Source organism: Vicugna pacos, chromosome 6 (genome assembly GCF_048564905.1).
Source record: "Vicugna pacos chromosome 6, VicPac4, whole genome shotgun sequence".
Classification (NCBI taxonomy): domain Eukaryota; kingdom Metazoa; phylum Chordata; class Mammalia; order Artiodactyla; family Camelidae; genus Vicugna; species Vicugna pacos.
Genome location: NC_132992.1, coordinates 71,105,008 through 71,245,846, shown reverse-complemented (window position 1 = coordinate 71,245,846; position 140,839 = coordinate 71,105,008). Strand labels below are relative to the sequence as shown.

General features: G+C 49.9%; 3 protein-coding genes across 9 annotated transcripts; 2 read left to right on the top strand and 1 right to left on the bottom strand.

Annotated features, from left to right (window-relative positions):
- Positions 1 to 22,344: 22,344 nt before the first annotated feature.
- LTBP2 (latent transforming growth factor beta binding protein 2) lies at positions 22,345 to 121,943 on the top strand. 4 transcript variants are annotated; one of them, XM_072963421.1, is made up of 36 exons: positions 22,504 to 23,231; positions 29,931 to 30,001; positions 43,169 to 43,415; positions 68,543 to 68,733; positions 70,884 to 71,054; positions 71,549 to 71,755; positions 72,555 to 72,841; positions 73,891 to 73,993; positions 86,994 to 87,068; positions 90,167 to 90,289; positions 93,158 to 93,322; positions 93,577 to 93,807; positions 94,832 to 94,851; positions 96,070 to 96,109; positions 97,009 to 97,122; positions 99,284 to 99,412; positions 100,153 to 100,281; positions 104,267 to 104,386; positions 109,889 to 110,008; positions 111,092 to 111,214; positions 111,419 to 111,544; positions 111,981 to 112,106; positions 112,874 to 112,996; positions 113,102 to 113,227; positions 113,626 to 113,748; positions 114,421 to 114,552; positions 114,820 to 114,945; positions 115,511 to 115,654; positions 116,553 to 116,744; positions 116,862 to 116,945; positions 117,605 to 117,733; positions 118,070 to 118,207; positions 118,304 to 118,471; positions 118,766 to 119,047; positions 120,034 to 120,183; positions 120,634 to 121,943. In XM_072963421.1, exons 1-36 carry the CDS (start codon positions 22,753 to 22,755, stop codon positions 120,777 to 120,779), a joined length of 5,460 nt encoding a protein of 1,819 aa, XP_072819522.1. In that variant the 5' UTR covers positions 22,504 to 22,752; the 3' UTR covers positions 120,780 to 121,943. The 4 variants fall into 4 exon arrangements, with proteins under 4 accessions (XP_072819520.1, XP_072819521.1, XP_072819522.1 ...); XM_072963419.1 differs by lacking the exon at positions 114,421 to 114,552 and having other exon boundaries at positions 22,345 to 23,231; positions 118,766 to 119,134; XM_031678803.2 differs by lacking the exon at positions 114,421 to 114,552 and having other exon boundaries at positions 22,505 to 23,231.
- A 4,364-nt stretch (positions 121,944 to 126,307) lies between these two features.
- Positions 126,308 to 127,924, bottom strand: ISCA2 (iron-sulfur cluster assembly 2). Of its 4 annotated transcripts, none has more exons than XM_015240754.3 (4): positions 127,834 to 127,924; positions 127,532 to 127,631; positions 127,264 to 127,394; positions 126,308 to 126,852 (listed from the first exon to the last, which is right to left on the bottom strand). In XM_015240754.3, exons 1-4 carry the CDS (start codon positions 127,902 to 127,904, stop codon positions 126,678 to 126,680), a joined length of 477 nt encoding a protein of 158 aa, XP_015096240.1. In that variant the 5' UTR covers positions 127,905 to 127,924; the 3' UTR covers positions 126,308 to 126,677. The 4 variants fall into 4 exon arrangements, with proteins under 4 accessions (XP_015096240.1, XP_006206132.1, XP_015096239.1 ...); XM_006206070.3 differs by having other exon boundaries at positions 127,279 to 127,394; XM_015240753.3 differs by having other exon boundaries at positions 127,532 to 127,634; positions 127,834 to 127,919.
- A 303-nt stretch (positions 127,925 to 128,227) lies between these two features.
- On the top strand, positions 128,228 to 135,753 carry NPC2 (NPC intracellular cholesterol transporter 2). Its single transcript, XM_006206069.4, has 4 exons — positions 128,228 to 128,430; positions 131,549 to 131,656; positions 133,227 to 133,399; positions 135,402 to 135,753. Exons 1-4 carry the CDS (start codon positions 128,349 to 128,351, stop codon positions 135,486 to 135,488), a joined length of 450 nt encoding a protein of 149 aa, XP_006206131.1. The 5' UTR covers positions 128,228 to 128,348; the 3' UTR covers positions 135,489 to 135,753.
- Positions 135,754 to 140,839: the final 5,086 nt, after the last annotated feature.

Below are 140,839 nucleotides of genomic sequence, written 5' to 3'. Positions count from 1 at the left end.
TTAGAACGTGAAAACTTTATAAACTCTCTTCCCAGATTCTTGGCTTTTTTATGTTTTAATTTTGTTCTGTTTTCCTCTAAGTTTTCTAGATAAGCTCGTTTTGAAAAATTCTGACTATGCCTTGGCTGAACTTTGGGAAAACGAAAACTTCTACTTCTAGAATAGTGAGTGAGGGCTGCCCTTCAAGCCCAGTCACCATGGTGGCAGCTGGAGACCTGGGGAAACTGAGGCAGATGGTGATGTGAAACTGAGAAGTGGGCTACTTGGGGTGGTAGGGAACATTTCAGATTCTGTTCTCTTCTCATATGGGGATATGAGCCTATAGTCTTGCCTCTCCAACAAATGATAAGCCCCTTGGTTAAGATTCTTAATTATCCCGTGCCTCAGTTTCTCCATCTGTAAAACGGGAATAATAGCAGTGTCAACTGCATAGGGTTTTCATGCGGATTAAATGAGATAATACACGTAAGTGCCTAGCACAGAGCCTGGCAAACAGTGTGTGCTCAACAATATTTGCTTTTTCTGTTTTATGGTGTGGTGATGCTGAGCATTGCCGGACATACCCTGAGGTCCCTGAATCCTGGCTTCCACTCCCAGGATTCGGTGCTGTCTGTCCTGACCCCCTGCTGTCAGCCCTAAGTTCAGCGCCACCTTGTTGATCCAAGTGGGAGGTGACGCTGAAAGCAGCTGATGCTGTCTGTTGGGGACTCTGAATTGTTTCTGGACCTTATATCAGCAGTGCTAAGGGGGCCAGGTTACAGCCACACTTAACGAGGAAAACAGGAGCGAAGTGCCTGCCAGAGGGCAACAGAGTGAAGAACCCCAGCCCTTCCTCCAGAGGAGACACTGTCTGCTCGGGCTCTTGGCTGCGGTGTGCTGTGAGATCTGACTTCCCTCTTTCTGTTTTCTTTTTAATAACAAATAACTTTCCTTACCTCAGGCCTTCACCATCCACTATCCAGCCCAGCCTCTAGCTTGGAAATGGGGTTTAAAACCACGGCTAACTAAATGATGGCTAACTAAGATCTTTACCTTCATTGCCACATTCAATCATTTCTACAGTCCTACCAGGTAGGTCTTTTTTTTTTTTTAATTAATTCTGCCTACTAGACACCGCCTCTTGGATGTTCCACTAGTATGTCACAGAGTAGAACTGTTCATCCCATTTTTACAGAAGGGGAAGTGGAATCTCAGAAAGTTTGTGATCTTTGCTGAAGATCACACAGCTAAAGTGGGGAGGAGCTTGGACTTGAATTCAGGCCTCTGACCTACTTCCTCATTCCCCTACATCTGCCTTCCTCTGGAGGAGGATGGCAGGTTGGCAGGTGCCTGACGCTCAGAGAGCAGGAGGGGGAAATGGGAAGGAAGGAGGCTGATGTGGCCCCTTTCCGCCTCGGGCCAGCCTTGGCTGATGAAACCTCTTTCCAGGCCTCAAGAGACTTCTCTCTCCACAGCTGTTCCTGATCTAGCCTAAGTGCAACTGCCTCTGCCTCCTCCTTCATCTTCAGAACCTTCTCACCAGCCTGACCTGCTTGGCCTTTGACCGACCGAGCAGGCAATGCCTGTGCTGCTTGGGCCCTGCTGGGGGCTCTTGGTCCAGCTGCTGTCTCCAGGCTGGTAGCTGCCTTTGGCTTCTGCCCCTGGAACTGTAGAGGCCAGCAAGGGTCTCCAGAGAGGCCAGACCCTGGGGTTAATTGGATGAGGATCGGCTGGATTGGGGCAGGAAAATCCCTGCCTCATCTCAGACCTCTGCCACGCACCCCCTTTCCCATCACCAGCTTTGACTTTGACTTCCTGGGGCTTCTTTCAGGCCCCTCCTGCCCCGGGGCCCTCCGCCTTGTGGCTCTGCTCCAAGAGCCTGCTGACTGCTTTCCTCCCCAGCCGTTTTCCTGGTAGCTGCCCTTGTGGCCCGGGGCAATAGCTGTACATGTCAGGAGGCGCCTCGAGTCCCCAGGGCTTGGGAAAATACCCCACATCTGACCCTGACCCCTGGGTGGAGAGGAATGTTGAGGCCAGAGCTTGAGTGGGATCTGCCTTCCTGGCAGACGGCCTCCCCCTGCCTAGGGATGAGTTCTGGGGAGGGGCCAGGGGGTCAAGGACTCTGGCAGAACAGGGGGATGGTCTGAGAGCCCCAGAGGCAGGCAAGGAACAAAATCCCATCCTTGAAGCCCATCCTCCATGCTAGACACTGGATTGGCTTCTGAGGCTCCCTCTTGAAACATTAAGATGTACAAAGTTCTCGGAGCCTGTCCCTAGATCACACCTGAACAGCCTTCTCTCCAGAGAGGCTGGGATGGTGTCCAGAGTTAACAGAGAGGCCTCTGGGCGTAGATGACTATCAAATCTCACTCTTCTCATCTGAAAATGGCAAGTAGGGCTGGATTAGTGGTTTCCAAGCTGTGTTCTGATAAGCTGGGTGGTTCCTCTGAGATGCCTCAGAAGCTTTGTGGGAAAAGGGATATGTGTGTATTGAGGGGGTGGGGAGTGGGAGGTGGGCCCCTTTCCAGCCAGAGCCACTCCCCAGTTTCCTGTTTTCATCCTTGGATTGGCCCATGAGGCACAGGTAGTCCAGCCCCTGCATCCCTTCATCCTCATCTGAGCTACCCTGCTTGCCTGGCTTTACCACAGCCATCTTCCACAATTTCCTCCAACACAAATGCTTTCTTGCCCCTGGGATTTTTCTTGTAGTATCTCCTGTCTGGAACGTCTTCTCTCTAGTTCTTTGCTTATTTCCTCTGCACCCTTCAGATCTCAGCTCAAATGTCACTTCTTTGAGGATGCCTTCCCCAACACCTCCCAAGTCACATCTTGTACATAGCTCTACTTCAGTTGTAACTCATTATTGATCTACTTACCCAATTGTTTGTTCAATGTCTGCCTCCCCCACTGGACTTTAAAGTCACGAGGGCAGGAATCATGTCTGTGTTGTTGTTGTGTCCCCCAGCACAGTGCCTGGCACACAGTAGCCATTCAATAAGTATTTGTTGAATGCTGCAATATTGCACAAAGGTTTTTGCTAATTTTTTTTTAGAAGCTGGAGAAGCACTGGCCTACAGGCTCTCTTAGGCATTGTCCAGTTTTGCATTTACATCTTTAAAACTCGAATGAAGTTACTTTCACCACCAAAATATTTAGTGGATCCTCCCTATTAAAACCTTACCTGGCCTTTTCTTAACTTTCAGGGTGCTCAGAAAGGAGTGACATGAACAGTAACTGGAAGAAAAATAAAGGAGTCCCGAGAGAGGCAGAGCAATAGCCCCTTCCCCACTCAACACTGGAGAAGCCAGTGCTGACTCCCAGGAGTTTTGCTTGTCCCAGGGCATACCTGTCCCATGTCCATCAAGCTGCCTGATGGAGGAAGTGGGTAGTGGGCAGCCGCTCCAGTCACAATGGCCACAGCTCCACATAATGACTAAACAGCAAAGCCAGCTGTTTCCTTGCCTTTGAATCGGTGGCTGACCCTGTGCTGTCCCCAGCCTGTTCCAAGCAGTCTGGGAGACTTCCAAGCATGTATTTTGCAGGCCAGATGTGTGTCCACTGGCTGTGAATTCTTGCATGGAGAACAGGTGGGTGGTAATTACTCTAGCAGGAGCTGAGCGTGACTGGAAGCTAAGGAGACAATTCTATCGAGCTGTCAAGAACAGAAAAACAGTGTTCTTTCTCTGAGCTTTCTTTTATAGGTGGAGAGGGAGATGGAATCCAGGGCTGGAACAAGAGCCTTGGCCCTCATGGCAGATTCTGGATTGTCTTGCAATTTCCCATACCCCATCCCAGTCATCTCCCTCCTCTGTAAATCGACATGCCATGTGTAGTGAACATCTGTTGTATGCATATGCCCAGCACTCCTTTCCCTTGCTCGGATAACAGAAACTCAATTTTCCTTTGGGGAACTCCACTTGGCCAATTCCAGGCATTTCTGGTGGAGCAGCCATGGGGACCCTCCCACTCCTCCACTTCCAAAGGGTGGGCACCAGATCCTAGGTACGTCCATCAAACTCTCTCCTAGGGAATTTGAACCTGGGGTGGAGTCACTACTGACCACGGAAGGCAGTTGACTTAGAATCATTCAAAGCGAATTAGACCATGGGTTCCTGCCACCCAGGCTCCCATAGCTGCCCTGATCTCTGGCTTCCCCGGCCTGGCTATTGAACACCTCCTTCAGAACTCTGTATATTTCCAAAAAATTTTTTTCCCCATTTAATTTACTAGAGTCAGCTTCTAGAACTTGCAGCCATAGCTAATGTGCAGCTCAGATGCTTGTATCCACCTGCTTTTCCAGCCCCTGCCCTTCCTCTCGATCTACCTGCAGACCCGTTTTCACATTCCACTCCCTGAAAACTTTTATGCTCCCTTTTCTCCTATCCAGGTCTGCTCTTAGGGCAGAGTCTACATTATCCTTCAGAGCGACTGAAAACATCTTGTTCTTCTAGGGGTAGATATATTTCCAGTCCTATGTCTAAGTGTTAACTGAATGCCTTTGTCTCTTGTTTCAGGAATGAGAGGTATTCATGATATTTTGGGGACAGAGTGGGCCTTCCCCTAAATGCCCTGCAATGGGCCCTGAGCACTTCTGCCCAGCACTCATCACTTGCTTGCGGTGGGAACTGCTTTCTCCCAGCATTGGTCTGTTCAGTAGCTGTTTATATCTGCCCTCTACATATTGTCCCCTGATACTCATTAAGTTTTGTCCCCACTGGAATTACCTGCTTCAAGCTGTAGGATCTTGAGTCAATGCAACTGAGTACCTACCGTGTGCAAGACCCTCAGCCATTTGTACATGGGATACAGATGTACTTAGTTGTTGATGTTGGCAGTCTTGTTGCACAAACAGACTCGACCCCACCACGTCTCCTCCGTGAGCCCAGTGCTCTTGGAGAGCTGAGCCAAATGCCCTGGGAACACAAAGGAGAGAGGACTACAGAGAGGAGGGACCCACCATCTAATCCAACCACCTCTATCTAGGTTTCTACACAAATTAGGATTCTTTGGTTGCAAGCAACAATAAGGACTCTGACTAATATGTACGTAAAAAGAGAATGAGGTTATTAGAAAGATTTTAGAAGCAACCAGAATAGAAATAAGAAATGAAACAGGTAGGTATCAAGATGTTCAGGAATCGAGACAGTGGTGGGGCTCTCAGGCCCAGAAACTCCTTGGAGTATGTTTGTTTTGGGAGCCATCACCATTGGATACTCGTTATAACTGTGTCTCTGGGTCAAATCATGGGAGAGAATCTGATTGGCCAGTTTGGGTCACGTGCCTTGTGGCAGCTATTGTAATTGGCTGCCCCATCAGAATAATCTAGAAAATGGAAGGACAGTTACCTAAAGGAAAAGAGATGCTGAAACCAAAATAATAAAGAGGAGGTATGCTGGGCAGACAAAATGACAAAGCCCTCCTTAGCCACTGGCTAGAGAGTGACACCCCTGACTGCCAGGTTCACCTTTGACCTGGGCTGTTCCCATGGTAACCACTGGCTGAGCAAAAGGCTGTGACCAATGAAAATTACACAGTACAGAGCAAGCTCAGTCTCCCCATGTTGCAGGTGGATACACTGAGGCCCCAAGGCAAGAGATGACTTGTCACAGCCTGGATTCTATGCTGAAGCCAATACTGAATGAGGAGTGCACAGAAAGTCAGACTGGACCCACAGGCTCTGCCACTGGTAGGGGTTTTCACACCAGAGGTGGACTAGGAGTGAGGTCCCTATGGAAGCCATTGAGGGGGTTCTAGGACCCTGCACTAATGTGGGAACTCCCTAAGTATTTGTGCAACTGCCCCGGCCCCACCCTTGTGTTGAGAGGCAAAGCTGGCTCCCCTACAGTTCTAGTGCCATGCCCGGGGTCCAGACAGACATGCCAGCATCAAATTTCCAGATCCTGGACCCCGTGGGAGTGACCTCCCTTGGGCTATTTCTAGCTCCTGGCTCTAGTGGGGCTTTCTGAGCTGGCCCTGGGGCTCCCAAAGCGACCCTTCCTCCAGGGCCTCAGGACGGTCCACTGAAGAGGATGCCAGGCTCAGGACTCTGTCTTGGCCCTGCCCATCCCCTGCTAGGCCTCGCCAGGTCTCCGCAGACCCAGACAAGGCCCATTCCTCTTGGTGTTTACAGTCTGTGAATACTTGTGGCCGTTTCTGCCGCTCCGGCAGGGCTGGGAGGACTCATCCATCCTGCTCGCCCTTATTAAGTCAGTCGACCGTCCAGATCTGCCTCTGTTCGGCTACAGCTGATGACCTCCCTGGGGCCTTTTCCCTCCCCAGGGTTGGCAGGGTGCCTCTGCAGCCCCTTGGTTCTCTCTCCACCTCTGCCACCATTGCTTGGCATCTTTCTAATCCCTTTTCCCTCAGGAGGTCTCATTTCAACCTCAGCTGATTTGCCCTCACCTCCCCAGTCCCTTCTCCTGGAAGTTCCAGCATCCAGCTTGAGAATTCAGGGTGTGGAGAGGGGCCGGGCCCGGTGCCCACCCCGCTCAGTCCTCTCCTGTCCAGCTGGCATGGGGAGGCCCTTGCCTTTGTTGGCCTTCACATGCTGGGCCGTTTCCGCCTGCTTCCAGCTCATTAGCGCAGGTACGCCAGGAGCCAGACCTACATCCTGCCCAACACTGAGCTCATGGCTCCTGCTCCTGCTTGGGCGGGCCCCTGCCCGCTCTCCTGCCCTTGCGCCCTGGGTTTCCCACCCAGTCTGGAGCACTTGGCACGCTGTGCGCAGCCCTCCTTCCCTCCCCAACCCCTGCAGGTCCTCTCTCTGGTTTTCCCTGGCCTGGCGTTCTTTCCAGGGTCTGGAAATGGGGAAGCCTTTTGGCTTGGGGATCCTCAGATCTACCCAGATCTACCCAGATCTATCCTCAGCCGACATGGAACCAGTGTGAAAGCCCACAGGCAGGTTTTGTTAGGGTGAGAGGTCATGATTCCTAGGGCTGCTGGGACTGCCTCAAGCCATCGAACCCTTACCCTGTCTTCTGGAAAAAATATTAAAACCATCCCAGTTCTTTGGCACTTTGGGGCAGTTCTCTGTGTACCTCAGAATCAACATACTGCAGGCTCTGTGAGGGAGCCTGGCACGTAGAAGATGCCCCAGAAATGTTTTCTGGATGAATGAATCACCTCATAAGTGGCTGTTTTGGTGACCAGACAGCTCCATAGCATGTCAGATCCACTCTAGGGGCTGTAAAGAAGCATTCCTTCCCCAGGATTGTCGTGGATCAGAGTTCATGCTGGAGCAATACCAGCAGTCCAGTCATGACCATTGGCAACTGGGACTGTGCAGAAGCTCCACATAGCTTTCCAAGTCCTTGAAAATAAGACACTTCCAACTTCTAGATGCCAGTTTTATTTCTACACTGTGGTGGGCATTCCTGGTGGGTGACTAAGACAGGGCAGCCAACAAAGTCCCAATTAAGAAAGTGACGCTAAATTCTTCTCAAATCCCCTCACGTGATGGGTCCCTTTTTCCCCTCAGGAGATGTGCAGATGTATTTGTGTTTCACCTCCTCCTCTTCTCCCTACTCAGAACCCTCCACAAGGTTATCATGAACTTCATCTTGTTCCTCTCATCTCTGGAGGGTGTTGGATGAGTGTGAGGCAGCTGTGGGATTGGCCTGTTGGCACATATTTATTTATTTATTTTTGCCCTTTATGGAGGCACTGGGGATTGAACCCAGGACCTCACACATGCCAAGCACGTGCTCTACCACTGAGCTCTACCCCTTACCTCTCCTTAGCACATATTTAAAAATGAGCACTGGTCCTCTTGTGCCATCTCTCTGGCTCTTCAGCCAACTTCCCCTGGATTCCCAGGATTACTCAGTTCTCTGCATTGCCTTTGGTGAGACCTGCCGTTGGGTGAGCACTAACCCCTGAGCTAGCTCATGGCTTGAGGGAACTCTCGGTGGCTGAAGGACTCCTGGACAACAGCAGTGGAGTCCCTGGAGTTTCAGGAGGCAGAGGCACTCTGCCTTCCCAAAGGTCAACTCTCAATGTCTGAGTCCAAGGCCAAGAGTGGAGAGGAGACATTGGACAAAGAGAGGTTACAAAAACCCTGGGCCTTTCATAGACTGAGACGCTCCATAGTGGTCTTCCTCCTGGGGATAAATCCTTTCTACAATGCCATCCAGCCTCTCTCTGAACACTTCCACTGTCGGGAAGCTCATTACTCAGTGTGGGACAACTCCAGAAGTAACATTACTGTAAATGGGAATCTGTGTTCCCAAGTTTTTTCTTATTCCTGATTCTGGATCTGGAACAACAGTGTGAACCCTACTGCGATGGGGACAAGGCTGTTAACTTTCCATGTTATGTGGCATCTTAGTAGCTTTGTGACTAGAGCTGGCCATGCTTTCCTTCTTTAAATCTTCTCTTTCCTTGGATTCTGTGCCACTTCCGCCTTCCACTTTGGCTATTCCTTGATTATTTCCCTTACAGGATTATTCTCTTTCCCCCAACCTTAAAATACCCCAGAACTCTTTAAAAAGAATGTTATTGAGGCATATTTTGTAATATTACAATTAACTATTTCAAGTTTACAATTCAATTTTTTTTAGCAAATTTGCCAAGTTGTGCAACCATCACCATAAATCAGGTTTAGAACATTTTACTACCCCAATAAGACCTCTTGTGCTCATTTACTGTTAATGCCCCTTCCCCCACAACCACCCCTGTACCTTGAATTGACTTTTTATCTCTATAGCTTTCCCCGTTTTGGATATTTCATATAAATGCAATCATACAATATATGGTGTTGTGACTGGCTTCTTTCACTGAGCATCACACTGAAGTTCATCCATGTGGTAGTTGACATTCATCTATGTATTGGTAGCTTGTCCCGTTTTTATTGCTGAAAAATATTTCTTATAGGAATATACCAGATTTTGTCTGTCCACTCACTAGTCTATGGGCATTTAGACAATAGCTAACCTTTGGTTTTTATGAATAATGCTTCTAAGTCTATATTACTTGTGTGTAAGTCTTTGTGTGGATACACTATAACCCTTAACTCTTACTCCTGAGGCAGTCTCTTCCAAGTCCACAACTCTGGAGCCTACACTCATAGCCTTTTTCTCCTGGGCACACAGTTAGATTACATTTTCCAGCCTTCCTTGTAAGATATGGCCATGTAACTGAATTCTAGTCAATGGAATGTGGGTGGCGTGATGTTTGCTTCTTCCAGACATCGCACTTAGAAAACCTGTGCAATCCTCCACTTTTTTTTCTCTCCCTTCATTTATTGGCTGAATAACAAAGAGGAGGAATCTCTACATTGGCGCCCCACGATGGAAGGATCCCGGGGCCCTGCATAACCATGTGGATCAGAGCCCTGCTTGATGTGAGCAAAACTAAACTTACTGTTTGGAGATTGTTTGCTACTGGAATCAACCTGTTATAACTGTACAAACATAGCACAACTGAACCCTCTCTTACCTAATAATCCTGCAATAGTTGAAGATTGCTAGACTCTCTTCCAACAAGATTTCTCTTCTTCAGTATCTTAACTATTCCTCCTTGACTGTATTTTCTTTATTCAGGTCACCTTTACCTATGTTTTGGGGTTATAATAAGCCATGTAAAACACAGCAGCAGAATCAAACACAACTGCAATTGTGTCTTAACAGCTTGGAATACACTTATAACCTCCCTGTTCTGAGCCCTAGATTCTACCCAAGATGCCAATAGACCTTGCATTGTTGGTTTATTTCAAGCCAGTGTTTAACTAGGATCTTCCTTTTCAACAGTCTCTACCCATCCCCCCAAAATAGGGTCATTTCACATGAGCTACTATCAGAGCAAGTATCCCTCATCCTTTAACTATTGCTTTTGTTGGACCAAGATGCAAGACTTTTTCACTTATCTCCATTATATTTCAACTTATCTATAACAGTATATATTTTACTTCTATCGTTGTTTTATCATTTATTCCTCCAGTTCTATGTTATGTGAATGTTTAATAAAAATTCTTCTTTTGACTTCATCCAAATTGTGGGAGAGCTTGTACAGGTCCCAGCCCTGTCTCATGAGCTACCATAGATCTCATTAACATACAGCCATTCTTCAGTGTGCAGAATGGTTGTTTAAACATCTATACATATATATGACAGCTTTACTGTAGGCTTCATATTTTCCCAGTTTGTCCACACTGAATATCACTTGAGCTTCATTGAACTGTCATTCAAAAATCTGGCAAAATTTCTCTCATCAGGAACCCCACTGAAAAAGGAAATGGGGTAGACACCAGTGTGATTTAATTTTTCACAAACTTGGCTCTGGTAATCATTGCTGTGCCTCTTCCTTACCATCCTTTCCACTTTCTCTGTGCTGAGACCTGCCCTGCCTTACAGACCCTGCTCAGATAGCATCCTCCCTAGAATCTTCTCTGACCGATTGTCCCATATTCCAAGCCTGGAGTACTCTGTCCTTGTATTCACGTTGCTCCCTGAGATTATCTCAGTCACAGCACTTAACATTATAGATAGAGGTTGCTGCCTTTCCTACTACACTGAAATTTCCATGAGGAAGGAAATTACTCGTTATTCTTCTTAGCAATGCTGATGCCTGACAAAAAGATGCTCAATAAATGATGACTAAATTGAATTGGGCACTCCCCAGCTATCTGCTTGACAGCAAGCACATATGGCTTATCTATCTATGGGGCAAAGCTGTGAGGGAGGCTGAAGAATGGGTGAGATTGGATATGTATATTATGACACTTAGGCATGACACAGTTTCAACAACATGAGCTTGTGGAAATATAGAGGAACCTGAGGCTGAGGAAGAGTGAGACCGGAGGACATGAGCCTGACTGGAGGGATGAGTCTCCAGGGAAATCCAGGTCCAGAGAGAGTAAGAAATTCAGACAGTAGAGGTATCTGGGGAAACAGTTGGCAAAGAAGGGACACAGTCAAGTTGGTGGGTCATGACATCAGAAAGCTGGGGACCAGGCTAGACTCGCCATATTAGCAGCACCATGATTTCTATAAAAGAGGAGACATGTTGGGGGACAGACTGGTTGGAAGCAGGCCTGGGGATTGTTTTTAAGCATGGCAGGCTCACCGGCTTTATGCTGATTGGTGTTTATTCAGAGTGACTTTGGGTAGTCACTTCCTCCCCACACAAATGACTCCTTGCAATTGACCAGAGGACATCAAATTCAGAATTCCAGATAAAGAGTCTGTGCCCTCCAGGGCCAGCTGGTGGGGAACAGGTCCATCCTTCTAAGAAAAGGAGCTAACTAGAGCTAAGCACTCTTAATTGACCCAAACCTAACCCTCGAGCCTCATCTCCTTCTTTAACCCCAGTCCTATCCAAACTCCAGCCACATAAGTGGCTTGTAATTCCACCCACCTCCCCACTCCCCAAATAGCCCAGGCTTTGTCTTACATCTATGCCTTTACCTATGCAGTGCTTCTCCTGGACACATCCCCCCTCCTACACAGTGAACTCTCTCTTAACCTTCAAGATTCAAGTCAAAGTCAGGGCTCTCTAAGAAATGCTCCCTAGCCAAACCCTCATCCTTCATGGTTACTGGTTCTTCTTCAGTGAGCCCTCCAGACTGTTAATCCCCATTACACAGGCAGCGAGGATGACATACCCACCACCAGTGCCTAACTCAGTGCCTGGTATACACTAGGTGCTCAAAAAATGATTGTGGAATGGGAGGGCTTCATGACCCCAACCAAAACAGGCTAAGTATTAAAAGGTAGGCAGGAGCTTAGAAGCAGCTCAGGCAGCAAAAGGAATTGCAGACCCCACCTGAGAACATCGTACACATCTTGAGATGGAGGCTGCAGATGGCAGACAGTGTGTATGTATGTGTGTGTGTGTGTGAGAGAGAGAGAGACAGAGAAAGAGGCAGAGAGGCAGAGAGAGACAGAGAGGCCAGTCCTCTGTGAAGCAGTGACTCAATCAGAAATGGGGACTGTTTCCTTTCAATCATCATGGACCCTTCCATGTTTCTTCTTGCCATCTGGAAGAGGGGAGATGCTGACAGCTTGTCTCCAATACGCCGTCCCTGGCCCCCAGCCCTGTCCCTCCCCACCAACGGCTTTGGCACTTGCACCTCCCCTGTCAGAGATGTTCCCAGGCTCTGAGGCCTCACTGCTGACATGCATAGCCACTCTTGGCTTCCCTGACCCAGACAGCCAAATAGCTCCCAGCTTCTTGGGGGAGTAGAAGGAGAAAGAGCTGAGAGGCCAGGGAGTCAGGAGACCCTGGTTCAATGCTGGTGCTGCCAGGAGCTGGTCATGTGACCTTGGATAAGCATCTCTTTGGACCTCAGTTTCCTCAACCGTAAATTGAAGGAATGGGTTGGCTTATCTCTTGGGGAGGTCCTCTCCAGGGTTCACACTCTGTGGATCCTGCAGTTCTTGGATCCACGTCCATCCCTTGTCTGTCTGCTCCTCAAATCAAAATCTTAGTGTTGACGGAGAATTTGAGTTCATCCAGTAAAATCCTCTCTTTTTTTACATGAGGAAACTGAAGACTGGGCAGGGGAAGGGACACAACAAGGAGACACTGGGGACACATGTGAGACCAGAGCCACGGGCTGTGCTCCCAGCTGTGATCTGACTTTGCCCTTTAATGACTGCCTTCTTCCAAAGCTACCCAGAACAGGTTGATTCACGCAAGACACAATGGTGCATTGGTCTTCTTCAGGCTGTCAGCTCAGGCCACTGCTTTTTGAGCTTGTCAGAGGCCAACCACCCTGGAACAAACTCAGGTCCAGAGAATTGAGCTCCAGCCCTCTCTGTGTTACTGGCCAGCTGTGTGACCCCAGGCAAGTCACTATACCTCTCTGGCTTTACTGTTCTATGGTTATATGTACCCACTTGGACTGTGAGCTCTCTGGAATGAGGAGTTATCTGTTCGGCTTTAATCCCACTGGTGTGGCTTTCCAAGCAAAGTTGCTTAGTTCACATTTTCAGGAGAGAATCTGATTTGTCTAGTAACCAACGACGTCTACATTCATATCAGACCACAGAAGTCTTAGGTTACTGACCAGCAAATGAAAGGGCTGCTCTTGGGTCATGTGCTCATCCCTGGTCCAATCAGATGTGGCCTGGAGTGTTGTTGATAAATAGTTGCTTTATTTAGGTGCTGTGCTACAAAGGACTTCTATTACAGCCTCTTACTGGTGAGGAAACTGTCTCAAAGACGTTAAGTCACTTTAGCCAAGGACACAGAGCTGGTAAATGATCGTGCTGAGTGGAACTCCAGAGTCCCGTGTGCTTCCCACTGCTCTGGGACCGACAGCTGTGGGCTAGTCATACAGGGCAGAGTGACATTCAGGGGTTCAATGGAGGGAGCAAGCTTTCCAGACTTGGTGGGGGGGGCATTCTGGGAAATCTTGGAGGAAGCAGAAGCTTTGAGATGGAAGTTAAAGGACAGGAAGGCAGGGGTGGGAAGAACAGTCCAGGTGAAGAAAACGGTGTGAGCTGAGGAATTTGGGTGACGGGACGTAGGTGGGGGAAACAGGGGGAATTCCGAATGAGTGGGACTGTGTTGAGTAGCGGCATATAGGAGGGGAAGGGTATGAAACAAGCTTGTGTGTGGGGCCCACTAAGACGTTTGGGCTTGATCTGTGAGGTAGTAGGGAGCCACTGAAGATTGTTGAACAGGTTAGTAGCCTAGTCAGACCTGTGCTACCAGAAAACATATGATTAGTTGTTTACAAGTCTGTTTCTCCCTCACTGTTGTCTTCAGTTGGAAGTGGGGAGGGGTGGAGTGGAGCTGAGGAGGTGCTGATGGCACCACCATCTTCAGGTGGTGGTACCACCATCTTCAGACGGTGACCCGAGCATAAGTGAGAAGAAAGTGGGCCGTGGCCAGGGCTTGACAACTGGAGGTGGAGGGCGAAGAGGACGGGGAGGAGCTGGAGACGCCTTTCCTTCCTCCCTTGGCCATCAGCCTCCTTCAGCCTGAGGTCTGGCCTGGTGAGGCAGAGCACAGAGCATGCCGCTGCTGTCTGTGTGAGTTCCTGAGGAGTGAGATCTTTAATTTTTGTCTGCTGAGTCCCGATGGGCAGGGGGCCAGCCTGTGTTACAACCTCCCAGAGGCCCCTGGGCCAAGGCATTCAGACCAGAGTGGACGGAAACAAGGAATGAGTCATGCAGACCGGCTGGGGCCCACTGGGATCCGGCTGCACCTCCCCCTACCCTCCCAGTCTGGTGTCTGTACCCTGTCCTGGGGAGTTTGGGGGTTTGGTCCTGTCCCTAAGGGTTTGGGGTCCTAGAGAGAGTGTGAGGGGAACAAGGGAGAACCTCATTGAGTATCTCCATTCTCAACATAGAATCCAGGGGAAAACAGACATCAGAAGATGATGGCAGAAGGTGTCTTCTCTTTCTTTGTCTCAATGATGAAGAGTGAGCCAGAGGCTGCTTATGGGCTCGTTCTGAGCAAGACCCTAAACAGTCCCTGTTCTCTGTCCCCCAAAACCTCTATCCCTTGGGGTGCAAGGGATGCCACTGTGTCCCAGCAGGAAGCCAAATTGGGGACAGGCTGGGAGACCCCAGTGACAGCCAAGGGAAGTTGCTTCCTGGTCACCTTGTCCTCAAATTCCTGCCCAGCCATTCTAGAATCCAGGATAGGTCAGCATTGCCCTTCAGCCCACAGGGCTTTCTCCCTGAGGTTTTGGAAAGGAGAATACAGTGCGTGATCTCGCCTCAGCCGAATAATCCCTTCACCCCCAGGAGAACACTTGGAACCCTTGTGGTCTTACTCAGCAGAATTAAAAGAAGGAGGCCTTCCAGGCTGTTCACATCGTTTTCCTGCTCAGGTCTTCAGAGACTTGCTTGGGGAGAAATTATACTTCAGCTCCCAGGAGTTCTAGAAAACTCCACTCCTGACAGAGGCTGAAGGGATTTATGCAGGTAAATAGGAAATGTGGTCTGAGCTTTTGTGAAATGCACAGAGCTTTCAGATCAGCCCACCCTTGTATCAGGGACTGGAAATGAAGGGAAACAGAGAGAAATCAGTTATTTTGAAGAGCTGCCCATTTCACATCATTGCAGGACATCCTGGAGCGAGTGCAGTGTGCTGTAGTGGAAACAGCACGGACTTTGGAGCCAGTCAGACTATTTAGTTGAATGCTGGCTCAACTCCTAGCTGTATGACCTTGAACGAGAGACTTCACCCCTCTGGGTTTGTAAAATGGGATTCACAATGCCTACTACACAGGGCCACGTGGATGCGCTTTTCCACAGAGAAAAGCTGAGGGTTGAGACGAGCCTTACTCAGCAATTGAAAACAATCTGATGCAGGGTCAGTTTGAATTCCTTCTTTCTCTCTGGTGAGTGGGAATCAGATATATTGAAACACACCACGGTGACTTTTGTCTGCCCTTGACCCAAAAGAGACTCCAGCTGTAAATAGGGTGGGGTGAGCTTGGTGAGGGCTAATTTGTGACCTCGATTTCAAGTGGTCATCAGCACCCTCTGCCACACCACAGACAGCTTCCGGTTCCCAGAGAATCGCAGTAGGAGGTACGAGTCCAGAGAAATGCTGCTCTGGAAGCTGGCGTTTGTTTAGTGTCACTTACTAACTCTGTGATTGTGCTAAGTCATTTTACTTCTCTGAGCCTGCATTTCCCCATCTGCTACATGATGAACTAATAGTACTTCCTTCATAAGATTATTACAAGGATTAAAGGATGAAATGTCTGGAAAACACTTAGCGCAGTGCCTGGTACCTTTTAAACGCTCAAGAAGTATCAGCTGGCACATGAAGTAGCAGTAACTGATCCCCTCCCATCACAGGCTAGATAGGGCCGGTTATCTAATTTGCTCTGAAGGTGGGGGTGGCAAGAAAAGCATCATTATCTCTATTTTCAGATGAGAAAATAGAAGCCAAGCATAGCTGAGAACTGAGTTCACAGAAGACAGAAACATTCACGTGTACTCAGAGGGGACAGCACTGGCAGACCAGGGCAGGGTGGTTGTGAGTTCTGGGGGGATGCCAGGCCACGGTGTCTGAGATGGAGTGGTGTTGGCAGCCTCTGTGGGCCTTGGAGGCCTCATGCAGGAGGGAGCTGGGGCCTTTTCATACAGCCTCCACCTTCCCAACTGGAGGCTGCACGGTGCAGGGTCCTGGCTGCCCAGTGTCCGGACAGACGAGGACATCTGAGCTGCTCCAATCTGGAAGGCTGAGGGCCCAATCAACCTTCCTTCAGCTGTTCCGCCCACTGATTAACCAGGAAATGTGTTATTTGTTCTGAGCAGGGGAACAAGCAAGCTCTCCTGGGGAGAGGAATTTGGGGCTGGAGGTCCAGGCACTTCCAAGGAAGAAAAATCCCTGGAATTCTGTCGGGAGTCTGGGTCTCAGCAAAGGGAAAAGAAATGCAGTCCTTGTTTTTGGTCCTTATTTACCAAATTAGTTCAGGTTCTGGGGGCTCTCTGGCTGCCAGCATTATTCCATCAAGACATGGGAAAGCAATTAGGTTGCCCTCAGTGTCCAACAGACTGCCATCCCCTCTCATGGTACTGTGTCCCGGCAAAACTTCCCCCACTGGAATCTTTTTATCAACTCCTTGGGACTCTCTCTGCAGGACTTTTCAGACATGATTTCCCTCCCCAGACCCAAAAGATGGGTTAGTAGGCTTAGCAATACTTTGTGTCTCTCTAGAGAGGAAGCCGGGATCAGGGGTAAGGAAGTGACATATGGTGAATCAGGGGCCATGCTGAGAACAGCTCCCCTTCTTTTACTGATCAGGGAGCATAGAGAGGGAAAGAAAGTTCTGAGAACTCCACTTTCCCAGGGACTTGAGTGGTGGGCTAGCTGGCAGGGAAGCAGCTGGGGAATGTGCACTGGAGGGTTTTGGTGGTGATAGCTGCAGAGATGGCTGGGAAAGGTATCATTTCAGTTGTGAGGAGGGCTACTGAGGCTCAAGTGCAAGGTAAAGGCAAGATAGTGCAGTTCTAAAAGCTTGGGCTCAGGTGGGAGATGATCAATGTTTGAATCCTGCCTGTTACTGAGCTGTGTGATCTTGGGCAAGTGAGTAGCTATTCCCAGCCTCAGTTTCCTCCTTTGTGCATGTAGGAATCACAACACCTCCTTTATTTGGTTAAATAAGCCAATTTCTTTTTTTCTTTTTCTTTTCTTTTTCTTTTTTTAATGGAGGTAATGGGGATTGAACCCAGGACCTCATGCACACTAAGTGTGCACTCTGCCACTGAGCTGTACCCTCCCCTCTAAATGAACCATGCTTAGCACAGTGTTTGGATCATAAGACACTCCATAAATTTTGGCAGGAAAAACAAACAAAAAACTCAACTGTTTATGGAATTGGAGGATCTGAAGAGCTGCAACAACTGATCCTAACAGTTACAGGGAAAGGGAGTGATGGGCAGTAAGTGGGAGGCAGCACAGGAGGATGGCGCTGGGATGGCAGGCAGGAGATGCCAGTCTTTATAGTGGATTAGCCTGGGTGTGGGTCCCCAGGAGATTAGGGTGGGAATTTGCGAGGACCACTTGTACTCACCAAGAAGTGGGAGGGGTGCCTAGTGGTGAGGGAAGCGTGTCTGCTTGAGGATTTTGGCTGAGGTGGAGCAGTGAGAGGCTGAATGGGCGGCAGACTTCCAGACGTGCAGACAGAGGAGACGAAGCAGTAATAATGACTTGGACACATGGGAGGAAAAAATAGCTCAGGGACGAAGATGATGCCAAGGTTTCTGGCCTTGGGAGGCTCACAGGGATCTGAGGTGAGCATAGAGGGATGAAGAGGAGAGGTCCTGAAGGATCTGGACAGGTAGTGGGGTGAGGAAGGGAGCCTGGAACTAAAGAGTTGGGTGGATGACAGGGCAAGGAGAAGGAAGTGTGGAACTGAGGCTGTGAAGGCACAGTGTCTCAGGGAGATAACTGAGCATTCTGGGAACTGAGATGGCATTCATCCCAAAACGCAAGGTGCAGGATTCAAGGATATCCTGAGGGCTAGTCCTCAGGTAGCAAGCACATGAACTTGGACCAGTAACAACCACCAGGAACTCAGTTTTTCTCTTTGAAAATGGGTCTAATGATACCAGCCCTCCCTGCTTGATGGGATTATTCTGTTGTTCATTCTGTTAGCCATCTACTGAACACATATTTCTTGGCTATCTACTAGAGGCCAGCACTCTTTTTTTTTTAACATTTTTTATTGATTCATAATCATTTTACAGTGTTGTGTCAAATTCCAGTGTTCAGCACAATTTTTCAGTCATTCATGGACATATACACACTCATTGTCACATTTTTTTCTCTGTGATTTATCATAACATTTTGTGTATATTTCCCTGTGCTATACAGTGTAATCTTGTTTATCTATTCTACAATTTTGAAACCCCAGTCTATCCCTTCCCACCCTCTACCCCGCCCCCCACCCCGGTAACCACAAGTCTGTATTCTCTGTCCATGAGTCTATTTCTGTCCTGTATTTATGCTTTGTTTTTGTTTGTTTGTTTGTTTTTGTTTTTTAGATTCCACATATGAGCGATCTCATATGGTATTTTTTTTTTCTCTTTCTGGCTTACTTCACTTAGAATGACATTCTCTAGGAGCATCCATGTTGCTGCAAATGGCATTATGTTGTCGGTTTTTATGGCTGAGTAGTATTCCATTGTATAAATATACCACTTCTTCTTTATCCAGTCACCTGTTGATGGACATTTAGGTTGTTTCCATGTTTTGGCTATTGTAAATAGTGCTGCTATGAACATTGGGGTGCAGGTGTCATCCTGAAGTAGATTTCCTTCTGGGTACAAGCCCAGGAGTGGGATTCCTGGGTCATATGGTAAGTCTATTCCTAGTCTTTTGAGGAATCTCCACACTGTTTTCCATAGTGGCTGCACCAAACTGCATTCCCACCAGCAGTGTAGGAGGGTTCCCCTTTCTCCACAGCCTCTCCAGCATTTGTCATTTGTGGATTTTTGAATGACGGCCATTCTGACTGGTGTGAGGTGATACCTCATTGTAGTTTTGATTTACATTTCTCTGATAATTAGTGATATTGAACATTTTTTCATGTGTTTTTTGATCATTTGTATGTCTTCCTTGGAGAATTGCTTGTTTAGGTCTTCTGCCCATTTTTGGATTGGATTGTTTATTTTTTTCTTATTGAGTCGTATGAGCTGCTTATATATTTTGGAGATCAAGCCTTTGTCGGTTTCACTTGCAAAAATTTTCTCCCATTCCGTAGGTTTTCTTCTTGTTTTATTTCTGGTTTCCTTTGCTCTGCAGAAGCTTGTAAGTTTCATTAGGTCCCATTTGTTTATTCTTGCTTTTATTTCTTCTAGGAGAAAATTTTTGAAATGTATGTCAGATAATGTTTTGCCTATGTTTTCCTCTAGGAGGTTTATTGTATCTTGTCTTATGTTTAAGTCTTTAATCCATTTTGAGTTGATTTTTTGTATATGGTGTAAGGGTGTGTTCTAGCTTCATTGTTTTACATGCTGCTGTCCAGTTTTCCCAACACCATTTGCTGAAGAGACTGTCTTTATTCCATTGTATATTCTTGCCTCCTTTGTCGAAGATGAGTTGACCAAAAGTTTGTGGGTTCATTTCTGGGCTCTCTATTCTGTTCCATTGGTCTATGTGTCTGTTTTGGTACCAATACCATGCTGTCTTGATGACTGTAGCTCTATAGTATTGTCTGAAGTCTGGGAGAGTTATTCTAGAGGCCAGCACTCTTCTAGGTTCTGGGGAACAGTAGGCAAGATATCTATTCCTTTAGAGCTAACACTGTGGCTTGGGAAGTCAGACAATAATGATTCTATAGGTTGTTGAACAGGATCTTTCCTGTGGTTTGAATTTCTGCTAAAGCTGCAAAGGCTAGAACCATAAAGACTAAATAGTCACACATTCCAAAGAGAAGTACTAGGCATCTTACTAATGGCAGAACCAGTTCAACAATTATGAAGCCAAATCCTGGGATTCCAATCTACAAATGAAAAGGACTGGAGAAAGTCTTGAGTTAGAGAACTATTGCATTAGTAGGCAAGGCTGAGATTCTTCCTGAGGGTACACTCCAATGCAAACCAAGTGAACGGGATCCTAAGAAAACTAAGCATCCAACTAAATCCTAAATCATAGGGATTGGGGGCCTCCAAAGAAGAGGAAACTAGCATGACATCCCATAACTCTGCCTCCACTGATGCTAGCTGTAAGCACCCCAATGCACCAAAGCACAGCAAGAAAGTTCTTGGGAGAACCCAGCCTATGTCTTTAGGAATTGAAGATGTACATAAATGAAGAGACTTGTGTACTTTTCCTGTCTGGAGAATTCTGATTGTGGAGCTTGGCTGGAGTGGCTCTTATAGCAGGGTGAGATGAGCTAACTCACCACTGGGTTGTTGGTGTGGACAGGAAAGTCCTGTGGGGGGACGGGGAACATGGGGGTCTGCAAGAAGTTGTCCAGAGAGTGCTTTGCTACAGGAGTGCAGGGTGGAAAGCCTGCACAGAGCCTCCTAAGAACCCACAAGTACGCCCATGAAAGAACCTGCACTCAGCCAGCCATGGCACCTGTCACATAGGACTTTGCCATTTTTCCCTCTAACATGTGTCCCCCAACCCTGAGACAGAAGAGCCACTCCAGAAAAGGAAGGTCAGAAAACCAGACTACACCCTACTCTCCCCACTACAGGATCTTGAGCCAGGGTACATTACAGGCCCATGGAGTGAGAGGAGAAATATTAAATTGGATACAAGATTGATTAAATTGGATGACGTTTGATTTGGACAGGACCAGACTTTTGAGTGCCTGAAAATTGGTCTTAATTATAGAAATGAAACTGTTCTTGTGGCTGGTGGGGATGGGGAAGCCAAGGACTGTGCTTGAAGATGTCAGTAAGGATGGAGCAGAGAAATTCACCGTATTATAGTTGAAGGCAGTGAGGGGGGAAAAATAGAGCTGTTTCCAGATTACCTTCTTTAGGTTCAGCCCATTCAATAAATCAATTACACAGGTGAAAAAATATAAGATAATTTCAACCAGTCTAGAACAATGAAGGTGACACAGGGTGATGTATTAGAAAGTAATGACTTGGGAGTGGAAGGCTGGTCTAGATCGAGGGGTCAGGGATGGCCACTCGGGGAGGTGATGTTTGATTAGAGAAATGAAATGGTGAGGAGCTAGTCCTGTAAAACATCTTGGAGATGAGTGATCAGGGAGAAGAAAGTGGGCATTAACTTAGCTTGTTCAAGGAGCAGAGAGGAGGCCAAAGCAGCTGCAGTGTGGTGAGTGCCCCAGCAAGAGGTGAGACAGATCAGAGAGGGGGCCAGTCCTGCAGGGCTTTGGGGGCGAAGGTCAGGAGTTGAGGCTGTATTCCAATATTAGGTCTCTGTCCTTTGTGTGGTATGGGAAGTTATGGTGCCTTCCTACCTGCTAGGTCCCTCTGCCTTTCTAAAAAGCAGTAGGCTGAAGAAATGCAGAGCAGCAGGGGCCATCGTTTTCAGACCTTTCGACTTTAGGGCGGGGGACCATGGGTGTGAGTGATGAGCTGACGGTTGGGGGTACTAAGATGGGTGGCCATTAGTATTCTAGAAGCCCTGCCCCCTCCCTGCCAACACAAGAGGCCGTGAGCACACACAGTCACGCATCAATCAGACGCTCATCGAATGCCCCTCGGTTAAATTCCCGAGGGAGTCGGGGGCTGGGATGAGAGTCTAAGGAATACATCTCAGCCCCAGGCTGGATAGTTAGATTTCATTCACCTCTTGGGCACACGCTGTCTCCTTGGGTGACGCTGGGTCACATTATCCCTCTGCGAAAAAGAGACCACCGCTTCCAGGATCCGCCATCACGCCTCAGGCCTAGGCGCGACCCTGACGCACCATGAAAGGGAGTAGGATCAAGGAGCGAAGGCGGCTGGCGGCGGCAGGTCTCCACAAGTCGCGGATTGGCCAAGGACGGGGCCAAATCCACTAGAGGGCGCGCGCCCACAGGCAGCTTTCCAGCGCTTCCGCGTCGCACCCCCGCGGAGGGAGGCGAGGAGCCCCGCGCTGCCCCAGCTGTAGCCCGCACCCCGGGCAGTTGTCCCCAGTGGCCCAGGCGGGAAGCGAAGGGTCCGGGCGACCGTCCTTCGGGTCCTGTTTCTGTCACGCCGTTCTTGGTACCTCTTCTGACTTTCTTCAGACCTTCGAGGCTGCAGCCTTGGTCATCCAACCGGGAGTTTGTCCCTGAGGTCAGGAGCAGGAGATAAGTTTGGGACAGGTCAGCTGTTCAGCTTGCCCAGGACAGGAGAAAGATGGTTTAGGTGTCCCTGTCCCAGCAGGCAGCATCTCCCCTGCCAGCCCTCGGGTCGGCCCAGCGCCGCCCCCAGCTCCTCACGGGTTAACCCCCCTCGCCGCCCGCTCGCTTCCCGGTGCCAAAGTGGGTGTTGCTGGAATTCCTCTCTCGCTCTCCTGTAATGAGGGGGCTGAGCTGTCCCTCCGAGGAGGGGGCATGGTGTGGATAAAAGAGACGCAAAATCAGGGGGAGGTTTCCAAAAATAAAACCCTCCGGTTCCCCTTAAGAAGGCTGCAGTGACGGGGAGAAGGCGGGAAGGTGCAACAGCGGTGAGCGCCCGGCTGGAGACGGAGCGCGGCCGCCGGGCTCAGGGCGCGCAGCCCCGTGCAGCTCCCGCCGCCAGGCCCTAGCTCCAGGGAGAGCCCGGCCCGCAGTCTGACTTGGGGCCCCCTAGACGGGGAGAGGCGCGCCACTGGGAGGGACCCAAGCGCAGCCCGCGGGCAGCCAGGCGCACCGACTGCGAGCCTCCGGGCAGTTCCCCGCGCGCACCGCTCTCCAGTCGCCCCGGAGCCATGGGGCCTCCGACCACCGCCCGCTGCCCTGTGCGCGCCCTGCGGAACCCCTGGAGGAGCTTCCTGCCGCTCACCCTGGCTCTCTTCGTGGGGATGGGTCATGCTCAGAGGGACCCGGTGGGAAGATACGAGCCGGCTGTCAGGGACGTGAATCGGCTGCGGCGCCCAGGGGTCAGCTATCCTGCAGCGGCTGCAGCCAAGGTGTACAGCCTGTTCCGGGAGCAGGACGCGCCCGTCCCGGATTTGCCGCCCTCAGAGCGGGCCCAACCCGGCTTGGGGGGGCCCAGGAGGCCAGCCGAGGCGGAGGCCAGGAGGCCGCCCCGCGCGCAGCAGCCGCGGCGAGTCCAGCCACCTGCGCAGACTTGGAGAAGCCGGCCCTTGGGCCAGCAGCAGCCTGCACCCCGGGCCCAGACGGCCCCGGCTCTCCCGCGCCTTGGGACCGTGCAGCGGCCGCGGGCCGCGCGAGGACGGCTTACTGGGTGAGCATTCGGGAGGGGAGCATGGGAGTTGAGGAGTGCGAGGGCCGGTCTCCCGTGCGCTCGTACGTGGAGGGATGTGCAGCCGAGAGGAGAGGGCGCCGGGCTCTGCCCTTCGTCCCTCTGCCCTCAGTACTGCGAGGAAACAGACCGAGGTCCTGAAGCTGGGGTTCAATCTGATCCGCTTTCAAAGAGTTGAGAGAAAAGAGAAACACTATCGATACCGTTTTGTACCAGCTTCTGAGACCCGACGTTAAATCCTTTCCCAAGATGCCAGTGCTTTCGCCCTCCCTCAACCAGCCCGCCTCTGACCGGGGCTCGCAGACGCCCGCAGAGCTGCTGGGATCCGAAAGGGCCCTGGGAGCAGCAGGGTGGGCGTTCCAGGCGCTGGAGGCCCAGGGGCAGTTGAGCGGACTCAAAGCGCCAGTAGGTGGAGGATGTGGGAGGCTCCAGAGTGCGAAAGCAGATGCATCTCCAGGAAGGGGGCTGGAAGCGAAGCCTGAGCGTGGAGACAAGTGCATGGGTTGGGGCACAGGTTGGTCTGGGCCCGCGGATGGCTGGACGTGGAAATGAGCGTGGGCTTGGGGGCACTTTGGGCAGGAAGCCTGCCCGCGATGTGGCTGCGTCACTGTGGGTACCTGGGGGAGTGGGTCTGTGTGTGCGCTCTTGCAGCTAGGTGTCAGCGCGGCTGGCACACTTTGCAGGGCTATGTCTCCCCCAACTCTGCAATTTGCCTTTTTTTCTCCTCTCCTTGGGCACCACTCACTGCTTACTGGGGGAGCTCTCGCAGCATGGGGAGGCTTCCCAGCAACCCTCATCCCCAGTTAAGAATCCTTATGGCCACAGGGCCACTTGGTCTTGCCTATGACATGTGTCTCCAGATTGGAGGGCACTGGAGCCCCAGGCAGTGGGGCGCTGGGTGGAGGAACCATCTGGGAGGCTGGGAAGGAACCTGGCAGCCCTTGGCCAGGCCATTTTGCCAGTTGGGTTCAGTCCCCCTGTGCACTGTATGAAGGACACTGCACCCCCAGTTCTTCTCCAGAGGACGTTCTTACCCCTCCTCCACTCTTCTATATTTCAGCAGGATTCCCTCCCTTCATTCAAATCTCTGCTTTAAGAGGCTTTCTGTAACTACTCCTGCCCCACTCTCTCTCTCCCTTCACCCTGCTTTATGTTTCTTCATAGCACTTATTCCCATTTGACATGTTTCTGTTTCTGAGTTATGGTCTGGTCTCCCAGCCCACACTAATGTAAGCTCTCTGAAAAGGGAGGCCTTATTTTGTGCACTGCTGTGTTACCAGTGCCTAGAACAGTGCCTGCATACAGTTGATGCTTGTTAAGTATCTGTTGAATGAATGAATGAACTCCCCGTTGACCATGGAGGGCCCGGCTTAAGACAGAGAGTAGAGCCATGCACTGCAAAGTCTCTTACCCATAGGATCAGTCAGTAAGTGGTAATGGAGAACCTGCCAGATTTCAGTTTTTTTCCTGTCCTGCCCTGTGCAAGTGAATACATGCTTCCTAAGAGCAGTGTGTAGAGCATGGAATAGGGGACGTGGCCCCAGACAGAGGCCCCAGACTGTTTCTGGCAGGAGAGCAACTCAGTTACCTCAAATTGAGTTGGAGAATTGAACAGATACAAACCTGTGAACATGCTTTCTAGTACCAGAAGCTTTATGTTAAGCATAAAGGCATGGACAGTTGTGGTTGATGAGCCCAGAGGAAAAGGAGGTTCTGTGAGCTGGAGACCCTGGGGTTCAATGGGCAGCATATGAGGAAGCAGAGGGGAGGTGGCAGGAGTGGGGCCCCAAGGTGTAGTGGTGTCCAAGGACAAGAGCTTTTCACTGTTGGCACTGGCCCAGCGGCAGGACTGCACCCTGGTGTAAGGGAGCCATGGGGCTGAGGCTGGAGGCATCAGTTGGACCAGATCATGGAGGAGCTTATGCTGTCAGCATTCAGATGGGAGTTAGGGGAAGGCAGGATAGTGGAGTAGGGGTGGGAGGGTGCATTGTTAGAAGTTGTGAGGTGAGGTGGTGATGAGCAAAGCAGATTTTCACCACGATAAGGCTGGCAGGTGTGCACAGGTGTGTAAGGACCCAGCGTTGGTGCCACCCATAAGCACTTGCCATACACAGGTGATCACACCATATCATGTCCTGGGTTTGGCTCCTCCCCCAGATTATTTTCTGCAGCTTTGGTAAAAGTGGGTTCCTCTGGCACTCCAGCGGGCCACTGAAGAGGGACTGGGTTTGTCCATTGGCCTCCTCTACCCAAGTCCTTTCTGTGTGATGATGGCTCCTGGCCAGGCTTACCTCTCTGGCAATTGCCTTGTGGATTGCTCAGGGGCAATGACTAAGTGCCACCTGCTGGTGGAGCTTGGAATTGCATCACGACTACGGAGGATTCTTCACTCATTCAACAAATATTTGGAAGGCCTCCTCTATGCCGGGCACTCTGCTGGACCCTGGGGATACAGCAGTGGCCAAGACAGCCTCTGTCTTCCAGGAACTTGCAACGTAGCGGGGATTTATTGCACACAATGAGGATTTTAAGTATGTGCTGGGCACCGTGCTAGGTGTCTGGGACTCAGTGTAACCAGAGCAGAAACAATTTCTACTCTTTTGAAATTAATAGTCCACAGGGGAGTTTTTTTTTTTAACCTTTTTTTTTTAATTGAAGTATAGTCAGTTTACAATGTGTCAGTTTCTGGTGTACGGCACACAAGGGAGTTTTTAAGGCATTGTTTCCCAGCCTCACAGCATACCACTTTCATAATTATTTTTCTTTATCTTTTCCTTCTTGTTCTATTATTTCTCTTTACATTTATAAACTATTAAAATAACAAGATTTTATATTATAAAATTTTATACAAACCTACAAAAGTTATGAAAGTAATACAATCAACAATCCAGCTTTTTCAAACCTTAATATTTTGCTTCTAATTTTTTTCAGTTGAAATATCCTCTATAAATTTGTCTTCCTTTCTCCCTCGAGTTAATCACTACCTTGAATTTACCCATGATTCCAATCTATGTTTTTATACTATTACTACAGATGCATGCACTCATAACATACACAATATTGTTTTGCATATTTTAAACTTAGATAAGTGATACCATACTGCATTATCCTTCTACAATTTGCTTTCTCCTCTCATTAGATTTTTGAGATTTAACTATGTTGATATAATCAGCCCAAGTTTATTCATTTAAACTGTTGGCTATTATGCCATTGTCAGAACATACCCCAGTTTATTTATCCATCCTTCTGATTTTGGACCTTTAGATGAGTTACATATTTTGGTTTTACAAACAGTGCTTGACTCATTTTTCTACACAAATAAATTCAATTTCAAGGACACTCTGTATCACTATCCTAAGTTGAAAATAGCACCACTTGTCATAAAGAGAAGGTAACTGTAGGAAAACTGAAATGGAAACAAAATGTTCTCAAAGTCTAGTCAGATACCATTATCGTAGGAAGCTCAACCCTGTGGTCTGTTCTCTCCATTGGAAAGGGAGATTGGCAAGTGTTGAAGTAGGGACCTGGCATGAAGACCCAACCTTGGACGGAGATTCTCCCCCACTGATTTAATCAGACTAGAAAGATTACTTAAAAAGGAATCACTTTCTCACTGTGTGATTCGGCATTGTTGCATGTTGTGATTATGGAAACCTAAAACCCTCTTTCCTACCCTCAATGTCATTTATCCACTTTTCTGGAAACACTGAATTAAGTGAAACAAAGAAGTGTTGAATGTATACTACATGTCAGGTACTGTGTTAGACGCTAAGGGCACAAAGGGGAATAAGAAAGAACCTTTAAGATTCTCAAGATGGAGGTGCATACATCAACAAGTACTAAATGGTGTGGCAGATGGAGAATTGGGAGGGCTGGGTAGGTGTCAGGGGAGGTTTTACATGAAGGAGGTGACATTTGATCTGGAAGTCTTAGAGTGTGCCAAGGATTTCAGTTGGCAAAGAGGAGAGGAAAGACATTCTAGGCAGAGAGAGCAGTTTAAGCAAAGGCATCAAAATGTGCCCGTGTATACCCTCTGTCCTTGGAGGATCATAGCTTTGGTTGTGCATGGTCACAGAGATAAGGGAGAGGAGATGGGGGCAATTAGACTACACAGGCAGGTGGGGTCTGATTGGCTTTGTAGAGGCCAATGGAGAGCCTTAAGAGGTTTGTGTGTGTGTGTGTGTGTATGTGTGTGTGTGTGTGGAGGGGGAAGGTAATTAGGTTTGTTTGTTTGTTTATTTTAATGGAGGTAGTGGGGATTGAACCCAGGACCTCATGCTTGCTAAGCATGCGCTCTACCACTGAACTACACCCTCCCACCCCTACCCCCCAACCCCTGCCCCGCCTTGAAAGGTTCTTAACAAAGGACCAGTATGATCAGATTTGTTCCAGGTGGAACAGCAGCTGTCCTGGGCTGTTAGCCAGATGTGTCCCCAAGGGTTGGGCAATGATGCCGGATATTGGGCTAATGTTTGCTGAGTGGTGTTGCCTGGAAGGTTGGACTTATATAATCTCTGAGTGGTATCTTCCAGAGAGTCAGAACCACTGAGTCATTTGCCCTGATAGTTAGGCTAGTTAGGCTCATTTGCTCTCTCCAGCTAGCCAGAGCACAGTGAATAGTCATCTCCCAGCTAGACACCTCCCCAGGCCTGTACTCAAGACTCTAATTAGGCCTCCACTGGGTACCTGCATCTCTCTTGAGTACCCTCTTAGCCCGAATCTGGCACCCCACTGCCCGGCAGCCTTTGATTCTGAGGTTCTCAGTGTGGCCCCAATGGCCTCAAGGGCTCTACCATGGGCAGACAGGGCAGACCAAGCTGTTGCCCTCCTATGGTTAGCTCCATCACCATCCTAAGAGCACCTAGGGTGACAGCTGGCTCAGGGCCTCCTTGAGCTGGGCTCCACACCATGACCTCTCAGCCAGGCAGGCCCATCAGTCAGTGCTATCTAAACTACCACAGACTCCAGTTCTTAGAAAACTCCCAGGTAGCACTGTTTCCTCTCAAAGACCTCCCAGCCCTCTAAGATTCATTGTCAGCACCACATGGGGTGATGACTTACAAATGGGTGGGTAGTTTCTTCCTCCCACCAGGGCACACACTCGGAAGTCCTGGGCATAAGGACCAACCCCTTCCCCAGAATCCAGTTACCTGGGCCCTGATGGGGAGGAGGGCTTCATGGAACCAAAGAAGCTGCTGAAGGCAGCAGTCCAGACAGGCTTCGAGGGGGCTGGAATGGCACAGCCCTTGGCCGGGAGAACATTCTGGGAGCTCCTTGGGAGGCAGCTCCCCACAGCTTTGGGCCAAAGGACCAGGAATGGGTCTCAGCTTTTTCAAGCTGCAGGAATTTATTTTGAATGTTTCAAAGGTTTCAAAAACCACACAAGCTTTGGGGTCCACACAAATGTCAAACAAACTCCTAAGCGGGACCAGATGCTCACATGCTGGCCACAGATGTCACAGGAATGGCCCCCTGGTATGTCCTTTGCTCCCACTCTCTGGCTCTGTGCCTCTGCCACCCCACTCACCCCGAGTTTCAGTGTGTGCTTGGTAGACAATTTCTGATGGTAATGGTGAGGTCTGTGATGCTAGAGACAGGTCTAGCCTGAGCCAAGGAGTCAGGGCCCCAGAGGTCCTCTCCAAGACAAGCCCTTCTTGGGAAGTCCCCTGTTCTGGGCATTTGGGTCTTTAGATTGAGAGTCAGTATAGGTGAAGGCTACTGGTGCTGCAGGGACCTTACTGGACACCTGAGGGCAGGGTTTGGGTGAGTTGGGTTAGCGGCCCCGGTAGCATCTGCAGGGTAGTGTCTCCTGTGGGTGCCCTTGGTACCAGCACCAAGGAGTAGCTGGGGGAAGGACCCTCCCCCATCAACAAAGTTCCATCAGCCCACCTAAATAAAAAGTGTGTTGCCCCGCAGAGGCAGCTTAACCCAAGTTCCCAGCCCCATCTTCCTACCAGCTTGCAAGCTTCTAAACACCTCTGAAAAAGAGATTCTGGAGCCCCGGTTCTTTCCATCTCCCACTCAGTGCTCAGTCTCACCATGCACCAACCTGCCTGAGGGCTCAGGCTCCTCCCAGCATTTGTTGGCGGGCGATGCCTCTGTACGTCCTTAAGTCTATTATGTGTGTTTTCCAGCTTCTCTTGGATTATCAGCACTTGTTGGCAAGGGCCGTGGTGATTATTTTTTGGTGAGAGGCCACGTGGAGTTGGAGCCTGACTTAGAGTTGGGCCAACTCAGGTTTGAGTCTGGCTCTGGCACTTACTTATTGTTCAGCCTTGTTCAGCCTTGGCAAGTGACTGAACCACCCTGGACTTGCTTTTTGATCATCTTCGTGATCCCCGTCCAGTGGAGTGCCTTCTTCATGTCAAGGGCTCTATGTCTCTGTCTCGTTTAATCCTCAGTGCAACTCCATTAGGCAGGTATTCTTATTTCCATTTGCACAGATGGCTCAGGTTTCCCAAGGTCACGCAGAGAATGGCAGAGTCAGGATTCAATCTTAGATGTGAAGGATCCCAAGGTGCCCGCCCCTGGGCCACGCGGCCCCCCTAGGGATGGGGGACAGTGCCTGGCCTGGCAGTTTTCCTCCAGGTCCTGCCTGTGGAGGGCAGGACCATCAAAGCGGCTCTGTGAATAGTCCCACTCTGAGCACCCTCTGCTGACTCTGTTTTGGTGGCCCCACAGGAGGAATGTCTGCGGGGGACAGTGCTGCCCGGGATGGACCACGGCTAACAGTACCAACCATTGTATCAAACGTGAGTGCCTCTGCCCCATCCTCCCTCTCCCTCCCTCAAGGTGAGCCAGGTACTGTGACTCTAGAACCTGGAGCCCAAGTGTCTTCCTCAGTCTGCCTCCTGAGGAGGCAGCCCCTCTCCAGGGTAGAGGCAACGTGCTGTGGAAGGGAGATTTTCAAATGCCCCCAAATGAAAACATCTTCTCACGTAAAATCCCCCTGCAGGTTTGTCAAGCTTCCTGTGTCCCCCTCCTGCTGCCCTGCTGTGTTGGGGCTCATCCCCAACTTGCCCCGTGGTGCCCATGCACCCCGTGGTCTGTAGAACATGCCTGGCCCAGAGCCTCTGCACCGCACATTCCAGGGTTCAGGGGGACGCCACTCAATAGTGCGCACATGGCATCTGCCAGGATGGTCTGATCAGGCTCTGAGCCCGTGTCTGGAGCAGTCTTCCTCAGGATGGCTCTGAAGCCTGGCAGGCTGGCCCGAATGAGGAAAAAGAGAGATGTCATGTTAGTTACATGGGGACCAAGGAGCAAGGCAGGAGGAGCCAGATCTCTCTGTGCCCAAGCCTCCACTGATGGCATCATCGGAGGCGGTAACAGCGGCACAAGAGCCACTGACCCTGTGCAAGGCGCACCTCACACGTCCTGTGGGCGGGGAGAGCCACTGTTTGGCAGGTGAGGAAACAAGTACAGACTGGCTACTTGCTCAAGATCACACGGCCAGGAAATGGCAGGTTTGAACTCAGGTAACCTGACTCCAGGGTCCCTTTTCCTAATTACTACATCCTGCTACTAGATATCTTACCTTGTCTTTGTGGGCCTCACTTTCTACATCTGTGAGTTGGGGGTGGCAGTGTATGGTAGTACATTACCATTATTACTCCTCCTCCTGCTACCATCACTACTACTGCTACTACCATCACTACTACCACTACCACCTCTACCACCATCACTACTACTGCTACTACCATCGGTACTACTACTACCACCACCGGTACTGCTGCTGCTGCTGCTGCTGCTGCTGCTGCTGCTGCTGCTGCTGCCACCATTACTACTACAACCAATACTACTACTACTACAACTAACTAACAGCTGAGGATTTATTATATGCCCAACACTGTGCTAAAGCTCTTTCACATACATCATCCTAATTAAGCCTCTCAATAATCCTGTATTACTGATCATCCCACTTACAATCGAGGAAACAGGCTCAGGTTGGTTAGGAAACACAGCCAAGGAGACAGTCCTCTGAGTACTGGAACTGAGGCTGGATCTAGGCTGTCTGACCCCAAACCTCATATTCTTATCTATGGGGCTTTGTTTCCTCCCAGCACCAACTGAGGTTGGGCCTTTTGGAGTCTGGGATCCCTACAGGGGATGCCAGACTGGAGGAGGGCTTCACGGAGCCCTTTGTGTCTTTCTCTCTCACACCCCAGGGCCCCTCTCAAGCCCTCGTCAGCCCCCAGGTCTTTATGGCAGTGCCAGGAGCTCTGCCCAGCTGTTCCTCCTGGAGCTGCCACTACCCTCTGCCCTAAGCCTGGCTGTAAAGCCTCAGTCTCGCCAGCACTCCTTCCTGTCCAAGGACAAACCCTTTTCAGTGTGAGGGTTTGACAGCAAATGATCCAGGTGCATGACAAAACCTGTGGTCCCATCCCTGAAGGATGCCCTCATTTCTAGTTCTCCTGATGCCTCCTGAGGTGGGGATAAGATGGAGACGTGATGAGGATGCTCTCATTCCTGCGGGGCAGGGGATGCTGGCTCACCAAGCCTCTGGTTCTACCTCAGGCCTCATGGCCCTGCTGTCTCCCAGTCTGATGATGAAAGGCTGACAGACTTAGGTCTAAGGGTCTCCAGATAAAGAAACCAAAACCCCAGACTCATCAACAAACAGCAGATTAGATTTCTGCCTAAAAATTCTTTCTTTTCAGGGAAGCCAGGTTAGTGGGCGCTCTCAGAGGACAGGTGCTCTGTGGCTGGAGGCAGAGTTAGGGGAAAGATCCCTCTTCATCATTTTAAAGTTGGAGAACAGTGAGCCTCAGATGACTTGCCCAAGATCACACAGCTCATTAGAGGAGGATCTGGGACTTGTGATCATGACTCCTCTGGGCAGAGAAGCCAGGGATGTGGGTAGCCAAGTGAGTTTACCCTCAGGAGAAGCTTGGGGGCTGGGAGCTGGGCGGTGGTATGTTTGTAAAGCACCGTGGGTGATGCTAACCAGGGCTGAAGACCACTGAGCAGAGTTTGGGATCAGTCATAGGAGGATCCACCTTGGGGGTCCCTACTCAAATTTGAATGTTCCCATGAATCCTCTGGGATCTTATTAAAGTGCAGATTGTGATTCAGCAGGTCTGTGGCAGGGCTGGAGAATATGTTTCTAACAAGCTCCCACAGGCTGCTGATGCTGCTAGTCCCTATACCATACTTTGAGTAGCAGGGTCTGAGGATTGGGGGTGCCTCTGGAGGCCTTGGAAGGGATTTGGGGCTGGGGATGAGGAGGAGGGTTCATAAGTTCTAGTGAGCTCAGCACAGAGTGTTGCTGAGGTTTAAACTGAAGCTGGAGAGGGTGGCTTCAGAGGGGTGGGGCTTCTCCCCAGCTGCCCGAGGGGTCTGGGCATGGGCCTCACTCCGGCCCTCCATCCCTGAAGGTTTTCGGTTTCCTAAATGGCTCATGACTTTCCAGCATCATTCTCTGCCAAACTGGAGTTTCAACACTGGAAACTCAAGATTGGATGAGTCTGCAGATTGACAGAACCGATGTGTATATGCACCCCTATGCCCCGAGTGGGGGCTGCTCCAGCCTGCTGTCAGTACCCACACCACCCGGAGGGTCCTCGGCCCCGTGGTTTCTCTGCCTGGCTGTCTCACCCCGCTGCTCCCAAGTCGTCCCCGTGACCCTGGCGCGCAATCTGGCGGAGATCCTGGAGGAATTGCCAGTGGGCGTTAGCCTTTCCCACTTGAAGTCAGCTTGCCCACTGAAGGTCTGTGTGCTAATTAGCTGGACCCAGTGCTGTTTGCTTGTTGCTATTTTGCTGCTAATAAACCTAACAAGAACCACGTGGGCGGTAGGGTGTTGGCCCTGGATGACTAGGTCCGGAGCTCTGTCAAGTCTGGGGCTCTTGGTTCCACACCCTGTCAGCTGGCTCTCCCGTGTCCCCAGTGGTTTGCATTGCCCTGTCCCCTCCCCACAGCTGCCCTTCTGGCTAGGGCTGAGACTGCCAAAGCAGAGAAATGCTCATGGCTCTGGCCTAGTGGTTTCCCACATGCGGGGTGCCTCCCCTGGTCTGGTAGGAGAGGGGGGACCTGACAGGGAGTGGAGTGTGACACCCCCTCACCTACCAAGAATGAAGTCTAGTCCCAGAACAGTGTGGGAACTCAGTCTCTCCCAGGTATCTGTAGGTCTGACCCACTGCCTATGCACAGGGACTGATGGCCTTTGTCCCCTGGGCCACCCCCTGATCCCCTTTGCCTCCTCTCACAGAATCCTTGGTTGTTGGGACACACCTGCCATCTCCCTGGCAGGGCCCTTTCTTCATACCTGTCCAGTCACTGGACCTCAGGGAGCCACTGTGTCTGCAGGTGTCCATTGCTGGAAGCCCAGCTCCTGCCTGCACCCTGGCGGGGTCTGGAGTGGGGCCTCCTCTCCTCCTCCGGTCTTGTACCTGCCTTTCCTTCTGCGGCTTTGCTAGCTCTGCTACACGATTTGTGTGTTTATGTATCTGTGGAGGCAGCTGACTGGGGCCTGCTGGCCACTCAGCTGAGGGGAAGGACTGTAGGGTGTGGGGTTATAGTTAGGGCTTTTGGAAGACTGTCCAGTCTTCCCAGACTGGCTCTCCCCAATACACCCAGACACACAACCCTTGGGGGGCTTCTGAAAGCTCACACTGGGGAAGAGGATGTAAAGAATCATTTGGCTTCTCATTTTATCTCAGGCTAGATGCACAGGGGCTGAGGCTGTCTGGGGGAAGGCAGAAGGCTATTGAGGAGGGGGCTATGTGGCTTATTGTTCCTCCCACCCCCTACCCCAGCAGTAAGGTTCAAAATTAAGAGCATGTGCTTTAGAGTCTGGCGCCAGATTTAAGGAGTCATGGATTTGAATCCCAGCTCTGTGTCCTCAGGCAAGTGCCTGGCTCTCTTCCAGCCACAGAGCTTCATCCATTAAGTGGGTATAACAATCTCTATAGAGCTGTTTTTGAGGATTAATAATAATAAAACACTGTAGCTCTTACTGTGGGTCAGAAGTTTGTTATTAACTTTTAGTCCTCACAACCCTACAAACTAGATTTGATCTTTATCCCCATTTACAGATGAAGTTAACCAACTGTCCGAGTCTTGTAGCTGAGAATCAGCAGAGTCTGGGTGTGAATCCAGGTAGCCTGTTCCAGAGGACAGGGCTTAACACCATGCTCCTGGGAAACGAGCAAGTGTGTATAGAGAGCCTGGCACATGGTGAGCTTAGCTGTGATTTTAATCTAGATCCAAGAGACTGTGCTACCTGCCTGGGTTTAAATCCCGGCTCCATCACTTAGTTATGAGACCCTGAGCAAGATGCTTAAGCTCTCTGTACCTCAGTTTCCTTTTCTGTACAAGGTGACTAATACTAGTCCCTGCCTCACAGAATAGTAAGGAATCGATGAAATAACTTAGGATAAAGGTTTAGCTCAAGGCCTGGCATGTTCTGTGTGATCTACACACGTCTGGCCTCAATGTTGAGGGCAGGGACTGTGTCTCACGGCCCCCAACATGCAGCATGATGGCAAGTGTTCATTGGATATGAGGAAGAAGCTGAACAAGTATGTACTGAATTACACAGGACCTTTCCCAGGTCTGTGCTGAGATATCCCCTTCTGCTGCCCCGGGTCCATCAGCTCTTTCAGAAAACTCCGCATGGTGCTCAGGAGACCTTGGAATGGCCTGGGCATTTGCTCTTGCCTTTGGTCCTGAGCCTCTGTGCACATGGAGCCATTAGAACAACCTGGCTTCAGGTCCACGTCTCAGTGCTGTGAGGACCCCATCCCTCCTGATCTGAGCTTCTTCTTGTCCTCCCTGAGGGGGTTCCCTTGGCCCACCCATCCCAGACCTATAAATGACTCCATCCCACAGGACAAGACTATGACCAGGTAGGGAAGAGCCCCAACTTTGGAACCAGACTCCGAGTTCAAACCCTGCTCCATCATTTACTAGCATGGTGATCTCTGGCAAGCTGCTGGACTGCTCTGAGCCTGTTTCTCCATATGTCCAGTGCAGATCAGACTAGTACATGTACTAGTTATAAGACTGTTCAGAGGAGATATATGTAGGGAAATCAGCCCCAGGGCCTCATAATGATAAGTGCTGAACAAATGTTAGGGAAAAGGGTCAGGACAGAAGTAGGATTTGCAGATTCTTTACTGACTGGTTAGGAACTGCTAGGAGCCAGAGGCTTGACCCTGCATGTGGCTCATCTCTGGATGAACCATCCTATGAGACTCAGTAGTTGGCGGGAGTGGTGGAGAGGAAAGTGGAAGACACTAAGGGGAATAATCACATGACCTCAGTGGAGACCCAACTAACATGAAAGGTACAGTCCTAGCAAGAGATGCTGCCCATTTCTCCCGACACCATGTAGGGGCACCTTAGATCTTCCTGGCGAGTAGTGTGTGCCCCCAAGTTTTTTTTGCTCAAAGGAGAATTTAGGAGATGCTCTTACCCAGTGGGTCCTGAAGCCGGGCTGTGTCCTGTTCATCCTAGTGGAGTGCCTACATGGTACATGTTTGTTAAAGGACTGAGCGGGTGAATGACCACACAGGTGAGCTGGTAGTCTCCTCCCACCATCTCCCACGGCCTCTTCTCAACTCCTTGGCTAGCTTCTCCTTTTCTACCCAACATCTTAATGTCGGGCTGCCTCTGGTCTTTCCCCAGATCTTCCAAATCCCCCACACAAGGAGGAGGGTCATGGGAAGCAAGCCCAGCATTAGTTTCCCCCCCGGTATTGAGCACCAGTAGGCACTGTGCCAGACTATTAACACGCAATAATAATGAGTGACAACGCTCGCTCTGTGTCAGGGACCACGCTAAACACTTCAACCCCCTTCATGTGAGTGGCCACCATGTCACTGTCCGTCCTGACCCCTCCTGTGTCCCTGGCTGTGCTTCTCCTCTACCCAGCAACTAAACGTCGGGTTTCCCAGGACTGAGTTCTGTGTCCTCTTCTTTTCTTTCTCACTGCGCTGCTCGTGGAATGATCTAATGCATTCCCATGGATGTAAACACTGTCTCTGGGCTGACGACTCCCAGATTTATGTACATCTTCAGCCAGACCTCTCCTCCGACCTCCAGACTTCTTTCGTCCCGCTGCCTCCTCAACATCTGCTCTTGATGCCTCCCAGATATCCCCATCCCAGCTTGTCCAAAGCAAGCTCATGGTTCTCTTCCCTCTGGGCCAGCTCCCCTGTCCAGGTCTCACCCACCCTGTTAAAAGTCATCACCACTGGAATGCTCGAGCCGGCACCTGGGGACCATCCGGGACACCCTCCTTTCACTCAGGCTTTTATCCACTCCATCACTTAGCCCTGTTTGCTTTACTTCCTAAATCTCTTGGGGGTCTGTCTGCTTTTCCCTGCCCCCCTGTTGCTTCTCTTGTCTTGGGCACCAGCACACTCTCCTTGGTGACTGCTGCAGCCGAATGACTGCTCCCACTGCCCCCGCTTTACTCTCCAGTTCTTTCTCTATAAATTAGGTCATAACACATCCCTGTTTAAATCTTTCTGTGGCAATGGTGTCCAGCCTCGTCTCTCAGCTTCTCACTCACCAAATCTAGCCTGTGTTCCTGGAATGTGCTGCCCCTGGGCTTTTGCATATTCCACTCTCCCTGTATTTGCTTTTCCTCATCTCTTTGGGTGGCTGGCTCCTGTCCTCTTTCCAGTCTTCATTTCAAGCTCCCCTAACCACTCTGTCCAGAGTTGCCCCCACCAGCCTTGTTATTCTGGGTCTCAGCCCTTGATTGTCTCCTTCATCATTCATATCCCAATTTCTGTCCCTGTACTTGTTTTGGTTACTTTCTCTGTGAGTCTCTCTGACTAAACTGAAGGGAGGCTCCAGGAATAAAAGGACAGTATCTGTCTTGCTTACCATCCTAGACAAACAGTAAACGTTGGATGCACGATCATTTCCTAGATGAGGGCACTGAGGGTCGCAGAGGTGAAGAACCTTGTCTGAGGTCACATGGGGTTGGAATTCAAATGCAGATCTCTTTGACTGTAAGGCTGCTCTCTCTTCCTCACTTCTGCCCTGGCCTTGGCTGAGTTGTAAGTGGGAAGGGTGTGTTTCTTCCCTCTTGACTTTCCTGGGTCCTGGGCATGGAGCTGGTGCAGCTGCAGAAGGGCTTGGATGGCTCCCTGTCAGCCACAGAACTGTCTTCCATGCCCTGGAGCTGCTCCCCTGGCAAAGACTGGGTCCCAGGGGCTTCTTCCTGAAGGGGTCTGCTCCAAGACCCCACCCCATCCTTCTCTCATCTCCAGGGACCTCTCTGGCACTCTGGCTTTTACATCCTTGCCTCCTCCCAAACAAAGCTCTTGGAGCTGCAATGGGGAAGGACAGGTGATTTCTGCTTTACGGCAGGAGCTAAGGCAAGCCCAGGCCTCAGCCCTGCTCAGTGTTCTCCCTCCTCGTGCCTGCTGGAGCTGTGGGAATTGGGGCTGCTCTCTGCCCCAGACCCTGGCCCCCGGCCCCCGACTGGCCCAGCATCTCGGCATTTGTTAATGCAATTAGCAGGGCGGTTCATGCAGAGGGGCTGGGGGCCAAGGTCTGACTCACACCTCCCTTTCCTCCCCTCCGGCCGCCAAACGGTAGAGGCCCACTCGGCCTGCCAGACGGTGTCTGCAGAGTGCGCGCGAGGGGCCAAGAACGGCATCTTTCTCTCATTAGAGGCTTTTATGTGAACACAACTGCTATTTTGGAGACCGGCGCTTGGCTGGCCCCTGAGCTCCATTGCTGTTTCCACCCGTCCTGAGCTGCGGCCCCAGCACAGCTGTGGTGGGAGCAGGGTGAGTCCTTGAGGACCTGACTTCTCTCACAGCCTGGAGGCTCAGGGCTGAAGTTGGGGCATGGGGGACACAGCCTCTGCACAGAGCTTGGGGGTGAAAAGACCAGTTCGCTGGTGGATTCTGAGGGTATGTGGGGGACAAGCAGGGATTTCCTGGCCTTGGGGAGCTCTGACATCAGGATTCCTTCTCCATGGAAATCAAAGGTCAAGGCTGTGGAGAAACAGCTCAGGGCCACAGATAGACACAGATAGGCCACAGATAGTGAATTCCAGGGGCAAACTGAGGCCTCCAGGTAGGGGTCTAAGGTGGGGTGCTCAGGGAAGGGCTGTGATCAGTACTGAAGGTGGTAGGAGCCTGTCCTGCCTGCAAAGGCCTCTAGGTGTGGAAGGGTCGTCCTGAGGGGGTTACCGAGTAGCTCAGTGGGGAGGTTCTTAGTGTCCCACTGACACAGAGTTTAGAAAAGATGGAGGTTTAATCTGAGGAGCAGCTGAGCTTCAGGTGTGAGGGTTCTGGGCCCAGAGTCTAATGTGGAATCTAGGTTCATCTGCCAGACACTAGGGCATGGTGCTGGAGGAGGCTTAAGGGGCCTGCCCTGAAGTCAGTGTCTCATCTAATGGATAGCTGATGGAGGGAGAAGGCATCTCTAGGTCCCAGGAGAGAGAAAAAGCTCTGCCTGGTGGGGGTGGGAGGAGGTGGAGAGGGGACTGGCTATATTTAACACCTGAAGAACAGCCTTGCCTCTGCCCAACAGTGCTTGGTCCATCTCTCTGAACAGGGCCTGCATTGTCATTGCCCTTCCCCGGGAAAAAGGTCATGGCAGAGAAGTTCAGAAGCCTTCTTGCTTCTGCCACTGGAGGTGTGATTTGTTTTGTTCTCTTTTTTAAGCTTTGCAATGCTGTCTAATACAACTTTCTGTGGAAATGTTCTGTATTTTGCCATCCAACATGGTATCCACAAGCCACATGTGGCTACTGAGCCCTTGAAATGTGGTTAGTGCATCTGAGAAAGTGAATTTTAAATTTAATTTAAGTTAATCAATTTAAATTTAAATATAACTCATGGCTACAGCATCAGACTGTATTGGATAGCACAGAGTATAGCGTACTTCACATCCATGATCTCTGTTGAGACACACAACTCTTTGAGGCAGGAATTGTCAGACTCATTTTACGGGTGAGATAACTGAGGTACTGGTTGAGACATCCCAGTGAGATGAGACTTGCCCAAGGTCACACAGCTGGAACGTGGCTGAGCTGGGGTCAAACCACATCCTTCTAACTCCCAACCTCATCTTCTTTTTGCTACCAAGAAGCTGGTCACAGAGTCTCCCAGTGGATGGTAGGAGCAGCCTGCATGGTGGGGGCTGTTTCCAGAATCTCCCCCAGGCCTGCCCATTCTGAGTTTGGTCTCCTCTCAAAGGTAGGAGTTTTGTGTGGAAAATCTGAGCTAACCTCTGCTCAACTGTTTGGAGCAGAGTGAAGGTAGAGGGGGCACAGCCAGGAGGTGGGGGCTGGGGAGAACGATGCCTTCTATTTCTTACTTTCCATGCAATTTCGGGAGTTTTTTTTTTTTACTCCCCTTTCTTTTGGCATCCTGCTCACTCTACAGAGCTGAACTCCCAAAGCTGAAACTTTCCACATGTCCAATCCTCAGTGAGAAAGAGAGTGCCAGGGAAGTGTGGAAAAGCCAGGGTTCAGGAGGAGCCCAAATTATGAATGGCTAAAGACTGGCATTGGCAAGTGGGCACAGGGAGGCTGGGAACAGCATCACCTTCTGGTCTCTGAGGATGCTGGCCTCCGAAAGGGAGGGGTCGGGTGCATCCTCGATGGCTAAACGTGGGCATCTTGGCATCATGCTTGATAACCCTTCACCAATAATCAGTCAATCAATGAAGACTCATTAAAGCCATAGACCCCATCCTGGGTTGATTTCTCAAGTATCAGGCATGACCTCTGCTCTTGTGGGAAAACGGGAAGAATGAGGTTCCAAGAGCAAAACACAGAGACTGCCCAGCCCGCCATGGTTGGGAATTTTCTCTCCTAAAATTCCCACAGCACTGCAGAAACTGCCTCTCCAGGGTCTCCTGGCATTTCCTCCCTTGCTTTATGCAGCAGCCCCTGCCACCGGCGATTCTGCCATGGTTGATCTCCTTTCTGATAATTCAGTCTTGAAATCTGTGCTCATTTGACTTAGGAATGTTTTGCTTCAGTTCTCCTTTAAACAAAAGGCACATGACCACTGTTGCCCCCTCTCTCCCAAAGGGTTCCTTCCGAACGTTTGGATTTCACGCACCAGTAAATATCCGAAAACATCTTAGGTACCAAAGTACAGTAGCCAGCTTTTCATTTTGCCAAGTGGAGATATTAGAAAAGCAAACTACCATTTGCTGTCATCTTTAATTAAAAAAGAACATTCTAACACCAAAAAAGTAGGAAAGACATAATCTCAAAATAAAGGACACTTTTTAAATGCAAAATAAAATACCATTACAAGAGTCACAGGAACTTTATTTTCCTGGTTTTATGACAGACCAGTAAAAACTGTCCTAAGAATGTCCCCTTTCATAGATACATACTTGGAGCCACCATCTGGGGCTTCTTGGGGGTGGCTTTTGAAGGACTGGAGAGAGAAGAGAGGAGTTTATACTACAATTCCACCATGCAGATGCTCAGCTCAGAACAAAATGCTCGAACACTTTAGTGAGAAAATCGCTTCCTGATGAGATGTGTGAAGACAACCCAGGAGAGGATGCAAATGAAGTGGTGAGAACTGGCTCAAAACCTCTGAAATCCTGACACTTGTTGGAGGACCTCTCTTAGCAGGTTTGGCCTCTGTGCAGTTTCATAAATGGTTGGTCCAGAAAGGTTATCTTCCCAAGCAGGTTTTTCCTGCCAACAGATCTGGCTGGTTTGGAAGCCTTTTAGAACTTTTATGGACCACGATATTATATGCATATTTAAATGCCAATTGTATAGTTTCCCCCCACCTACTTTCCATGAGCTATTTGTTCTAGCAACCGAAGTTTTCCAACCCTGGTCCTCACTGAGGACCTAATTACCTGGTGATGAAGGGCTTCCATGGTTCTGAGAACCCACCACTGGACAGAGCTTCCTCCACATGGTAACCAGTCTTGCTATCTTTGTACCCTTGGAACCCAATCTGACCAAGAAAAGGTGCTCACTAAATGTGTGCAGAGGTATTAGCAAATAAGGCAGAACCAGAAGTAAATGAGTCATAGGACAGCACAGGGCTCAGCCTGAAAGATGTGGGGTCTTGGGTTTCTAGAGAGTGAAAGCCCTTATTGTTAAAGTCAGGGATGGGCCATTCTTGGGCCCAGGAGGGGAAGGACGGAAGCTAGACTGGTTTTGAAAGGCCATCTTACAGGCAGGGACCAAGGTGGAAGTGAGACAGAGACCAGGAGAGGATGCGTGACCTTCCCCTCACCCATGCCAGGCTTGGCCAGCAGAGAGGTGTAGGTCCAAGAGGCTAGGAATGAGGCAGCGTCTGTGGTCTGCATTGGAAACCACTCAGGCCTTCCCTTTTTACTCCCTGTCTAAGATAAACCAGGGCAGACACCTGTCCTGGCAAACCTGCTTCCCCAGTGTTCTCTGGCCCTCATTTGGCTGCTAGGCTGACCCCAGCAGACCATGTCTCCAGTGGTGATAATGGTGATGATAGGGGCTTGGCAGGCAGTTGAGGGGCTAACTCTGCCTGCACAGGTGGAGTGTCAGCCAGGTGATAGGCCAAAATCCTGCCATAGTGGCAGTTTATTGTTTGGGTACGTGTTTAGGGTTACAATTTTCTGACATGATCTGTTCATCTGGAGTCTGGAGTCTGCCACCGCCACATCCTTGGAACCAGGCACTAAAGAAAATGCTCTGGCCTTAGGATCCAGCTCATGGTTGGAATCCTACAGTGAGACCTGTCATTGCCCCACTCTCCCCTGAGTACGCAGGCTACCCTTGGTTGACATGATGCCCAATCTACTTACCCTTTGTGTCTCTGGTCGGCACCACCTCCTCCAGGAAGCCCTCCGTGATTTTCCCTTCTCCTTGCTGCGACCTTGGTTAGAGGCTCTGGCTGATACTTATCACATGACTTATGTCCTGGCTTCTATGTGAGACAGTACACTTCTTGAGAGTGGGATGCTTTTTACCACAAGCCTCACACCTAGTGAGTGCTCAGTGAATGTTCACTGAATGAATGCATGAGCTAGTAAACATCCTCCCACAGTCCGAGACTGACTATTTGGGCTTTGAGAGGGATGGGATCCTGAGATCTCCACCACCAAAGCCAACCTGTGATGTGCAGCTTCCCACACAAGGGTGCATTAGGTGGCTGACTTGAAGCCAGCAGATCCCTTTTGTTTTATTATCAGCTCCAGGCCAAGGTTCAGAGATGGTTGAGCCTTGCTGGGAGGCAGTGGGGTGGAAAGAGCCTGAGCTTTTTAGTCAAACAGACCTGGATTCGAATCCTTGATCCACCATTGACCCCAGGCATGTCTTTTAACCTCTCTGAGCTTCAGAGGCATTGAGATGAGAATCATAATCACATTTGCTCCATAGGATTGTTTTCAGCTTGAATGAGACAGTGTATGCAAAGCATAGTGCCTGGCATATTGTAAGTACTGAATAGATATTAGCTGCCGTAATAAAAACAATAATGATTGTGTCATTGGTAGGCATATGTTAGGCGCTAAGGAGACAAAGAAGTGTAAGGGACAGTCACTACACTTGGAGGTGCTGACCATATTATCTAGAAGCTGAGACACAGACATAAAAAACCCATCACACTGATGATGGCATAGCGAGTATGCCTGCTGTGCATGGTGAGGGCTCCTAGTTGTTCAGGGGAGGGAGCAGCTGCTGGAGACAGGTCATCAGGGATGGGGAGGGGGGCTTGAGAGAACAGTAGGACTTAGGTAAGTGGAGAGGAGTGGGAAAGAGTTCCAGGGAGGGGACATGGCACACACAAAGGCAGAGAGAAGAGGGAGCCATACCAGCAAGCCAGGTCCTCAGCGGGAGACAACAAAAAGGGAGCCTTCGAGTGGATGCATAACATGATGTCAGGGAGTTTTGCTGGGAATGCTGCTGGGATTGGTCACTCAGCCTCTGATTGCTCGTCTGATGCTGACAGGCGAACCCCACCATCTCCCTGTCTCCCCAGCCGTGTGTCAGCCGCCCTGCCAGAACAGGGGCTCCTGCAGCCGGCCCCAGCTCTGCGTGTGCCGCTCCGGCTTCCGAGGAGCCCGCTGCGAAGAGGTCATTCCCGAGGAGGAATTCGACCCCCAGAACGCCAGGCCGGCACCCCGACGCTCAGCTGAGGGGTCCCCCAACCTGCGCAGGAGCAGTGCGGCCAGAGAAAGCACCACGCCCAGAACACGGCCACCAGCGCCACAGCCGGCGGCGGCCAGGTAAGTCCCCTCCTCAGTGGGACCTTGGGTCTGGGGTGCAGCCTCTCTAGAGGGGCGTCTTCCTTAGGCCTATTTGGTGAAGACCTTGGTGGAGAAGGCCAGAAGGTCCTTCCTTCCAGGGACGGCAAGCAGTGGAGCAGGTGCTGGGGTTGGCACAGGCTCTGGCGAGCTGGGGTGCACAGCAGAGGTGGGAAGTCCTGGGAGAAAGCGGAGGAGGGCACATACCTGGAATCAGGCTCTCTTGTTCCAAATCCTGGTGTTATCACTTCCTAGGTGGGTGACCTTGGGCAAGTGACTTATCTCTCTGATTCCTCATCAGTAAGGTGAGGACAATGATGACAATCATACGCACAGAACTGTTGCAAGAATGCAAGAATGAGATTAGTTAGTATGAGGAAAGCGCTTAGAGCAGTGCCTGGCACACAGTAAACTCTTTAAGTGTTTCTCCTCTTCCTTCTCTGCCCGTGGTCCCTGTGATGCAGGAAAGACTCCTCTGCCAGAAAAGACCCCTTCAGTTCACTCACTACTAGCACTAACCTCTCTCCTTGGAGGGGCAAGAAGGCATATGGGGGCAGAGGGTAGGAAAGGAAGTGGGAAGTGGGGTGTTCAAGGCAGGATTCCCCGGCCTGCTTGCCAGCAAACCTGGCTAGACTTTTTCCTCACTCAGGACAAGAAATCTGAACTTTGTAAACTGGTCCATTTCTAGGGGCTGTGTTTTCCTTTTGATTTTTCAGGTTAGTTTTTCCATTTGCTTCCTACTTAGGAAGTTCTTTATGAAATGTTTGAACTTTGTCTTGCTGAACTCAGGGGGAAAAGGATTTGCTCTCCTGGATGAGGCTGGGAGAACCAGGGAGAGAAGGCTGACCTCGAGGTCAGATTCCCAGAGGGAGAGCTCAGGAAAGAAAGGAAAGGAGCTTGAGGTCATCCAGCAACTCCAAAGGGGAAGAGGTGAGGTCGGGGCAAGAGCAGACCAAGGTCTTGGTAAGGTGGTTTCCAGGGCCCAGACCACGCAAGCAGGTACTTTCCAAGGGCAGCCAGGAGCTGAGAAAGCAGAAGGATGAATTCAGGTCAAGGCCTAGGGGCTCTAAGGTCAAAACCAGAAGAGCCAAACCCTTTGGCCAAGGCCTTGGGATGCTGGGACAGAGAGAGGGGCAGAATTAAGGGCCAGGTGGACAATGCAGGGGCTGGGCGAACTGCCTGCGATTGGCTGTGAGCAGGTGGACTGGACCTGAGACTTGTTCTGATTGGTCTTGAAAGTGGGTAGGCCTGTTGAGAAGGCACCTGGAGACGCCCCAGAGGTGGCAGCTCCAGGGCCAGCCTGGGGCAGGGTGGGAGCAGAGCCCTTCCAGCCTGGCTTTCCCCCTGCAAGCTCTTTCTTGGCTTGTGGGATACATTCATCTTACAGTGTATTTATCCTCTGTGTGCATGCACAAGTGAGTGCTGGGGTGGTTGCTTGGCAGGTCATCCTGTCCTTTGCACCCTTGAGTAGAGCTGTTTACATCCCCTGCCCCATCTTCTCAGCCTATCCCGCTCCCACTATTCTTCAAGGCCCAGGCCCACTTCTTCCAACATGCCCCCCATCACTTCCACCAAGCTATGACCGCCTGCAATGAGCACTTGGCACACATCCTTGTGGGTCTGTGCCCCGTGCCTGCAATCAGACTGTGTGGCCTGCACCCTGGAAGGCAGCAACTCCATTTCATACAATGTGGATTTCCCCACAGCTCCTCCTGCAGTCCTAGATTGAAGAAAGTGCTCAAACTGCATTGCTTTCTGTTACTTGGTCCCAACTGAAGAGTTACCCAACAAAGGGCCCACGTGGTCCTGAACCGTCATCCCATACCTGGAGCCAAGGGCACCCCCGCCAATGCTGCACAGAGAAGGAGAGGAGGTGAGGCTCCATGTCCCCAGTGCTGCACTTTCCACTCTTCCTCAGGGCCGTCTGTGCATATGCTCACTGGACCAGGAGCTCCCTGAGAGCAGGGACTACTGCGTCCTACTCTTTCTTGAACGTGTCCCTGGTGCCTCATGTCCCTGGTGCCTAACACTGTGCCTGGTATCCTGGAGGTGCTCAATCCACACAAATTGAATGAATAAATGGATGAGACTCAATGCTAGGCAGAGAAGGAAGCTGGGAGGAGGAGAGGAGTTATGTGAGGCTTCGGGCCCCCAGGGAAGGCTTCACGTGTGCAAGAAGCAATGGAGGACAAAGGCCCAGGGTGAGGTCTCTGGCCCACAGCAGGGCTGCCCTCTTTGAGCTTCATAGGCTCCCTGGCCAGGGGCTACTGTGATGTTTTTAATGAACTTCAGCCTCCAGGCCAGCCCAGCCTCTCTCTCTCTCTGCCCTGGCGCCTCAATGCCATGAAATCTGGGAAAGTCCGAGCGGCCCTCAGTCGGCCCAGCTGTGTTTTGCTTTGGGAGGCCAAATCCTGCTTGCCTGGTGGTGTCAGACATTTCCTGTGAGCTTGGCCAGCTTTCCCAAGCAGCCGCTGGCCTCTCTCCTGATGGCAAGTTGGACAGGCCCTTGATGGCCAGATAAAGGGAGTGACATTATGCAGAGGGCATTCTAGGAGCAAAAGGAGGGTGCAAAATGTCCAGGGAGGGGAGACACAGCAGGGACTGGTGATGGCCAGAGGCCACCTTCAGGAGAGCACTCGACAGAGGCCAAGAGACTTGTGTCTCAGAAGGAAGACAAGAGGGAGGAGCCACAAGAGTCTCAGGCAGGAGGCAGCAAGCCCTACAGTGAGCCAGATGTGGACTGATGTCGTCCAGCTGTGGCCTGGGCTGGCTGCGGGGTCCTGGAGACTGCCTCTGAGCCCCAGGTCCAGGCTTCTTCCCCAAGCTTGGCAGAGAGCCTGTCCACCTGGGGAGCAAGAGGCATGCAGCTGGGGAAGGGCCATGAGGAACTAGGGGAGGAGGAGGTTACAACAACCAAGGACCAGCAGGTCTTGGAAAACAGTGCTTTACACATATGCTTCTCAGACTGCAAGGAGCATGTGAATCGCCTGGGAGCTGATTGCAGGTCAGCATGCAGCTCCTGATTTGGCAGGTCTAGGGTGAGCATCTCTAACATGGACTCAGCTGATGCTGATGCTGCTGGTCCATGGACCACCCCTTGAGGAGTGAGGGTCTGAGCACGGGCTTTGGATTCAGATAATCCTGGGTTCCAATTCTGGATTTAGAGGCAAATGCCCTAACCTCTCTGAGTCAACATTCTCCACCTGATAGTATTGCAGAGCGGATGAAATAGGCCATGAGACCATGTGAGTAAGAACACTTAGTATGGCGCCAGGTATGGCTTAGTGCTCAAAACATGTTAGCCATCAGTGGGCTGGTTCTCTTTGCCATGGGGACTTGGGTGGGGAGGAGGCATAGGGATTTGGGTGCCAAAAAGCAGACAAAAAACTGGAGTCCTCTGTATGTGTGTGTGTGTTTGCATGTGTGCGTATGCATACCTGCTCTGAAGTCAGAACCCAGACCCAGCCTCAGGGAAGATGTGATCCAGCAATAGCACTAGGAGTGGTTTTTGGCTGATTTGGCTGTTCCACCAAGACCATCCCACAACCCTAAAGGAGACAACGTAAGGGGAGGTGTCAGGACATTTCTCAGAACTGGGGGGACCTCCTTGGGTCAGGACCTAGAGGCAGGGCCCTGGGAACATCCTCACTGGGTTTGGTCAGCACTTGGGCAACAATAGGCCTGGAAGACAGTGTTGAGCAGGACAAGTGAGGGTGGCAGGGGGCCACTGGAAGCTGTGGGCCCCATGGTGGTGGCTCTACCCCGGGCTGTTCCCCTAGAGGGCAGCTGGGGTCAGCCTTCTTTTTACCATCCCGGTCAGTGTCTCCCTCTCCTGGATCTCCTCCCCTCTGCACACTCCACCTCTTTACCACTGTATTCATTTTCTATGGCTTCCATTACAAATTGCCACAAATTTAGCCACGTAAAACAATGCACATGTATTATCCTACAGTTCTCTAGGTCAAACAACTGACACGGATCTCACTGGGCTAAAGTCAAGGTGTCAGCAGGGCTGAGTTCCCAGAGGCTCCAGGGAGAATCTCTTTTCTTGCTCATTCAAGTTGTTTGTTGGCAGAATTCACTTCCTTGCAGTTGTAGGACTGAAGTCCTTGCTTCCTTGCTGGCTGTCACCTGAGGGCCATTCCATATAGAAGCCGCCCACATTCCTTGCTTGTGGCCACCTTTGTCAAAGCCAGTGACAGTAGGTGAAATCTTTGTGTGTTAACTCTCCCCTCTGCCTCCCTCTACAGCTGAATCTGTCACTGACTCTTCTGCCTTCTTCTTCGACTTTTAAGGGCCTATATGATTACATGCCCTGTTTCCCTCAATAATCCAGGACACTCTCCCTATTTTAGGGTCAGCTGATTAGCAACCTTAATTCCATCTGCAATCTTAATTTCCTTTTGCCATTTAATGTAACATATTTAAAGGCGTTAACACCAGGGAACAAAGATCATGGGGCCAACTACACCCATACACTGCAGCCTATTCCAGCTAGGACCCTCCATCTGTAGTATAACAGCTCCCCTTACAAAAGGCGGCCCTCCATGAATGATCTGGCCCCCAAACCTTTCTGATGTCTTCAACATCAGCTCTCACCCCTCATTCACTGTGCCTCTGCCACACCAGCCGATTTGTTTTTCCTCAAACATGCCAGAGACACCCCCCCCCCCACCTCAGGGCCTTTGCACTTGCTATCTCCGTCCCTGGAACACTGTGTTTGCTTCCTAGGTCTGCTGTAACAAATGGCCACAAACAGAATGGTTGAAAGCAAACAGAAATGCATCTTCTCACAGTTCAGGAGGGCAGATGCCCAAAATTAAAGCCTTAGTAGGGTTGTTCCTTCTGGAAACCCTGAGGGAAGGTCTGTTCCATGCCTCTCCCCTAGCATCTGATGGCTCCTGGCAATCCTTGGTGTCCCTTCGCTAGTAGCTGCATCATTCTGATCTCTGCCTCTGCCATCACATGGCTTCCTTTTGTGTGCCTGTTTGTGCATGTGTGTGTGTGTGTGGTATATTCTTCTTATAAGGACACTGGTCATTGGATTTAAGGTCCATCATAATTCAGTAAATCTCATCTAACCCTAACTAATTACATCTGCAAAGACCCTATGTCCAAATAAGGTCACATTCACGGATTGGCGGTTAGGACTTCAATGTATCTTGGGGGACACAATTCAACCTACATCAAACCCTCTTCCCAGATATGCACATGGATCCTTCCTTCCCCTTCCAGGTCTTTTCTTTTCAGTGGGACTCCCATGTTCACCTGATTTTAAACTACACACCCCCTAACACTTCCTACCCCTTGCCTGGCTGTTTTTCTCCATAGCACGTATTTCGCTCATTTATTTGACTTTCTTTCTTACCTCAGTAAAATGTCAGGCCCAGGAGGACCACGTTTTATCTGTTTTCTCTGCTCCAGCACCCCCAACACAACTGGTCCAGAGCAGAGTGGAGCAGTCAGCTCGGCTCTCCCGCCGCAGTCTCTCCTTCACATCTCCCAACCCCTGCAGCGGGTTCCCGTGTAGTCTACTGATGAGGCCCAGCAGTGAGGCCACTCAGGGGTGTGTCCACTCCCACACCCTGGCTGGGGGTGCCAGGCGTTTCGGGGCTTTTGTCTGTGGGGAGAGAGGGGAAGGTCAGGGGCACTAGTGCCGCTGTCAGGAGCACATGTGGCCGTGGGTGCCTGCCTGCGGCAGGGCGAGGAACTCGCCGCCTCAGAGCAGAACCCTGGCATCATTGTGCCCCACGTCTCCACTAGGGCCCTCGTGGCACTTCCTGACACGTGACCTTTAACCTGCTGAGAGTGAGCCCACAGGTTTCCCACAGGAATGCTGCCTTCCTTCACCCCCAGGTCTTGCCAGGCCTCTGTTGGGGGTGTGGGGACTCTGCCCCCACGGGTGATCTCTGCCAGTCTGGGGGAGCAGAGCAACCCCTCAGGAGACCACTGCCCCAGAAGCTGCTGCAGGGGCACCCAGGCATCCCTCCTGTCAGAATGGCAAGGGATTTTCCCAGGAGATCGGCGATCTAGAATCAAACCAGGTACCTGAGGAGAGGGCAGCAGGTGTAAGGAGGCAACCGTGGTGTGTGTGCCGGGAAAGCACTAGACTTTGGAGTCAGGCAGCACCCTCACAAACTAGTTATGCAAGTCACTTCACCTCACTGCAACTCAGACTCTTTGAAGTGGGAAAGTTGATGCCTGTCTCATAGGGTGGTTGAGATAATTCATTGAAATAATGCATGTAGAGGGATTAGTGGGGTGTCTGGCACACAGTGGCTCCAAAAACTGTGAAATCTCTTAGGGTACCTACCTACTCCCCATGCCTGTGACAAATCAGTGAGACACTCTGTTTGCCAGGAGGCGTTTTTCTCCAACTCACTGTCTGGTTTCTAGGTGGGGAAACTAAGGCAAGACAAAGGTTGGCAACAAAGGTTGTGGGCCTGTCCTGGGAACCCAGGAGATCCTGACACTGGGCAAGTCTGAAGGCTCATCGGGGTCCTCTGAGTCGAGCTCCAGCTGCTGCCAACTCCATCCCACTCCATTCCTCTGCTCTGTGCTTCAGCATGCTGCCACATGCCTCTGCTCTCTCCTCTGAGCAAAGTGACCCCCTGTTTGTCCTCTTTCCTCCTCTTTCTAGTCCCTTGGACCCAAGACTATTCTCCAGTACACCTGGAATCTGACCAGAGGCCAACTCGAGCTAGGAAAACTTGGAAGAGTCCCTTGTCCTCCCTGAGCCTCAGTTTCCATATTTGTAAATCAAAGTGACAAGGAGGTCTTCTCTGAGGTCAAGAATTAATGGTCTCAGACTCTGGCCTCCAGCTTGGTCATTTTCCATCCCTGATGGTGAACTGTGCTTACTCCCCTCTTTACTCATTTCCAAGGTCATGACAAGGACACATGATGCCTTTCACAGGGGCAGACCTTGGCTCTCCCTGACAGTGAGCCTCAAGTCCTCCTTGGCAAGGCTGAGTTAATCAGTCTGCGTCTTTTGTGCTGCGTCATCTGCTTCCTCAGGGCCACTGAGTGGTGCCTCTCTGCTGGGTTGACTCAACCCCACAAATCTGACTGAGTCAAGATTTTGGGACCTCCAGGGGATGAATACCTTCCTTCTCTTTCTTTTCTTCCTTTTTTTAGTCCTTTTATTTCCTGACTTGTTTTGATAACTCTGAGCCCCAAGCTTGCCTCCTGGGGTTTTTCTGGAATTCCCCAACCCTTAGGACTTTGGCTATACTATTTTGAAAAGACTTAGAGTCAGGATGCCCAAATTTGCTTCCAAGCTGGGCCACTCACTGGACTTGTGACCTTGGGCAAGCCACTTAACTTCATTAAGCCTTAATGTCTCTATCTGTGAAACAGGAAGGATCATTCTTCCCTCACAGGGAGGTTGTCAGGATGAACTAAAACAATGTGGGTGGAAGATTGCTTTCTGAACTGTAATGGGCCTTGTAAATGCTGGTTCTTGCTGGTATTTAGCAGTCCTGTCAGTGGGCTGGAGTACTTATTTATGCCTCCTATACATGCCTGGGTCACTTTCAGGGGCAGCTCCACCCTGAGGCCTTCCCTGACCACCTTTTAAGGCTTTTAAATATAAGGTTAGCCTTAGCCACTGGACATACCACCAGGGGATGTGCTTCACATCGTAGTCTCTGTGACAGGTACCCCATGGTTGTGCAGTGCACAACCTGTACAGCTATATGTGGTGACCCTGAACCTGGCTCTTTCCCAGGAGGAGGATGTCTCCTATTTTCCTATTATTTAATATTGTAAACCCCTAATTTGAGAGTCCCTTCATCTGGTTCACTTTTTTATTTCCACAGTACTTTTTTATTTTCCACTTTCTGACATAACATCTAATTTAGTTATTATGCTTATTGTGTACTATCTGTTTTTCCCCAACTACAGTGTGAGCTGCTCGAGGGCAGGGATCTTTGTTTTGTTTGCTGATATATCCCCCGCTCCTAGAACAGTGCCTGGCATATAATAAGTACTCAGTAAGTAAATAATTAGCTACTGAATGAACATCCCTGTCACCACGTATCCTCTGTTGCTACCTGGAGCAAAGATAGCTGGTCTCAGATCCCTTCCCTTCTGAGCTGACACTCAGCTTATGCCCAGGCATGCTGTTACCAGGAAGGGGCTCTCCCAATCCTCCAACAGGTGGGTACCTGCTTACCCTGTGCCCCTTGGCCTTAGGGATCTGGAGCCAGGGCAGGCCGAGGGCAATGATTCTCTTCTAAGGGTGATGAGAGAATGGCCAGAGCAGAGCTTAGCAGGCCCTTAGAAGTGCCAGGGGTCGGGCAGGGGCAGCGGCAGCGGCAGCTATAAAGGGATCTCCTCCCACTTTCTTCGATTTCTTGGGCCTTAGAAAAGTCCCATGAACCTTCTTCCCTAGGGCTGTGGGTTTGGAAGAGGGAGGGCTCAGAGGGGAGTAGTCAGAGGAGGTTGCTTACTCATGGGCCTCCAGCCAGAACAAACGGAAGGGGTTTTATTTTCCCAAGTCTGAAGTCACAGAAGCCCTGCTGCTGCTTTTCGAAGAGAGTAAAAGAGACCTGTGTCTCAGCTGAGAACTTCCTTCATCACCCATGCCCCGTCTCCCCACTGCTTGCAGAGGATTCTGAAAGTGTAAATGGGCCACAGTAAGGTTTGTGCATGGTCCCTTGGCACTCAGCCCCTGCCAGTCCCACTCATCCCTGCCCTGCGGAAACTGCTTGGGGTAATGAGGTGGGTCTGAAACACTTCATTTCCATTAAGGACAGGAGGGAGGCAGGCTGTGTGTGCTAGACCTTTGAGTCCCTGGACACAGGATCAGGAGAGGTTGTTCCATCATAGTCTCTCTGACAGGTACTCTAAGAATTGTGCGGCACATGGCCTGTGTAGCTGTACGTGGTGACCCTGGACCTGGCTTCTCCCCAGGAGGGAAGTGCTTTCCATTTCCCCCACAAAGCATGTTCCTTCAAGGTAGTCCTCTCTAGGTTTCTCTGAAAGGGAGGTGGGCCTCTGGGCTTTGTAGAGTGTTAACATGCACCGGTCCAACCCACACAAATACCTGAGGGCTACAGAGCTCAGGGCTTGGTCAGGGCCATGGCTGGCCTTGGGGTATCTGTGTGTGAAAACAAAAAGACACAGGCTCTGGGTGGATGCGGTCTTGCTGTGCTTTCAGTCTTGGCTGAGGGGGCCCAACAGAGGTCCTGAGGAGGGTGGGTCCCATGTACCTCCTTTCCGGGCAGCAGAGCCTGCGGCCTCCTCCTCCCGCCATGCTTGGCCCAGGGCAGGCACGTCTGGGTTGATGAAGAGGCCACTGAGCTCAGGCCTCTCAGTGCTCAAGGGAGAAGGGGGCCCTGGGGCCTCAAAACACGTCTCCAGTTTCCCACCCCAGGCATGTGGGCAGATTCAAGGGAAATGGTGTCTGCTTCTTGCACACTTCTTCTTACCTTCCTCCCTCTCATACTGAAGCTTGAAGGTGGACATCTGGCCTGAGGTGGCCCGAGTCAGCCCCCAATCTCTGATGAAGCCTGCATGACTCCCTTTTCTAAGATTATCCCAGAGTTATGGATTATAGGGCCCTCCCCTGGGTTTGCTTCCAGAGAGGGACTCCTTCCCAGCCCAGCCCTGGCCCCAGCCCTCTATAGAGCTCTAAGATAGGCAGTGTTCACCTCCTATCTGCCCAGAGCCTGCATTCAAATGATGGAGAAAGCTACAGAGCGTCTTCCCCTTCTACCTCTCCTTCATCATCATCACCACCCACAGGATTTATTGCACTGTGTTCTGTTCCAGGCAACAATGCCTGCCTAACAGAGCTAGATGCTCTACCCTCCTCTCCTGGTTCTCCCCAGGGAAGTGAATGTTGCATAAATATCTCTTGGCCAATTGTGTAGAGTCTGACAAAGAGGGTAAAGAGATGGATTTGGGTGCAGGTGCATTTGCCACTGGGGTAGGGGCAAGCACCTAGGTGCAGAGGGGCAGGGAGACTCCCTAGTGCTCCCCTCAGCCCTGATCCCAGCCTCACCCTGGGAGGGTGTCGAGCTTTGTGGTTACAGTGATACATGTTTGGGTTAGGATTGATGGGACTAAGATTGCGGTTGAGGTGGCATTCTAGTTCAGGTGGTGGTTAGGGTAGGATTAGAGTATCACTTTAGTGTGGTATTAGAATGAGGCTTCAACCTTAGCGTTGTGGTTAGGGTTGGGCTAGTGTTATGCTGGAGTAGAATTTAAGACTTTGGATTTTTTGAGTGTGGTATGGTTGTGATTTTAACCTACCATTTACGGAGCGTTGTTGAATCAGCTAGCCCTACTGTGCAAAGCACTTTATGGGCACCATCTCTTTTAGTATTGGGGCCCCTACAGCACAGTGGTTAAGAGCAGTGATCATGAGCTAGACCTCAGTTTCATCTGATTCTACTGCTCGCCAGCTGTTTGATGTTGTCTCTTCACCTCCATTAGTCAAAGGGGATAAAGTGCTGAGTCACATAGCTAAGTGCTCAATACTTGATCGTTGAGACTCCTTATCGGTATCAGTCAGGATTCCAGCAGGAAACAGATGGCACGCTCAATGAGAACAGTTTGACAAACGGTCTATTTGCAAAGATATGGACATGGTCAGAAGAAACAACAAGGGAAGCAGAGTGTCCTGGGGGTAACTATGCAGGGAATCTCTTAGCCCTGCAGATCTAAGGGGCAAGGGGTCAGATGTTACTGGGACCCAGAGTAGCTCCAGCCACAGGAGAGGGCCACAACAGGGCTGTGGCCTTCAGGAAAGGAATAGAGCCATAGAGCCACCACCTGCCACAGTGGCCCATCAGGAGGGAGCTGGAGGATGAATACCTCTGCTCCCTCATCTGTCCTCTGCCCTCTTGCTGGGGTCCCACGTGGGCAGAACAGGACTCAAAAGTAGAGGATGAAGGAGCCTCCCAGGGCCCAGAGTTGGGTGGAGAGAGGCCCACAGGGTCAAGTAGAATGTCTCCAGCACCTTAACCAGTCCTCACAATGACCCTATGAAGAGGATTCTCTACGAGGTGGAAGTGGAAACTGACATGAAGGGCCATTCCAGCCCAGCTCCACTCAAGACTCTGGAACCCATGCTCATAGCCAGTTTACTGAATAGCTCTGAGAGCAGGAAGGCTTAGGCAAGCGCAGAGCAGCAAGCTTGGTGTGAGAGCCAGGTCAGGCAAGGCATCTGGGATCTTTTCAGAAAAATCTAGAAAGATGGCAAGAGCCTGGAGTGGCATCCCCCATGCCCAGGCCTCATATGGGGAGGCCAGGGAGCTTATTGGGCTCCCATTAAAACAATAATTTATGCAGTTTCCAGCATCTGACTTAAAAAAAAATACTTGCAACAAACATTTCAAGCTTGTGGCTGTACTCATAGCATTTAACTGACCTAAGTCCCCTAGGACTTTTGTTTGAAAGCAAAGGTTAGGGAGAGATGAAGCCAGAAGGGAACAGAAAGACAATCATGTTCTTTTTCAGATGCCCCGGGGGAATGTTCATCCCATCCGGTGGTTGCTTTGTACGGAACTTGTGGCTGCTCAGTGAACACTGCCCTCTGGAGTGGGGGTGTGTGTGTGTGTGTGTGTGTGTGTGTGTGTGTGTTTGTGCGTGTGTGTGTGTGTGAGACAGGGCGTGGGTGGAAAGCTGTGCTGAGAGAACATGCCTCAAAAATCATAATGGAGATTTCTTAGGCTCTGAATTCTCCTTTTGAGCTCAAGGTTTTCAAATATATATCAGGTTTCACCCCTGGTCCAGAACATAGAGGAAGTTTCTGATTTATGGGTCCAGTAGTTTTTCCAGTTATGCAATCTGTAAATCTGCCATCAGTTAATTAATTTGCCACTGTCAGAAAAGGCACTGTCAGCTTCCCAGGTGAAAATCACTTTACCAAAGTAAAGTGCTATTATGATAACAGTAATAAAAAAGGGACTCTGAAATGTCTACTTGTTTCCACTTGTGGAATTAACTGAATCAGTGGCTTAGCATTCCTCCTCCAATCACTGGCATGCACACATGTGCACACGCACCCCCCACCTCCGGAGAGGGGCTAAGGAGGAAGGTTTAAGCCTTGCAGGGTAACTTTCCAGAAAAGGATTAGAAAGGGAAAATGGGTGAAATGCAAAGTCATCTGATGACTGTGGTTGTAAAACTGGCAGCTTGGGACCCAGAGGGGTGTGTCTGCGTGTCTGTCTGTCTGTCTGCAGATGACATAGTGAAGATTGCTAAATGATTTCCAATAACAAAATGTGAAAACACATAGTTCCTTTGTTAGCCACATAGCTGTGGTTTTGTGTCCGTGATTCATTGTGGAAGTGAGTAGTTGCAACAGGCATTTTGTGGGGTTTTTTTTTTTCTTCTTTTTTCTCCTAAAAAAATATTTGTGAAAGGTCTAAAATTCAAGGAAGTCCAGGGCTTTTTGAAAAGAAAAAAAAAAATCCCCATTCCTTGCAAAATGAAGATTGCAAAGCAAAACCTCTGGAGCTACCACATTTCTGCTTCCAGACAGCCGCCTACACCACAGTTTCCTCCCGGAGCCTCAGCCCTTCACCGCTACCTAACATGTCCACCCAAGTGTGCACCCAGCCAGCGAGGATGGGGGCTACATCAGAGCCTCTTGAGGGAATCTGGTACTGTTCTGGGGGTATTCTCTTGAGACCCCAGCCAAGCCACACCCTTAGGGAGCAAACTGATTCCACGTTTCTTTCTTTTTTTGAGGTTCTCAGGCCAAGGTCAGAGCCCCTACAGCAGGCAATAGTGTGTGAAGGAGAAATTGTGATGTAATTTATGTCTTATGGTTAGATAAGTCTGGGTTTGAATCCCAGCTCTGCCACCTAACAGTTATGTTGCCTAGAGCAAGTGATTTAGCCTCACGAACCTCAATGTTCTCATCTGTAAGATGGGGCTGCCCACCACTACCTTGTAGAAATGTCAGGAGGATTTACTAATATATGTAAACGCACCTGGCACCTTTTAAGTGTCCTATAAATGGCACCCACTCTTTGTCCCTAGACTCTGGGGTTACCTGAGCCTTTTCTTTACAGCAGCAGCGGTAACTGGAAACTCTGAGAGTTCGCCCAGAACACTCATAAGGTGTTTCTGGTTCTGGTGAGGTTTCCTGTCATAGCCAAGGGTGAACAGTAGGTTGGGGGATGTCATCCACCAAAGGTACAGAGCTCAGGCTTGTGACGTCACCCTAGGTGATATTGTGCTGATAAACAGCTTCTCTGTGCCTCAGTTTTCTCTTCTGTAAAATGGGGGTGATAGTTTTTACAGCATAGGATTACACTAATCAAGTAGCTCCCAAGCATACAGAGCCTAGTAAAAATTTTAAAATGAAGTGCCTGTAGCATATGTCTGGCATATAATCAGTTGGTAGGTTTGGGCTGAATGGGGGCTTTTCAGGTTGGGCTCCCACGTCTTTTAGAAATCTCCTTTTGTTTAGGGTCCCAGCGTAGAGTTCCAGGCCCTGGAAAAGCAGTCTGGCTACAGGCTACCAAGACTTTGGCCATCCCCTGAGAAGTATATCCTTGACCCAGGTACCAGCTGCTTTTGTCTGCAATGGGCCTGTCCAGGCAGGTCCAGAAGTGGGGTAAACTCATCTGAAGTCAGCGGCCTGTGTTTGCTCTCTGATAAGGCAGACCTGCTAAGCTCTCGGGGTAGGGGGGTGCAGTGAGCAGCATATATGGATGGTTGAGGGTCCCAAAGACCACAGGCTTGGAACTCAGAGTTCAGGAGGTGGGCATCTTACGGCCAGTTTGGTGGTGGTGAGAAGTCCATATACCAAGTTCTTTGTGGCTTTGGGAAGGGATCCTAGCTCAATCCCCCGCCTCCCCCTCCACTGATCTGTAGCACTTGCCAGGTCCCCGTAGGCCCTGACTCGTGTTTTCTTTCCCTTCACCTCTTCACCTCCCCAACCACTTCCTTTTTTCATGTGTTTCTTTGGAAATCACAGAACATGAGCTAATTAGGGTGCAGTGGTGGGAGGGGCGTGATGAGCTTTGGAGTCCGACAGACCTGGTTCGAATTCTGGGTTTTGTCGTTCGTGAGACATGTGAGCTAGGGCCAGAGACTTACTTTCTCCGCACTGCAGATGTCACGCATGGGGAGAGTGAGACACACCTCTCAGGGCACTGGGGAGCTTTCTAAGCTGATGTTTGTTCCGTGCCTGGGGCAGTCAGCAGAGCTGTTACTTGACCCAGGTGGGTGTGTGTGGAGTCCTGGGGCTCCAGAAACTTCACCGGCTCACCCCTGCCACCCCCTGGGGATCACAAATGCCCTGAGAAGTCTTCTGGGAGGTGAGGGTGGGGAGGAGTGCGCTCTTGGTTAGGCTGTGTGGGTGGTAGGGGCTGGCGGGGACCCCGGGGGGGAGATGCCTGTGATTGCCTTCCTAACAGACCATTTTTAATCTTGTTCCTTCCTAGTAAAAACATCTTCCTTCAAGGCTTCCCTTTTATACATGAGATCCAAAGGATAAGACCCAGACTTTTGGCTCTACAGCACAGTCCCAAAGCATAACTCTCAAGCCATGATATAGTAGAGAGGTTTAGAGAACAGGCTCAGGAACCAGATGCAGATGTAGGCCATCTGTGTTTGATCCCCAGCTCTGTTCATCATTAGCTGTGTGATCTTGGGCAAGCTACCTAGCTACTCTGTGCATCATCTGTAAAATGGGGATAATAATACTTCCTCCCTAATTTTAGTGATGATTAAACTAGTTAATATATATAAAGTGCTTAGAATAGTACGTGGCACATAATAAACACTAGGTAGCTATTTGCTATTATTTATCATCATCCTTGGCCCCTCCCATTTTCCCTTTAACCAAACAGGCCTCCTTACCCCCTTGAACACCATCACTAGCACATTCTGGATCTATCCCTTGCTGCTCATGGTTCTCTCTGCCTTCAGTGGACTCTGCCCTCTCCACCCTTTCCTCTAGAACATCACACAACCTCTAGGAAGTCTTCCCCAGGCACCCAGACCCAGGCACCAGTCTAGGGAGGCCTGAAGCATCTTGGCCAGGCAGCTCACCTAGACATGAGACTCCTAGCAACTGCTGCTTTTCCACTGTTAGATAGTATGTACCACTCAAGTACAGGGTCTTGTCCCAGGGCCTCTGTGCATGGGGGTGTGTGTGTTGCACCCCACACAAAGGTCAGGGTGTGAATGGGGCTAAAAATCCAGCCTGCATTTTGATCGCCCAGTCCTCACACAGTGCCGTATCCGCCTGAAGAGAGCAGAGCAGCCTCTAAACTGGCTGCACTCGAGCCCCTTTTCTAATCCCCACAAAGGCACCAGGTGTGCTAGCCCTCCCCCGCCTCCCACCTCCATGCCTGAATTGTAAACTCTCAGAGGCAGGTGCTTTTCCCTCAGTGCCCACATGGGTCCGTACACCTTCTGAGGTGTTCATAAGGGCACCTTGGAACTGGTTAGATGATGAATTTGTGACTTCCAGGGTCCCCACGAGCTGACAAGTCTTCCTGGGGGAACCTGGAGCCAAAGGCTTCAGACTGCTGACTGCCCCCCGGCTGCCTGTGTGTGGGGCCCAGCCTGTGCTGGAGAGATGGGAGCCACAGAGGAGGTCAGAGTTCAATGTGATGACTGTATGGGGGACGGCAGCTGTGTGCCCAGAACTGTGATGTCTCCATGGAGGGTATAAAGAGGGTAAGATCTGGTCCCTCCTTCCTCCTCTGGGGGGTCTGTGTTTCTGGCCAAGCTGTAGCTCTTTTGGTGGTCCTGAAGGACACAAAGGAGCTCTTGGAGAGGCCCTTTCTTTATTCCCTTCTTGGTGGAAGAGATGGATTGCTGGCAAAATGACACGTGTGTAGAAAATGAGAGACATTTCCTTGGGCCCTGGGCAGCCCGTCCAGGCACCTTCTTCTCCTTTCTCTGCCCCCTGAGGTGTCCCAGATGTGACCCCAGGAAGCTGAGCTTCCTACCCAGCTCCCTGGCCCATCCTGGAGAGAAAAAAGGGATGCTGAGTCTCAAGGGGCAGGCACTTGGCAGCCTGTGAGACAGGCTACTCAGTGGAAAAGCATTCTAATGACTGAGGCATGAGGGGTCTGGAGGGTGCAGGAGAGCGACGAGGCTCAGGGGGCTCTCTGGACCCTTGGGAGACTGAGGCAGTACTTATGTAAGGCTGCTACAGAGGCAGGAACTAGGCCTCAGGCCCGGGCTCAGTGTCTCCGGGATGTGCAAGGCTCTGCTAGCCTCCGCCTCTCATTTTCCTGCAAGGAAGCAGGGTGCTGTGTTCTCTCCCAAGCCCCTGGGCGAGCAGAACAGGGTGCAGTTCTGGGCAGGAGAGGCTCCCACGGGTTCTGACCCCTCCCCACCCCTCAGCCTACCAGGACCATCCCCTGGAGTCTGTGTGCCTGAGCTCTTCTCAGACCTGGGTGTGGCCAAGAAAAAGCTAAAGGCATAGATCTCAGAGCAGGGGGATGTGACTCACAGGTGGCCAGGTGGGGCTGGGTGGGGGCCTTGGGCTGACCAGTGAGGCCAAAGGGGTCAGGCGAGTGGGCACAGAGGACCAGCAGTAGGAGAGGTCTTGACCCAGATTGGGGAGGCAAGTTCTCGGCCCTTTCGGGAGGGCACCAGGGAGTGAGGGTGCAGGGGTTGGCAATGCCGCATCCTGTGCCAGGCAGCAGGCGGGGGCTGGATCTCTCAGAAGCCATGGGCCCAGAGCCCCACCCTGAGCAGGAATGCCTGCTGCTTCCTTTCAGGCACGGGCAGAGACCAGCTCCGTGATTCCAGGGACGTGGTACTCCTGCCTCTCCAGGGACCGCCATGTCACTGGGCAACCCTGGCTTTGTAGAAGTCTTTCCTCCTGCTGTGCTGGAACCTGGTCCCCTGTGACATGGTCCTGGGTCCAGGTCTTCTGGAAATTCATTCTCTTTCCTGCTACACCCTCCTGACATCTGATGATACATATTGCAGTGTGGGGGCAGGACAGAGAAGTTGAGGAGGGTGCAGATTCCCTCAGGCCAGGACAGTCAGGGAACCCAAGTGCCTGGGGATGAAGAATGCAGTGAGAGTAGGCAGGGGAACCTTCTAACTTCATGGCTACAAGCCAAGATAGACTTTAGGGGTTCAAATCCCAACCCCTCCATTTTCTATACTGAGCTGTTCAGTACGGTAGCCATCAGTTACAAAGGGCTATTTAAATTTAATTTAACGTAGAACTCAGTCATATCACCTGCATTACCAAGTGCTTAAGAGCCCCAAGTGGCTAGTGGCTAGTGGCTAGTAGCTGGCACATTGGATAGCACAGACTAGAGAGCATTTCCCTCATCACAGAAAGTTCTATTGGACATTGAGATTCTAGATGAATGACCTTGGACAAGTTCCTTAACCTCTCTGTGCCTCAGTTTCCTTTTCTTATGGAGTTAATAACAGTACCTAGCCCCCAAGGTGATTGTGAAGATTAGATAACATAATGCAAATATAACAATTAATACAGGGGAGGGTATAACTCAGTGGTAGAGTGCATGCTTAGCATGCACGAGGTCCTGGGTTCAATCCCCAGTACCTCAATTAAAAATAATTAATAATAATAATTAATAATTAATAATAAACCTAATTACCCCCCTACAAAAAAAAGCAGTTAATACACAACACAGAATTAGTGCTCAATAAATGTTCATTATTATTGTCTAAGACAAGCGGGACAGAGTTCAAGTCCTCCCTTCCTTACAGTGATGTCTGGGAACCCATCAACTTAGCACATAGGATAACAAGAGGCTGGGGATTGGTGGCTACTATTTTAGCCCAGCATGGGCCTCACCTGCTCGGCCCCCAAACAATATATTACCTAGAATCAGCAGGCTCCTGGCTCTGTGCCAAGGCCACAGTGTTCCCTCCTCTTCACCCTCCAGGGATGAGTGCCCACTTGTTCCCTGCCAGGGCAGGGCAGATTTGCAGTGGGGGCTGGGGCATGAGGTCTGGAAACACTAGATCCCTGGGGGTTCAGCACAAGGGCCGTCTGACCATGCCTGGGCGTGAGACCTGTCTAGTCAATGAGGAGGAGAGAGGGAGCAGAGCTCTGCGAGGGCTTCTGCCTGCCTCGCCAGGACCCAGATTCTCAGGGGAGATTGAGCCACTCAGGAGGTGCCAGGGCATGTTCACTGTAATGAGCTGCAGTCACAGCAAGTCCAGAAGCAGAGATGGAGTGAATGCTCTCCTGTCTTCAAGCTCTCCCCTGTCCCCTCCTACCTCTCTGACATCTCCACAGCCTCTTCCTCTGTCTGCCCCTCAAGCACTGTTGCTCCCCAGAGCTACTCCTCTGCCCTTATTTATTCTCTCTTTATTCCTGTTTTTCCCAAAGTGTTTAGGTGTCAGAGCACCTGGAAGTCATAAGAAATACCAGGAACTATCAGTGTAATTAATTCCATGATTAGAGCTGGGAACAGTTTTATTAGTAGAAACTATGACAGACGTCTGTGTGCGCAAAATAAAACCTGCTATAGGCACACGCATGTATCCCTGAAAAGAGCAAGCCGTCAAGTGAAGTGATGAGCTGTTGCCACATTTTTCCATCAATATTCCTTTACTGCTTGTTCATTTGCTTTATCGTGTGTAAGCAGAAGAGCAGTAGCAAGTGCCAAAGGTTGGAGACAAATTTATGAGAGCAAAACCTAAAACTGAGACCAATTTGTTGATTAATGCATTTCCCCCTTTGAAATTGGAAAGTGTTAGCAGGGTTAACACCTCAGTCCAGCAGTGGAACTCTGAATAGTGGTTTGTTACTCATACTCTCCCCTGGTGATATCATCCCCGCAGCCACCACCTCTCCACCATAACTCCCTTGACTGTGTCCGAAGCCCCAGCCTCACTCTTGAGTGCTGCCTCCTGGGTATTTCCCCCTGGAGAGCCATCCTGAGGCACCAGCACTCATCATGTCCCAAACCAAGCCACTTCTTGGATCCCTAGTTGAGATTCTTGGCTCTTAGAACCCTCTCCACCCATGTGTCTAAGCCACAGCTGGGAACTACCTATGTGTTAAATATCCCTTGAATCCATGCCTTCTTCTTAGTTCCATCCTTGGTCCCTGCTAGCTTAGGCCACATCCAAAGCCTTGCCTCCAACCCTCCCCTTTCTGGTCTATCCACCAGTGGGTAATCTTTCACCAGAGTAATAAGCATTTGAAAAGACCCATTCCATCATGTCCTAGACTGGCTTGAAGACCATGAGCCTCTAAAGGCTAATACATGGCTCCTTCTGGGCCCCCACAACTTTGTTGGAGGCTAGTTCCTTTGCCTAGCCTCCATTGGAGTGGAGTGGGTAAGAAGTTCTTTGCCATCCTTGAACCTCAGCGTCTGGCATGTGGTAGTGTTTGTTGAATGAGTGAAGAGGGTGGGCTGCTCCAACATCTCCAGGGCTGCCCCCTTACCCTTCAGTACAGTCCAGACACCTCCCTGATGTTTCAGACCCTCCAATATATGGACCTGAACCTACAGCTCTTTTAATCCCTCAAAACCTCAGTGAAATAGCAATAGAGAAATGACAATGGTGGGGTGGCTTGAGGCTGAACTTACCTTGGTTGGTAATCTGGCTTCTGCACTTAGGAGTTCTGCAACCTTCAGCAAGGCATAGAGCCTCCCTACCCTGTTTTCTTGACTGTAAAATGGGGATGCTGAGTATCTAACTTCTAGGTTTATGGCGAGGCTTTAATGAAATGATGCATGTGACGTGCATTGTTGGCACAGAGTAAGCCATTCATTAAATGGTAGCACCAGTTCATTCCCACCCACTTCCTACTCTCCTACCCCGCCACATACACACACATAGGAAACCACTTGTTAATTCCCAGGGTATCCTTCCAAGATTGCTTTATGAATATGCGAATAAATTCAACATGTATCCTTATTTTCTCTATTTTTACACCAAGATTTACATGCCCCACAACAAGAATCAGCAAACTCTTTCCATAAAAGGCCAGATAGTAAATATTTTAGGCTTTGTATGACATATGGTTTCTGCAGCAACTCAGCTCTGCCACTGTAGTGCAAAAGCAGTTGTAGACAATGAGTGTGGCTCTGTTCCAATTAAACTGTATTTATGGAAACTTAAATTTGAATTTCATATTGTTTTCTCATGTCATGAAATATTCTTCTTTTGATTTTTTCCAACTACTTAAAAATATTAAAAAAAATTGTTAGGTCATAGTCTATACAAAAAATTGTGGGCCAGATTTGGGCTGTTTTTTCACTTTTCTATATCCCTTGGAGAGCTTTCCCTATGGATGTAAAACAGCTGTGTCTTTCTGTTTTAAGCGCATAGGACTCCATCCTGTGGATCTCTTAGTTTGTTTAACCAATCCCCTGCGAAGTGACACTTAAGTTGTTTCAGTTCTTTGTAAAATATTTTGCTATTTCAAAATAGTGCTGCTATGAATAATCTCGTTCATCCATCATTTTGGACATTTACAAGGGTCTTAGGTCAGAGTCTCCTAGAGGTGGAGCTGGGACGTGATGAGTGTGTGATTTATTAGGGGAGGGCTAAGAGGAGGAGGGAAGCAGAATGGGAAAGTGGAAAGAGCCACACAAAGGTTGGTCCTGGGAAAATCAAGCCAAGGCCATCCCTCCTGAGCCTCAGATTCCTTATCTATAAATTGGAGATGCCAGGAAAAAAAATTGACATTTATTTTTATTATAAAATAACGCATATTTACATTTACTGTGAAACATTTTTACTGAGAAAATTCCAAAAATGTGGAAACATAAATTTTAAGATGGTAGTTACACATATACAGGCACTCTCATTGTCAAGGACCAGCCATTGTTTACAGGTCCTTCCAGAACTTTCCTATGTCTATAGAAATATCTAGAGGGGAGAGAGAGAGGTTTTTCTCAAAATACAAAACTAGAAGTATACTGTCCATATTATTCTGCAACTAATTTTTTTTTATCCAATAAAATAATGTGAATAAGATGATGCATTTAAAGCACCTGGCTCAGTGCTCAATCCTTGGGAGCTATAATTATTCTATACAGCTTATAGGGACATTTTAAAACTTTCTTTCGGCAGCAGAACACTTATCAAACAAAATAGTATGTAGAAGCCCATTTATAAATTAGGCACAGTGGAGCCTCCAGGCTGGGGTAAAAGTGGGTGAAGTGGAGGGTACAAAGCCCCTCCTGTACTTGTCTCCCCATCACTGTTTGAAAACCTTAGTGTTTTGGGTGGGTTGTGGGCACATCACATTTAACTGAGTGGCATTATTATAGTATGCACTGTCCAGGAAGTTTTCACTTAGGTCTGAAGATCCCAGCGAGCTGAGGTGGGAAGGTTTTCTTCCCAAATTGGTTGAAAGAGCCCGAGAGGCCTCAGGCCAGAGCAAATCTTGGTGGATTATGTAGTCCAGTGTCTCCCCCTTGGCACCATGCTGGTCTGTGATGGAGTTTTCATTGGTCTATGAAGAAATGAAGAAAATAAAGTCAGTGAGGTGAGATTTCCATATAGTTAAGCTTATTCAAATGTTTCCTACTGGCATTGAAATGTCTTTTCTTTCATGAAATTATGGCAGTAATAATTGGTTGTTGTTGTTGTGTGTGTGTGTTTTTTACTGTCTTAACTAAATAAAAAGTTGGCAACTTTTTGTTGATCCCCTGAATTTGTTTCAAAATTTTACTGATCCGTGAAATCCTGAAGTCTAGAGATGGCTGTTCTGGTCCATCGCGGCAGATTTGCCAGGACTTCCCTGAAACAATCCCAGAGAAATAATTTTGTGCCAGGCGAGTCTGAGAACCACTATCCTTTAATGAAATCGCAGCAGCTCTTCCAAGGCTGATAGTGGACAGAACATCCCTCGGGAACTGGAGTCCAAGAAAGTCACCTTCTCAGTGAATCTCTCACTTCTCTGTTGCCACCACTCTCTGGGAGCCAGATTCGAGCTGAGAGCCCACAGCCCTCCACTCATGGCGGGACTCCCTCCCTGCCCAACTCCAAGTACTGAGCTGGGGCTTATAAAGGGAGATAGCAATCTCCTTATGGGGCACTTTCAGCATAAGACACAAGACCTATCAAAGAACCAGGGCTTCTTCCTTTACTTGGCTGTGGGCCTCTCAGAAGGCAGGACTTTCTGACTTGTCATTTAACCTCAAATCCTCATCACAGCAGTAGAGGACAACGCGCTGGTCTCGGAAGGCTCTGGTTTTTAAAAATACGCTGATACTAGATTAGACACTTGGCCCTTTATATGTAAGGATGCTTGGACAGTGTAAAAGATATTTGGGTTGTCTTTTATTCCGCTTAGATACAGAAGAGTTCTCAGTGGCTTGGGGAGAGGTACTTTGTCTGAACATTTTTTCTTTCTTTGAATTTTTGAATTCTGGCATAGTTTTCAACTTGTGACTGCTTATTTATACTTTCAAAACAATCACATGGTCTTTCTGTTTCTCTTCATTCTCACCACAGCCCAGTGAGGTGGCAGTCACTATTCCTGTTTCACTGATGAGGAATCTGAGGCTCAGGGGAGCTCAGTGGCGGCTCAAGGCCGTACTGCCATTGGGAGGCAGAACTGACATCTGCCTGGCCCAAATCCTGTCCTCACTCCTCTGTACAGACAGGTCCTTTTGACAACTAAGGAGTACATTTTTTTTTTCTTCTCTGCAAAGTTAAAACATTGGCTCTTCAGGAATTTGAACTCAGGAATCTTGGGACCATTAACATTGAGTTCCAATTAGAGAAACAAGTGACAGTAACAATAACAACAGTGACAATAAACTGCCAGCACAGGACCCTTTGAGCTGCCATCTTAACTAGATTGGAGAGCTCTTTGTCAATGTCAAGTTCAGAAATGTCCCAGTTGGTCTGGGCAAAACCTGATCGGCCCTCTTCACCTTTCTGTGATGCTGACACTAAGCTAAACCATGGTACCAGCCAGGTATCACCAGGAAGAGACTCCTGCCAACTCACCAGCTCATTTACCTCTCACTCCTAGGCACACTCTTGGAAGCCATTGAAAGGATTGTGTTTTCTGCTGCAGCTGATTGTGCTGACCTTCTCCTGGGAATGAGGGGCAAGTCCCTGAGGGCTAGGCTCCCCATTCTGGTCCATTACAGCTACTAGAGCTTCTGGGGTGGCTAACGGGTCCCTCTCCCACTCCAGCCCTCAAACTTGGGAAGCAGATCGAGGCGTGGTTGGGGCTTTCAGGGTGAGGATTTGCTGCTCGTAGCACCAGAAGGAGAGCAACATGTAGCTCATGGGAGCCAAGTCCTGGGACAACAGCGCTGGGGAAGGGCCCGAAGGTGCCGGACTCTGATATCTCTCCAGGTTTGGCTTCTGCCAGGAAAGGATAACAGGGAGATTGCTTATGGCCTGGGCACCAAGGACCAACAGAACTGGAGTAGGTACGGTGCAGGGAGAGGGTCCCAGGACCTCACCTCACTTGGACAATCCAGTGGAGAGGCTAGGGTTGGGACCTACCAGAGGAAGGAGCACCCCCACCCAGGTCTGAGCAGAGGCTTCTAGGCTGAGCTTCTGACATGGTCTGGGCTGGGTCGATAGCACAGGAGTCAGACTACTCTGGGTTGGAATCCCGGGGCCCTGATTTACCTGTTATATAACTTTGAGCAAGTAATTACTATTTCAGCTTCAGTGTCTACAACGTGCTCACACTCACCGCAGTCCAGACACTGTCATGTAGACAATGGTTCATATACATTGTGACAGAGACAGAATATTTACAGCAGAGGCTGCCTTGTAGAACAGCCTGCTTAATAATGAACATGTAAAGAATGCGTTCAAATTTATGAGACAAACAACAGCTCAAATAGTTAAGATATTAAAGCACATGAGCAGAAAAATTTCACAGCTGGTAAATAGATGTATGGAAAAAGTTCAAATTCAGAAATAATAAAAGAAGTAGATAATGCAACACTGAAGTATCATTTGTGATGATTATTATTGATTTATGAAAATTAACAGTACACTATGCTGGTGAGGCTGCACTCTGCGTGGTATGTTGATATGTTTTGAAGCAACCTTTTCAGAGAGCAATACTCCAGTATATCTAGAGCCATAAAAGTGTTTGAAATCTATGATACAGTCATTCTAGTCCACAGACTTAATCCTAAAGTAATAATCTTTTCAAAATGTTTCTTATAAGGATTTTTCAAATGTACAAAATAAAGAATAGTTTAATGAATCCCCCTATACTAAACGAAAATTTTTTTTTAATGGAGGTACTGGGGATTGAACCCAGGACCTCAGGCATGCTAAACATACGCTCTACCACTGAGCTATTTCCATTCCCCACCAGGAACATTTTAACAGAAGAAAAAAAGCTGTACGTGTCAGGATGTCCCCAGATAAAAATTTAAAACAATCTTAATATGTAACAGGAGAATGTCTAAATAAATTGTAATTCATCTTCAGATACACTATCATGTAGCAATTAAGATGGTAAATATGAAAATTGTTGAATTGTATAAAGCACAATCTGATGGTAAGTGAAAAATCAGAATTTAAATTCTACCTACAGGTGATGACAATAGTGTAAGAGCATATACTTGAGCAAAGGTTAAAAGGAAATATGACAAAGTATTTGCTGTATTAGAGTGGGAAGATTGTGAATTCATGGATTCATCTTTTTCTCCTTGACTATTGTTGTTATATTATTTTTACAATAAAATTAATGAGAGGGATATTTGAGGCTCTGCCCCTGAATCAATCTGTGAACGTGTATTTGTTGGGAACCGCTTCCACAGGCAATTTGTTGTATTAAATTGTTGTATTAAAAATGGAATAGGGTAGGCACAGGATTCAGTTTTGGGGCAGGGGCTTGTCTGTAAGAATCTCAAAGACTCTGAGAACGTCAGAGCTACATGGGACCAGTGTGGCATCTTCGTTTTGCCCTGAGACCCAGGGAGGCTAAGTGACTTGCCCTGAATACCCAGCCAAAGCCGATTCCACGGAGGGTTAGGCACTCTCACCCAACTAGCCAGCTGGCTTTAGCTCAGTCCCCCATCTCAGAGCACTTCCATTTTCCTGGAGTTGGCAAGAAAGCAGCCAAATAGAGAACACTCTTCTAGTGCAGGGGTAGGGGGAGGGCATCCTGAACTGGAAGGGTACAGAGACACTGCTGCCAGGATGCAAACCCTATGCCCTGATTGTCTCCACAGGACCCTGAGTGGGCTCAGCCAGACCCACCCCTCCCAGCAGCACGTGGGGCTGTCCCAGACCGTCCGACTTTCTCCAGCCACTGCGGCCAGTGGTCAGCTGACTTCCAATGCCCTCCCTGTGGGGCCAGGCCTTGAGCAGAGGGATGGTGCCCAGCAGGCAGCATATCTGGACCACCTCTCATCCCCTTGGGGTAAGGACACCCTGTCTTCAGGTCCTAGAAGAGTGGGGCATCTAAATCTCTGACTTTCTTCTCCCCACCTTTGCTTCCCTCTTTCTCTCTCAGAAGTGCTGAGTTGTCACTCTCATCCTTTCAGCCAATAAACAAACAGGTGTCAAGCACCTGCTTTGTGCCAGGCTCCAAGGGTTCCAAACCAGCTGATGGGGACTTTGCCCCTTTGAGACACCTAGACCTGGATTGATCTATTTCTGCCCCACCTGTCACCCGTCCTGCCTTTGCTTCCTTCATATCCAGCTGTGACTCTTACCTCCCTGGCCCTGGTCCTTCCACTTCATCCTTCCTGCAAACCCCAACCCTCCTCAACCAAATTGACCAGTTGCTTCCTTAGCAACTAGAGTGGGGCCTCTGCTTCCCAGAGGAGACAGCCAAGCGTCCCTGCAGATTCATGCCTCTGCATGTTCTTGGTTGTTCCCCAACAATCTCAGCGGCTCCCCAGAGCACCTCGCCTTCCTGTCCATCTGCTCCCCCGTGCACAGCAATCATTCTCTTACCTAAACCCATGCCCTGGCTGACTGCCTTTCTTTGTTTTCCTTCTTTTTTTTTGTTTTTTGTTTTTTCTTTCTTTGTTGTTTATTTTGGTTTTACTTTTTTTTCTCTGTTTTCCATTTTAAAAATTAAGGTAAAATTCATATAATGTAAAATTAACCATTTTAAAGTGTACGCATCAGTGCTGTTTGGTATATCCACAATTTTATGCAGCTACCGCCACTAATTACAGAATGTTGTCATCACTCCAGAAAGAACCCCATGCCCATTAAGCAGTCACTCCCTTTCCCACCCCGACCCTGCCATGGCCCCCAGCCCCACTAATCTTCTTCCTGTCCTTACAGATTTGTATATCCTGAACATTTCATTTACACAGAGTCATCCACTATGTGGACTTCTGTGTCTGGCTCTTTCACTTAGTGTGGTGTTTTCGAGGTTTGTCCATGTTGTGGACTGCACATGTCAGTGCTTCATTCCTTTTTACAGCTGATGACCTTTCTTGTCATCTTGAAAAGGAGGTGCCCCTCTTCTTGTCTAAGGCACGCCCCCACTGTTTCTTGACTCCTCTGGAACACTAAGCTGCCACTTGCCCTCCCGCTTCCCCGTCTCCCCTCCACCTTCTCCGGTCCCCCTCTCTCAGACATTTCCCTACAGCATATGCAGTTGCTTACAGCTCTCCCATTCTCACACACACACACACACACACACACACACACACACACACACACACACACGGTTATTTCTCCACTTTCCTCTGGCTTCCTTTCTATCTCTCCTCCCTTCACAGTCAAGGCTACAGAGACTTCCCTTCTCAACCCCTCTGCCTCCTGGCTTCCCTCCCTGGGCCTTCTGTACTGAATAAAAACCCCTCTTCCCCTCCTTTGTATCTCCACTGCCACCACCGTGTTAAATGAAGCAACCTCAGTGCACACGGCTGCAATGACCTCCCAACCGATCACGGTAGGGCATGAACCCCCCATACTCCCTCTCTGATCTCTTACTGAAAATTTTCAATGACTTCCCACCATGAACCAAATAGTGTCCTATCCTTGTCTGGCCATCAGGGACACCAACCCTGACTCTAATCATTCTTTCAGGCTTTCTATTCCTCCGCTTCTCTTGGAAAACCCCTACTCTGGCAAGTCTGAGTTACATTCTGTTCTCTGCTTTTTGGCTCAAAGCCCAGCTGCAGTCCTTACCAGCTCTGTGACTTGGGCTGCAGCCCATCCTTCTCTGAGCCTCAGTTTCCTTAACTGTCAAATGGAAATACTAACTTGGATATAGGAACATTGCCAATAAGCAAACAGTTTAACCTTAAAAATGGCAATTTCTAATAGTTCAACCTAAAAGTATGCTCAAGAGGGTTGAGAGTTACTGTACATGAAGCACAAGCTTAGTTGCTGGCTGGTTGACATCCCTCAATAGACAGTGGGCCACGGGCTATTACTTTCTGAGATATTACTCTGCCCGAATAATGAGACTTGCTTTCAGTAGGAACTTAGCAAATACCCTTGGGATGGATTCAACCCAGTCCCATGGGCCTTTCTAACCAGCCTCTGGAGGTCACAGCTGTGCCTCTCAGCCCTGCCCCCTGGACCCAAGCCCTCTCTCTGCAGGGCTGAACCTCACGGAGAAAATCAAGAAGATCAAGATCATCTTCACTCCTACCATCTGCAAACAGACCTGTGCCCGCGGGCACTGTGCCAATAGCTGTGAGCGCGGTGACACCACCACCCTGTACAGCCAGGGCGGCCACGGGCATGACCCCAAGTCTGGCTTCCGCATCTGTGAGTCCATTCCCACTGTCCCCTTTAGAGGGTTCCCAGCTGACCCTGGGAGTGGGTGTGGGGGTGACCAGTGGAACAGGTCGGCCTGGGGCTGGAGCCCAGCTCTACTGCAGGAAGGAAGCCCAGTGCCCCCAAACTCCTGTGAGTTGTCCTCAATCACACAATGCTGGATCCTCACCCAGCTCAGTCACTTGTGACTCTGAGCAAGTTGCATAACCTCTCTGAATCCAGCTTTCCTCCAGGGAAAAGTGACGGTGTTAATAGTGCCACTCCCTCAACCCCCAGGTTAGGTTATTTTGGGGTAAAGGCCTGGTTATTATCCATCCTCCTTCACTTCCAGGCTCCTAGAAAGTCCTTGCATTTAGGGGTGCTGGGTTCCCCAAGCCATCCAGATTTGGGGTCCTGCTTCCCCTGCCTCCTTATTGTTACTCACTGGCCCCATAGTAGGTGCTGCTGTGTTTCCACCGCCAGTCACCCTGAGGTCGATGTTGTAGATTTCTGCCAGATCCCCTGTCTGAATGGAGGCCGCTGCATCGGCAGAGATGAATGCTGGTGTCCTGCCAACTCCACCGGGAAGTTCTGTCACCTGCCTGCCCCCAGGCTGGACAGAGAGCCTCCAGAGAGGGGCCCCCGCCACAGGGCCCCACCAGAGAGCCCCTTGAAGCAGTCCACCTTCACACTGCCTCTCTCCAACCAGCTGGGTGAGTGTGGGGCTGGGAGGCACCCTGCGTAACCACATAGGGTAGGTGCTGGAGTCTTGTTGGAGGGGACAGGAAGCTGTTGCCAGCACTTCCTTATCTACCCTCAGGGTTCAGTTTCATTCCCTGAAGTTCCCTGGTTCCCTGTTCTCTCCTATGAATTCATCCTTTTTTTCCTTCCTTACTCCCTACTGGGTGCTATGGGTGAGACAGAAGGGTATAAGGGCAGGGTTCTGACCTCAAAAGACCCATAGTCCTAGACAGTAGAGAGGGGATGGATGAGAAAGAGAATCACATCATAAAACATTTCCTTTTCTATACCTTCCATTATCAGGTGTCAAATAAAGGGCACAAAAGATACAGAATTCTATAGATCGTCAGGGGATAGACAGCCCCAAGCCCAGGGTGTTCAGGGAAGGCTGCATGGAGGAGGTGGACTTCAGTTAGGCGTTAAACAATGGGTAGGCTTTGGTTAAGCAGAGGAGAGTGGGAGGGGCTCCTGGCAGAGGGACTGGCGTGAACAAAGGCATGGAGTTGGGACCATGCAGGATCGGTTGGGCTGAGCTTGGGGGTTCTGCAGGATCGTGGGGGAGGTGGAGTCAAAGGTAGTTTAGAAGTTGGTGATGAAGGTTCTTCGTGGAAAGGTGGGGAGTGAAGGAATTTGTGCTTCATCCTGTCCTCCCTGGGAAATTGTTCTGGGCTTTGGGTAGAGAGTGGAGATATGGAAGGAGAATTTTGGGGAGACACACAGCCAGTGGGTGGGGCCCTGTTTCCCACCGCTGACTGCAGCCCCTATGCCCAGCCTCTGTGAATCCCTCCTTGGTGAAGGTGCACATCCACCACCCGCCTGAGGCCTCCGTGCAGGTCCACCAGGTGGCGCGGGTGCGGGGCGAGGCCGAGGAGGCCCCGGAGGAGAACAGCGTGGAGACCAGACCCTCCCCCCGACTCCCAGCCAGCCCAGGCCACGGCCACTGGGACAGCAACAGCATCCCCGCTCGGTCCAGAGAGGCCCCTCGGCCCCCGCCCCTCATGGTGCCCAGGCCTCAGGGACTCCTGGGCCGGTGCTACCTGAGCGCTGTGAATGGACAGGTGAGAATGAAGCCTCCTGCCGGGGGCTTCCCAGACAGCAACTTCTCCCTGAGCTGCCCCTCCTCCTTCTCTTTCTCCTCCTTGTTCTTATGAAATTTGAGTGTCTGCGGGTTCTCCCATTCCCCAGCTGGAAAAATTCAGGGCGTAACATCACCTGAGTGTGAAGAGTCTGGGCCTCCTACCTGCGCTCCATTGGGTACCTGTCAGTGCCAGGCACACAGAAGAGGGCCTAAGAGGTTCCCTGTGGAGGGGAATGAGGGGACTTGGGTCCCAACAAATCCTAGGCTCTCCTGGAGCTGAATGGAGGATCCCTCTGGTTGCATGAACAGTGGAGCTATTAGATCTGGCGAAAAGGAGTTTGGTCTTTAGTTGAGAGTTGAGTCACAAAGATGTGGAATTAGCAAATGAAAGTTAAACCCCAAGGCCTTGGGGGTGCAAAGATAAAAGACACTCCATTCCCCCTGCCCCCGGTGGCATCTGCAGTCAGTGATGGGAAATCAAGTGAGCTTTTCTGAGTCCAGGTGCCTAAGAATAGGGGCTAAGCCAGACTCAGGTTGGTTTTTCTTAGGGTTGGTGTTTCCAGAAAGCCCTCATGAGATTAGGGAACTGGAGGTGGCAGCACCCAAGGGATAGGGACTCTGAGTCCCCAGATCCTCCCTGCCTCTCAGCTGTGGTGTTGCTGAGCATGGACCTTGCTCATGGGAGGTGGTCCTGGACTTCTCTGGAGTTTGATGGAGGAAAACCCATCCTTTGGGACCCCTCTGTCTGTGGGGTCAGTTTGGAATGGGGGCAGTTTGCAGACTTCACAGAGAAGATCTTGTTTGGAGGTGTCCCTGCCACTCCACTAAGTTTTGAGTCTGGCAAAGTGGACCTCAGATTTCTCTGCTTCCTTCCAGGACCACAGCTAACTCTCCCCTCCCCTCCCTTGTGGGGAGGGCATCCTCTGGCATGATGTGGGAGATGAGCTCGTGTCTCAGGCTTTCTTGGAACATCTCTGTGCACAGCAGGGGAGGGAAGCAGGTGACAGGTGTCCATGGCCTTTTTTCCAGTGTGCCAACCCCCTGCTGGAGCTGACTGCCCAAGAGGACTGCTGTGGCAGTGTGGGAGCCTTCTGGGGGGTGACCTCATGTGCCCCGTGCCCACCCAGACCAGGTGAGTGCTGGGTACCAGGGTCCAGGGTTGTGAGCAAAGCTCCCCAGGGCCTGGCCTTTGCTGCCGGCACTCCACTGCATCTCCCACCAGGATCTCAGAGGCCAGGCAAGTAGAACAGGTTGGTAAACTGAGGAGCTTTTCCAGATCTCCCTTGAGTGTGCTTTTGGCTAGTGGCAGAGGCTGCTGACGGCTCAGACCCTCTGCCATGTGCAGTATGGCCTGTCTGCTCTACAGGATTGCCTGGGAGGACTTACTCCCTTTTGCCAGTTGTTCTTGACCAAATTTTAGGGATCCCATCCCATGCTGGGCCCTCTTCTACTCCTCAACCCCCTTCCACATATCCCGTGCCCAGGTACCAAGGGCCCAGAGGTCTTGATTTAGTGACTCAGTATTCCCCTCATTCTCTCCCTGGAGAGGCCCCTACGCCTCCTCTTTGTCTCTTATTTCCTGCCTCCCAGTCTTTGACTCAGGATTGAGCATCTGCCCCTGAATGTCTTTGGCCTTGGAGTATGGGAAACCCAGTTTCCAGCCCTCTTCTGATTAGTGGGAACATCTAATGTATTCATTCATTCATTCATTCATTCATTCACTCATTCATTCATCAAATACTCACCAGGTGCCTCGTGTGTACTGAGCACTGAGAATTCAGGAGTAAGTGAAATGCCACTCTCATAGGCATTGATCTTGAAGTAGGAGATGGGGAATAAGGTGCCTGTGCTTAAGTATGGCTTCTGCCAGCTCAGCCTGTCTTCCCCCTGCTGGCCGCACTCCCGGGCAGGGGCCTGGGCCTGGGCCTGGCATGTATTTCTTTTGCCTGGCGGCAGTCAACTCGGTGAGTCAGCTTTGTGGGGGGCCTGGCCCAGAGCCCGAAGGTGGGTGGGGTAAGGCTGTTCTAGCTTCACACTTGGCAGTGGAGCAGTGACCGTATTTTCCATATTGAAAATAAATGTGGACAGTTTCACGGTGTGATAGAATTTTTGGTGAAGCAGCAATGGGTGATATTAAGCTTGCAGGCTTGGATCATCCAACACGTGGCAGGTACCCGTCCCAGCTTGACCTGCTGATGTCTCTCTGCCCCGTCTCCGATCTGTGAAATGGAGACAGTAACAGTGCCAATCTCGAAGGGCTGCTGCGGAGAATCGGTGAGATGGTGCATGTAGCATTAGATTGATACGTGGTAGCTGTTATAATTATTACTAGAAAGTATCCCTCCAAGAAGGGAAAAGGGACTGGACCCATTGCCCCACGGACAGGAGTGTGTTGGACTGCTCAGCATCTCCCGCTGCAGGCCAGAGATGTTTTACCACTTCTTTCCTTGTTTTCCTTCCTCTTGGTCAAACCTACCCTTGAGAATTTTACATCCCACACTCCATTGAATCAACAAATATTTATATTGATGAAATACTCATTTGAAGTGCCATAGTGTGCAGCCCTGAACAAACAATGGGGAATGAGGCAGAAACAGTGCCTCCCCTCTCCAAGCCTACAGTCTGGTGAAGAAGGGGACACAGACAGCACCAGGTCCACTGATAGGTTCTGTAGCATCTGTGTGCAAATTAGAGAAAGGTGCCCCTTCCATGTGTTCAAAGCAGTCTTTATAAATAGACAAATCTAGGAGGCCAATGATTCTCTTAGATGTGATCCTTTTGTGCAGTGCACAACCTGCACATCTGTACATTGTGGGGCAGGAGATCCTAGCTCAAACTGGTGAGTCAAGAAAAGCTTCTTGCAGGAAGTAACATCCAGGATGAGATCTGAAGCATTACTAGAGAAAGCGAAAGAGATGGAGAAGAGCTTAATTTAACAACCCAGGAAAATTGCATAGGCAGGTGAAATCAAGAGAGTGACAACATTTCCTGGAGCCCTCACCCCCTCCCTGTTCCAGGTGGTGCCTCCTCCCACCACTCCCTCACTGTGTTCAGCACAGCTCAGCAAGCTGGGCACCAGGATGCAGACCCTGGAATGTTAAGCATTCCAGAACACTGAGCAAGAAATTACAAAGACAGGGCAATGTAAACATTTAAAATGCATTCAGGGGCAGCTGGGCTTTGTAGAGAAGGGGCAAGAGGCTGGGGAACCTTGTTTGTATTGATAGGGTGCCAGATACCCAGCTCCACACACAACCCTGGGGCCAGGGTGGCGAATGTTTCTTTAAGTAGGCAGGATAGGCAAGCTACTGTGCAAGAATCAGAGGAAGAAAAGGCGAGCTGCTGGGGTGGGTTTAGGAATGGTTGGCAAGACAGGCAGGACTTGAGTTCCAGAACACTCTCAGCCCTGGTGGCTTTGCCCCTCTGAGCCTCTATTCCTCTTCTGATAAAATGGGCTATGCCCCTCAGGGAAGGGCTTTGTCGTCCCTGGTACACTGGTCTAGTAGAGTCAGGGGGTCAGGGGAGTAATAAAGCCAACAGCGGGAGTGGGGGAGCCATGACTTCATGGCTTCCCCTAAGTCACCTTGGCTTCTGAGGCTCAAGGCTGGACCTTCTTCGATGGTCCCTGCAGAGTGCTGCTATTTCTGACTTGGAAAAGGACTGCCTTGCAGTCTTAGTTACATGGCCCAGACAAATCCCTTTTCTTCCAGAAAAATTCCTCAGTGCCTTCTTTCTCAGGGAGTCAACCTAGGGCAGCCTCTGGTCCCCCCACCCTTTTCTGTTCACTCTGAGTGACAGCTGTTAGCTGACCTGACAGGACCTTGGCCTGAGCCATGTCTTCCTGACCCTTAGGGAGTTATCAAAGGTCTCAGCTTCTGCAGTCCCCCTGCCAGGGTCTGGAGAGCACACAGCTCTCAAAAGCCACATTGATTGAGGCCACATTTTTGAGTTTTCATCTGAGAAAGACAGACATCTGGGTCGACTGGGAAGTTGGCCACTGCCCCATCTGGCTTGGCACTGGCTGTGTCAACCCCAAGGCCCCTTTGCTGGGGCAGGCGGGGCTGGCCCACGGCGCGTGGGCTGCAGTGGTGGGCCCCAGCTGGTGTCATGAGACCATCTCTGTCTGCTGGGTGTTGGGTGAGTTCACCTCAGAACCCACACCCTACTCTGTATCTTCACAGAGACCTGATTCCCTTGGTCTGCGCCTTTAAGGAATTCTGCATCTTCGCTTTTAAAAATAGTAACAGCCACCAGTTACTGAACTTTTACACTCTGCTGGGCTTGTCACCTACGTTATCTCATTTCATTGTCACAACCGTCTGCAAACTAAGATCTTTATCCCCATTTGACAGGTGAGAAAAATGAAGCGCAGAGAGGGGTGAGGAAGTTGACCAAACTTGCACAGCTAGGACGGGGAAGCCAGAATTCAGATCACAGCGTGTCTGACTCTCGGCTGACCAAGATTTCCCTAATCATTCTGGGGGAGGCTTGGGGCTGCATGAAGACAACAAAGATCAGGGTGCTGGACTAGGGTTTCACAGTCAGGAGAGTGCAGCCCAGGACCCTATTCCATGTATACATGAAGGGCAACATCCCTCAAGAAGACTGGGCTGAACAGACTGGTAGAGCAGCACCTGTAGCCCAGGCCTGAGAGTTAACAGAGATGTGTGGAAAGAATTAGCTGGGGGAAAGCAGGTAGGTTTGTACCCTGTGGCTTAGGGGTGGGGCAAAAGCTGATGTGTAGATGTTTCTAGTAGGTGGAGCTCAACTCCAAACTCAGTACATGGGACAACTTATTAAAAACTGCAGCTGCCCAGCAGTATAACGAGGTGTTTCCAGAAATACTGATCTCCCCACCTCGAGAAATGCGCCTACCTAGAAAAGGTGTGGAGGGAGTTGGGGAAACAAATTGATGTTTGAGGGAATGGAGGTTTATATATACATCTGAAAAGTTATTTGAAACTGTCAATAGAAGGAAAGACTTGGTTTGGCTTGGTTTTGCCATGGCCCTTGACCACGAGGAGTGTTCCAAGAGTAGGTCTGTGATGCCAGCCCCCAGGAAGGGTGACCATGTGAAGGCGCAAAGGTGATGTTCAGAGGCTGGAGCAGAGAAGCTTAGAGCAAGTCACAGCAGCAACATCACTCTCATTAAGTCCTTGTTAGCAGCTCTTTTTTCAGAGCACATAATAAGCACCAGGCCCCAAGCTGAGTGCGTTCTCACTCCATTGCATCCCAGCAGTATCTCTAGGTGTTACTATCTTCATTTTACAGATGAGGAAATTAGTCCTGAAACCCCAGGTCTGTGTGGCCCCAGACCCCTGCTTGTAATCACTCTGTAATCTCTCTCCTCTGCTTCTTGTGCCCTTGGCTTGGGCATTGGCTAAACTGGAGGACCCCGGCAGGGGGAACAGCTGTGCTGGGGCGGGGCTCCTGTTCTCTGTGACTCTGGGTCAGCCGCCCAGTCTCCTGAAATGGGATTTTCAGAATTCCAGTTGTTGGGTTGAAAAAAGTCATGACTGTTTGGCTCCGGGATGTTCTGAGAGCCTCTTCCATGGGACTTTTGGCCTCGTGGGAATTGTGCCTCAGCTCAAGTTACTGCCCTCCCTACCAGAGCAGGGGTGATGCTGATACGTGGCATGTCTGGCCTGGAGAGCCCCAGGGAGGGATGGGGTTGGGGTGGCACCTGTCTGAGCCCAGGGTCTGACAAGACCCCTCTCCATATCACTGTTGGTGGTGACAGAGACACCCACTTTGGCTCTGGTGCCGCCCTAAGGAAGCAGTCAGAGCCCATCTTTGGGTGGAATTTCTTCAATCATTGGGAGGCTCCATGAGGACTTTATCAAGGAGGAAAATCTGGAATAAAGGACATATGATAATTATCAGTAAGTGACAAACATCATGCTCAGAGTTCTGCATGCTTCTTTAATGTTCACAATAACCCCAAGAAAGGAATTGTCATCCCCATCCTACTGTAAGAAAGGACCGACTGTATAACACAGGAAACTACATTCAATTTCTTGTATTGAGCTGTAGTGGAAAAGAATCTGAAAAATATATAGTTGTATACATGTATAACCAAACTGATTTGCTGCACACCTAAAACTAACATTGTAAATTGACTACACTTCAAAAAAAATAAGAATTTAAAAATATAAGAAAAAGAAAGTTGAGGCTCAGAGAGGTTGAGTCTTTTCAGCCAGTGAGGGGCAGCTTGCTGTCCTCAAAACTGTGTTACAGGAAGGAAGGAAGGAAAGAAGGAAGGAAGGAAGGAAGGAAGGAAGGAAGGAAGGAAGGAAGGAAGCCAGCCTTGGGGAACATCTACGGAGGCCGTGCCAGGCATTGTGCTAACATCAGTCTGACATTGATGGTTTCAGTAAGGTTAATCCTCACAACAACCCACGAACTAAGTTTCTGTCCCCATTTCTATAGATGAAAACATTAAGACCGAAAGAGGTTAAGAAATGTGCTTCAGGTCACACACCTAGTCAGAGTGGAGCCAGGAATTAGATGTGGGTCTGGCTGCCCCAGCACCCTGAATACATTCTTTCCACTGCTCCAGGGGAGTAGAAGTTTCGTACCAGGTTTCCTGCCTGAGGTTTGCAAATCAGGCGTTCAGCTCCAGCCTGCTCACATGCCCCTGTGCATCAAACTTAGCCTTGTTCAGTGTGTGTGTGTCTCTGTGTGTATATCTGTTTCCTGGGCAGAAGGATGTGTGGTGGGGGCCCCTCCCCATCTCCCTGCAGCAGCCATCTGTCATCACAGACTGAGATCAGCATGGTTTGTAAACAGCCCTGTGGCCAGACATATGTCTCCACCATCTCCTCCCCGAGCTCTGTCACAGTCAGGGCCAAAATTGTCTCCAGCAATTAGCTTGCGCTTGTCGAGGCCTCCTTGGGAATTCCTGCAGCCAAGGGTGAGAATCGTCAGGCCAGTGGCAGGCTGCAGCCAGGGGCCCGTCTGCTTCCTTCTCCGCCTGTGGACAGGCCAATGTGCAGCAGTGAGTGGACAGGGCCAGGGATGGGGTGGAAGACCTGAGTTCCAGGCCCACACTGTCCAGGTTTCCTTACTGGGAAAGTCATGCATGTCTGTCCTACGTGCTTCATGGGCATTTTGTCACCTTCAGACTCCTTGGAGTTCGGGCTGATGCCTCAGAAGCTGCTTTGGCTTCCTCAGGTCAGAGTTGCACCTGCAAGGACGCCGGCCACCCACCAAGAGTCTTTTTGAAGCACCCACGGGAATCCCAGCTCAGCCACTCTCTCCTTCCAGATCTCACAAGTCCTCTGCTCTCTGACCCTTGTTCTATCCCTGATCTGGCTGGGGGGCGTGGCGGGGACACAGGCGCCTCACTGTTTCCTTTAGCGATTCTGCGTGGTGCTGCGCTTGTACGCAGTGGAGCCTTTATGCAGCAGCTGAGGAATTCCTCTGACCTCCTTCTGGGTATCCCTGCTGTTTTTTCCCATTCACTCTCCTGATCCCTTGTTTAAAAAAGGGAGAGGGGAGTTCCCAGGAAGGGTGATATGCTTCCTGCTGGGCAGGCATCTCTTTGTGGCCTCTGGACCCTAGGATCTTTGGCCTAGACAACTCCTAAGACTTGTTGTGAATTCATTCATTCGTTTATTTATTTGTAGGCAGTAGAGAGGCACGGTTCAGAATTTATCCTCGGGAGGCAGATTCATAATCCTGTTACCGAGTTCAAACTCGTTCTGCTCATTGTACGACAGGCCAATAAATCAGGAGATTAGGTTTTGGGGCAAGGAATAGCAACTTTATTTGGAAAGCTGGCAGATGCAGAAGATGACAGACTAATGTCCTGGAGAACCATCTGCCCAAGTCAGAATTCAGGCTCCCTTTATACTAAAAAGGGGAGTGGGTGTGGTTGGTTGTTGCAAACTTCTTGGTGTCAGAATCCTTTCTTCTTGCAGCTGTCCACATAGGTCAGGTCAAGGTGTCCCTGTAAACCTCCAACAAGACAAATCCTATTTTCTATTCTCCAATTTTTGATCTTTATATGAATGGGAAAGTGCTATATTCTTTGAGGGCAGAGCCTTGAGAATGAGCTAAAGGAACAGATCTAATATGGAGTCAGATTTGATCTTCCCTATTACAATCCGAGCTCCATCCACCATCTGGCTGACCTTGGGCATGTTTCTTAACCTCCCTGCACCTCCATTTGTTCATCTGTAAATTGGGGGTAATATTAGTAAGTACCTCCAAGGGCTGTTATGAGGATTAAATAAGTTACTACATGTAAAGGCTTTATAATAGGGCCTGGCCCGTAGTGAATGCCATTGTCATGTTGGCTGTTATTATTCATTTCATGTTGATTGAGTGCCTGTACTATTGCGTGCTCTGAGCTTGGCTCTAGAGGCAAACATTGACAAAGAAGGCAAGGTCCCTGTCCTCACAGAGCTCCCACTTTAGCAGGGAGAGGGACAAGCAAACAGCACAGCACATAAAGCGCTACAACAAGGGAAGGCCAGCAGGTGTTGGGAGGACTTGAGAGGTGCATCTGGTGATACCCGCCCTCTTCCCCATCACTGCCGAAATCTCAGCCAGGACCGTGGGCAGGTGCTGAGTTCTCACTCAAGCCAGGGTTTCTCCTTTCTACATGCATCTAAACTTTAGTTTTCTTTTCCCCAAAGAGATATAACCTGACCTTTCTGGATTGCATGTGCACTTGGTGTTACAGAAGCTAGAAACCAGCCCCTTAGAGACGGCTTCTGTGAGGTGTGAGGAAGGGCACCGGAGGCCCCAGTTCAAGGTGGGGTGGGGGTGGCTGGCAAAAAGGGGCGTTTCACCAGGAAGACTGGCTTTGACATTTCTTTCTCTCTAGAAGCCTGCCTTCATGAAGGGTTGTCCAGCCAACAGTTTTTCTCGAGACTGGTGAGAGGGCAGCGTCCTCTTGGGAGGAAATCACTTTATAGAAAAAAAGCACATGTTTCCAGACTAACAACTGAGCCCAGCCCCTCTGAGTTTACACATCCTTGGGTCCTCCAGGTCTCCTGCAGGGGCCACAGTGGGTTCCACCCTTACCCCGGCTCTGATCCCAACTGTCTGCCACCCGTCTCCTGCTCATTAAAGGAGTAAGGTCCTTCTGCCTAACCTTCTCCATCCTGACATCACCTGCTGCCCTGGCCTCCTGGCCCCCCTTCCTCTCTGGGTGCGGGAGGGATGTGCCCTTCGTGGCCAGAGGCTTGGGTTCAACCCAGACTCAGCCCCCTTTAAGCTTCACCTTCCTAATCTGTAAAATGGGGATAGTGGCCCCTGCCTTGCAGGGTTACTGTGAGAAACAGATAAACACCAAAGGCCTTGTGCCTCCAAAGTGGTGTCCAAATGTCCCCTTGTCACTGTTCCTCAGCCCCCTGGCATCAGCCTCACGTTACTTTTTCCCACCTTCTGCTCCTTGTACGTAATGTTCGCAGGCTGCGGCTAATCAGCTTGCTTTCTGAGTTTCTCCAAAAAACAGCTTCCTCGCTTTCTTCCCTCCTCCCTGTCCTCAGTTCATGCCACCAGGCACTCACAGTTCCCAGCCTCATCCCCACCCTTCTCCTCAGTGTCAGTGTTTTCAGAATCCTCATTTATCTGCACAAGGCGGCCTTTTAGGCTGGAGCCTAGTTCTCACATGCAAACCCTGAGGAAGACCATCCATGGTAGGAAAAACTATTACAACTTCAATTTACAATTCTTCAACCTTAAAAAAACTTTCAGCTTTACTAATTTATGTCCTCACTTGGTCTGTATGTCAGGCTGTCACGTGTTGTGTTTGGCACACAAGTATCCTAGGGAGGAGTGGGACTTCCAGGGAAATGCGGCACCTGTTGGTCTTGCGGTATCACAACATGTAATGCCTGACGATGCTCGGTTTGTGGGGCTTTTCAACTGGGTCATCTAGTTTTAACTAAAGCAGCCTTCACCAGGAGGAGAAGTGACTCTAAAAAATCCTTGCAGAGAAACATTTAAAATAATATGACTAATCGCGAGCACTCATTTAAAAATGCAATGCCCACGCTTCTCCTCTGACAGGTAATCAGGTGTACGACAAGGTAAGAATAATGATGCACTCTCAGATGGGACCCAGAATGGACCCCAGTATCCAAATGATCAAGAAGGCTATATGAGGGGAGGGTATAGCTCAGCAGTAGAGTGCATGCCTAGCATGCACAAGGTCCTGGGTTCAATTCCCAGTACCTCCATTAAAATAAATAAATAAAAACCTAATTACCCACCCCCTCCAAAAAACGAGGGCTATATGAAATACAGTTTATAGCTATACTATCATTAGTACCAAACCTTGCCTGAAGTGTATAATGTGCCCGGAGATAACAGCTAATGAGAGAGTGAAAGCTATCTTGACTAGAAAAATATTTTAAAACACTGGGGCACTCACATTTTGCTGTACAATTGGATAAAGGTACAAGTATTCCTAAGATGTCTCTTGGTACTTGCAAGAATCTATTTCAACAATAAAATACATGAGGAACTATCTATTGTGTAAGCCCCTAATGCTGAACCAGAAGACGTGTGTTCTCAACAGTAAATGATTTCTTGAATAAAAATAAGGTTTACCCAACAGCTCTGTAAGGGTAGCGGCTGATGTTAGGACTGGAAAGGTAACGGAGCTGGAGAACGCTGTATGCAAAGTACCCTCACCACAGAGTTCATAGGCAAGCTATTGCCACAAACAAGTCAAAGCCAGGAGAGTACATATTGCTATAGGAAGTCATCATGCAGTTAACTTTGTAAAACAAGACCTTTGAAGCATAAGGGTATCTTTATGGAACTTTGCTCTGAAATAGTGTCTGTGAAAATCCCAGTACCTCTTGAGAATTGCTATGTCTTGGCAAAGGAATCTTTATTTCTTCTTTATTTTTTAAACAAAATAGTTCTTCTTTATTTTTTAAACAAAAAGATGGGTGTTCCACATTTGCTGCCTTTTCCTGTAATGACAGGTGGCTGTCAGCAGTATACTACCTGCTAGCACCTTTCAAGAAAAAAAACCCCAAAACCTTCAAAACAAACAAAAAGAACCGCTTTCAAATCACTTCTTTGTAGGTTGATGTACTAATCTGTCCATCTAGGGTAATGGAACTGTTTTCTCTGTTTTTATTGAGTGTCAACTTTTTTAAGCATACTCTTTTTTCTTTTTAAAGTCAGGGGGAATGTTGTAAAATCAAAGTAGGACATGTATCAGCACCAAAATACTGAGAATTATTGCCTTGTTGGTCCACCTGGACTCGGGCCACTGCCCAGTTTTGTTCACTATGAACTTGAAGCGGGGCTGCTTTTCAAGAAAGTTGTGATTTGGAGAGGGCCTTTTGAAAACGGGTGTTTGGAAACAGTTCCGCCATTGTGTGATTTGTTGCTGTAGATCCTCTTCACTTGCATACTTGAAAAGCTTGAAAACTGGGATTTTCTAACTTTTTTGAACTTGTAAGAACAACTAACTAACCTCAGGGAACATGGGAATCCACTAACCAAATTTGAACAGCAGCATCACATGGTTAGTGAGTGTGAGTGAATGAGTATCATGGTTTTATAAGTGCGACCAACCATGGGCTTCTTCCACCTCAGTCTTGGATTCTTTGTTAGCTATGGTAGCATTAAAACCAAATATCTGATAATCTGCAAAAAGAAAAAAGAACCCAAGTATCAAAATAAACTGAACTTAGAACCAGACTGTGAATTGTCATATCCAGATGTTTAAAAACAAATAAAACAACTATAGTTGTAGTTTAAGAGAACTCTGGGACATGAAGCACACTAATATTCGCATTATAGGGGTCCCAGAAAGAGAAGAGAGAGAGAAAGGACCTGAGAAATTTTTTGAAGAGATAATAACCAAAAACTTCCCCAGTTGGGAAAGGAAACAGTGACCCAAGTCCGGGAAGTGCAGAGTTCCACACAGAATCAACCCAAAGAGGAACACACCGAAGCACATAATGATCAAATTGACAACAATTAAGGATAAGGAGAAAATATTAAAATTAGCAAGAAAAAAGCAGCAAATAACATACAAGGGAATTCCCATAAAGTTATCAGCTGATTTATCAGCAGAAACTCTACAGGCCAGAAGGGAGTGGCATGATATATTTAAAGTGATGAAAGGGGAAAACTTAAAACCAAGAATACTCTATCCAGCAAGGCTCTCATTCAGATTTGATGGAGAAATCAAAAGCTTCACAGATAAACAAAAGCTAAAAGAATTCAGCACCACCAAACTAGCTTTATAAAAAATGTTAAAGGAATTTCTCTAATCATCAAGCCATAAGAAAAGAGAACAAAAAGAAGAAAGAGGGGGAAAAAAAGATACCTACAAAATATTGCTTTGGCAATTCAGGGTCTTTTATGGTTCCATATAAATTTTGCAATTGTTTGTTCTAGTTCTGTGAAAAATGTCGTATTTTGACAGGGGTTGCACTGGATCTGTAAATTGCTTTGGGTAGTACAGCCATTTTGCCAAAGAGCACAAGATGTCTTTCTATTTCTTTGTATCATCCTCAATTTCCTTCATGAATGTTTTACAAATTTCAGAGTATAGGTAACCTCCTTGGTTAAGTTTATTTCTAGAAATTTTGTTTTTGACGCAATGGAAAAGTTTATGCCAGTTATAAAATTCTGGTTTTTGAAGTGAAAAAAAAAAGTGAATGAAGGGCCACAAATGGCAAAATGGCCTTCTTTTTTATGAGTAAATTGTATTCCACTGCATATATATGCTACAGCTTCTTTATCCATTTATCTATTGATGTGCACTTAGGATGTTTCCGTATCTTGGCAATTATAAATAATGTTGTCATTAATAGTGGGGTGTATGTATCTTTTTGAATTAATGTTTCTGTTTTTCTTCAATATATGCCCAGGAATGGAATTGCCGGGCCATATAGCAGTTCTATTTTTAGGTTTTTGAGAAACCTCCATATTGTTTTCTGTAGTGGCTGCACCCATTTACATTTCGACAAACAGTGTACAAGTGTTCCCTTTTCTCCACATCCTTGCCAACATTTGTTATTTGTGTTTTTTTTATGATGGCCATTCTGACAGGTGTGAGATGATATCTCATTGTGATTTTGATTTGCGTTTCCCTGATATTAGTGATGTTGAGCAACTTTTCATGTTCCTGTTGGCCATCTGTGTTTCCTCTTTTAGAAGAATGTCTGTTCAGTTCTTCTGCTCATATTTTAAATGGGTTGGTTGGTTGCTTGTTTGCTTTTCAACTGAAGTACAGTTGATTTAAAATGTTGTATTAGTTTCTAGTGTACAGCATGGATGGACTTGGAAGGCAATATGCTAAGTGAAATAAGTCAGACAAAGACAAATACTGTAAGATATTACTTACATGTGGACTCTAAAAAAAAATACAACAAGCTAGTGAATATAACAGAAAAGAAGCAGACTCATAGATGTAGAGAGGGAACTAGTGGTTACCAGTGGGAAGAGGGAAAGGGGAGGGGCAAGATGGGGGTGGAGGATTAAGAGGTACAAACCATTAGGTATAAAATAAGCTACAAGTATGTATTGTACACCATGGGGAATTTAGCCAACATTTTATAATAACTATAAATGGAATAAAACCTTTAAAATATACACTATATTGTATACCTGTAACATATAATATTGTACATCAACTACACTTCAATTTTTAAAACATAATATTGTAAAATACGTAAATAAATTCTAAAATGACTGAAAAAAACTAGTTGTGTAAGAGGCAACCATTAGGAGAAAGTGGATGATGGATGCAGGGGACCATCTCTGTACTATTTTTTACAACTTCCTGCAAATCTACGATTACTTAAAAAAAAGTAAAAATAAATAAAACTTGTTCAATCCCATGTTGTATTATATAACATGCATATCATATAATATATACTGTAGCTAATATTATAACTGTATACAAGATATATTGTCACTTAGTATCACTTTCAGTAACAGTAAGGTGGGCTGAGAGTGGCTTGGTGAGAGCCAGGGAAGGAATTTTGGTCAAGGAGGCACAGCTCCCCAGGGTGATGGCTTGGGGGTGGGGCCTCACAGCTGCAGAGAGGGCTGGACTCCAGACTGCACCCCACTTCCCAGCATGGGTGACAGAGGAGCCCAAGGGGCCTGCAGTGAGCCCTGTCTGTATCTTCACTCCTTAGCCTCCCCGGTGATTGAAAATGGCCAGTTGCAGTGTCCCCAGGGGTACAAGAGACTGAACCTCACTCACTGCCAAGGTAAGGATGAGCAGGGCCAGGGCTGGGCTTGGGGAGGGGAAAGGATGGAGGCTTGATGATGCAGGGAGACACCCCCACCCCAGACAGAAGGAATGGCTGTCACTCTCTGAAGGGTCTCCTCTGGGCACCTCTGAGCTCCAGCCTGGGGAGCTGCGGTGGCTGCTGGTTCCAGGGCCCTAAGGAATTCAGGGGCTAGTGATTGTGCAAGCAGAGAAAGGGCCTGGGAGCCAATCCCACTCCCTCGTCCCCATCTCCACCCCCCCACCCACCCAGATCTGGGCTGGTTGTTGCAGCTCTGGGGCTGTGTGGCGCTGTCTCAAGATGCCACCCCAGCCCCCGCATATCCACTCACCACCTGGGCTGCTCTCCCTGGAGTGGGAGGACTTTTGACTCCAGGGTGGAAGATCAAGTCAGCCTGAGTTGGGGACTTTTGTGGACTTTTCCCAACAAAGCACCTTCAGCTTTTAGGCCTCCTTCCCACAGACAGGAAGTGGGAGGGGAGGGCACAGGTGGAAAGGATGGAGGTGGGGGCAGCGGGCAGGGGTTGAGGGGTGACCTTAAAGCACAGTCCCTGGCCTTGCTGGCCTGGCTGGCAGTCTCTGTAAGGCCAGCTGAGGCCTGGGTGTTCTGCATTAGAGAACCCTCAGGAGGCAAGGCCCAGGGGCACCTTGGGACAAAGGAGTGGGAAGTGGGGCTCAGCTATGGCTCTGAGTGGGGGCCCTTGTTGGCTGTGGACTTGGCAATAGGTGTGATATGAGCTGGGCCTTCCAGCCAGCGAGAGGCTCCTGGGGCTGAGCCAGCTCCCCACTATGACAAGCTTTGAGAACCAGACAAATCACTATCTGAATGGCTATGAAGCTCTGTTAGAGACAGGGAGTGACTGAGATGGCCTCCTAGGTCCCGTCCCCCAGAGGCTTCTTCAGGAGAGAGGAGTCTGGGGAAGCCCTGGGATGGCTGGGCTATCTGCCTGTGGGGTCCCAGGCCGCAGAGGGAATTTCTGGCGCCTGGATTAAAAAAAGTGGTTGGACCAGACAAAAGGGCAGTCCTCTGACCCAGCCCAGCCCGGGGTCGGTCTCTCAGGTGCAGTGAACCAAGGACCTAGCAGACAGTGGGTGTGGAGAGAAGTCCACATTTTTACCCTCAGAGAGCACAATAGGGCCCTTCATACCTATACTGTCCCCAGTGGCCTCTCCTCTTGGCAGGTTTCCCAGTCTGTAGGGTTCAAGTTATTCCCAGGATCTCAAATGAGCTCTCCGTCCTTACTCCACTAAGCCTCCCTGGATACAGGATGCCAAGGGCCCCCAAGAGGCCCTGCCCCTGAAACCTCCCCCTTCCCATGTCTGTAGTTGCAGTCCCCATATCTGGGCTGGGACCTGCTCATGTCTGCACCCACATGCACCATCTCTCCTCTCTCTCCATCTTTCTCTCCTACTTCCACAGAGTAATTTGGGGTATTGCTGTGAGCTGCATGCATTGGGCTAGGTGTTAGTACGCAGTGATGGTGAAGACAGATACCTAAACAATTACAATGAGAGAAGTGCTCTCAATGGAAAGAGGCACTGCTATGGATCCCATGGTGGGGCCCCTTCTCAGACTGGAGGATCGGGGAAGGCTTCAGGTGATACCTGGCCTAAACTTAAAAAAAACAGACTTGGCCCACTAAAGGGTATGTTGGCATTCCAGGCTGAGGGAACAGCATAAGCAAAGGAGCAGTTTGGACTGGCTGGAGTACAGCCTGTGTACCCACAGGAAACAACACGGGCATCCCAGTGTCTTATCAGAGCCGCCCGCTCGCCCACAGGCCTTGAGAAATGGTGGAGGGCCTTGGATACCAGGTAGGGTTTTAGGAGCTCCCTCTAAGAGGTAATGGGGAGCCCAGAGGCTTTTCAAGCAGACAGGAGCCAAGTCAGATTTCTGTTTAGACATCATCCTGGTCACAGTCTGGAACAAATGGATCAGTTCCCCTTCCCAGCTCTCCCTCCCAATAGGGCATCCTGCCAAGGAGCAGTTCCCTTTGGTGCCCAAGCTGGGTCATCTTTCAGCCCCTTTATTCCTGTGCTCAGTGCCAACTTCCCCAAAGCCTGCCAGTGAGCAGATGGCTCTGCTGATACTGGGCTGCCATGTGCTGTCTCCTGGCCCCAGAGGTGGGTGCCCCTCCCTGCTCACCATCACTGCTGCCATCACTGTCATCAGCACTGGTGCTATCACCAAGGGAGCCCCTGACTTCTTGGAGCTTAGAGTGTGAGGGTTGGGATTTCCCCTTGGCACGAAGAAATTTCCATCATGAAACGTTTCTGAGGTCACAAAGGAAGCTAACGTTTCCCTTGTTTGAAGCGTAGCACAAGCATCTATTGGTCTGCGGGTGAGGGGGTGGCCTGCCTGAGGCTGGGGTCGTCAGAGAACTTGGAGACATGCCTTCCTAACCCTCTCCCCCTCCCCCAGCACCTACCTCCAGCCTCCTGCCTTCTGGTCCTTACCCGGGTCCCTTCATCCTGCAGCTTCTCACTGCGGACTTGGTCCCTGGACCTTGGATTCAGCATCTGAGATGCTTCAGGTTCTCTCAAGGAAGGCTGAATAGGGGGGACTTAGCAGCCCATTCTCCACCCTCCAACTCAAACTTTTCCCTCACAGTCTCCTCCTGTTACTTCCCAGCATGCTACTTACTAGCTGAGTGACTCTGGGCAAGTTACCTGGAAACTCAGTTTCCTCTCCTATAAAATGAGGCCATGTGGACCTACTTGATAACATTATGACGATTAAATGAGGTATTGTATGTAAATCACCTGGCACATTCTAGGGACTCAATAAACATTAGCTCTTAATATTATGACCATTATGACCAGTTACTGGACCCAGTGATTTGCAATTTTTATCTTATTTTATCCCCCTAACAGTACTATATGGGAGTTACTATTTATTATCCTCACTTTACAAATAGGAAACTGAGGCACAGAGAGAGGAATCACACTCAGTAAATGGCAGCTCTCTTATTGTGGTTTTTCTATTTGGAGAAAGTCATTGAGGAGCTCTGCCCCAGCCCCTCCCCTCCATCAGGCCTCAGTGGGGCGGGCACTTGGTCATCTCCCTCTACCCTGCAGATGTCAACGAGTGCTTGACCCTGGGCCTGTGCGAGGACTCGGAGTGCGTGAACACCAGGGGCAGCTACCTCTGCACCTGCAGACCCGGCCTCATGCTGGATCCATCGAGGAGTCGCTGTGTGTGTGAGTGCTGGCGGGGACCAGGGTGGGGAGGCCAGGAGGCAAGATGGAATCCTCAGGGTCCATGGGCCAGGCTGAGAGCAGAAATGCCCTCTAGGCCCCATCGCAGGGCCCAGGGGCTGCTACTGGACCTGGAATTGGGCCCAATGTACCGAACCTGATCTGCCCCCTCCTGCTGAGACAGAGCCACTCACAGCTTCTCTTTGGGCTTTAGGCATTTCTTCGGGGGCTTTGCAGTTTGGGGTTTTCTATTTCTTATGTTTCTTCTCTAATCACTACTGTCCCATCTGTTGCCTCATTTACTTTAGGGGGATGTATGTTGCCTCTGCTGTGACGTCTGGATGAGCTGTAGCTGCCTCTTCCAGCGCCTGATGCCTTAGCTGCAGACCTTTCTTGAGGGGCAGGAACAGCAGGGCTTCTGGCCCCAGGGCTTTTCCATGACCCTGTGGTCCCTGTGCTTGTGAATGTTCTCTGCGTCTATGAGCACATACATGTCACTAGTCATATCAGCATGGTGTCTGTGTCTGTGTCCACCCAGTCAGCTGTTTCCAGTGACCTCTGTGGTTTCCAGCTGGGAGAGGCCCACGTTGGCACCCTCCCTCCCCCTGGGGCCTGTGATACCACAGCCCAGATCAGGGAGGCCTGACCAGAACTAATTAAGCCAGTCCCCTCTGGCCCCTGCAAAGTACCAGCCCAGGTCAGTTTGGCCACCCAAGGCTCAGGAGAGCTCCCTGTGGCCAGCCAAGCCCTCAGTCTGTAAACCACCAGGTACTGGGTCTGGGGAGGCCATGGGATGAACAAGACTCCAGAACCATCCAGAGGGAGCACCCTCATAATGGGAGAGACTAAACCCAGTGTCCAAGACAAGGAGACAGGAAGAGCCTTAAGAGGGGACACCAGAGACTGAGAGTCCCAGAGTGGGGAGAACACATCGGGCCACTCTCAGGAAGACTTCATGGTGACAGAGATGTGTAATCAAGGCTTTGAGGGGCAAACAACACTCCCTTCTCCTTCCTCCCTTAAGATTCCTTATCAGGCAGGTGTGTTTAACATCTGATGTGACTTTTATTTATTAGTGCTGGAAAGAGACCCTGCAGACAGACAGGAAGAAAGAGTGGCCTTTGGGTGTTCTTTGTTCCTTCCCTCCCTAGTGTTCCCCTCTCCACCCTCTTGCAACAATTCACCTCCCTGTGGGTGAGGGGTAGGCACGAGGTTTCTCTTCCCTTCATTTCTGAGCTTTGTCTCCCTCCCTGCCCCCTGACAAAGGCCAGAAGAGCAGCCCTTCCATGCTAGGGCAGCCTCCTGATATTCCCAGTCGGGTTGCTTCTGTTCTGGGGCTCAATGGGACCCTTCCCTACTGTATTCCAAAGGAAGCAGCTGCTGGAAGCAGAGATGGCACCTGGAGACTCAAGCGCATGGACTGACTGATAATGTGCAGAGCATGTGACCTTTGACAAGGCATTTTCATATACATTACCATGAAGAAGGTTTATTTGTCAGAAGCCTTTGGGTAGCAAGTGTCACAAAACCCAACTCAAACTACCTTAAGCAAAAATAACTAATTGGTCCACACAACTAGGAAGTCCAGGAATAAGTGAGCCTCAGGCTCGGTTGGATCCAGGCACCCACAGTGTCTTTAGGATGTCTCTTGCTCTGTTTCCTCTGTGATGATTCCATCGTTCCTTAAAAAGTGGCCATCAGATGCTCCAGGCCAACATCCTCCCAGCCTTGCAAACTCATCAAGAAAATAGAAAAATAAAAAGCACCTCTTTTCTAATAATCCAGGAAAAGTCTCAAAGCTGATCAACTGCGCATCCCTGACCCAACCACTGTGACCAGAGATATGAACTACACTCCTTCAACCAGGAAGTGGGGTCCGCCTCCACTCCGCATGGACCAAAAGTCGGAGAATGGGCGGATCCCATAGGAAAATCATGATGTTGTTACCAGAATATAGGGGCATAGATGCCAAATAGGCAGAAATACAGGTGTCCACTACCTATGCCATTATCATCATCATCCTTATTTTATGCGAAAGAAGATGAAGCCCAGGGAGGCTGCATAGCTCTTGGTGGAGCAGGGATTTGAACTTGGTCTGCTCAGTCCTGGGCCCTCAGCTTTGAGTGTTGTTCTCTTCGCCCTACCCTTCATCCTCTTGTTCAGCCCTCTAAGGACTTCAATATCTTTCAGCGTGGCATGGCCTCCTCATTTTCCACTGAGATAATTTACAAGAGCACAGTCTCTAATATTTACTCTGAAAGCACAAGAAAGGGAACAATGTGGTGCTCTTGTCATTATCTAAACCTAGCGTGGCTCACACTCGCTGCAGCCCACAGGATTTTGATTCATGGATCTAGTTGTCCATCCATCGATCCAACAAGTATTTACTGAATATCCACATGCACCAGACACCGCTCAGGGCTGCAAAGATGACCAAGGCAGGTCCCCTGTCCTCAAAAATCCCCGTCAGCTCTAGGCTCTCATCACATCTCATCTTCCCAGGGAGACCGTGGCCCTCAGAGTACACTGCTCCCCACTTGTGCTCCTGACCATCAGCTTTTGTAAACATTTGTAGACTCAGCACCTGGAGATGAGCAAGAACATCCCCATTTCCTGCTCTCGGCTTCCCCACATGGGATTGGGAGTCAAGGGTCCTCTCAAACAGATGACATGAAGAGGTGCTAACACATCCCTGAAGCTACTCTTCCTAATGTTCTGTGAGCATTTGCAGGGCCCCAACTTCCAGACTGAGACACAGGCCGGGCCAATCTGCGTGCACATGGCCAGCCGCCCCTCCATCCACTGCCCTCCCACCACGCTTTCCCCTCCCTCTGGCCACCTGCCCATCCCCACCTGCCCTGTCTGTTGCAGCGGACAAGGCCATCTCCATGCAGCAGGGGCTCTGCTACCGGTTGCTGGGGCCCGGCACCTGCGCCCTGCCTTTGGCCCAGCGGATCACCAAGCAGATATGCTGCTGCAGCCGAGTGGGCAAAGCATGGGGCAGCAAGTGTGAGAAATGCCCCCTGCCTGGCACAGGTAACACTCTGTCCCCATCTCAGCCCTGGCCACCAGGGGCCTTCCTCCAACCCAGTGGCTGTTTTCCCCCCACCTGGACCTAACCTCAGGCCAGAAGACCCTGAGTCTTCCTTCCTGTTCAACCCCTTAACCCAACCTGGGGTCCCTCCCTCCTTGCTGCCACAATTGCCTTGTCCCCAAAGGGAGGGAAGGTGGGCCTTGGGTTCCTGTGGGAATAGCACTCTCATCTTGTCCTCTGACCGCTGGATTTGCAGAGGCCTTCAGGGAGATATGCCCTGCCGGCCACGGCTACACCTACTCGAGCTCCGACATCCGCCTCTCCATGAGGAAAGCCGAGGAGGAAGAGCTGGCCAGGCCCTCGAGGGAGCACGAGCAGAAGAGCAATGGGACACTGTCCAGGCCAGTGGAGAGGCGGCCAGTGGAGAGGGAGCCCCTCCGGGCGGCCACCAGCACCTGGCTTGAGGCCGGGACCATCCCTGACAAGGGTATCTGGGATGGGGGAGAAGCAAGCCACAGCACCTCAAAGAGCCACTGGGTGTTTGTCCTGGACCCATGGCATCCTTTCTCTGGGGCCTTAGAACGGGACTTTGGAGCAGCAGCGCAGCTCTGGGAACCTTCTCTCACGGGCAGGCGTGATGGAAAGGCCTTCCCTCCTTCTTCTCCCATATGGCTATGTCCAAGGGAGTTACTGGTAGAAGTGGGAGGGGTCAGCGGCATCCCACACCCCTGCCCCCAGCCATGAGCTTCTGGGCCTGGTGCTCTCTGCAAAGCTGCAAAACTGGCAGGCAGATCCTGAGGAGTCGGGGGGCTGTAGATCCCCTCCCTTGGCCTTAGAGTCAGAGCACTGGCTCCAGCTCAGCTGCCTCGGGCCCAGGAGGTACGGGGCTGGAAAGAGACTGGGCTTGAGGCATGCCTGGCAGGTGCCCTGGGAAACCACACAGAAGGCACACCCAGGTTACTGGTAGCACAGAGTGCAGAATGCCAAGAATATATTAGGACCAGGAGAACTATGTGATGGCCAATAGTACTCCAGGAAACTAGAACAGACAGGGAAGTCAGGACAGAGCCCCAGTCATCATGGTAACTGGACACTAGCCAAGCAAAGAGCAACCTCCCCGCTTCCTAGAACTGTTCACCTGGGCCATAGGTAGTCCAGGGCAAGGCTGAAGTGACCTGGTGTGGCTGGGAGGCTAGGACCGATGGGGTGGACTGGCCCAGAGTGGGTGGGACTCCTGCCACCAGAAGCATTAAAGGAAAGCCGGAGGTTTCCTCTCACCAAGTGACCCACCTTGTAGGCTGTCCAGACCTGGGATTCTGGGCTGTGTTCTGGCCAGTCCCAGAAGGGTGGGAGGGGCAGAGGCAGGCAAGAAGGGTCTGAGTTCTCTCTGCTGCTGACCCTGCTGGGGACAAGGTCAAGAGGTGACAGACTGAACCAGCACTGGCTGGGTGAAAGGGAGGAGGCAGCCAGACTCTCCTCTCTCAGCTCATGGTCTCACCTTTCCTTCTCAGGTGACTCTCAGGCTGGCCAGGTAAGTGAGTCCTCCCACCAGGGAGTCGGGCACGGGTGGCCAAGAGCAGGACCTGGGAGCACTGAGGCCGCAGGGAAGCGTCCCAGGAGAGAGGGAAGGGAGAAGGATGGATTGTATGTAGAATTTGACTTGCAGGGAAGCCAAAGTGCAAGAGTCGGTCCAAAGACCGAATTCTACGCTAATGCAAGTAATAATGACGGCTCCTGTTTTTCCAGCAGCTACTGTGCGAGTTCTCTCATTTGGGATGGTCTGGGGTCCCCTTCAGAAAGGAAGTAGGAACGTGTGCTGTTAGTCCTGGCCGTCACTCAAGCTTTAAGAACAGCAGATGAGGTCTAGAACTGGTTCCAGATTAATTCCAGATTCGGCATTTTCTGAGCCTGATTTGCTTAAGCCTCAAGGTCTCCTCTGTGAGGGGCTCACAGGGAAGCAGAGGCAGAGCTGTGAACAGCCTCAAACTCCTTCACTGAGAAAGGGGCATCCTGCCCCCTTTCCTGAGCCCAGGATTTCCCTGTAAAGAACTGAGTGTCCTCCTAGAAAAACATTCCAGAGGAGTGAAGCTGCTTCTTCCCTTGTCAGTCTGCCAGTCGCAGTCCTGTCCCCTGCCCTTCCAGCCTGCATCCCTGACTGTCTCCAAACACTGTTTCTCCAGTGAGCGTCTTCTCTCCTCGGAGAAGCACTAGTCGTCCTCCCAGACCACAGTTCTACTTCCGCGTCCTCACAGCCCCCAGCCATGCTCCTGGCCCTCTGCCTTCCCAGTCCCTTCTTTTCCCCTGGCTCCCCAACGCTTATCTGCCTCTGTCCATGGGCTATGGTGAGGGACACCAGTGTGGCCTGGGGTCCCAGCTTCACCATACTGGCCCTGTGACCCTAGGTAGACCAGTTAACTGCAGGGCTTCTGTTGCTCTAGCTGACATGTGGAGATTATAGCATTGACATGGTGTGTTGGTATAACACTGAGCTGGCGTATTACATACATCAGCTCAATTAATCATTATAGCCTACCATCATAGGATAGTGGAGAAGATTAAGACAGTGCCTAGCAGAATGCCAGGCATGTAGTAAGAACTCATCAATACTTGGAATGAATGAAAAGTGAATGAGAGAGTTAGTTGGACAGGGAGCCTGGAGGCAGGGGTGAGTGTGGCAGAAGGAAGTGCATCATGGCAGGGGAAGGGGGGACAGAGAAGCCAAGATTGACCTCCTCCCGTTTCTGTGCAGGTCACAGCCAGCGTTACCCAACTACCTGCCTGGGTCCCAGGTGAGTCTCTCCTCCTAGCGGCTCCCAGGAAACAGAAGAGGAGGAAGGAGAGACCTTAATCTAGGAGTGGAGTTAATACACTGATGCACGAGGCTCAAATCAGATGAGGTTGTGGATGACGTGATGGGTGAACACCTTCTCTGGGAGCTCTGTATACCTGAGGTGCTATAGAAGGACACCATGATGCCTTGTAAATACCTCCCCAGCCACAGCAGTCTTTTTGCACTTCACGAGCCGTTCAGCATATAAACGAGACCAAAGAGGAAGCGCGGGCTGAAGCAGGGGTGGGGCAGGGCCCTGGGGACCGCCTGTCTTCCCTCAGGAAGTGGATAGAGCACCACTGAGCCCAACTTGGTGGTCCCTGGGGTTGGGGACTGGATACTGTTCAGAAGTCAGAGAGCTGAGAAGCAAGATTCCTCCACTGTGATGTGGACACCAATGCCTGCCTTGCTGCCTCTTAAGGCAGATGAGGTGTTGGTGTTAGAGGCAGAGCTCTGTAAACTGTAAAGTGCTTAGTAAACAGGAGAATGCTGAAGTGGGAATCAGGAGACCTGGGCTTTGGCTCCGTCTCTAAAACCTAGAGGCCTTGAACAAGTGGCCATTTCTGCGAGCCTCTGTCTCCTCGCCTGTGAAGTGGAGGGTGAAACTGGATGCACCCTGACACTCTTGAGGGCTCTCAGGTTCTTTGACTCTGTTGGGGGCCAGGTTAAGTTTCAGGAGAGTAGGAGGCAGAAGGAGTGACCCGCCCTAGACTTCACCGCTGGTTCTCAGAGTCAGAACAGCAGGGAGGAGGGAAGGCCACTGTCGGCATCTCTGGAGGGAACGCTGTCCAGGGGTGGGAAGTCAGGCAGCCAAGGGCCACCACCTACCCGCTATCCCCTCCCCTCCCTCCTCTGCAGGAGATGCTGTAGGAAGACCAACACCGCCACTGCCTGGACAGAGGATCTTGGAGGCCCAGGAAGAAGAGCAAGTGACCACCCCCATGGATGTGTTGGTGACCCCGACCCCCTCAGGTACTTGCAGACAGCCCTGCAGGGTGAGGCTGGCCAGAGCCAGCTCCAGGGCCTCTCCCGCCAGATGAACAGCATCCAGTGAACTTGCGCCGGGCTCAGCGCCCCTGGCCACATCCCACAGAAAGCACATGGTGCCCCTAGTGAACAGAGGAGTCTGTCTGGAGCACTGGTCAAGCCAGGCAGGAGAAAGAGAAGGGATGCCTTAGGGGAGGGTCACTCAGAGGGGGCCCACTCAAGGCAGGCGAGCACGTGGGGCCTCCGGGAGCCTGGCTCCTTCAGGCTGTTGACCCTGAGTCAGCTGAGTGCCCTGGCAGTGGGCAGCCTCCTGCCCACAGGGAGGGCTGACTTTCAGGAAGGAAAATGGTTCTATTTCTCAAGGTTGTTTAGCTGCCCGGGAGCCTGCGTTCCCCCCGCCTCTCTGGCAGCTGCCGTGGTGGGGGGGTGTGGTGTGGGGGAGATCCCTGGCAAATCCACCTTGCTCTGGAATGTGCCCTCCTCAAAGGCCCGTTGTCTGGGGACTTGGTTCAAGAGAAGCAGGGCCGGTGTTGCCGCAGCTGCTCCCTGCTCACGTGTGTGCTGGTGTGTGTGCACGTGTGTGCCTCACGAGTGCCCTCGTCAGGGCCTTGCTGTGCTTAACCTCATACACTGAGGTCACCTCGGGGTCAGGGGCATTTCCAGATTTCCTCCAGCAAAGGAGAGACCCTGCAGGCTAGTGGAACAGTCCGGAGAGTGTGGGGTGGGGGAGTTTGGCCTTCCCAGGCCTGAACCAGGGCCCCTCTTCTCGGGGCTCAGTGCACAGCTCCAGGGAGTGTCCAAGGCCCCTCTACTCTTCAGGCAAGATGAGCTGGGTCAAGGGGCTCAGCTGGGGATTCTGAGTCTCTGACAAGGAAAATGGGCCTGAGGGGAAGGGTGGGATGGGGGATTAGCAGGGGCCCAGGCCAGGCTCGGCAAAAGCTCTCAGCTATGTGGAGACAGAATCCTCCACAACCTCCAGCCTTTGGCCTGATCCCTTTTCCCCCTTGCCCTCCCCCAGTCTCACCCCTCTGGGAGGACATTTGGAACCTGGCTGGAGGTCCCCATGAGCCCCCAGGCCGACATAAACTTGGAGCCAGGCCAGGGACAGGGCAGCTTTACAAAAGGCCGTCCTTTGCATTCAGTTCAGTCCAATACAGCAGAGCTGCGTGCACCCACACAGGCTGTGTCCCGACCCCACTGGGTCTCTAGGGTTTCCTCAGTGCTGTGGGGCAGGGCGAGGAGCCTTGGGATGTGGGCTTCCCGCTAAGACCTAGGGCAAAAACATCATTCATTCATTCAGTCGTTTGTTCATTCAGTGTGTCCTAAGTACCAGATACTTTTCTAGTATTAAAGACTTAGTTCAGAACAGCTGCAGTCTCTCTATGCAGCCTCAGCCCTGAATCCTGGTGAGTCTCTAGACTGTTTCTGAATTCAGTATCTGTCTTTCATCTTTTACCCCCTTACCACCACCCAAGGCAGTCCTTGTTTAATTTATTTCTAGGTTTGTAGGGGTCTCCTGTTCCCCCACCACCCACCGCCAGTCCATCTGCCACCTCGCTGCCTTTCTGAGCAGGTTGGCATGCAAGATGCATGGTCTTTCTGAGAGAGCTCTGATCACACCCCACCTCCCATGACCCCCTTGCTTACAAGCTTGTCTCAACATGGCATTCAAGGCCCTGCTCAGTTGGCTCCAGCCCACTTCTCCCCTTTTCCCCTGGCAGTTCTCTCAAGACCCTGTTCACCAGATCTGTCTGTCTAGGAAATATTGCCAGGGGAGGGAAGCACTCACTGTGGGTGAGAGCTGCCCCGTATTCAGGGTAAGTTCAGGCTAGAGGCCTCAGCAGGGAATGCCCTTTGCTGGGACCTGGGACACAGATCACTGGAACCCACAGGGTCTCAGTCAGAGGGATACACTGCTGCAGGCTCCAGTAGGGTAGGGCTCTGTGCCCCGGGAGGAGGTGCTGTGGGGTCTTATGCAAAGCCATGCTATACATGGATGTGAGAGGGTCCAGCTAAGCCTGGGGTGAGGCTTCTGTGGGTCCTCCGAGGCCCCTGTGCCCTGCCCCAACACTTCCCCCCACCCTACTCCACAGCCTTCGCCCATCCCCCGCCTGCCATAACCTCAGCTTTGCTCTGTCTCCCACAGCCATTGACAGATGTGCCACTGGAGCCACCAACATCTGCGGCCCTGGAACCTGTGTGAACCTCCCTGATGGATACAGATGCATCTGCAGCCCCGGCTACCGGCTGCACCCCAGCCAGGCCTACTGCACAGGTATCCCCTCAGGCCAACTGGGCTCACTCAGTGGCTGGGTTGGGTGGGAGCAGGGCTAGGGAAGGAGTCAGGAGTCCAGGCAGAAGAAGGTCCAAGCAGTGCTGTGTGGTTAATGGGCTGAGGGGCACAGTTCCTCCGGACAAAGCTAACCTTAACCTTGGGGAGATCAGTCTCTGGGAGTACCATCTGATGAGTCTCCAGGACTCCAGGAGAGTAGGAAGCCATCCCAGGGCCCCCCTGACTGGTACTTGAAGCCCTCAGCTCTGAGATCAGCTCACCCCTCAAACTGTCCACCTTACTGCCTGCAGAGCGGATGGAGGCCTGCCCTAGTTGTAAATGTCTCCACCACGGCCATCCCTGGGGGAGAGGTTTGGAGGTACAATAAATAAATCACCCAGTGTGGGCCTGATCCACCCCCCAATATTTTTATACAAGGAAGACACATCCATTGTGACTTTAAGGAGAAAGGAAATGATCATGGGGCCACTGGGGAAGAGGGACATGGGGCAGGGAGGAGGTGTGAGACTACTGCCCCAGGCCTTTGGTTCCTGAATGAGCCCAACAGACTGACTTTGTGGCTCCCAGCCTTAGAGATTTTTCATCTCCGCAGCTTCCTCTGCTCCCTCATCCCCTTCTTGCCCCACAGCACCAATCCCTGTCCAGCCTTTAGCATGGCAGGTTGCTGGCAGGTGCCAAAATGAAGGCATCCCCGACTTCCCTCCCCACCTCCTTCTGCTCAGATGACAATGAGTGTCTGAGGGACCCCTGCAAGGGAAGAGGACGCTGTGTCAATCACGTGGGCTCCTACTCCTGTTTCTGCTACCCTGGGTACACGCTGACCACCTCAGGGACCACGCAGGAATGCCAAGGTAAGCTGAGCTGCCCTTGCCCCCATGACAGGGGTACAAGACCCCACGGTAGCGCTAGGGTGGAAGAGGATCCAGGCATCTGCAGCACCCAGCTACAGTGCTGCAATGTGGGGAGAGCGGGGGTTGTGGGAACTGAGACCAGAGCTCTGACCTGGACCTGGGAGGAAGCAGACCTTATGCTGGCGCTGAGATCGCTGAGACCAGATGGAAAGGTATGAATCTGAAAGGCAGCAACATTCACAAACACTCCAAGAAACTGTGCCTGGAGCCATAGTGTGAGGGAGTCCGGGGTCATGGCTAGACATGAAGATGGAAAGTCCCCAGATTCTGAGTGACAAGGAGCTTCTTTCCTATTAGCTAAGGAGTGCAACCCATGAGGACCCCGACTGGACTCTGGGCAGCCTGGGGAGCAGGTGTGCCTTTGTAAGAGGAGTGTGGGTCCCCAGCTTCTCGGAGACACCTGCAAGGCTTCAAGCATCCCTGGGAAGCTCTGCATGGGGCCGTTGGACAAAGATGCTTCCAACAAAAACCCTTTAACACTCAGTGTTTTATACCAGATACAAAACACTCCACATACTTTTTTTTTTGCGAATAAGTTTATAGAGAATAGGATGCAATACTTTCCAAGTAGTGCTGTAAGATTCATGACCCAGTTGGACTCCTTCACCTGCAGAATGGTGCTGCCATTCTTGGGTGACATGGCTTGTTCTGGCCTGAGCACTGTGTAAGTTCTAGGATACTGCAATGAGTACGGTGTGAATGGTGGCGCTGTGGGAGGAGGAACCAACTGGTTCTGTGTGGAACAACATGGGAAGGTTTCCCAAAGGGGTGTCAGAATGGGGACAGAATAATAGCTACCACTGAATGAGCACTTCTCCTATGCCAGCACCATCCTCAGCACTTTATTTTATGAAGCGCATTATCCCAATCCCATGCAGTAGAAATCCTTACCCCCATTTTATACGTTAGCAGACTGAGGCTTAGACAGGTGAATTAAAACACCCAGGAACCTCACACCTAGAGCTGTGGCCGAGCTGGAAACAGAATCAGAGTCATCCCAGCCCCCAAGCATGATTTGCTTCCAACAACTCCCTCCCTCACACACGTGGTGAAGGACTGGAGGGAACAGAAAGTATTCCGGGGAAAGGGAACCATTTCTGCAGAGAGCAGAGCAATGAACAAGCCTGGCATGCTCTGATGATGTTAAAAACGTGTAACTGGAGCACAGGGTATGTGGAGGAAGTGGCAGGAGCCCACGCCAGTTTGCAAAGTGTCTTGAGCGCCAGGCTGTAGTGCTTGGACGCCGTCCCTCAGACAGTGGCAGCCAGTAGAGGTTTGTAAGCAGAGGGTGGTGATGCGGTCAGTCGGCTTGCGGGGAGGTGACTCTGGCTGCAGTGCTGGGAATGGTCTGGAGTTAGTGAGGGCAGAGGCCAGGGGCCTGAGCTTCTCTGGGCTTCACAGCCTTGGCAAATATCGTTGGCCAGAGGCTCGGCTTCCTGCAGGCCCAGCCTGCAGTGCTGGCCTGGAACAAGCAGCCACTGCTGCAGGGAAGGGTGTCGCCAGGACCGGCCCAGACAAGGGGCTGTGCAGCCTGGGTGTCCTGATGTCTCTGCCAGCCTGACAGCCGGGGGAGGAGGCAGGTAGCTCCGGGTCAGCTGTCAGCTTCTCTCGGTGGGGCTTGGCTGCCGCGTGATGAGGCCTCATCTAGGATAACATCCACTTTCTAAATTTTTTCCTCTAGTAAAACAGTATCACCTTATTTTAAATATTTATTTTTATTTATAAATTATCTCATTAATTTATATAATTAATGAATATAAAGCATTACAAATTCTAGAATGGAAGTTTATATATATACAATCGATTAATATACATTATTTGAATATTAAATATTTAAAATAACATTTACTTTACTAGTTAGTATGAACATCTCTTCGCCTGTTAGCCATTGAGTTTCCTTATGTAGAAATTTCTTGTTCCTGCCTTTTGCTTAGTTTTCCAATGGTTGTTGCTGGTTTTTCTTGTGGCTCTTTTGAAGATCCTTGTGTATTCCAGATACTTGCCTGGGTTTAGATATGATAACTCTTCCATCTTGTCCTCTGTCCATTGACTTTATCTACATGTCCTTCTTTTAACAGAAATCCTTAATTCTGATGGATCAAAACTCACCTATTTTTTACGCTTTTGGGGCTTTAAGTCACAAAGATATTTTCCTAGCCTCTTTAGTCACAAAGATAGTCTTCTATACCTTCTTTCACTAAAGTTACAGATTTGCCTTTCACATGCTTTAATTCATCGGGAGTCCATCTTTGTATGGGTGTTAAGTTTTTCTCTTTTGATCCTTAGAACAAGTCCGTTTCCCCAGCCTCATCTATCAGGCAGTCATCCCAGCCCCACCATTTTGTGGGTCCTTTATCAGGTTCCCTTTTCTCTTCCATTGGGATTAGAGCTTCTTAAAGTGATGATCAGTTATTTCGGAATTGTCTGGCGGGTTATTGAAATGCAAGCTTCTGGGCCCACCCACTGCTGCTGGGTCAGAATCTCTGGACGTGTGCTTGGGAGTGTACATTTTGTATCTTCTGCCAGCGACTCCACCATGCACTTAAGTGTTAGGAAGTATTGCTCAGATGAAAACACTGTCCTTAAATGCAGTAAGTACTTTTAAGGATTCTGTGCTTGGCACTAGGGACACCAGGATAATAAGGCACATTCCCAGCAGTCAGGGAGGAAAGAGCAGGTGAATGGTCAGTTACTATAAGGTCTGATTTCTAAGGGAACCCTGGGAAGCACCACATGGGTTGGAGGGGAGAGGGCAACCTCACCGAGAGATGAAGAGAAAGCCAAGCTAGTGGTTGGGGAGCCACTCCAGGCAAGGGAACAGCAGGTGCAAAAGCTCAGAAGCAGATTCTGTGTGCCTGAGGCTGGGAGACATGTGGGAGGCAGGAACCAAAGTGAGAGAACCTGGCAGGGGCCAGATCGTGGAAGGTCTCACATGCCAGGCTGAGGAGCTGGGATGGTATGGGGCAGGTTTAATGCAAGAATAAAATAAAAATAGCTAACTCTTCTTCAGCATTTACTTTGTGCTAGGCAGGCACTGTGCTAAGCCCTTCACCTGGATTTTCTCATTTAATCTGCACAAATCCTCTGGAAAGTGTCTGAACCAGTGCTTGGGGTAGGGGGAAAAGGTGAGCCCTCCATTAATCTGACTGTGGGGAACAGGGAAGGGGGAGTAGCCAGAGTGACCTAGAGGTGACAAATTGAACCGGTCCTTGAGAGGGGAGCAGGGCTCTGCTGGCCATCAAACCAAGCAGAGGCATTTGTGTGAATGAAGGCTTGGAGGCTGGACCAGTGGGGATCAGCAAACACAGCACAGCTGGGGACAGGTGGCAGAGGCTTGCAAGGAAGGCTGAGCAGCAGGGAACCCTGGCAGGATGCCTTAGGCAGGGGAGGGGCATGACCACAGTTGGGCTTTTGAGCCATCACCGGGCACCATTTTGCTTTGGGACAATGGGAAAAAACCACATGGACAGATGCACAGCTGCCTAAGATGCTGTCTCTCACTGGCTGCTTAATCCCTAACCTTTAAGAAGGCCACTAAGAACTCTAAGAGCAGAGCTCTGGGGGTTTTATTGGTGTCAGGAGGGGGACTTTGTTGGCCTTCTTTGTTGCCATGTGCACTCCACCTGACCTTAGACAAGCCCTTGCATCAAGGTGAGGAGACAGCTGCGAGGGTCCTCAAGAGCCCCTAAAGTAGCCCCACCCCCGCCACCAGGAGAAAGGAACTCAGGAGCTTGCAGGGTCCTGAGCTGGGTCAGTCTCAGACCTGGCATAGAAGCCCCCTGCCATTCATGTCTGCAGCAAGGACGCCTTGCCTGCCTGGGCCTCAGCATGGGCAGTATCGGCCTTGGCCTCAGCCTCTGAAAGGATGCCCCAGGACGCCCCCACAGGGCTGGCTCCCACTCGGGACTTTTCTGTGTGTTTGCAGATGTAGACGAATGTGAGCAGCCAGGAGTGTGCAGCGATGGGCGGTGCACCAACACAGAGGGTTCCTACCACTGCGAGTGTAACCAGGGCTACGTCATGGTCCGGAAGGGACATTGCCAAGGTAAGGAATGGGATTCTGCCCCACCACCTCCTGATCCCTCCGCACTGTACCTTGGTCCTTCCCCACACACTGCCCACCACCAGCTCCCCTTTCAGCTTGTCCTCGACGAGGTCCCTGGATGCAGAGCCCACTCCCGTGCATGGAGAGACCTGTCTGGGGGTTTCAGAGCCCTTTTGTCCCTTCAGGGATATTTTGGCATCCTGCCAGCCCCTGCAGTGAGGGAGCACAGTAACTTTCTGTGCATGAGATCCTGGAAGCTCCCCTGCCTCTCACCCCGAGTCCCTCTGCTCTCCTCACACGGCAGAGGGAGAATTGGTCTATCCGGGAGGTAACTGGGGCCTCGGGCTTGACCTGCTTGCTGAAGCTTGTTAGGCTGTGAGCTCCTCAGAGCGGGACCACATCCTTAGATGACCATGCATGGACACCTGACAAATGTCCGTGTGTTGGACACCCCAACAAATGCTAGTTGAATAAATGAATGAGTAAAAAAAGAAAAACAGGCAAAGCAAAGAAAAAAAGTTTTAAAAAATTTAATTAGAAGAAACAGACTAAAACAAAAAAAAGATAAATGAATGAGCAAGCCCTCATCCCGGCCCCCTTTCTCGGGCCCTGCCACAAGGTGGCTGTGACATTGCCAACTGACATCCTCAGACTGGCTTGAACTTGCCACCATCAGGCCAGCTCTTGGCAGCCCTGCCACTTCCACCTCCCTGCCAGGCTGGGATGTCAAATTTTTGCAAGAGGCCTGGGTTATGTGCTCCCAAGACTGGCTGAGACAGGAATAGGCGGGTAAATCAACATGCTCTCTGGAAAGAAGTCCTGCCTTAGATCCAAGGTTAGGCCCAGACTCCTCCCTGCCTCCAGGTTTCCCCTGGCCAGGACTTGCCTGGATTCAGAGGGTCCCAGGGGTGAGGGATGAGCTTGTGTGTCTGGTGAAGGGAGAGCCCCCCTTCCCAACGCCTCTCCCATGTAAGTAGAGTCCTGGCAGATCTTGGCAAAGGGAAGAGGTTGCTAGGGGAGGACAGACAGCTCTCTGCCTGCCCCCACAGCCTGTCACCGTCCCCATTCGATGCTTCCCCCTCTAAACTCAGGTCTACATGTGATCAAAGCCAGAACCCACTCCCTCTGTCCTCGTTAGCATGCTGGAGGCAGACAGCCTAGAAGTTTCCAGGAGAAAGGAGAGTGAAGGGAGTTAGCATTTGATGGGTGCCTGCCACGTGCCAGGGGCTGGGCTAGGAACTTGGTAGATTGTCTCATTTAAGCATCAAACATGATTAATCTGGCATGAGACTTTATTAAGAAGTAAAGCAAAACTAAAGGAAATGAACTAAGAAAATACCGAAGCATGAAAAAGATCAGATTTATTCTAGCCAGTCCATGCTAAGGGCACAGGCTGTGGTGGAGACAGGCCTGGGTTTGGCTCTCGTTTCAATGTCTGAAAATGGAAACCATAATGCCCATGGCAGAGGCTCTTGTGAGGACGAAATAACGCACTGCGTACAAAGTGCAGACCCTCAGAGAGTAAGGTCACCGTGAGACCCTCTCTCACTTCCAGACTCCCCTCACGCCCTGGTCCATGCCTCCGGATTGTCACCTTCCCTTCCAGGGGAAAGGTTCCAGACACACACCTCAGCTGGGAGGTCAGGCTGAGTTCCTGGCTCCAGGCAGGCACTCTGAGTCTGTTGAAAGAAAGACTGATGTAGCCTGCACACTTCTCCAGGTTTCCATCCATAACCACAGACTCGGCCCATCACCCCGGGAGCCCAGTCAATTTCCTCTCCCTCTTTCTTCTTCCTCCAACTAAGAAACCACTCTCTCCACTTAAACTCAAAGTCTCTGGTGAGAGGCCCGAGTGGTCTGGACAGCAGCCCATCCAAAGTCTCGATGGCATTTCCGTCGTACCGGGACTCTGGGTTCCCACGGAAAGGGGTTAGCTTCCCCTGCAGATTGCCAGGGCTCTGCTGTCCCCCACCCACATCCAAGGTCACCTGGACTTCTGGCCCCTGACTGAACACCCCCCATGTGCTCTCACAAAGAACAGAGGCCACACCCTTACATTTCCTTGTGCGGAGACTGCAGCGCTGCTTAGAGAAGCTCCAGGATCCTCCCAGGGCACAGACAGCAGGCTGGCACACTGGGCCCTGGGGTGACTGTTTCCCAGGGCCTCACGCCAAGAGGATGTGAAGGTTTAGTTAATCACACAGTCTCACTCTTTGGTCAGCAAACATTTATTGTGTGCCAGCTGTGCCCCAGCCGTGGGCTAGGAATATAGCATTAAAAAAGATAGCTCCTGCCCTTAATGACCAGGATAAGACCTACCAAAACATACCATAATCTTAGATTGAAACTCAAACCCTAGACTAGGCAGAAAAATCTAGCTTCAATCCAGGCACTAAGAGCTTGGTGGACCAGCCTCAGGATATCTGGTGACATCAGTGCCTGTGCTTTTAACACAAAATCCACTTCATTCAGAATCTTTTTTAAAAATTTTTATTGAAGTATATTTGATTTACAATGTTGTGTTAGTTTCTGGTGTATAGCATAGTGATTCAGATGTATATAGATATAGATATATAGATATATAGATAGAGAGAGATTCTTTTTAATTATAGATTATTACAAGCTATGGACTATAGTTCCCCGTGCTACACAGTAGGGCCTTGCATTTTATCTATTCTGTATATAGTAGTGTGTATCTGCTAATCCCAAATGCCTAATTTATCCCTTCCTGTCCTTTTCCCCTCTGGAAACCATAAGTTTGTTTTCTATGTCTGTGAGTCTGTTTCTGTTTTGTAAATAAGTTCATATGTGCCAATTTTTTAAAATTTCATATATAAGTGATATCTTATGATATTTGTCTCCCTCTGACTTCCTTCACTTCGTATGATAATCCCTAGGTCCATCCATGTTGTTGTAAATGGCATTATTTCATTCTTTCTTATGGCTGAGTAGTATTCCATTATGTATAAACCACAACTTCTTTATCCAGTCATTTGTTGATGGACATTTAGGTTGCTTCCATGCCTTGGCTATTGTAAATAGTGCTGCTATGAATATTGTGTCCAGAATCTTTAAATCTGGATCCTTTAATTGGCTTGGCTCAGTGGCTCTGTTATAGCCACCCCCATTTAGAAGAGGACTGTCTTGACTCAGGGGGAGACTAGGGGCTTTAATCCTCTGCCCTGCCTCTCCCAGCTGCTGACAGACTTCCTACCCATGATTATCACTGGCTGGGGCTCTGGTCTGAAGAAGGAAGCAAGCAGTGTTGTGCCAGGATAAACCAGGTTATGCTGTGTTAACAAGCAACTCCAATCTTGGTGACTTAGAACACAGCAAACTTGATATCAGACCAAGGCCACATGTCCATCATGGGTCATCTGGGGGTCCTGCCCAACGTTTCCTCACCCTAGAACCAGGCTACAGGAATAAACAGCACCTTGAGTGTGGCCAGTGTCAATGGAAGAAAGAAAGGTCACTCCACAGGGTTCCACACAAATAAATGTTTGGGTCCATAAATTACACTCGTCATATCCACTCATAGCCATTGGCCAGCACTAGTTCCCTGGCTCCACCCAACCACAAGGAACAGGAAGCACAAGCCTGTCACAGCCCAGAAAGGGAGAGCTGGAATATTTGGTGAACAGCATTAGTCCCACAGGTCTCCTAAGGCCCAACATGAAACACTTTGGGCACCATCTCCACAGATGTGCCCGGAACAATTGGGGCAGGACAGAACTCAGAGCCCTTTGCTCCTGGTGGGGCTAATCTCCTTCCTATACTGCCTGATCCCTGCAGGAGAGGCCCGAAGACTTCCTTTTTCCTCAGTGTGGCCTTAGAGGAAGATCCTTGCCTTGTTCCCTTTCTCCTCATCCCTGAGTCTTACATCCCTGAAGCAGGGACTGCGTATCATTCCCACTGGCTTTGCCCATCCCCCTGGTATCTCAGCCAAGACCAGCAGGCTGTGGTGCTGGCCAAAGCTGGTGGTCCTAGAGCCTTCATTCACTCCACCTCTTTCTCATTCCCTCTGTCTTTACAGAAACCCTTAGGATAATTTACCCTGGCATCACTACAGCCCACCTAGGGGCTCTTGGCCGCCCTCTTTCCAGAGATGAGCCTTATCTCAGTGTCCCCAAGATGACCCAGGAGTTCTGGGCACCTCCTTGCACACACCATCTGAATAACTACCTGCCCTGGATACGTCTTGCTCTTCTGGACTCTTAGAGTGAATTTTTGGCCTTGAGAGGCACCCAGTTCCCTGGGACAGAGGGCTTTGATGTGACTGGTCTTCTGCAGACCAAACCACCTCAGAGGAGGTTCATTTTTACCCTCCGCTTCCGGGCCCATGTCCTGTTCTATAACGACAGCTACTGGCCTGAGTCCGTTTGCAGAAACCTGCATTCCGACCCTTGACGCTGCCTCCTGCATTTCCACCAAGGGTGCTGAGTAGGGCTTCCTCCTGGGCAGGAGAGCCTCTGAATCTGCATGAACTGGTGGACTTCCTGCAGGAGGATGACAGTTATCCATGTAGGGAGGGTAAATTCTCCCGTTCCCTCTGGAGCTTGGTCAATCTGTCTGTCAGGAATAGTGACTGGGAGCCTCGACACTGGGCCAGAGGAGCTTGTCTCCCTGCAGCCCCGACCCAGAGTTCAGTCCCTGTGTTATGACCTCCCTAATTCAGCCCAGGTCGCCTGGGTGCCTTGGATGATGGACCCCCCCCATTACACCAGGTCACATCAGGAAGAACCTTGCGTGCAGTTCCTGGGAGCAAGCTCTCCCTTCTCCTCCTTATTGTCACTCTCCCAGGACTGGCTGCTCCCCTTCCTCCGTGGGTCACCTCTTCCTCTGCTTGTCCAGTTGATGCTCAGATTCATCCTTTCTGGCTGACTTTCCTGGATCTCACCAGAGTGGGTGCTGCAGCCCTGTGTGGTTCTCGGCTGGAAGAAGAGTCTCCTCTCCAGCAGAGAAGCCTTGCCAGCCTCCACTGTTCACTCTGCAGCATCCTCAGGGCTGGTCTTGGCCACGTCCAAGATTGGGGGGTCATCCTCAGTGCTCATTTCCTGGTGCAGGGAAGCCCATTTTGCCTTCATTGCCCACCTATGATCTATTCTGGGGCCCTGGGGCCTGCTGTGCCAAGTACATCCAATCCAGTCCTCATCACCACTTATAAAGGAACAAGAGAGATACAAAGGCCCTGCGCAAGGCTCAGGAAGTTGAGCCTCTCACCACCCCCACCCCCACCCCCAGCTAGTGGAAAGCGCAGCCTCCTGCACCAGGGAGTCACCCTTTCTAAATTTCTTCCATCTCTCTTATGTCCAGGACAGTGGGTGGGAGGTGGAGTTGGGAACACAGGACAACACTCAATTTTTCCTAGTTTCCACCCTTTCAGAAATTGACATCCCTCCTTCTCCCTGAATGAGGGCAGGGTCAAGGGCTTGCTTCTTCACAGCCCACCCGTGGCTGTGGTTCCCAGAGATGACCGAGGGAGGGGCTGTTGTTTTGCAGATATCAACGAATGCCATCACCCTGGCACCTGCCCTGATGGGAGATGCGTCAACTCCCCCGGCTCCTACACTTGCCTGGCCTGTGAGGAGGGCTACAGGGGCCAGAGCGGGAGCTGTGTAGGTGAGGGCTGCTTGCCAAGGCATTGAGAGGGCTGCTTGGCCTTGGGACCCCCGGTTGAGCCCACACACAGGGAGGGGAAGGAGTGGGGCAGAGGGAAGGGGCTTGGAGGCCATTGTCCTCCATGACCCGGCTGGGTTCCCAGATGACGTTGGGTATGAGATGGGTGTGCTTCAGTTACTAGTGCTCTGCCCTCTGAATCAGCTAGGGTGGGGGCCCCTTTCGCTCTTTGGCCATATCCATCAGGAGCTATAGTCCAAGGTCCCAGAAGCTTCTGTGGCTGGATCCTGCTAAGCAGAGTGAGTGTGAAGCGTCTCTGAAGAGGCTGACCCTTGTGGTGTGCGCTGGCAGCCAGGCCCTGCTGAGCCGCCCAGGGAGGAGGGGTCTGCTCTTCTGCTCAAGGGCAATGTCTGAACAGCAACACCTAACCGAACAGTGGGTGCTCCTCTCCCTCCAGAGGGGGCTGCATGTCAGCTGTAGGAGGAATGCTCTTTCCCCTCAGCCCCCGCAGGAAGAAAGGCCCAGGGTTCAGAATGCCAGGAGGGACTGAGTTGTGAATAGATGCTTTGAGGCTCTGGAGAGGGCAGGCACTTTCCAGGCCCTTGAGACGGCCACTCATCTCCCCAGGCATAGCTCGGCCTCTCTCTGCATTGCCCACTCACCTCTTAAATCTGGTTGTTGGGCTGGGAACATGGGAACATACCAGTTTAGTTGGCAGGTGGGAGACCAGACAGGTTCAGACCCACTGAACCTCTCAGGGGTTCAGTCAGGGGTCTTGGACACTTCACTCCAGGTGTCCTCAGATGGGCCAAACCAGGGCTGGGGGACCTGACCCCCTTAGCTAGGACGTATGCAGGTTGCTCCATGTCACTCTATAGATCTGAAGGGAGCTCAGAGGGGAAGGGCTCCCTGCCTTGCCCAGGTGGGTGGGGACAGGAGCAAGAGACCTCATGTGTGTTTCAGGGTGCCTGTGGCCCCTCTGACTGCTGACTCCCTAGCCTCGTAAGTGAGATGCTGTCATCCTGATGATGGAGGTTGTATGAAGGAGAGGAGGCCAGCCCACTATCTTGGAATTCTCTCCCGCAGATGTGAATGAGTGTCTGGCTCCCGGGGTCTGCGCCCACGGAACATGCACCAACCTGGAGGGCTCCTTTAGATGCTCTTGTCAGAAGGGCTATGAGGTCACCTCAGACGAGAAGGGCTGCCAAGGTACAGAGATCTGAAGCACCCTTTGTCCTCAGCAAATCAGCCTGCCACTCCTTCCCTTGGGGCTGGCATCCCTAGGCGTGCTGGCCCGACAAGTTGCTGCCATGACCCGTCCCTTCTCCTACCCGGCCCCTCCCTGTCCATCCCTGGCTAGCCTGGCATGTCTGTCCGGCAGAGCCCCACACAGAGCTCAATGGCCTGTTTCAGATGTCGACGAGTGTGCCAGCCGGACCTCGTGCCCCACGGGCCTCTGCCTCAACACTGAGGGCTCCTTCACCTGCTCGGCCTGTGAGAGCGGGTACTGGGTGAATGAGGACGGCACCGCCTGTGAAGGTAACCCTGGGGAGGGGGTGGTAGAGGGGGACCGAAAATACTGGCCTTCTGTCCTTCCAGACAACATGCCATCTGTCCCTCAGCTTGGGGCTGAAGCTGAGGGTCTCCAGGCTAGGCTAGAGGACCCTATGAATGGACTTGGCCCCAAGGAGAGCCTCTATTGTCATGATCAACGAGGACAGGAGGACAGGAGGGAAAGGGAGTCTCAGGGACAAGAGGAAAGCTGGTGGCAGAGCTGCCCCAGGAGCATGCTGGGGAGAGGGTGCTGGGGTTGCTCTATAAAAGGCCCAAGGTGAGGGCCTGCCCTTCCCCAGGGGCCTGCAGAGGGCCTGACAAGCTTAGAGAGGGAGGCCAGAGGTGGTGGGGTGGTTCCTGCCTCACCAGGTGGAGGGAGGCCTCCCAGACCCCCAGGTGACTGGCTGGCTGTCTGCCCCAGACCTAGATGAGTGTGCCTTTCCGGGAGTCTGCCCCTCGGGAGTCTGCACCAACACCGCTGGCTCCTTCTCCTGCAGGGACTGCGAGGAGGGCTACCGGCCCAGCGCCCTGGGCCACACTTGTGAAGGTGAGAGGCCCAATGGGGGAGAAGAGCATAGACAGGATGCAGGAGACTAACCCATCACCCTTAGAGCAGGGAATTAACCTCGGATGGTGGGCTAGCCGGGGACACCTATTCCCACCCCTCCCCCAACAGGAGTCAGAAAGACTGCAGATCTGGGGGCTGATGAGCCACTGGGTCACGAGCTTCAGCATGCATCAGAATCACTGGGGGAGTCTGCTCAACACACAGATTCCTGGGCCTTGGCCCAGATCTTCTAAATCAGCCTCTGTTGAGGGGGCCTTGGGATCTGTTATCTAACAAGCTCCTCAAGGGTTCCTTGTAAGGGTGGGTGCTGGGACCATATTCTGAAAAACGTCAGCCTGTACCAGGCCATCTGTAGGCCAACTTGAAGAAGTTTCCTTCAACTTTCATTGGCTTATTTCTCATTTGCCTTCCTATGGCTTTTTAGTAAAATCTAAGCTATCTCAGCCATGATGAGGGCAGTGGGGTTTGGCTACCCCATGCCAGGGTTGCTGGGAGAGGCCAAGTGTCCCCAAGGTGGACACTGGATGGGTAGCCAGAGAATCCTGGCCAGAGGCAGGGGAGCCTGCTGGGCTGGGGCAGAAGTGGAGGGAGGTGCAATCAGCCTGCCCTCAAGAGCTCCATCGCCAGCTTCCTCCAGCTGTGCTGCTTTGTAAAGGGACAGTGCCCCTATGGGTCCAGTTTCCTGTTGGCCCCTGTCCTTGGGAGGCGCTGCCATCAGCTGCCTTGCTCCCTGTGTGACCCTGCAGATGTGGATGAGTGTGAAGACCTCCAGAGCAGCTGCCTGGGAGGCGAGTGCAAGAACACAGCTGGCTCCTACCAGTGCCTCTGTCCCCAGGGCTTCCAGTTGGCCAATGGCACCGTGTGTGAGGGTGAGTGGCTCTGGTCTCCACCCCCACCACCCCAAGATGGGGTCGGAGTGCTTGCAAAGCTGGGAACCTCCCTGGGAGACAGCACTGCCCTTCTTCTCCCTGCAGACATAAACGAGTGCGCGGGAGAGGAGTACTGCGCGCCTCGCGGCGAGTGTCTCAACAGCCACGGGTCCTTTTTCTGTCTCTGTGCCCCGGGCTTTGCCAGCGCGGAAGGGGGCACCAGCTGCCAGGGTGAGAAGCCAGCAGCAGGGGGCGCTAGAGGCTAGGTCTAGAGTCCTGAAATAAAATGCTCAGGCCCCACCCTGGATGGGAAGATGGAGGCTGAGCGATGAGATGGGAGCCAAGTGTCAGGGAGGGACTCGGAGTCTTCCACCAGGGCCTCCCCATGATGTCTATAGCAGGTGCCCCCAGAACTCTTTAGTGTCACCCTGATCCCCATGACCCCGGTTCCAGGGCTCCACCCCCCAGCCTGGCCTCTGGCTTCCAACTTTGGACTCTCCCTTGGATCTTCCATCCTTTCCCACTCCAATGGGCCCTGGCCCTCCTTTGGGCCCCTCAGGGCCTAGAGGCAGCTGTCCAGGGCCCTGGGGACCCACGCCTGGGTCTGCTGACAGACGTCTCTATTCTAGATGTGGACGAGTGTGAAGTCACTGACCGGTGCCTCGGAGGGCATTGTGTCAACACTGAGGGCTCCTTTAACTGTCTGTGTGAGACTGGCTTCCAGCCCTCCCCAGAGAGCGGGGCGTGTGTGGGTAAGAGCTCCAGGGAGAGCGGACAGGGCTCTGCCCACATCCGCCACCTCCACCCTGCCTGGTTCTCAGCTCCCTGGGACCAGAAGCGGCAGCTTCCGGGAAGCAGAGCACTTTCCACAGATTAATCATCCAATGAATAATGCATTTATTGAGCCTCTGTTGACTCAGGGACTGTCCAAGGAAGACAAAATGAAGACAATGAGGTCCGTGTGCTAGCAGAGCACACAATCTAGTTTATAAAGCCAAATTGATGCAACAGACATTTATTAAACGCCAGCTGGGTTCAATGTCAGACAGTTATGGACAATCTTGATATTGAGCAAGAGAGACAGATATGAAGACAAATCTTCATAATACACTTTGGTGAAGGTTTTATATAAAGAGAAGTAGAAAGTGCTCTGCTGCAGGGAGGGGTGTGGGGGAAGGGAGTGTCACGGAAGGCTGAGAGCTCAGTGCTTTCCCAAACAGCAGAGAACTCTCCTCCCAGACGCTCGGCCCTGCCGGGTCAGGGGAGGTGATCCTGAGCTTGCTGTTTAGGGGCTGAGATGAGCACAGCAATTTGGAACAGATCAAGGACCCCAGAGGCTGTGGGGCATGACCTTGTAATGATGGAGAGGTGATGTCAGAGCAGTGACCTGGCCACTCTGTCCCCTCTCATGGCTCTGGGGACAGACATTGATGAGTGTGAGGACTTCAGAGACACGGTGTGTGGGGCCTGGAGCTGTGAGAACAGCCCTGGCTCCTACCGCTGTGTCCTGGGCTGTCAGCCTGGCTTCCACGTGGCCCCGACTAGAGATTGCATTGGTGAGTAGGGCAGGGGAGTCCAGGGTGAGAGGGCTGAGGACACCTAGTTTTTGTGGATCCAGCTAAAAACTTTTCGCAGCTGTTTGGAATTTGTGTATTTTCCATTCAGCAGTGCTTACACAAAAATTGAAGAGGAATGTTAATGTTAGAGTTTTCTTGTCCTGTGTTCAGAAGTTAGTTTTCACAGCTCTTGGTGTTAACAGACCACATAAATATTCCCAGCAAATGGAGAGCACACCCTACACTCTCGCCCCAACTGTCCCACAGACATAGACGAGTGTGCCAACGACACCGTGTGTGGGAACCACGGCTTCTGTGACAACACCGACGGCTCCTTCCGCTGCCTCTGTGACCAGGGCTTCGAGACCTCGCCCTCCGGCTGGGACTGCATTGGTGAGAAGCCTGTGGTTTAGCCAGGCTCTGAGCCAGGGAAGGGAGGGTTCTTGGGCCCTTGATCCCATCTCCACAGATCTTGGCTGTTCTGGATAGAGTGGCCCTAGGGCCCTGCTCCTGAAATGTTCATGGTCACCAGCTCCATAACAGGTCCTCATAGAGTGGGCAAGGAAGGGAGATTTCAGCTCCACCCTGTAGCTGGCTCCTTGGCCAGGTTGGAAAGGGAAGCAAGGCCATGTTCTACCAGCAGGGGGAGCAAGCACATAATGAGGGTACCACCCTTCTCCAGAGACCTTAAGTTCTCCAGAGGCACATTTGAGGAATGTGCCGAGGGAGGAACCCTTTCTCTTTGTCCATTTGGTGACCCCTTTCTGCCACCCTTCTTTCTCTCCCTTCCCATGCCCTCTGTTCACCTGTTCCTCCTTCCTGCTAACTCATACTCACTTCTGCTCTCCCACCAAGGCCTAGCCTGTTTCTTTTGGGGGATGAGGTGAGGATCTGCCCGCTGGGCTGGGGCCCTGGGCCGCCTCTTCTCTGCCCACAAGCCTGTCCTCCTGCCTGGCAGATGTGAACGAATGTGAGCTGATGCTGGCGGTGTGCGGGGCTGCGCTCTGCGAGAACGTGGAGGGCTCCTTCCTGTGCCTCTGCGCCAGCGACCTGGAGGAGTACGATGCCCAGGAGGGGCACTGCCGCCCGCGGGTGGCTGGAGGTGAGCATGCCCCCTACTCCACCCCATCGTTATGCACCACCGCTCACGGCACTGCCACCTGCGGGTGGCTTCCAGAGCGCCCCCACTGCTCCAGTTCTTGAGAGGGATCTCAGGCTGGGACTGGGGCAGTGTGGGCAGTGGTTCAGCTCAGGAATAGAGTGCAGAGGGGTGAGGAGTCTGAGAGTTTGGTCAAGACAAGAGGGGAGTCTGCTCCAGGCCAGGGAATTTCCAGAAGGCTGCAGGGCTGTGACGACCCTACAGGAGGCTCTGGAAACCCCAAGGCCAACATAGGGGAGCCCCAGGGATCTCAGATTGAGCCTTGGAGGGACCTTCAGTCCAGGCAGCTGCCCAGGTGAGGGAGGCCCTGAAGCTGAGCTAAGCTCAATTCTCCCTGCTCCATTCCACCCCAGAGCAGCTGGGTTCAGCCTCAGCCCAGGCTGAAATAGAACTCATATGGCCTTCTCTGACTTGGGAGAAAGCAAGCAGGACCCAACACAAGGAAGGATGAGAGGGGCTGGGATACAGTGTGAAGCAGAGGAATGGGCAGAGGGTTGACATATGGTATACCAAGGACTGGGGGCGCCCCACTACAATGGAGGAAGGCAGGATGGTACACTGGGAAGAGCAGGGCTTGACACCAAAGGAACTAGGATCAATTCCCTGCTGTGCCACTAGGTGACTGTGGCAAGTCATCTAGCTTCTCTAAGCCTCAACTGCCTCGTCTATAAAAGAGAGCTGATGATAATACCCACCTCATAAGGTTATTGAGCGTCTAGTGAGATAAAGCATTTCATCCACTGTGACATGCTATATAAATGTTAATATTTCAAAATAAATTCAAAGGCTAGTGTGCCCCAGGAGGCCATGAACAAACAATGCTAGCATCTATCACATGTAGGTCAGAGTATCCCTGAGGCCTCGCCAGAGGACCACCCCCCGGGCCCCATCCGCATGGAATGCTACTCCGGGCAGACGGGCCAGCCACCCTGCTCCAGCCTTCTGGGCCGGAACACCACGCAGGCCGAGTGCTGCTGCACACAGGGCACTGGCTGGGGAGACGCCTGTGACCTGTGCCCAGCTGAGGACTCAGGTAAGGCTGCCAGGTGTCCCAGATCCTCTCAGGGTCAGCTCTGCAGGATGACACTAGAAGGGGAGAGAGGAAGCGGGCAGAGCCCTTCTCTCTCTCAGCTTGGATGCCTCCCTGCAGTTGAATTCAACGAGATCTGCCCTAGTGGGAAAGGCTACGTCCCTGTGGAAGGAGCCTGGATGTTTGGACAGACCACGTACACAGGTAACCTCCCTACAGACCTTCCTCCCCAAGCACCGCTCACCTGTGTGGGCCCAGGAGGCCCTGGGGAAGCTCTGCATGCAGCTCAGACCTCTCAGGTTGCTTCCAACCTTCCTGCTCCAGGGCTGCAGATCTTTAGCTGGGAGTTTTCACTGGAGCTCTCCTGGAGCATCCATTCAGCCCCACCATGGTTTCCCCGCTCCTCTGAGGCTGAATCCTCCAGGAACAAGCTATGATGCCTTGACTAACCTAGTCACAGGGCACAGGGACAGAGGCCAGAGGTGGCTGCTGATCTCCCTGGCCCCACTTACAAAGCCAGAAACTTTGGCGAGAGTGGCCAAGGTACGGGCTCACACCTGAAACTGGAAAAGGAAATAATAGAAACTGCTGTAGTTCCCTTTGAGTGCTTGCTATGTGCCAAGCACTATTTGAAGCACCTTACATGTATTAACCGTTTTACCCTTGTAACAACCATGAGAGGATAAGGAGTAGGCAGGAAACCGAGGCAAGGAGAACTTAAGTAACTTGCCTGAAGTCACTCGACTGGCAAGTGGCAAGGCCGGGATTCAACCCCAGCAAGTCTGCCTTTGGAGCCCCTCGTCCTAGGAACCATCTCAAACTGCTTCTCGCCTTCCCCTCACCTCAGCTCTGCCCTCCCACAGATGCCGACGAGTGTGTGATATTCGGGCCTGGTCTCTGCCGGAATGGCCGGTGCCTCAACACGGTGCCTGGCTACATCTGCCTGTGCAACCCCGGCTATCACTACAATGCCGCCCGCAGGAAGTGTGAGGGTGAGGACACCCCCATCCCCACCCCGGGGCCCACAGCTGAATGCTCACCCTCCCCTGCCAGCCAGCCCAGTTCCTGCTGGGGGTTCCCCTTCCTGGGGAAGAGGCCCGCTGTGGCAGGCAGGTCTGAGGTGAGAGGAGCTCTGGGGCTGTCAGGGATTGTGTGCCGGGACCAGTTGGAAAGGCAGGCCCCCAGACTGGGGCTGGGGTGGGGAGGGGGGAGTGGGGTGCTACCTCTTGATTATCAGTTACAAGAAAACCCCTTTCTCTGAAGGTGGTCCACGGGAGGGCCGCATTAGCACAGCCCCCCCCCGTTCCTCCCATCTTCCTGCCTCCTAGATCATGACGAATGCCAGGACATGGCCTGTGAGGATGGCGAGTGTGTGAACACAGAAGGCTCCTTCCACTGCTTCTGCAGCCCCCCACTCACCCTGGACCTCAGCCAGCAACGCTGTGTGAACAGCACCAGTGGCATGGGTCAGTGGGCCAGGGGGATGGGGCAGCGGGGGGAGTGGACCTGGGGGAGTGGACCTGGGCTGGAGGCTCACATCCTTCCTTGCCCTGTGCCACCAGAGGACCTGCCTGACCACGACATCCACATGGACATCTGCTGGAAAAAAGTCACCAATTATGTGTGCAGCCATCCCCTGCACGGGCGCCGCACCACCTACACCGAGTGCTGCTGCCAGGACGGCGAGGCCTGGAGCCAGCAGTGTGCTCTGTGCCCCCCCAGGAGCTCTGGTGAGCACGGAGGGCAGAGGAGACATCGGCAGAGCTGCACTGGGCCCCGGGGTGGGGAATGTCCTCACCCTGGAAGCGGGAATTTAGAAAGGAGTAGGGCAAGTCATGGCTGTCTTCGTCCCTGTTATGAGGACAAGGCGGGGCAGGGGGCGGGGTGGGGAGAGGAGCACTGCCAGGAACTCAGAGGGCACCAGTCTCCACACGCTCCCTCTCTCCTCGGAGCGGGGGAACAGCACTGCAGGCTTTAGCTACCAGGAGCAGGGCCCAGCTTCCTCTCTCCCTCCTCCCTGACAGAGGTCTACGCTCAGCTGTGCAACGTGGCTCGGATTGAAGCTGAGCGAGAGGCTGGGGTCCACTTCCGGCCCGGCTATGAGTATGGCCCTGGGCCCGAGGACCTGCACTACAGCCTCTATGGCCCAGACGGGGCCCCCTTCTACAACTACCTGGGCCCCGAGGATGCCATCCCTGAGCCACCCTTCCCCAACACGGCCAGCCACCGAGGGGACCGCATACCCGTCCTTGAGCCTCCCCTGCAGCCCTCAGAACTCCAGCCCCGCTACGTTGCCAGCCACCCAGGTCTGTGTTGCTGCAAAAATGGGGAAGAGGTGGGCTCTGAAGCTGTTTCACTTCCATCTCCTTCACGTGCTAATCACTGTCAGCAAGGTGAGGACAGGGAAGGGAAAAGATCAAGCCCACTCAACAGGTCACTCAAGGGCCACCTCCAAATGCCCGGCCCACACCCTAACAACTCCCCGTGACGGACTAGCACAGGGGACACAAAGAGGTACAGGACAACATCCCAACCTCAGAAGCTGCCTGTGGGAGTTGAGAGAGGGGGACGCGGTTCTCCGTCTCTCCCACACCACTTACGGTATGCAGAACCACCTGCTTCACAAGTTCAAACGTGTGCCCTGAAATGGAAATTAAGGATTTCTAATCACTTTAAAGGTCTACAGACCATGGTACCTGGTTTGTAAGTGGCAATGATTCCAGCACTCAGGACTCGGATTCTGAGGAAATCAGGTCTGGCATCTGTGCAATGGACGAAGCACTTGCCACAGGCAAGGCACCACGTCAAACTGATCAAAACTGCGCTGAGATTAGGGACAGGGCCTTTTCCAGGGGAGGGGGTTTGCTTAGAGAAAGAAGGTTAGGCAGAAGCCTTTGTAGAAGCCTTTCTTTGTGGTGAGGGTAATCCCCTTTTGCTACCAATCCTCTACACTCCAAAAAACTGTCAAAATTTTAACAGAACACCCTGCCACCAACTGCAACAAAATCAAAACTATACAGAGACACCCAAATGCTCAGAAGCCCTGGCGTTGTGAAAGCAGTGTGTCCCAGCCTTCCTGGAGCCCTCATTTAAAGTCCAGCACATCTCCCCACCTAAAGTGACACATGCTTATGAAGAGTACTGCCTTCTGTTTCAGCATCTTTGTGAGAGTGTTATGACCCTCCCTGCCCTGACCCCAAGAGTTCATTAGTGGTAATCCTCCGAGCAGAGGGTGAGGGCCCCAGGGTCGGGTACAAGGCCTCAGCCTCCTTCTCTGACTCCCTCCTACCAGAGCACCAGGCCGGCTTTGAAGGGCTCCAGGCAGAGGAGTGTGGCATCCTGAACGGCTGTGAGAACGGCCGCTGCGTGCGCGTGCGGGAGGGCTACACCTGTGACTGCTTTGAGGGCTTCCAGCTGGACACGGCGCACATGGCCTGTGTGGGTAAGTTTAGAATCAGAGTGGCAATACCGCAGGAGCAGGACGGCCCTGATGGCTCCACGTGGAAAAGTCAGACTGGCCCCACTGCTCACTTAGGGATGCATGACTTAGCCTAGGTGGGAAATCCACTGCTGCCCCCTAGTGGGCCTACCAGGTGCCAGGCCGAGTGGTGAGAGTTCCAAAGGCCTAATGCTGTGTTAAGAAAGCCCTTCCATGGAGGTTCCTAGACAGAAGAAAGGCAGTGACAAGACAGCATGGGCACAGTATGGCCTCACTATCACCAGCTTTGTGTCTGTGAGTAGCTTAGTTTGGGACAGTGACTTCATCCTCTGGCTGCAATACCTAGGATTCTACTGTAGGGCAGGGGCAGGGGCTTAGCGACCAGAGGGGCAGAGGCAGCAGGCCAGAGGTGCCTGGGGACCCTACAGCTCTCTCCTTCTCCCTTCCTCTCAGATGTGAATGAGTGTGATGACCTGAACGGACCTGCTGCACTCTGTGTCCACGGTCACTGCGAGAACACGGAGGGCTCCTACCGCTGCCACTGCTCCCCAGGTTATGTGGCTGGGGCAGGCCCCCCACACTGCACTGCCAAGGAGTAGCAGCAAGGGGTCAGTGTGGGAAGTTACCTGGAAATGGGCCCGGCCACAGGCTTGAAGGAAGCTTTCCTCGCTGGGGAGACCTGTGAAGACATCGGGCAGGAGGCCCTGCAGCCCAGCTCCCAGCCAGCCTCGCCTGCTTCTCATCTCCCCCAGCTTAGGCTCTGGCTGTGAGCTCTGTCACCACCTCCACACCGCCATGCCCTTGCTTGGCTCAGACACCACCAAATGCTTTAATGCTTCAGCCACAGGCCACGAGGCCCTGTCTGCCATCTGTCCTGGCCTTGCTGTGGGACACTTACCAATGGGTGGCCCTCAAGCAGCCCCTCAAGCTGTGCAACCATGCAAGGTCCTTCAGCCTCACACTGCACACACCCTTTTCCAGCCATAATCCACATATCATCCTGATGCTTCCACACCTGGGTCAGAGGCTCCATCTGCCCTGGGATGGTCCTTCAGAATCTATCGAGCAAAAAAGGATCAGGGGAAGTTTGGGGAGTGACTCCAATGCCTCCTCCCAAGAACCACCACTGCCACTCAGCCAGTCTGGTCTGGGCCAGATCTGGGCACATTTCCACCCTGTTGCCAGTGCTGTGGCCCCACGGAGGGGCAGGAGATGCCCTCATCTCAGAGAAGAGTGATACTAACTTGCTGGGTGTATGAGACACAAATGAGAAAGCAGCAAGAGGACAATATAAAAGATCATGGGGAGTTGATAAGAAAGAGGGAGCCAGGGCTTTGTACAAGTCTAAAGAAAATATTCAGTAACTTTGGGTAAATAAACATTCAAAATCTACCCAGCAATAGCTCCTGGGCACCACAGCAAGGGCTGCCACAAGCCAGGGTGCCCATCTCTGAAGACCTGTATTAAATACACACTGCTTCTTACAGGAGACAAATCTCTCCTGGGCTCTCCTTTTGTGGACACCAGTTTGATGTGCTAAAAATAAAGCAGTTGATTTTCTAGCTTGTGAAACACAGTGCAGTCTTGTTTAGGGGGAGCCAGATTTCCTATGTTGTTTCTTCCCTCAACTCAGAAGCCTCTGCCCTCTCCCCCTTCATAAAATGGATGGCTGGCATCCCACTGAGTTTACAAGCAGAGACTCACTCCAATCTTGGCTAGCTGGGACTTTAAAACCATGGTGGAATAAAGACGTGTACTCCTGGGCTCTTCTGTTTTTGTTTTTATTTCACATTAAGCCAAATTTCTTTACCATGTTGGCTGAGTCTAAATATTAGAGATGAGGCTGTGCTACCCCCTCACCAGCTCTGCCAACAGCCTATGATTGGGTTCCAATAGGAAAAGGTTCTTTACTCTTCTAAGACAAGGAAAGCTCTGACTTTGCATTTCTCTGATGAATGGCAATGTAAATGAACAAGGCTCCACGTGCCTGAAGACAGAGATGAATGCTAGTTTCTTAATTTATCTGACCTGTCCTACCTGCTGCCCTAATTGTCAGCCATCCAATAATAACTTATTGAATGCTTGCTATGTGCCAGGCACTGTGTTGAGTGCTGAACACAAATTTCATTTGATCATCCAACAATCCTGCTTACTATTTTTATTCCCGATTTACCAATGAGGAAACTGGACTTACAAAGCTTAAATAATTTGCTCTAGGTCACTATACTAGTTGCAATGTTTTCAGCAGACAGAAGTATATAGTTCTTAAACATATGAAAATGTCCTGACCTTCAATCATAATAAAAAGAAATGCAAGTTAAAACTACACTGAGACACTTTTTTTAACTGATTGGCAAAGATTAAAAAGTCTGTTAAAACTCCTATTTGGCAAGCATCTGGGGAAAGAGGCATTCACACACATCGCTGCCAACAGTATGTAGTGGCACAACTCCTAAACAGAATAATATGGTAATGTCTTTCAAAATTATAAAAGCACTTACTCTTTAAATCAGTGATTCCACTTCTAGGAAGTTAAACTTAACCTTTAGACATATTCTCCCTAAATGTGAAAGGCATATGTTAAGAGGTTATTTATCACAGCATTATTTGAAATAGCAAAAGATTAGAAATAATTGGCTATGAAGCCCTAAAAAGAAAAAAAAAAAGTGGCTCTAAATGCCTAGAGAAGACACCCAAAACAGACTAAGGGAAAAAGAAAGGTTGTACAACAGTGTAACAGATGCTGCTATTGCTATTTGTCTAAAGGAAGGGGGAAAAGAATTGGGTATCTGCTAACCTCATCTTTGACACTCCACCTCACACCCTGTACTTCAGAGAAATCCTTACCATTCCTCAGTAGACCCTGCTGGCACTGTGCCCTCTTAAATGCTATTCCCACTGCCCCTCCTCCCACCCCTCGCCCTCCTGCGCGCCCTTCCAGAGATATTTCACGCACATACACCCACTGCCTTGTGTTAGAAACACAAATATCATACTATGCATGCTGTTCTGCACTCTGCTTTTTTCACTTCATACTTGCACATAAAGGGCTGTCTCATTCTATTTTATAACTGTATACTACTCCACTGAATGGATAAATCATAATTTATTTAATCAGTCCCCCATTGATGGACATCTCCATTGTTTCCTATCTTTTGCTATTATCAGTAATGCTGTAATGAATATTCTTGTGTATATGTTATGTCACATTATATCTATGGGATTATACCTGTGGGGTAAATTCTCAGAAACAACGGTGGTTTGTGGGGAGGGAACGGGGCGGATGGGTACAGGATTGGGAGACTTTTCACTGTATCCCCTTTTGTGACTCTTTGAATTTTGTACCTTATGTATTACCTATTCAAAAAAATAAAATATTTTTAAATATAACTGCTGGACATAACACTACTTAAATGCTCCCTCTTTTTATGTATTTTACATTTAAAGCCAGATGATAATTATTTCAAAACTTCTTAAAGCAAACTTCCTTTAAGGAGCCCCATGGCATTTCTGTGGAGAAATGGCAAGCAGGGATTTTTAAAAAGCAATCATAAACATCAATGCTAGATACCTAGAAAAATAGAGGAGTTTCCTGCTTTTGAGACAGAACATGTGAGCCATAATAATGCTGAGTGGACAGTGGTAGGCTCTGCCCACTGCCAGCTGCACAGAATCAGTTAAGGGCCAGAGTTCACGGGAGGGCGATGCAACAACGGTCACCACTACCCAATTCTCTATATAGGATGTTGCTGCCAAAAGGCGACCCTCCGCTCACGAGCTTTATAACAAAAGACCAAAAGAATGGGGCTCAAGTTTCAGAAGGAAGTTAGAGAAAGAAGACTTCTTGGACACTCATTTTAGCAGTCTTTCCTAATCTCTCACTTTTGAACATGTTTTCTCCTGGTCCCTTGTAATTGGTCAACATTCCCACACAAAGAAGCTAAGGGTGGGTGGGACACTTAGAGTTTACATACCACTTGGTCACTATCAATCACATAACTAAAGAGTATGATTCCACAAGGAAAGATCCGGACACTGACCAACAGGCCCCCTCTTTTGATCAAACAACGTTAACGACTCACAACATAAAGCAGAGGCAGGGCTCCCTTGCCTTCAGTCCTTGCACAATTATGTTTGGCTACAGCAAAGGTGGAGCATGCTGCCCCAAGAAGTCACTAGCTTGTAAAGTTACATAAAACCAATTCTGCAAAAAAAAAAAAAGGGGGGGGGGAGGAGCCCTTAATAACCTCCCCTCAAAGTAATGGAGAAGCAAAAATATCTTCCAGTTGATACTGGAAGATTATGAAGTTTTCCTAAATGAATTGCACAGTGAGCAAAACTTGTGAAAATGTCTACTGGCTTGTATGGCCTGCAGGAAGAGGGTGTCTGGTCAGAAAGGCCAGGAGCTCCTAAACCTATTTACCACACTTAATGTTTATTCCAAGCCAACTGCCCACTAGCCTTTGATGCTGTCATCTCCCCATGCCCTGTGGTCTTCAAATTTCTACACCACCTCCTCCAACTGAGAATTCTTGTCACCACTTCAGGTTTCCCCATGAAGCTTTCTAAGGGTGATAAAGTTAAGGTGATTTCTCCCAAGCCCACCCTTTCTAAACACAAAATTCCAATTCCTCCATTAACAGGATGTACTTAGACACAAGCATTCAAAGGGACCCTGGTTCCTGCCTAATTGACCACTGGAATTTAATGGTTTATTGGGCAACTAGAGCTGTTATACTTGTGTTAAAATCATCAAATCAATAAATAACCCACAAAAATATCCTGGAGGAACAGCTTTAACACTTAAAATGTAGCAAAATCAAGGACTCAATCTGAGCTGAAAATCTTATTAAGCCCAGGTACTGGCAGCAATTTTCAACAGCTTAGTAAAGTTACACACAGACACTTCCACTGTATGATGCCTTCTGCCTCCTTCCATGGAAATATGCTAAGGAAATCTGCTCAGCTTTCTAAGTGACCCTTCTTTCCTCTTTGTACACACTGCACACACATGATAGCTTTGTTTTCTCTAAGCCCTAGGTTTTCCTATTGAAAATGTAAATATGTAAGTTTCTATCTCAGATACTTTCTCTAAACTCTGTATATCTATTTTTTTAACGGTAAATCCTTTTATTGAAAGACCTTAATTCCAATCCAGTGTAGAAATGTTTCAATCCAGTCCAGAAATGCAAGATTTGCTGTTATGAACTTTTAGGCTCTCAAAGAATAGGTGGGTTTAACCAATAATTCTTCCAGAATCAACTTGGGTGTGGTTTCCCCAACATTAGTGATCATTAATCATCTGTCATGGCGGTGGTGCTTTTATCTTCTTTTGGTTGTCTGTCCAATAGTTCTGGCTCCCCCACTTCCACACACACATACCGTGACTATTTCTAGCTCTATGGCCTATTTAAGTGCCATACATAAACAAGTACTTTACAATTCATTAGAATTTGTGGCTTAAACATCTTTTCTTTCAGTGATTCTACAGTAAGGTCACCAAGTTTAACAAATTAAAATACAGGATACCCAGTTAAGTTTGAATTTCAGATAAACAATAAATAATTTTTAGTATTCACTGAGACATACATATACTAAAAATTTTTTGCCATTTATCTGAAATTCAAATTTAAATGGGCATTCTGCATTAGATTATCTGGTAGTCCAAACTGAAAAAAAAAAATCTCCAAGTATCCATTATCTATACCAGGTACAAAGGCACCACTTCCTGCTATGCATGAGACCAGAGATATTTTATATCATAAGGTAAGAGAAGCAACAGTCATAAAAAGATTCAGTCTCTAATGATCACAGAATCTTGATATGTCTCTGTGAGTATGGAGGCTATTTTTCAATGATTCAGGTATCAGTGGGGGTTAGGTCCAAGTTTTCTCGGTGATGGGCTATCAATTTTGTGAATCTAGCAGATTCACAAGTATGAGAGGAAAGAGTATCTACTGTAACAAATGGGAAGCAGAGAATGGGCTGCATAGAAAGTAAGGGTAAGGGTCAACTGGCACGTTCAGGAAGGGTGGGACGAAGAAGAGGACATTTCATTTGCTTTCTCCTCCTCTCTGGCCTAGTAACCAACATTCAAGCTACCCAATCTGTGACCCTGACCAACCACACAAGTAAATAAGGACTTTATTTAAAATGAAGCCCTACACATATGTACAAGCAGCTCTGAAGGCCAGAAAAGCAACTTCAAATTCTGGAACCTTGGAGGCTCTACAGATTATACTGGGTTTCAACCAGTTAATAAGTCTTAGGTAATGGCATCTAGAGGCCTGGCCTTACAATTGTGGTTGGAGAAATTAAGTCAAGAGTAAAAGCTTCATATTCTGAAAATAAATAGTAGCAAAATACAGCACTCCTGGATTGAGGGAAATAAAATTGAGAGAGGGACATGATTGGAAGGAAACCTCTAGAATTCTTCTAAACCCAGGTTCCTCAAATCGGTACAAATGGTAGCAATCTCTGGGTCACCTATCATCCCATCAAAGTTTGACAGAGAAGGATGACCCACAGGAGCAGCCTTGCTGAGCTTGAGGGTTGTTCAACACTTGAAATGAGCTTCGGATCAGTTCTTGGCTGAAGTCCACCTGGGCCCCTTTTACGAAGGCCAAGCTATCAGAGTCAACCACCACTCTTGCCCCACCCTGTTCAAATACCCTGAAAAGACAGGAGGAAGGCATTAATGAATATCATAAACCCCAAAAACATAACACTCTCTGAGCCCGAAGGTGTACATCCTCTGTTTTCTGCAATACAGAGGAAGATTCCCTATCTCTAACAGGTGCTGATTTTCTTTGCGGCAGTGTCAAAGGAATGAATACTAGAAAATGTTTATAAAGATTTAGGCCTGGAATCTAGTCCAGCCTCTCCAGCAACTACCCTATGGATCTAGGCAAGCCAATTTTCCTGTAACTTAGTTATTTCGAATCAAGACAACAAATCAGTGTATCCCCATTGAGTGAGAAGGGTGGTGTTAAGCATCCTTAGCGAATCTATTAAATTTGGAATAAAACTGCACCTTAAACTGGATACATTTTTATTCCTCCCGCACATTCTCTGAGGACCCACCCCTCTTCTCCTTGCCTGTCGTCGGGGTTGATAACTGTATCCAGTGAAAATTTGTATTGGAATCCGGAGCATCCACCTCCCTCCACCTCCAGCCTGAGGAATTCTGACCCTTCGGTGATTTCCAGAAGCCTCTGAAATGCAGAAAGGGGGCGGGGGCGGGGGGAGGTCAAGGATGCCAAGCAAGGGGAGAAAGAAGGCTGGGCCAAGGAAAGGCTCCCGCAACTCCTGGCCCTCACCCGCCACCCCCGCCCCGCGTCCGATCTCTTACCCGGACGCAGCTGTCGGTGAGGTGGATCTGCCCTTCGCCAGCTTCGGGGCTGGAAGACACTTCCCGAAGAGCCCGACGTCTGCGGGAGGCCGCGAGGAGCCTGCTGCGCAAGGGAGGAGGGTGAGCCTCGGAGCAGAGGGGCACCTGGTGACCTCCACCTGGACAGCCTCACGCCAAGCCTGACGTCCTCCACCTGGACAGCCTCACTCCAAACCTTCACCTCCCCCGGGAGCCTTAGTTTCCCCTTTGTCCTCAGGCGCAGAACCAAACACCCGTCCCAGGTGCCTTTCTAAGCTTGGTACCTGCCCCTTGGCCAGGGAGTGACCGCTCTCAGAGCCGCAGCGGTTAGGGACAAGCCCCAAGCGGCAGCCATTTTCCTCCACAAACTCCGCCCCTCGCATTGCTCCAATCCCCTTCTCTCCTGGGCCTCGGGAGGCGGGATCCTCGGAGACCCCGCCTCCTAGCACACTATTGGGTGGTGCGGGAGGAAGGGGTTTGATTGGCTAGGAATGCAGACCCAGAGACGCACCCACAAAGGCCGGGAGGAGAGCTGGAAGGAGGAGTGGCGCTGGGCGGTGATGGATTCCGCTTGCCCCACAGCGCGGCGGGCCAGTTGGGCGGAGATAGCGGGGGTCTGGGAGGGACCGAGCCTTGTCTGGCTCCCTGAAGCCAGGGGCGGGGCGCAGGCGGGCCTCGGCCCTGGTTGCTGGTGACCGGTAGCCTGACTGGGCTCCTCCCCCGGCCCGCCCCAGCAGGTTTATCTTGTGACCGCGTTAGTTGGTCTTCCTTCCTTAAGCTTGGAACCTCCTCAGCTGCGATGCGTTTCTTGGCTCCCACGTTCCTGCTCCTGGCGCTTAGCGCCTCCGCCCTGGCCGAGCCGGTGCATTTCAAGGACTGCGGTGAGCCCTGGGCCACCTCGAGGTTCCCACGCCTTCTGCGGGAACCTAGTGCTAAGACCCCTGGGCTAGGTTGGGCGGGTCCTGCGGGCGGCCAAGCTCAGCCTCGTACCCATCGGGGAATGAGCTAGGGTGGAGGACAAGATACTGACCTCTATGAAACCTGACCACTCATAACTTCGCCTTTTTCCTTGGAACGCGTGTTTGGGGCTCCAGGACATTCCTGGAGGTGGGCCTTTTGCTGAAGTTTCCTAAAGTTTATAGGGCAAACTACCGAAGGTTCATGTGCGGCCTGAGGGGTAAGGGATGAGGCTCAAAACTTTTTATTTATGCCTTGTATCTTGGATGACCTCTCCTAACCCCACTCCGTTGCTTGTCTTTTCAATTTCCTTTTTGCTGACAAGTAAAAAGTCAATTCTCCTTTTCATGATTATTTGTTCCTTTAGGGCTTCCTTTGAGCTGTGGAATTTTGTGACTCTTACCAGTTTTTTCCTCCTATTTATAAAATTCATGTTTCTGGTCACAACTTGTGACACATGACCCTCTCTTACCAATGTGGTTGGAATCTTTGTTGAGAAATACAACAGCGGATAGAAATTGTGAGTTCCTTCAGTGAAGTCTATGGAATTAATTGTTTGAGCAGGACTTTTCTGAAGTGGAGAGGTGTAATGGTAAATTAAAAAGGCATGAAACTGATTTTATAAAATTTGTGAGCTGGAAGGAAACTTGAAGATCTTAGAGTCAATCTTGAATTCCAGAGATGTTAGGTCATTTACCCAGTCACAAAGCAGACATGGTGACCAAAATAAATTTGCTTCTTTATATCCAGTACCCAGGTAACAGTAACTGCTCAATTAATATTTGTTGGAAAAGTAAATGAGAGAGTAAATACTCTTAAACTATGTCATCAAAATTCATGTTGAGGCAAAAGCAAACTTGGGGGCTACAGGAGAGGATTGATCAGGGAATAAAGACTGCTGGTATATTAATACTTAACAAATGCTGTTCCACTGAACTAGAGACTGGCGCTTGAAAGATGCTATTATCATCTCCATTAAAGTTAATGGCTGACGTTTGGATGAAGACACTGCACTAACTTTATTAACTCATTCAACTCTCATGATTTGTTTTACAGATGAGGAGACAGGCACATAAAGTAACTTGCCCACGTTCTTACAGGTAGTAAGCAGTAGGAAACTAGTGGGTGTTTGTGAGTCACTTTAGGTTTTAACTGTAACATTTAAAAGAAAAAAAAATAAGGAAACTAAATCCTGACATTGTTCTGCTTATTTGGAAGGAAAAAAAAAAAAGAAGCAAGTGTACACCTATGGCAAAAAGTTCTTAAGGGTAGGAGGGTTTCAGTTACAGACTTTCAATTTACTTTTTTTTTTCCAGTTTACTTTTGAATTGGGAAATAACAGTGTAAAAAATCTCAGTGCTCACCCACATCAAAAGGTTTTTTGCGTTCCACTCTATGCCCCATTTCCCTTGGAGTATTATTTCCTCAAGTGAGAAATGGGGCCAAGCAAACTAGTTTTGCAATTTTTGCAGGTTAGGACTGAGAAGTTTGTTCTATTGACACTGGAATCCAAGACCCTCTTGTCAGCAAAAAAACTGGATGAAGGAGCTACAAGTACTGCCCTTTACTCAGTTCCTACCAGATCATATGACCCAGCCTTGAAAGAAGTAGGTAGAAACTGGAAGTTGAAAGCTTTAGCATAAGCACTGATTTTCAGTAATTTGTTGATTAAATTTCCAGGTATTCTTCTGCCTAGTCATGCCGTAGAAGATAGGACACAGTGGAAGAGAGTGCTTAGAGAAGAGAACCTTGTGTATTGTTTGAGAACTTTGCCATGATAGAGAAGCAAGCTGGGGATAGGGGGCTGCAAAGTATTATTTAGAGACCTTGCTGGAGCAGTGTTGGTCAATATGGTGAAACTGTTCCACCCAAGAACAGGCCGATAATGAGTTCTCAACCTGCTATTTCATTTCTGACCTCATACATTCTACTTTTGAGACGAAGAGTCCTTTCTATTGTCTAGATCCATTATTTCTACCCAGAAGGTATCTTTGAGGTGAGAGGCTCACGTTTTGTGTTAAAGGGGAACTTGCTAACCAGGAACAGCTACTCTAGATTGAATTCATGGACTGAATCCCAGTATGATAATAGTATTAGTAAACACTTAGATAGCATTACTGTATTTCAAGCACTTACCTAAGAGCTATATATGTGTATTTAGCTCACCTACCCTATGAGGGTACTGTTATTATGTCTAGAGAAGTTAAGTATCTTGCCCTGAGGTTCCACAGTAAGTGATGGAGCCAGTGAGATTTCAAATGGGATCTCAGAGTCTAGCTCTCAGCAATGATAGATGAGTGGTAAGTTAAGCTTAAGCTCACCCTGTTACAGGCAGGGTTAACAGGCAGTTTACTTGCATCCTCTCCCATTCAACTGTTTGGTTTCAGGGGTCTGAATGAAGTAAGGGGATTTTTAAAGATTTGTACTTAAGCTTTTTTGGTCAAGCATTTATTGTGAGCAAACAGTATTTTTGTCCTTGTTTAGACTGGAGGAAAAAAAAAAAATAGGACACACACTTTGCCCCGAACTTATTTTGAAGAACACAGGTTCCAGAGTAGAGTGTTAATATTCATTACAGATGTGTGCTTAAAATTGTTCTCATCGGTAGGGGTATATGAAGCTCGGAGACCACTGATTTGGAGAGATCCCAGGACAGGACTGAAAGATGATGGGGAGGGGCAGTTTGGGAGCAGCCAGTCTCAAGATTCCAAAAAGAAACAGCAACCTTGTGACTTGAGCTATTGCTTATGCCATGTGTGTGCTGCTTCAAAATCCTGTGTCGGGATGGAAGGAGGGGTGGAATGGTTTTTCCCTGGTATAGCTCTCCCAGGATATAGAGCAGGGCAGCTGGCTATGTATACGCATTAATTTCTTTAATTCTACTTCATCCAGCAAATATGAACAGTTTCCCGGAGACCCTTGATGACCAGAGGAGAACGAGCTCACCCTCACTGGGGGTGCGTAGCTCCTTCCCATTAGGTAGGAGACAGCCTTGGTGATTTGTTTTCCCTCCTGTTCCAATTCATTTTTCTTCTTTTGTAGGTTCTGTGGTCGGAGTTATAAAGGAAGTGAATGTCAACCCATGCCCCACCCAGCCCTGCAAACTGCACAAAGGACAATCTTACGGTGTCAATGTCACCTTCGCCAGTAGTAAGTAAAAGTGGCTCTTACCTTCAAGTTCATCTTAAAACATCACATCAGTCTCAGCTGTTGGGATGAGCATGGGAATGTGAGGGAGGGGAATTGCAGTCAGGAATTCTGGGACCTCCCTTCCCAATGGGCAAATCTCGGATTCACTATGCCCTTACCCTTCTCATACTGGGTTCCCATATGCCTGTTGCCCTAAGGCCACAGACTCAAGTTGCCGGACTCCCTTCAAGCAAACGGGGGATTTCCATGGGTTCACAGGTTGGAGAAGACAGCTTGGCTTCTCTCTGTCCTGTTTTAGTCCAATTTGCACAGCAGATTTTTTGGGAATGTTTCAACTCTGTTTAGCTACAGACTGCAGAGTGTAGTGCAGACTCCAATTCTGTAGACTTTGGAACTCCTCCAAAATATGACTTCAATACATCTTCCAGCTATTAAATATTTTCTGCCTGAAAATAGAGGAACAATTAATATTCAGCCTCTGTAAGGTTTAAGGAACTCACTGGGGACCCAGGAAACAATCAGGAAGTCTAAGCATTCTTCTTCAGCTTGAAGAAATAGCGTTGGAACTTGTTGCCTCCATCTCCTTCAGATTCCCAGAAATCTAGACAAATGTGAAATCTCTGTTTCTAGGAAGGGTATCTACCTTGAATCTTTCCCTCATTTTCTATCCTATGGAACTAGACTAGACAGACTGATAAGAAATCTCAAAATTCCTATCATCTCTTGTTCTTAAGCCTAACAACAGCTCAGTGTACTAGAGCTGCTTTCTCTCCTGGGTGATACTCTGTCCCTTCTTATTGTTCCAAACCAAAAAAGTACCTTCTGAACAAAGTAATCCCCAACCCAGACAGAAAGAAACAGCCAATTCTCTGGATCTCCAGAATAACCAAATAATGCATAACTCCAATTGCCCCAATTTTAATATATTTATTCCTCGTACCCATCTTGTAGTCTGGTGGGTAGAGGTTAGCAAGAAATGTACCTCTTCCTAATTTACCCCATTTCTAATGAGTTACTCCTTCATTCCTGTTACAGCCCATAGCACTTCTCCAGAGACTTCTGTTCCCTCTCTCCATATTGTCTTCCATTTTATTCTTAATTTCTAATGGAATCCTCTGGGTGGGGTATTTGTGAATTCAGGGACCAGTCTCCCCACACTCTTTAAGATACACAATACACTTTGACAGAAGCTGATGTAAAGAGTAAACAGAAAGTTGACTGCCAAAAATCAATTTGCTTATTGGATAAGATTATTTATCCAGGTAGCTCTGATTCTCCTGAGAAACTGTGAAAGACAGTGAAGAGCAAGGCAGGGTTAAGAGTACAGAAAACAGCCCCCACCGATTGCTTTTTTTTTTTCATGCCTCAGTAGTTTTTCAAGTTTCAGAGTAAGTACTCGCTCTGTAGCATCGACAGAGGCACTAACATGACTACAGAGGGGAACAGACCTGAGGAATTAAGAGGTACAGCCTTTGATTTGCCATCACGGCAATGCCGTTGCTTGATTTTTGACTTCGAGTTTGGAAATTGGTATTTCCTTCACCGTCTGATTCTCTTTTCTTCCTTTTAGGTACTCAGTCGCAAAGTAGCAAAGCCGTGGTGCATGGCATTGTGCTGGGCGTCTCAATTCCCTTTCCCATTCCCGAGCCAGATGGTTGTAAGAGTGGGATCAACTGCCCCATCCAAAAAGACAAGACCTATAGCTACCTGAATAAACTGCCGGTGAAGAACGAATACCCCTCTGTAAGTGATCTTGTGGTTGAGGATGCCAAAGGCCTTGTGACTGAGTTAGAAATCAGAGAAGAAGGGGCAGAGAGAAAATGGAGTAGGAATCCTTCGTCTGTATGAGGAAGAGGCAGACGCCTGTGGGAAAGGAGATAAGTCTGAGTGTAGGAATCCTGAGATGGAGCAGTGTTTTCATTCTGTCCCTTTGTCCATTGTCTACGGCCTAATGGTTAGCCTGGGCCTCAGGGTGCCTCTTTTATATACAGTATTTCACTGGATTCTCAGGACCACCCTCTATAGAGGTATTATTCCCGTTTTACAGGTCAAGAGATTTCAGCCTCCGATGCTATGTAATATGAACAGAGTCCACTCTACTGAGAAATATTACAGCCTAGATTTAGAGCCACGGCTTGTGACTCCCAGACCTGTGCAGTATTATAGGATTTCAGCCAGGTATATCAAACGGTTCAGGATTTCAGGTTGTCATAGCATTTTCATCAGAAAAACCTGGTTTCTCCGTTAATCTCTTAACAAAAGAGCAGTCATTTGTTCAGTTCATAGCAGAGAGGTGGCTTTTCCCTTTCCTTTCTCCTCCACCAGCTGCTTTTTCTGCCAAACACTTGTGAGATAGCGCCTGCAGCAATGGGCCTGTGTGAAAGATAGGAATTTTGGTAAGAATGGAGGAAGTAAGGGGATTCCTTTTTTCCACGAAGAAAAAGAGCTGCATTTCTTAAAAGGAGATCAAGTAGAACCCAGGAGCATTGTGGCCATTTAGTTCCTAAAAACAGCAAGAAATTAAAGAACATTCTAAAGAGACTCTAATATAGGGAGTCTGTTCTTAGGGCTTATCAGAGACCCTAAAGGTCACAAGCAGATTTGTAGATTAACCTGAAGAACATTCATATAACCACAGGTGTTTCTGAGCCTCAGTGACTTGTACAGAGTCTCTAGTTAGGGCCTGATATAGACTAGGCACTTAATATATGGTAGTTATTGTTAAGTGAATTACATTTCATCTGAAAACCAGCTTAAACTATGTTAATTTGTGCAAGAGTAAGTGAAACAGTAGTTAACATGTAGTAGTCTTGAAAAACTTACCAAACAAGTTTTGAGGAGCTGGGTATCACAGTCACTCAAATGTTGCGTTGCAAAGAAACATCGTGAGTACGAAAGAAAGGTTGTAACTAATAGCAAGTAGGCTAATGTCCACATAAGGAAAGACTGGCAAAGTGCTTTACTATTGAGAGTCAGAGGGGAAATATACAGCTCAGTGGTTGAGTGCCTGCCTAGCATGATTAAGGTCCTGGGTTCAATCCCCAGTACCTCCATTAATAGTAAATAAATAAATAAACCAATAAATAAATCAATGTTAAAAAAAAAAAAAAAGAATCAAAAGAGAAAGGTCATAGTATGAGTGTAGCCAGTCAAGGCAGAGATCTCTAAGGAGTTATATTATCAAAAAAACAGTTCAAGGGCATTAATCAAAACTATATTGCCACAAAGGGTCATTGTCCCTGAAATTATTCATACAACCCTAAACTTCTTTGGGCATCCTTTGTGCTTTGACATTTCCTTTTCTAGCTAACAAGTAGGTTTCCTGGGATCTAAGAATCTAACTTTTTACTATCTACTCTTCATAGTTACAGTTGGAAAAAGCTGGAACAGACTGCCAAAATACATGTGAAATTGTTTAAATGTAAAATTATTTTTCATGTAAGGCTTCATTTATGTACCACTGATCTAAGAGAGAAAAGAACACTTTAGAAGATGTTATTTGATAAGCTAACTAGGCTAGGACATGGTACTGCTAACACCAAATCATAGGTTTCCCCTTCTAAGCTTAAGTCCACAGGCTGTGCCCACGTCCCAAGCAGCCTTCGTGATGACGTGATTTAAGAAGAAAAGTATGAGGAATTAGGCAGTTTGTTACAATTTACATGTAGGATTCATAATTAAACCAATTCTGGATTGAGGCAAGGTCCTAGCTTCATTTTTCCCAATTCGTTTTCTCTTTCTTTAGATAAAACTGGTGGTGCAGTGGGAACTTCAGGATGACAAAGACCAACGTCTCTTCTGCTGGCAAATCCCAGTACAGATTGAAAGCTAGAGCTGTCTGATGCCAATATGTCCATCTGGGGGTGAGAGAGCACAGGTGGAGGGAGGGGAGGAGAAATCAAGTCTAAACTAAATCAGTGCCATAAGATGAAAGGAATTTCTAGATGGCTGTTTCATGCCTCTCAGCCTCCAAAAGCATTTATGACCCTATTTCCTGAGAGCTCAGAACCGTTGCCCTTGTACTAGCCTTTGTAAAATGGTTGAGGGAAAGAAGAGAGAGTGAGACTATAGGAATTGATTTCATTGTCTTCAGGTTTTGTTGAGTTTTTCGTTTTATTTTTGGTTTTTTGTTTGTTTGTTTGCTGTTGGAATAAGGAGGGTCCAACCAGACAGGATTCAAATGAGTCTGCTTGAGGATATTAGATAACTTGCCCTGGGGTTACCACCCTTGCAGCAGAGGACGGGTTCCAAACCACCTCCATCTAGTTGGGATATTATATCTGCAAGTTCCTCATCTCCACGTGTCTCATTGAGTTCAGTCCGGCTAGCAAGGCTCCTGATCTTTGAAAGCACATCCAGCTCCGCTGCTTCAACAGCAGTGACCTTTCTGCAGTGGTGTTCCGCATTGCATTGGAGGGGAGGCGTTCTACAACAGAAATTCAACTCCAGATGGCTGGTTCTCTGCGGGTATCTCATGTCTCCTTTTCTATCTTAGGTGGTTTTCATTAAATGCAGCACTTGATTAGCAGGTGTTTGACTTTTTTTTTAAAACAACATTAACTTGTGGCCTCTTTATGCACCCAGAAATATCCCTTTGAATAAATAAAAACTTGGCAATCTTTTCTTCTGCATTTGGGCTGTGGACACCTGCTTCTTTCACACAGAGTATCTTCCCCCAGATCCGAGGAAGGTGAACACCCAGTCCTCTGGTCCCAGATCACAGTAAAGACATGAATTTCAGGAACTGGCCTTTCTCCCTTGTGCCCAGTTTGGCCTCACCTCTCTGTCTTATAGGAAATGCCTTTCTTGTTTTCTTTTTTTGCACAGTCTATACCCCCAAGTGTGCTTGAAAGAAGCAGTGAAAGCAGACATCACCTAGTTGAGTAACAACATCTGCAAGGTGGAGGGAACTGAATTTGGGGTGGGGGCGGGAGCTCAGTTACAAGTTGGCATAAGCATAGTAATCTTTGGGAACCTTCTGCCATGAAGAAAGCCTAGAATCTCAAAGATGAAATGTGAAGTTGCAGCAAGTAAGGGCTAAATTATTTCAATCTTGGAGTGTCCTACTCTTGAAGTACAAGTGTAATCACAGGGCATATACTTTGCTGTCTGTTTTGAATCAATGTACTACCAATCAGCTTTTAGATCTCATAGAAATAATAACCCTATTCACAAAGGAGTTGGGCAACATGGACCTTGGAAGGTCATCTCTTTTAGCTGGGGTGCTTCTGCACCAAATAAGTCCTTTGGTCCAGTTCTTTTCGTCCCACTAATTTCACTAGAACTTTTTGGCTTGTGAGATTCCCAGGAAAACCACCAGGGGACAGCCATAGATTGGGAATGAATTTATCAACAGCCAAGATTTCCCAGTTAATTCCTGGAGCCATTCAGCCGCTACTCTAGCTAAGATGTTTTGTGTATTCTATCACATTGTGTCTAGAGGAACAGCCCACCCTAGGTATATCAGACTTGTGTGAATTCCAAAGGTGGTTATCTGCTCTGGTTTCTGGCTTCAGACTGCTGGTAATTGAATCCTAGCTTCACCAGTCAGTAAGACTGGCAGTGTGGTCTTTAAACCCCTTAACCTCTCTGCTTCAGTCTCCTTATCTGTTAAATGGGGATAATAGCAGTAGGGCTGTGAGGATTAAATGAGACAATGCCTGTAAAACATTTGGAATGACCCCTGGCACCTAGTACACAATGTTAGCTGTTATTCTAGGAGACAGACATTGTTCCTCATCTAAGTATAGCAGGAAATCAGAAGGTTCAACTCAATATATGACGGTATGTCACTTCAGAAAAATGAGGCAATCCTCTGTGCATGGCCACTTTTTCATGTGCCAGGAAAAATCTCAGTTCTCATTTGTGTCCACTCTCTCCCAATTCCCAGAAGACTCTCATGACATTGAGCTCCTTTGAGGCTAACAGCTACCTGCCCTGCATCTTGCACTTCTGTCCTCATATGTTGAAAGAAGACGGAAGAAAAGCAGTTTCACTAGCGTTACCCTTCAGTCAGAGCAGAAGGGTCACACGACAGCTTATGACTGTTTACCAGCCATTGTGAGGCTACATGGAGCCTGCAGCAGTGAGCTAGGTAGCGCTCCCATGAAGGGATTAGTCTGAAAGGTCGTCTTTGATACACATGGTTCACAGGCGCCCCTCTCAAAAAGGTCATGCTCTTTGCAGTGAAAGTCTTACATTTTTCTAGTCCACTGAGCAAGCCACAGAGACTGACAACAGCTCCCTTCTCACATGAATTCCAGGGCAGAGAAACCCCAGACTCCAGTGGTTAAAAAAACACAAGGGGACCCCCTGCTTACAGAATAAAGGAAACCCAACACCCGGTATCGCCAGTCTGGGAGAGCATTAGGTGGGAGCCCCGGCATTCAGTCAAATCTCCAGGCTAATGAAAAGCAATAAGCATGGAGTAATTTCTAATCCCCTATGCTTGGTTTTGAAAGTTTAGTTGACTTTTTAAAAGAAACAGATTGATCCTAATTATACTTTGTGAAGGTTGATGAAACAGTCTGTTCCCTGAGAACACCCACATACGTATGAAGGGTGGCTTGACATAGGTGATGTCCAGGCTACGGAAAGGTGATCTGGAATTAGCCATTCACATCAGACAATCCAAAAAGCAAACATTGCTTAAATGACTGAGTTGGTATAAGGACAGGGTCATGGTACAGAGGAAGAGCACTGATACTGAGGAAAGGGTTATGTGTGAAAAATGTCACCCAGGTTATAGTTACCTTGAACAAGTGTTTTTCCTGAGGGCCCTCTGGGAAGGAGACAGAACAGGAAATAAAGCTTGGAGAATTTAAAGGCCTGAGACATTCTGTTGAGAGGTGTGTGTGTGTGTGTGTGTGTGTGTGTTTGTGTGTGTGTGGGTGTGTGTGTGTGTTGGGAATTGGAGAGGCAGTGTTACGTGGCCTGAGGTAAAAAGTGGCGCTGGATTTCCACAGTAGTTGCCTAAGAAAGTCTTTAGAAGAGTTGAGTCATTTCGGATGGTTGTGTTTTCTTCCAAGAAGAGAATCCCCCGGCCTACCTGTCAGATTCTAAACTGAATCCTATTCACTTACAGCTGTCAGTTGACTAGCAACTAAATGGTCTGGGTGTTGGTTGCCATGGAAACAGCTAAAAGGCCTATCGCTATGGGAACCTACCATGCTCTCCAAACCGGGGGTTGGGTTCCTAAAAAGGAGTGGTGGGGATGGTGGAGGGTGGGGCACAGGAGCTGAGCTGCATAGGTGGCTTGAGGGTCCTAGGAGAAGATGAGCAAAGTGGTGAGCAGGCATGGCTGCCCTTTACAATGGGGGAAAGAAGAGCCATGGTGTCTTCCACTGGCTGCAGGCCTTCCACCCTGTTCTCTGCTCCTCGCCCCATGGTGCCAGAGAGCACAGATGTTTGCTGTCCCAAATGGAGAGTAAAGGCATGAGGTCCCGGGGCGGATCTAGCTTGTCAGTGCTGCGCCCCTCATCTGCTGGGGCTCGAAGAGGAACCGTCTCAGCTCCTCATTGCCTGGCAGGCTGTTCTCCACACATCATGTGTCTCAGATAAGCAGCCAGCAGGTGAAAGGATGAGCTTAGCTTTGCCTGCCAGTGGGTCAAGCCAATAAGGCATCTGGCAGACAGAATGGATGGCTGTGGGCCTTGAACATGGCAGAGATGCTGGGGGTTCCAGTGAGGAAGCAGAAGGGCAGGCTGGCAACAGCAGTCTCTACTCTCATCATCAGAGAAAGGGCTCTACCATGGAAAAGAGGTACTGCAGATGGAGCAAAATATTACAGATGGGGTTTCACAGAGGTTCTCAGTGGATGCGTACAACAGTTACAAGACCCTTTTCTGGGTTTTGCAATCAAGGGGAATAACTTACATCAGTGTTGAGTGGTAAGATGACTATTTACTGAAACAAAGGAAAAACATCCTAGGGGCTCTGCCATTAATTACTGTCAATGTGTGATATAAAAATGGAAGAGATTGGGCTAGATCATCTCTAACGTCTCTGTCAGAACAAACAGCTGATGATTCATTGAAGACTGAAGGGAAATTTGAGCACCATGGGCAAACAGATTCAGACTAGTCATACCTATGAGAGCAAGGCCAATTCCTGGAGTCCAGAGTCCAGAGAGCTTAGAACAGAGACTAAGGTCAAGACATTTAATTTAGAGATCATCTCAGATAGGTTTGGCCCAGAGGATTTTCACCTGATTCTGCAGAATTCTGACATGTGTGGTCTTCATTTTCTCCCCTTATCTTTCCTTCTCCTGCATGGAGTTGCTGGTCTCCTGGGGAGATTTAGAGTCTAGGAGCCTGACACCAGAGAGAGATGCCACCACAGTCTGAACTGTTCCACAGGACCTCTGAGCATTTCCCCAGGATCTGTGGGGAGGTTATCACTTCTGGAACACAGTTGTTGCCACATTTCTGTAATGTTTAAATTTTTAAATACATGTTGAGTTTCTACGCCACTTCCAATTCTTTCTAGCTGATTGACTTTGGATGAGTTATGAAAGATGTAAAATAGGAGGCTAAGTGTACCCACCTCGAGGTGGTTCTAATGATGACCTGTGGTGGGGTATGCAAAACGCTCAGTGCAGCACCTGACTCTAATAGGTACCAGATTATTATTATCCTCCTAGACAAGAAAAGAAGTTGCATCCATGGAAACTGCTCAATCATAGGCATTTGCCATGGATTTGTCTTCCAGATTTAATTCCAGGTGGCATTCAAGACCAGTGGCCTCCCTGACGGCCTCCCTGTGGCTTGGCTTCATTAAGGCAGATTCTAATCCTCTCTTTATGACACTTAACCACATTCTTTTCCATGTATAATTTTTTGTGTCAGCCTGCCTTGCTACTAGACTGTAAACATCTTGAGAATCGAGACTGCCTTTTCCTCTTTAAGTAAATGCCTAAAACTCAACACTCAGCAATTATTCAGCGAGTTTTTTATTAATGTGGAAAAAAAAGTCACGATTCTTCAGTTTTTGATTCTGATCATTTAACCATACAATAGCGTTGGTCTCCAAAGAGGTAGGAAGAGTAATAGTTGATTTGGTTCAATCTCCTGAAGAAGGGCGTAGTAGTGTCCCATCCTGAGTGGGTAGCTCTTTAGAGCAGGGCTCCCATCCTGTGGAAGCTGGCTGTCATCAGTGGGCTCATTGATAACACTAGCTTGTCTC

Excerpts from the sequence above, each read along its gene's own strand:
- LTBP2 (XM_072963421.1), top strand. The coding sequence starts at position 22,753 with ATGGGGCCTCCGACCACCGCCCGCTGCCCTGTGCGCGCCCTGCGGAAC. Across the intron at positions 71,055-71,548 it reads CAAGTCTGGCTTCCGCATCT|ATTTCTGCCAGATCCCCTGT; the intron begins GTGAGTCCATTC and ends TCGATGTTGTAG. Across the intron at positions 110,009-111,091 it reads CCAGAGCGGGAGCTGTGTAG|ATGTGAATGAGTGTCTGGCT; the intron begins GTGAGGGCTGCT and ends TCTCTCCCGCAG.
- ISCA2 (XM_015240753.3), bottom strand. The coding sequence starts at position 127,904 with ATGGCTGCCGCTTGGGGCTTGTCCCTAACCGCTGCGGCTCTGAGAGCG. Across the intron at positions 127,635-127,833 it reads ACTCCCTGGCCAAGGGGCAG|CAGGCTCCTCGCGGCCTCCC; the intron begins GTACCAAGCTTA and ends TCCCTTGCGCAG. Across the intron at positions 126,853-127,263 it reads GACAGGCAAGGAGAAGAGGG|GGTATTTGAACAGGGTGGGG; the intron begins GTGGGTCCTCAG and ends CTGTCTTTTCAG.
- NPC2 (XM_006206069.4), top strand. The coding sequence starts at position 128,349 with ATGCGTTTCTTGGCTCCCACGTTCCTGCTCCTGGCGCTTAGCGCCTCC. Across the intron at positions 128,431-131,548 it reads GGTGCATTTCAAGGACTGCG|GTTCTGTGGTCGGAGTTATA; the intron begins GTGAGCCCTGGG and ends CTTCTTTTGTAG. Across the intron at positions 131,657-133,226 it reads CAATGTCACCTTCGCCAGTA|GTACTCAGTCGCAAAGTAGC; the intron begins GTAAGTAAAAGT and ends TCTTCCTTTTAG.